The sequence below is a fragment of the Solanum dulcamara genome, chromosome 1 (genome assembly GCF_947179165.1).
Source record: "Solanum dulcamara chromosome 1, daSolDulc1.2, whole genome shotgun sequence".
Lineage (NCBI taxonomy): Eukaryota > Viridiplantae > Streptophyta > Magnoliopsida > Solanales > Solanaceae > Solanum > Solanum dulcamara.
This window is the reverse complement of record NC_077237.1, coordinates 19,611,844-19,756,022: the sequence shown is the minus strand read 5'-3', so window position 1 is coordinate 19,756,022 and position 144,179 is coordinate 19,611,844. Positions and strand designations below refer to the sequence as shown.

Here is a 144,179-nt window from a genome sequence, read left to right as displayed (position 1 = left end):
CCACAATGTCAACAACCATGCCAACAACAACACCAATAACATCAATAATCCATTTACAACGCACCATAACATAAATTGATTTCTTTTCCAAATAGTGCAATAATTTCCAATCTAACTTTGCACTTTCAAGTCAATATCCACATATTATGTTTATACATATCATTCTAAGACCATTCAAATATAGGCCAAGAAAATTCAAATTTAATCTATACAATACTTACCAATTCCATATTTCACCCAAAATCTCCATATATGCAACAAAGCTATTATAATACACTTTCTTCTTTCAACTCCATAATCAACAACAACAATCCACACTTTAGCAACTTTATTTCCATAATATTATAAAATCACACTAGAATGACATAATTCCCTATAATCCATTTCCAATTCCAACTTAACTATTTAAGCTTCCTTTATATTATAAGAATCACAAAAACAACTAACCTACTACACAAACTTAATTCTTTCCATCTCATCACCTTCGAGGATATCCGATAAAATTGGAACGATACAGAGAAGATTAGCATGTCCCCTGCGCAAAGATGACACGCACAAATCGAGAAATGGTCTAAATTTTTGTACGACAAGACGAGAAAGGGCAAAGATGAAAAGAGCTTCTTCACCCCATGCGAGATAGAAGGTTCATATACTTGTTCTTTTTCAATTTAGCTATGTATGGTACGTAGCATAGTTGAATAGGACTAGTGTAGGTTACTTTCTCGTCTTCTCATGGAAGGGGAGAGTCTCCCTCATTTATGCTTTCTTAGTCGACTTGTATCGGGAGGAGTCCTCTCATAGGTTTACTGCTTTCTAGTTATAGATAGCTCCTTTTGCTACGGGGATGAGTTAGCCGACCTTAATAGGTTAGCTGACTTATGAACCAACATAGGATCGGAGGTAAGGTTTATGTCCCCCTCCTTGTATTTTTCTGTTTTATTTTTATGTTAAAGCTTGGGGGTGATGCTCAACCCCTGACTGTGCACGAGAGGTGGGAGCCTCGTGTAGGGTCTATTCCCATAAAAAAAAAAAATTCATTCAACTTCCATTTCCAATATAAAATCCACAATAACCACTACTAGAATAACTATTACTAGAATATTATAAGAAAAAAAAATTAATAAATCTTGCCCAAATAAGAACATGTATACATGGCACTATACTACCATGCAAACTTCCATATTTCCATAAATTCTACCCATTACTACATACTACACATAAGCAAACCTCCATAACATAATAAAAAAAATTAATTCTTATCTTTTTCTTCTAACTTCTTCACTTAATCAAGGTCCTAAATCAACCAAACAAGCATCCAATCTTCCAAAATAACTCCACCGTGTTATAGAGGACCCTTGAATTAGTGGAAATACTAGAAGAAAATAATTTTTAGGACAAGATTTCAAGGAGTCATATTTTCCTTGCCATGGCCGATTTTCTTTCTTTGCTTTCTCTTCTTTCTTTTATTCTTCACTTTTCTCAAATTGTCTAGAGAGTTCTAGGACTTGGATGACTAAATAGCCCTCTTTATTTTATTCATCACATGAATGAATTTATATGGGCTTGGATCCTTCTTCTTTTTTTTTGGGCCATGGCTTATGGTTGGGCCTCTCTTATTATTTTGTTTTGATTTCTTTCCAAGCCCAACCCCTTAGCCCATATGTTTTCATAAAACTACATTTTGTGAACTTCCAATTTTTCTCTTAGTCTTTTTCAATATTTCCACCTCCAAAATTCCATAACCAACTTACGTATCAAACAAGACCAAAACATAGCATTACCTTCACTTGTTACAATTATCCCAAATATCCAAATGTACAAAATACGGGTTGTAACACAAGTACTGCCAAAGGGCACATCCAATGATCAAGAAATGGAATAAAGGTCAATCACTTATGTAGAAGCATATGATGACAAATAAAACTAATATTGAACCTCATATATAATGGCACATCAACTCAGGTACCTGCAGCTTCTGGTGGGATGATTGGCTAGGAATTGGCCCCTTAGCTAGTTACAATGCATATCTTCCTAGGCTAAATAATATTATAGTGTCTAAATTCTTGACTAATGGGGTATGGCAGGAAAAAAAGGTGAGACAGCATTCCCCTCATCACCTGGTACAGAAGATCCTCAACATCTCCTTTAAATATCAACCTAGCATCCCAAAAATAACATGCTGGAAGCTAAACTCACATGGAAACTTTAGTTGTGCATCAGCTTGGAACCAGGTCAGGCAAAAAAGAAGCAAAACCATGACAGACACCACTATATGGGACATTAATATACCTTTTAAGATATCCTTTCTGGTCTGGAGGTCCCTCAGAAACAAATTACCTACAAATGAGAGTATTGCCATCTTTGGTCATGAACCTGTCAAGTGCTCTTGTTGTTACAGACTAGGGTGGGACAATATAGATCACATATTTATCTCAAGCCACTTTGCTAGGCACATTTGGAGGTACTTTTCACAGTGCTGGGGTATACAATATACCAGCAGACCCATTAGAAGTGTGCTGATGAAATGGTGGTTGTCCAAAATAAATAATGAGGTGCACAAACTCATGCTACGTGCTACTCCTATATTTAATTGTTGGCATCTTTGAAAGAATAGATGTACTAGTAAGTATGGAGGAAAGAAATCTGATAGCACTAGAGTTAAATTTTCAATTATTAAGGATCTCTACATGCTGATCGTTAGAGCTTTTCCTTATATCAATTGGACCAATGACTAAAAAGAGTTACCATCTATGATTAAGAGTTGTAGTCATGTTATGAATATTATTCAAGTCAAATGGCATAAACCTCCCTGCACTTTAGTGAAATTAAACACTGATGGGAGTACATTAGATAACCCAAGAAGAATAGGGGCTGAGGGTATCTTAAGGGATCACAAAGGGAAGCTCATCTATGCTTTTGTTGCACTACTTGGCTTTGGTTCTAACAACCAAGCTGAGGTGCAGGCTGCAGTATTAGGGATCACATGGTGCATTCAATATGGATATAGCAGGAATCTGCTGGAAGTAGACTCACAACTGCTAATTAAATGGCTAAAACAAGAGGCCAAAACACCCTGGACTATCAGAGAATACGTCACTGCACTCCAACATTTGATAACTTTGCTAGACCATTTCCAATGCAATCACTTTTTCAAGGAAGCAAACTTTGTTGCAGACACTCTTTCTAAGCACAGTCAAAAGGTGGATAGAACACACCACATCTTCAATTCTCGGCAGCTACCTAAGGAGACAAGAGGATATTACCTATTGGACAAACTAGACATGCCAAATTTCATAAGACAAAAGCTAAAAAGGATTAAATAACCACCATAGATGGCTGGAAGGAGCTCTTTTTTTAGGGCAGGTTCCCTCTTATTCTTTTTTGTGATATTCTTCTTCCTTTAAGCTATAGTCACTATGTACAACTTCTAGGAAGAAGTTTATTTTAGTTTATATTGGCTCTTTCTTTATATTATGTAAGGGGAGAGTCTCCCTTATTTACGCTTTCTTAGATTTAATGTATCGAGAGGAGTCCTCTCTTAGGTGCTTATTTCTAAGTTTGTCTTATAGTAAATGAGGATGAGTTAACTGACTTTAGTAAGCTAGTCGATTCATGTACCAATATAGGTTTGGAGGTAAGGTCTATATCTCCCTTTATGTACTTTTGTTATTTTATATATATGTTAAGGCTTGGGGTGTTAGGCTAAACCCCTATCATGAGGGATAAGATCCTAGGGTTAGGTCTGTTTAATAATTAAAAAAAATACTTGTCTTACCATGCCTGGAAAACTCTCACACGTGGTCTCATTGGTGATGGATGGATTGACGCGACAAATTCAAAGTGAGGTGCCATGGTGTATGCTTTTTGCGGATGACATAGTCCTGATCGATGAGACTCGTAGCGGAGTTAATACTAAGGTAGAGGATTGGAGACATACCTTAGAGTGTAAAGGGTTTAAACTGAGTAGGACCAAGACAGATTACGTAGAGTGCAAGTTTAGTGAGACACCTCACGAGGTTGGCGCGAAAGTTAGGCTTAGTGACCGGGCCATCAAAAAGAAAAGTAGTTTCAAATACCTTGGGTCTATCATGCAAGGCAGCAGGGAGATTAACGATGATGTCACACATCATATTGGGGCAGGGTGGATGAAACGGAGGCTCGCTTCCAATGTGCTATGTGACAAGAAGGTGCCACCACAACTTAAGGGCAAGTTCTTCAAAGTGGTGGTTAGACTGACTATGTTTATATGGGGCGGAGTGTTAGCTAGTTAAGATCTCTCACATTCAAAAGATGAAAGTTGCCTAGATGAGAATGCTGATATGGATGTGTGGGTATACTTGGAGCGATAGGATTAGAAATGAGGCTATTCGGGATAACGTAAGAGTGGCCTCGGTAAAAGACAAGATGCGGGAAATGCGAATAAGATGATTTGGAAATATGAAGAGGAGAGACACAGATGCCCTAGTGCAAAGGTATGAGAGGTTGGCCATGGATTATTTTAGAAGGGGTAGGGGTAGGCCGAAGAAATATTGGGAGAGGTGATTAGACAGTACATGGTGCAGTTACAGCTTACCAAGGACATGACCTTAAATAGGAGGGTGTAGAGGACCCATATTAGGGTAAAAGGCTAGTACATAGTCTTGTTATTCCTCCGTATTAGTAGGCGCATTAGCGCACTATAATTTCTTGTGCTCTGACTTCTGTTATTATCTTTTTATTACTTTCTGTACTTGGATTACTCTATTTTATCTGTATCGCTTTCGTTATTTGCGTTATTCGTTATTTGCTTTTCCATATCTCTTTGAACTTTTTAGCCTTATCTGACCTCTTTTTATGCTTTTTTAGAGCTGAGGATCTCTCAAAAATAGTCGTCCTACCTTGGTAGGAGTAAGTTCTGTGTACACTTTACCCTCTCCAGACCCCACGTTGTGAAATTTTACTGGGTTGTTGTTATTGTTATTGTTGTAATGATCATTGAAATAAGCTATTGTTGTAGTCTTAGATGAACTGAAGCATAAAGAAAGTTAAAGTCAAATAAAAACAATAATTAAATGTTATTAATAACTAAAGTAGGTTAACAAATTGCTTACTCCGATATTCAAGAGTAAGGACTTCGATAGTCTCTCATTGTTTATACAGTGTGAGAGATCAAGGTAAAATCCTAAGCCAGAGTATGCAACGGTAATTATCAACTCCATTGTCGGGTTTAGAAAAATCTTGCATTAAGACTTCATGGAGAGGGCATGAAAAAGAATAGCAGAAACATAATATATATCTTATTAAATCATTTATACTCCAAAGAAGTCATAACAATGCAAAAGTTAATAAATGACGAGAAGTGCAAGCAACAATCATGCATATCTTAAGAAAATGATTTTTTATTTACACATAGAGTTTGAAAGGTAAAATCTATGAGTCCTTATAGAAGTATTTTAGACAAAACTACAATGAAAGAAATACTAATCCAATGCTAATAGAATCCTTAAAGTATAACGAGGTGGTTGAACACATAGTGTCGAAAAAGTGAACTACAAAGGCGTATCTTCAGTTCTCCATTTTATCATTATAAATTATAACAGCAATTCTAAATCATATTATGACTATAAGCACAAAACGAGTAAAACAGAGGCTCTTAAGTTATTGCTCATAAAAAATATGACACTAACAAAGTATTATCAACATGATTTCAGATTCTAAACCACAAGAAAATAAAGAAACATTCATAGCTTTTCAACTTAGATCAGTAATAAGTTTTCAAAAAATATGATTTTTTTTAAACAATTAATAGAACATAAACACATGATTTCAAATGCAAAAATAAAATTAGGTTCAGATCAAATCTGTTGTGGAGCGGTGAACATGGATTTCTTGGATCTCGAATCTATTCTCCTTCTTCAAAACAAAATTGATAGAGCGAAAAACAGAAAATGCTTTGTAAGATGATATGCAAATATAAGAGAGTGGTGTTCTTGTAAGCGTAAAAACTCCCTTTGATGAAAAGGTAAGGTTGTATTTATAGGAGAAGAATGGTAGGGTTAGGTTCGATTGACCGGGAAATGAATATATCTATTTAAATTTTCAAAAAAAAGAAGGTTATTTGTGAGAGAGATCAACAATTGTGATGGAAGAGATTGACATGAATAAAAGAATCGTACTCCAAAAAATTTCATGTGCAAAGTCAAATTTTTATTAAGTTTGTTGGATCTTTGAGGCTCTTCTTTTGACTTCTTTTTTTTAAAATGCAGGCCAAAGAAATGTTTTAAATTGAAATGGCATCTTTGAAAAAAATGTGATTTTTCTCTCCAAAATTTTAAACGTGTTTTTGTTTTTAGTGCTGACCAAATCAGAGAAGAGATATGATGGGACACTATAAGTCTTGATTCTTACCTAAACGTGCAGAAACAATGTTGTGCCATGGCTGATTTAACATATTAAAAATTTGGGCTAATTAACTAAAATACTTTCTTCCTTATATTTCTTTTGGCTTCTTAAATCAAGATTAAGGAAACTCTTAGTAAAAAAAATAATATATATATATATATATATATATATATATATATATATATATATATATATGAATATATAATTAAGTAAACAAATTATATGTTGCAAGCTAATTGTTAATACTTAGATAAAGTTACATAACATCATAAATATTAAATAATAATATTCATAAAATATAGAAATACTTGCTTAAATGCAACGAATATGACATATTGTTTTTTGGCTAAATGATGATAATATTTATTATAAAAAATATAAGAAACTATGTCAATGATTCCTTTTTAAACGAAAATTAAGAAAGAGTATAATAAAAGTAACTTACATATGTTTTAAGTTCTCAAAATCATTATAAGTATAAATAAATAATTTGAAAGAAAAGTGGGATGAGTGTCAACAATATTTAGGCGTCTCATTTGAAATGATCAAAAAATTACCTGGACAAAGAAATTAACTGTTTAGTTGCTTTTGTAAGAATTTGAGTCGGGTTGCCCTTTGGGCCTTGTCGTTTGGTTCACCTATTTTTGGGTCAAGCTCTGTTATTTTTTACTTTTTTGTATTTGAATCATTTTGATTATTTATTTAATTAAACTATGAGTCAAAATTGAATTTTTTTCTTCAAAAAGAAAAAAACATTGGGAAAGAAATCTAAAAGATGAGAATTTAATCGCTTTTTGTTATGAAACTATATAAATAGTTGAAGTGTCAAAATTTTAATGGCTTGTAAATTGTGCAAATTCTTTTGTTTTATAGAGTTAAGAGATGAAAAAGTAATTTTTGGTACCAACTGGGGCTACGAGTCTCAGAACGGAATTCCATCAATTCTAGTAGCTCCGAAATGTGAAAATTGATCTAGAAGAGTTTACGAAATTAGTTTTGGAATTATAACAAAAATTTGTGGTCTTGAGTTAGGAATTTGAGGAATTTTAGACCAAGGTTTGACTTTGGTCAACTTTTAAAGTTTCGATACTCAAAATAAAATTCTGAAGACTCCATTGGATTCGGGGGATGAATTTTGGTCTAGAAAAAATATTGGCTGAATTTTTAGAGGTCCCGAGCCCAATTTGGTATTTTGAAGGCCTAAGTTGGTTTAGTTACGATTTTTTGAGTTTCGAATTAAGGAGACCTTGAATTCAAATTCTGATGGTTCCATCAGCATCGGAATGGATAAATTAGGTTAGCAATATTGTCGGCATGACTATCGAGGCAATCGATATGAGTTTGGGGCCGTTTGACATTTTTGACTTTGAAAGTTAGCCTATAATTGACTTTGATCAATATTTTTGGAAAACGCGCTCGGATGAAAATTCAAACAGAGCAGTTAGTTCTGAAATATTGAGTTTGGTCTAAAATGACCCTTCATTTTCTACCCGAACTTTTCCATCTAATCCCGAGGTCCGTTGTGGAATTTAGCTTAAAATGACACTTGAATGTGGGATCCACTTTTTATTAGAATTACCTCGTATGATAATTTTGAATACGCCATTCAGTTCGGATTGTCGAATTTAGTGGGGTAGCATATCTAGTTTATCTTTATCGGATTCCAAACGAATTTCGAGGGTCCGTTCGGAGACTTTAAAAAATTTAAAAAAACTAAAAAAATCAGGTGCAAAAGTGCAGATTTTTCAGATTTTTCTCTCAACTTTGAACCCTCATTTTTTGAGTTTTTCAAGTCCAAATCTAGTGATTCAAGAGTCTATCTTCATGAGATTTTTGCGAGAAATCTGTTGGTCAGCACAAAATCTTGAAGGGAGGGTTTTAATTAAGGTAAAATCTTGCTTCTAAATGCTGCAATGTCCATTTTCGGAGTGAATTTTTGAGAAACTTTAAAAATTTATTTCTTGGTCTATATAAATATGATTTTGGTGATTCAAGGGTCTAAGTTCAAGGAAATTGTGTGGGAATCCAGTGGTAAGCTCAAAAACTTGATTAGGTGCTTCTTGTGAGGTAAATTCGCTAATCTAGCCGCTACCTTTATTATTTTCGAGTTGGAATTTTAATAGATTTTGCAGCATTGCTTCTTGGTCATCTTAGCTCCGTTTTTAATGATTCATGGGTCTAAATTGTAAGTTTTTACGCAAGAAATTTTGTGGTGAGATTATCCTTTAGCAATTTCTGCAATTATTATTTTCTAAAACATCTTTAAACCAAGATTTTAAATGTGGGTTATGGAGTTTTCTTTCAAGTTAGAAAATTGTATTTTTATAATTTGGAACTCGATTCTTACTCGATTTTAATGGGTTTTTTATCCACAAACTCTACTCAATGTGTTGAACATATTTTTCAAATAAAATTCCAGATTTGACCCTTTTCGAAAATAATTAATTTTTGGACTATTTTACTCCCGACTTTGAAACCTATCAATATGGGTGTCATTGGACTCCTTGTGATGTGTATATTTCATTATTGATAGTGGATTGTCATTAAGGGCATTGAATTCGAGATTTGCTTGTCTGGTGGAGGTGTTCGAGTGTTGTTGCCGCAATTAAAGTAGGTTTGGTTATCCTTCTTTGAAACTGAGATGGGGTGATTAGTCATTCATATGTTATAGACTTTGGGATGGAGTTGTAGTATGAGTTAAGAATGTTATATATATTGTGACGCCCATGTGGGGCTTATTTATTAATGTGTTGTCGTGTGGGGGCTTATTTGCATTACATAACCCGTGTGGGGGCCTTATTTGTTATCTTATTTGCTTTGAGAGCATGTGATTCATGATTTACCTGTGAGAGAGGCTTGAGGATATTATTTGACTTGTGATGCCCGCCTGAGGGGTTGAGCTGGGGTTTTGAGCATGTCTAGTATTGAAATATTGTTGAGAAAGGAGTCAACACTTAAATTGAAATATTTCTTCCCATTATTATTTATTGAGGGTGAGTATCATGTGTAGGTTAAGTTTTGAGAACTTTGAACCTTGTACTACCTGTTGAGTTGAATATTGTTTCCATGCCATATGTGTTTTGATGAATTCATCCTCATTCATCATTTCATGAAACATGGAAAGTTGAGAAATATGGAAATTCTTTTTGAGAAAAAAAATTGAACACCTTTAAACCTTTGTATCTTGAGTCTCTGATCGAGGCAGTTTTAAGGCAGGATAGTGGATACATTGTGATTCCTTGACCACGAGGAGGTGGCAAGGATAATGAGATATTGTGATTAAGGTATATGGTGTGCGAGGCCCCCATGGGTCCTGTTTGGTAGCACTGCTCAGTAGGTATATACGACAGGTTGTGCGACAGTCATGATTCTACCATATCACCACATTATTGCATTATCATATTGGATTGCATTGCATCGATATCTGTGCTATTTGACTTATTTGGTTAATTGTGATAATGAATTTATATTATGGGTTTACTTTACTTGCGTCATTATATATATAAACTGGCGATACCGATGCCAAAGTGGAAATTTTATGTATGTAGGTGGAAGCGTTTCTTAGTTTATTTCATAGGTTTGATTAATTCCTTATACTCAGTCGGTTAAAACCTACTGAGTACATGTGAATTATACCCACCCTACTTGTCCCTTATTGATAAAGATACTAGTCAGGGTACCTCACGTGGCAGCTGATATTCTAGCGGATTGTATATTCTCAAATTAGTGGTGAGGTCCTTGGATTCGAATCGTCACTAGTCTATTTCTATTTCTTAGTCTTTTATATTATTCATAGACTTATGTTGATCTTCAGACTCGAACCTTGTATTAGATGCTCTTTATACTTATGACACCAAGTTTTGGAATAATTTCATTGTCGTCCATTTATTGTATTTAAGAGTGCGCTGACTTCTCTTTGGGAGTCTCGTATGGTTTTATTTTTAGGCTTACACATCGAGATGAGATTTGGAACGTTGCCATCATGACCTCGATTTTTGGGGTCTTGACAGTTCCTCACTTCAACTTCTTTAAGCAAGTAATCAATTGTCTTTTAGAAACTCCTCAAGAGTTTCAATTTAAGTCATCAACTTGAATAACAATACAAAAGATTCTTGATTGATTTAATCCATATGAGGATTATAAACAAGTTTTTCAAAAACTTGTATATGCTTCATGCATTTTTAATCCTTCAAGTATGTTTTTGTCACGACCCAAGCCTAGGGCCTAGATGTGACATGGCGAATGAGGAACCCGAAAGTACCTCAATCAAGCCTCTTAGCATTCTTTTAGCCTTTCATAGGTAATGATGATAAATAAACAAGCAGAAATCTTAATAGTAAATCTTCAACTTACATATGTCCAACAATACCTCTAACTATTAGATTTAACGGGGCTAAGACAAGTCCCTAGCTCACCCTCAATCATAATAGAAGAAATGTCATAGTAAAATATCTTAACATATCATAAGCTAGAAAGATAAAGGAGTATTGTTCCCGGAACATGGGAACTCACCAAAAGTAGTATTCAATGGAATATCAACTAGCCACGTGGAGGAGAACGAGGAGGAGCACTGATCCCTACATGGTGATATCATGTAGGCAAAGAGTATGCGTTAGTATTTTGAATGTACTAAGTATGTAAGGATGCATGAACATTGAGGAAACATTAAAAGTTTATGTAATATGGAACATAATTTAATGTATGCATAATAAATCATATATATATCCTTTAAAACATTCATTTTGTGGGAAATTAACCATAACCGACATTTAAGACCATGCGAGCTATTACATGGAATCCAACATAACCCCCTACGTTGGCCGGGGAGACTACTTGCCAGGTAGAACTCCGTCAACTTCATTCATTTCTTTAACTTTAACTTTAAGGGCTTTCATGGATCCATTAGCCTAAGCCTACAAGGTGTTGACACCCAATTTTGACCGACCTATAATTATTTTTTCGAATCACTATCTTAATAGATAAGCTTTTTAAAAATTACTTTCTTATATTATATATATATAAATTTATATTTTTAGTTTTTACAAATAATAATAATAATAATAATAATAAAATCATATATTTTGGCGTTCATAGCTCATAATTTTTATTTTTTATTTTTTATTTTATTATTTTTTTTTATTTTTTATTTTTTTTATTTGTTAATATTATTAACATTTTTTTTATCGTTTATGAAAATAACAAGCTTTGTACATTCAAATATTTTTTGCATTATTTAGTATATATTATACGTGTGTGTGTGTGTTTTCTTTGTATAAAATATTACTTAATTAAGTATATTTTACCAATTTACTTATTCATATTAATTTGTGCATATTGCATACCTATTTTAATACGACTTATATGCATATGCATATAAAGTTATTACTTAATTAAGTTTATTGTGAATTTTAGTTAATATGTATGTCATATCTATTTTAGTATATACATAAGTATTTCTTTATAAAATATGTTATTTACTAAGTTTATTTTTTTTTTTTTTGTAATTTACTTATTCATATTAATATATACGTATTACATCTATTTTAATAGGTCTTATGTACATATGTATATAAAAGGGTTATTATTTAAGTTTATTATATATTTTAATTTGTTTATGTTAACATACCTATTAAACATCTATTTTTAGTACGTATTATATACATGTGTGTATTTATATGTATATACGCAAATATTTATATTGTATGAACATGCATATTTACTTTATATATAATATTATAATTTTATAAATTTATGATTTTACTTATTCAACATGTATTTGACAATTAATTAGATGACATTTTATTTTTATAATTAATTATAATTATTTCCTATTCAAATTTTAATGTAGTCTATTTTAATCTCAATTTCAATCTCAACCGTAGATTGCATTTTGATCGGACGGCTCCCATTCGTTCTTATTTTTCCACACTCCAAAAACCCTAAACTATCTTATTCTCTCTCTACCTCTTCACCTAACTCTCTCTTTCTATTCATCATCTTCTCAAAAGGAGAAGAAGACAACAACAAGAGTTGTCTTCTCCACCACATAGCCGCCACCGACGGCTCTCCCTCTCTCTCTCCATCGCCGCATCTCCCTCTCTCTCTCCGTCGCCGCCTCTCCCTCTCTCTCTCCATCGCCGCCTCTCCCTTTCTCTCTCCGTCGCCGCCTCTCCCTCTCTCTCCCCGTCACTCTCTTCTCCGCCACCAACGACGGCGAAACGTAGCAGCTCCACCAACGCCGCCAACAGCTTTTCCGCGACACCGACAACTCCGACGACAACAAGATATTGGTATATTTTCATTTAATCTTATTTATATTATATATATAAATACGTATATTGTGTTTCATGAATAGATCTAAAATTTTATAGTCCCTTTATGATTGTTGTGTATATGATATGTAAATTTATGTTATTGTTGAATTGTTTAATATTGATGAATGTGTGATTATTATTATGATTGATGTTATAATTAATATTTATATGAGAATAATATGTGTATAGTAAATACGATTCATAAGATTATAGTTGCCAAAGATTTTGATTGAGTTGTATATTGATGATTATATATTATACGGTGTAAAAATTTTTATTTTTAAATAAAATGTGTATAATAAGTTTTTTTGCTTGGAAGATTTAGATCTTCTTATATTAGACTCCGTTTATAGATTTTGTTTTTTTAAAAAAAATGTGTTGGGTTGGTTGTCTACTTCAAATGATTTGTTAAATTTGAGATTCAAAGTTGTTTGTTTAGTTCCTAATCGATTAGTATTACAAAGCATATATCTATTTTTTGCTCATGTTCATGTTCATTTTAGTGTTCATATTCATGTTCTTACATTTTAATTATGCACAAAAATATAGTTCATTTTTAGATGTTTACTTACTCATTAATCGATTAAGATTATTATATATGTTTGTGTTGTTTGTTTTTCTGTCCATGTTTACATTCTTGTATTTAATTATATACAAGTATAGTTGAGAATTTTTTACAATAAGATTGTTATTATTCACCATTGTATAAAATACATATCTTTTAATCCGGATGTTTATCGCATTAGTTAATTGATAAATGACATCTTGTTTTCCCATTTGAATTTAGGAAGAAGGTTAAGTTTGTTTTACTTAATATGACAATTTTTGTTGATTGAAGTTTTTAGTGTTAAAAATAATTATAGTAATTGCTAATATGATATAATCATTTTGTATTTGTCATAATTAATTTTGTCCCTTTATGAAAGTTTGAAATAAAGTTAGTATCAACTTTAAATATTTTAATGTCCCACCACTTTAAGATTAATGCTCCACTATTTTTGAAATAAAACATCTTTTGAGTGATTTTAGGAGAAAATCTTGGAAAGTTGTTATTAATTTGATTGATTGTCCACTTATTTGAAATTTTTTGAATTAAAGTTTTTGGCTATTTTGTCTTTGTTGACTTGATGGTATTCTTACCCATAGATTGATCAATATAAGTAGACACAAAGACACACACAAAAGAGAAGAAGGAAAAACAGGAGAAGAAAAACACAAAGAAAAAAAAAGACTAGAACACAAAACAAATGAAAAGAAAAGAATACTAGAATTGAGAGAAGCCTCTTGTTTTTTAAACAAATTACTTAATTACTTTCAAGTCTTTTCTTTTGCCTCTTTGCTACTTCAACTTGGATCTCGGATATTGCTATCGCTTTTCGTTGGCACATTAACAAAACTCATATTAATCGGTTAGTACTTCTTTTTCCTATTTTTATTATATTATCTTTACTTTAGATTCTTACATATTATACCTTGTTAAAATAAATATACGAAGTATCCAGGTTAGTTCTCATTTTCTTTGACATATTGATTTATTATTTTGAAATGTGTTCTTGCTTTGTTTGTTTACTTTGTTGTAGTAAAAAAAAAAATATAATCATGACATACCTCCACATATATTCGCATATTGCTTGTTTTTCTTTTACTTATGGTTTAACAGGTTTTGAACTTCAAAGTTCAAGATGCCGAGAGTTGCGAATCAAATTTTGAGATGCCGTTATTTCGTTCACATCTTTTGTATCATTTTATTCACTTACCCTTTGTTTTAGTTTTGTAACAATCTTGTAAACTCTACTCTGTATAATAATATATATTTGGGGACTGTGTAAAAGGGGAGGACAAATCTACGTGCTACTTGCAATTTATTTTTTATTTTTGACATAATTTTATGTGGTTGCGTGTGCTAGATAAATATGCCGGAAAAAAAAATTTAGTTATTTTAATTATTCTGTTGACTCTTAGATTTAATTTTAAATAAAATACGTTTATCACACAAACAAATATCGATAAAACTCTATGTTTTAATTCATCAATCTTAATATTTTCATATATTATATGTATTAAATAATATGCCCAACTCTTGTATATTTTATTCAAACTATCAACCATTCTATTATTATATATCATGCACATACGCTTTCGATAGATAATTTCCAGCATGTTAATTAAATTATATGTCACAGTTTAAGCTTAATATTTTCAGCATATTAATTGAAACTATAGCTACATGACTTTAGCATGCTAATTTATATAGAAATCATGTTTAGGATTTAATAAGTTTAATAGGCTACTTTAATAGATACAATATCTATAGGTTTGTCAATAAATATTTTAGCATATTATGTCATATGGAACTATGTTTATAGAATTTAATAAAGCATATAAAACCAAGATTTTCACTGTAAGAAATATACATCAATCATGTCTTTAGTACTTAATAAAAAAAAATTTAGTATTTTTGTAGAATTAAATTATGCTTATAAGATTACAAATATTTTTATCATATTGACTCATATAGAAACTACATCTATAGAATTTAATTAATGTTCCAATACATACTTTATTTGGAAACCATGGCCATAAAATTTTTAACCATATAGAAATCATGTTTAATGTAGAATGTGGTCAATATATATAAATCATGCATTTAAGTTAATAAATAATTTATCTGTTATGTATAATTCATGTCTATAGGCCGTTATAAAAATATTTTTAGTATAATATTATTAACAAAAAAATCATACCTCTAGATTTTTAATAAATATTTTAGCACCTTTTATTAAAACCAAGCCTCTAGAATTATAACAAATGTTTATCATAGTTTATATATAGAGACCATGTCTATAGGATTTGATAAATATTTGTCATGTTATTTTATTTTAAAACCATGCTTACAATTTTAATCAATTTTCAATATATCATTTCATTTAGACACCATGTCTATAAATAATATTTAAAATAAATTTCAACATACTAATCATCTAGGTATCGTTTATAGGGTTTAATATTATTTTAAGCATATAGAAAATTATGTCGGTAAGAATATTTTGAGCCTATTGGGTCAATGAGATCTAACAATATTTCGCGCATATTTTATCATATAACAATTATGTTTATAGGTATTATAATTCTAACATGTCAATTAAATGGATATTAGGCCTTCATAAATATTTTTTCATAACAATTATGAGTAGAATTCATGCCCCCTAGGGTTCTAATAAATATTTATCATATTATTCTATATTTGAAATCATGTCTATATTTTAATACATCTTTAGTATATCAACATTTAGAAAACCATATCCATAGCGTTTAATAAATTTTTTAGCATGCTCTTAACTAAAGTCATATGAATAGTATTCTATAAAATATTGTTAGTTAATAACTAAAATTATCAAGCATACTTCTTTTTATTATAATCACCTAAGTAATTAAATTTGTCCGTCATATTATTCAAGTTTTTATTTTTATAATACCTGTGTCTGATTGTACGCACACACATAATCATTATGACCTTCACAATTTATATGTGTTTTCAAGCATGTTAATTAATTAATTTAGAGGCTTATTTGAGATTTTATGTGCTAACTGCTTGTCCTATCTGTTTTGTTTGACGATGTGTCTAATTAGGATACCTATATTTCCTTTGGTCTAAAACCTACTCTAAATAGTGTGTCCAATGCCTCTTGGATATTAAGTTGGGACGTTTAGACACCTTTTAAGACGTTAGTTTTTATTATTTTCTTTTAGATCGCTTTAGGGTCATAATAATAAATAAACTTAAGAGGGTAGGGGTAATTAGGCCCTTCGAAAATGATAGAAGTTGACCCGAGCAGAAAAATGACAAAAAAAAAACTTTATATATTTTGTCTTCCGATTAATGAGCTGGCGCTGATCCGAAGAAAATAAGAATGTAGATAATTTTATTTCCTGTCGATTTTTAAATATTTTGTTTGTATATATATTTGGGGTAGTTTAATATTTTAAAATTCAATGATTTTTAGACATCCCCAATCTTATTAGAGATTTCACCCAAATTAGATTTACAACATATTACATATTCATATATCTACACTTGTCTATTATCTTATTCATTTTCTTTTTTATTGTGGCTACAAATAAAGTAGTCATTGCTAATACTAGACATTTATTTTACCATAAGTTTAGTAAGTTATTTATTCAAATGATTTTAAAATATACATTTGTATTTTTATATATTTAAATATATTATTTATTATTTATTTTACTATACAATAAATATATTATTATTAAATTTGGTTCATTCATATATAAGACGTATATATATGACATACCTTATATTTTCACTTTTTTCTCGAATTTAATAAAAACCCTTTTTCTTAATATTTCTAAAACAAACAAATGAATAAATATCCCTAATTATTTTTTTTCTAAAACTAAGTTTAAGGACTATCTTCGGATAGGCTCTGAGGGATGCCTAATACCTTCCCCTCGAGTAACTAAAACCCTTGCTTAGAATCTCACAGGTTTCGCAAATCAAAACAGAGTTTACATTTATAATGGTTTTCCTAATATTTTCCTTAAAATTAGGTGGCGACTCTAAACAAACAATTTCAAAATCAGAGTCATAGCCATTTTTATGTTGTGAACTATTTCGATCCCGTTTGAAAATAGGGTGCGACACAAGGGCTCCTATGTTGGCACATAGTTAATGAGACAAGGGATTGCTATTAGGATTTCCTTACCGAATCTCACCTCAATGCCTCATTCGGTGCTAAGTCAATCCCACAGAATAATTTAATACTTCAAAATATTCATAGCATATAATTTGAGAATTCAAACATCATATTCGGTAGAATAGCTCATTAAAACATTTGATAATTCAAATATACAAGAATTGTCCTTATTGCATAAAGAATCCATCATTCATATCATTTCATCATTCTTTCATTTCATAAGACTCCCTTTTTTATCATAGATATTGCTTTCATAAATATTTATTTGGAGTCAAAGCTTTCAAGTCAAACTTTATTAAAATATAGTAAAACTAGGTGGATTCAAATCACTTCAACTTGAAAATATGTATGTAAATAAATATACATAAATACTTTGAAATCCATTAATTAAAAATCATGCTTTAAACAACCCACCATGAATTTCAAGAACCTTTAAATAGATAAATAGAGGAATTACTTGCAAACCATCAATTCATACATATGAAGTTATGTTGCATCAAAATAGATCAATAATCATTAGTTTAACCATAATTCATACTATTAAGTAAAAATAAGAATTTACCATAAGAAAATATTACTTGAAATCAAAAGACTTAATTGAAAGAGTTTTTGGACTACATGGGTGAAAGAACCCATGAATAAACACCCACATAACTTAGAGTAGAGCTAAAAAAATACATATAATGTATCATATAATCAAAATAATTTAGACATGAGAGTGGAAGGAATACTCTCATTGAAGCCTTACATACCTGGAGACCGAAGCTTTAGTTGCTACCGAAAGACTTAATGAACACTCTTGAGTCCTAGCTTCTCTCCTCACCGGAATGTTTTGTGTACTATCCGGAGTATATGAATCATCGAAATAGTATTTCTTCACTACTAAGAACTAAAACTATATTTGAGAATGTGTAAAGAAGTGTATAGAGAGAAGATTTGCTTGAGAAAGCTTGATGAATAAAATGAGGAAATAAGGTGGATATTTATAGGTGGGAAAGAGGACCTAACAATAAATAAAATAATTATAAAGAAAAATCTAAAAATTTAGTGGAATATATTGATGTCATGGATGATGTTAAATGGAGGACAATTTATGTCATGAGTGATGTCAAATGTATTTAGATCTTTCTATGGTATGTGAAATGAGTTATCTTTGACAGAATACTCTTTTTGGGAGCTGCGTTTGAATAAAATAAATTCCTTATTAGGATTTGGTGTCTTCATAAGAATTGTAGATATGGAAGTCTAGTTTCATATCATTCAAGAATCAACCAATTTGGATAAACCTACAGTGAGATATGATTTTTCTTCTATAAACACTCATTTCCGTCACAGCATCCTACCTTACAAAAATTAATTTATTTGACCTACTTAACCTCCGAATCTTAAAATATGGTCTTCATAAAAGTTGTAGGTAATGATCTTGTGGTTACTCAAAAATTTGAATCACTCAATTTGGATATTCCTATGAAAAGTTATGCCCAAAATATAGAGGCTATATCATGTTTAAGCGAAAATTGAAACATCGTATACAACGTTTTTAGGGAATGTTACAGTTTATATCAATTTTGTCAAGTGACAACATCCAATATTAAATGGATGATATTTTCTAGTGTCTAGATTGCAAGTCAAATGAGCTTTACATTTACCAAGATGCATTATTCCATTTTTCAGTTGATAAATATTTCTACACCAGTATGCTTTAATAGACTGTATAATTTAGATCCTCATAATCTTTTACAATATTGCGCACTATTGTATCAAGATATCATCGACGATATATCATAACTTATTAAGATCTCATCACGTCATTATTTTTTGGTATCTACCCCTCTCATGAGGTTTCATGAAGTGTTATGTCGTAGGCTCTTCAAGAACACATTACCTCATCATTATGATCATCTTAATCAGTTGTTGCTCCTCTTTTTTAAGAATTATTTTATTTAGAATCGATTGGTCTATCATACTTCATGCACGTCATAGACTCTGTCCTTCAAGTACATTCAATAGGAGCATTTTCAACTCTTGGTTGCTTTTTATCTCCCTCTTATGTTAGACAAACTAACATACTACCCATTCTATTTTGGGGAATCCATCTTTGTACATCATGGTATATTTATTAATCATATACCGCACATCAACATTATTAGATGGAAATTATATGGTCCCTGACCATAAATCAATTGAGAGGAAAATTGATCGTAATTTATTGGTCTGATGCGCACAATTACTTTTGTATGCAATATATTATATTTCAGACCATGAAGCTTTGTTCTCATAAGCAATGATTGACTATTTATCCGAAGCATTTAATGTCACATCAGCTTGGATATTTATCAATGTTATCAAGATGAATTATCTTGATTACATATTCTGAAAGTTGTGTTCTTAACTCAATTATTTTGCATAAACAATTTTGCGAATGTCAAACTGCAGGTTGACAATAAACACACATGTCATCATCTTATTGATGCATCTCTTTATCATATCACATGACAAGTGAACGGGCCCATATTCACCTTTTATACTTTTCAGAATTTTGGGGATTCAATCCCAACATTAGCTAATCCAATTAACTTATCATGAGAACAAGCAATATAAAGATTTTTTAAAGAACCTTCTAGTTCTTTAGTATATGTCTATTAGTCAGTATGCACATCTTCGGAATGGCCAAATCATTCATGTCAATTATCTGCACTAGTAAACTCCAAGTTTACCATGACATGTGCTATTTCCTTGAGTAAATTTAAAATTTACTACTATATGAGCAAATTTTCGATTCATTACTCCGAGAGTAATTTCAGATTTATTTCTTCTCAATTACTCTACCTCTTTTGGAGGTGAATCGTGATTCCATCACGATAAAGTAATGTCCATATTGACAAGCTTTACTGAATATTATCACATTCACTTCAGAGAACAGATCTGTATCTATAGCATTTCTCAAAAGTTCTCATTCTTCATGAATGGAACACAATCATCTAAGCATATCAAATTATGATAGCTTAATACCTCATTCCATGTTCATGTGCATTTAATCACTTGTCTTCTTTCAGACATATTATGCACTGCTATCACATTCACATCAAAGAATAAAGCAAATTCAATGGAATAGGTTTCATGATTTTTCACCAAAAGCATATAATTTTGCTTTAACCATCATTATAGTGCATTGGGACTTAAACCCAATATCTTATCCATATAAAGGCTTGTTATGCTATAAATCGATCGGGATTTGAACCCAATATCTTATGATCAAGGTACATTGAGATTTTAATATGATGTCTTATTCTTTTGATGCGATAGGACTTGAATCTATCATATTACCCTCAATTGAGACTCAAGCTCAAGCCTTTAATAATATTATACCACATCTTTGGACAGTGAGGAAGAAATTGCGATGAAAAACTTTATCATGGATCCACAGTAACAGAGCATATATAGTACCTCTGTTTTTCTCGCTAATTCCACTGTGGTATTATGTGAAATATTATAAAGTTTATTAGTTACTCCAATAAGGAAATCAAGTGAATATTAAAAAGAAAGATTCTTACCTGACATCTTGCTTTCTCCGTAACTTTGTAATACTAAGTAATTCAATATATTCAGAGATTCATTCTTACCTCACATTAGAACTTTCATATGTCAGAACCTCTTCAAAAATTAAATCCAACTAAATTGAATAATTTCACGGATAGTAGTACTATTGTGGCTACAACTTTAAATGAAATTCAAAATAAAACTCGTGCTATAACGTGTTATGAAACTATATAAATAAGAAGAAGGAGAAAGTAGAGAGAAAAGACCTTTTATTTTTCTTGAGAGATATTTTAGAGTAAATGATAATAAAAAAAAAATTGACTTGATCTCTAAGTTAGGATTTCACTATAATACAAATATGTTTATAATACTTTTATATTTTTTTTGGAGAATTTGTATTATTACTATACAATCCACATAAGGTAAAGTGAGTAATGGAAATATATGAATCCCCTCAACCAATAAATGAAAAAGACATACTTAATATTTTGGAGAAATAAGCAATGATAAATATTTTTGGTCTTATTTTCTGTTGGTTGGACCTTTCTCATGTGTTATACGAAAAAAAAAAAAAAAAAAAAGCAGACTGAAAGTGCTCTTGGTAGATAGATACAGTACATAATAATAACTCTTTTCCCATCTGTCTCAGAAACCGCAGAAAAACCTTTCTTTTCAAACAAGCAAAAAGAGAAGAAGAAGTAAACGCCTCGTCACCGGAAAATCACTTAGGTTTCGCCGTTAAGTTGATCGTGTTTACTTGGAAGAATCGGCCATGGAGGATCATCTTCAGATTTCTCCGGCCGGGGTAAAGGCGAGTCCAGGAAAAGAGCAACGAGCCGCTGGATATGGAATACTTCTTCAGATCTCGATGCTTGTACTATCCTTTGTTATTGGACATGTGCTTCGTCGTCGTCGTTTCTATTATATTCCTGAAGCAAGTGCCTCTCTTTTGATTGGTATTCACTTCTCTTTTTCTTTAATTTTCTATTTAGGTTATTCATCTCAAAATGCCAATGTGAAGTATTATTGTTCAATTTTCGGTCTTTTTTTGCATTTCAAATTTCCCCTTTTTCTCTTCTCGGTCAATACAAATATGAGTAGCATTTTCCATAGCACACTTCTGGATATTGTCCAATTCATCCCCCTTTTTGGCATTTTCAAATGCCAATATGAACATGTTTGCCATGGCATTTTCAAATCGAGGTACCCTTCAGCTGGAATTTGCTGGGAACTTCGTTGGACGAGTTTACCTTTGTTGTTGTGAGTAATCGTTTTACAACACAGTGGAAGTAAAATATCCATACAGGTGTTATTAACTAGTTGGGAGTTTAGTCATCGTTGATGCGTTTAGATTACACCTAGGAGTCTGGTTAGTTTGTTTAGATCATTGCATGTTTAGTTTGGTCTTGAGCTTTAGAGAAACCTTAAATTGAGTATTAGAATGAAATGCTCACATAGCTGAAACCCAACTAGTTTGGGAGTGTGACATTTTTATTTTGTTGATGTTGGTAATAGTGCACTAATCTAATGAGTGATAAAATGCAATTTGAGTACTGTTTTTTCAAGCTTGTTCAGCATTTTCCATTGACTTGACCAACTGAGGTACCCTTTAGCTTGGGGCATACTGAAACCTATGTTGCTTGGATTTTCTTTGCGGCAGGTTTGATTGTTGGTGGATTCGCTAATGTTTCAAATACAGAAGCAAGCAGTAGGTAGTTCATTGAATTTTCATCACCATTTAGTTCTTGAAGATTTTATTTGTTTCTACAGGTTTGTTTTACTGGACTTTGACTCTTCCTTTTTCACTTCTTACTTGGCAGGGCATGGTTTAACTTCCATGAAGAGTTTTTCTTCCTCTTTTTACTGCCACCGATCATATTATATCCACATTTAAATTCTTTCCAGTAGAAATTTTTCTATTGTTTTTGTTCCATGTACTGTAGTTAAATGTTCAGCTTATTTTGGTATTTATGAACAAAAGTTCTTTTCCTTGACCTTCTTTGCTTACTCAGTCAGGATTTAGTCTATCACCTGTAAGTTTTCTTCTATTGGTACTTACTAGATATGCAACCTGCTTTTTTTTTTTGCATTGCTAACATCATGGATTTACTGATGCTGTAAGCAGAAACCATTCTTTTCAAACTTTGGAGCAATTATCACTTTTGCTATTGTAGGAACTTTCATTGCTTCTTTTGTTACTGCTGTTCTGGTGTAAGTATTGCTTATGTCTATGATTTTCTTAGTACTATCAGTTTCACTCTTCATATAATTGATTATTGTGAATGCAAATTTTTGCAGTTACCTTGGTGGAGTTACGTATCTCATGTATAGACTTCCATTTGTAGAGTGTCTGATGTTTGGAGCTCTTATATCGGCAACTGATCCTGTCACTGTTCTGTCTATTTTTCAGGTTAGTCTTTTTTTTTATTGGCGTTCTTTTTAGTTTCAATCTATTGCTTTGCTTCCTGTATTAGACTAGTCACTTTAGACCATCTTGTCTTTTTTATTTTTATGTTTGTTCGGTTTGGTACAATTTACCACATATGTTAACACATACAATCAGTAAAAAGAATCCTTCCATTATGAAAAAGGCGACCTTTTTGGTGACATCTTCACTGTTTGCATGATAATGTCATTGATCATGTTAGCGCTTAAATTCTGTGTATATGAATGCCAGGAACAATAGAGACAGAAGACTGGCTGGGTAAGGAGTATGAGATATGTTAGATCAGTATACTAAGTGTCATGAATCAAAACAAGAGGGTTGTGATAGGCACTTGTGACAGATCTATCACAGTACATTCACTATCATCAAATAGTGAACATCAGTGACCAACCTGTCTAAACCCCACGGAAAGCACCACTAGCTACCTATTCAAGTAGCTAAAGACAATATAGAGAAATTTAAAGTATAAGCTATTTTCATATATGTGGAGAACTTTCCCATACATGTTCTGCTCTTGAGTTGGATAAGGATTAGCAAGGTAGACTACTTGCAATTTAGGTCAGGTTCCATCAGACCATCACTACCTTAAAAAAGAACTAGTTGTTTCATTGTTATAATCTTCTCTTTCAGCTTCCTTCCATTTGTTGGTTGAAATTATTTGCATGAAGCCAATTTAGTGGGTTTAGGTAGTATATCTGATAGCATTGACAGAAAAATATCTTGTGTTTGACAGAATGCTTGGAAATTATGTTGGTTAATAGAGTAGACTTGAGTTTGTACTTCCACATGACTGCTCTTTGGGTATTTTAGATGCTGCTGCGGCACAGCTATAAGTTATGCGTTTATCATAAACCAGACATATATACAACAACAGTAAAAAAATAACTCCCCAATCCCAAACATGTTGGATCGACTATAAGAATCCTCATTAACTATGTCGCTCCATTTAAGCTCATCTCAGGCAAATAAACTAGGATATATAATCCGAAAAATCGAATAGGCTATACCTCGTTGAGGGAGCTATGCAAATTGAAGAGGAGAGGCACAGTTACTGAAGAAAACTCAATATTGACAAGACATGACTTTGAAACCTTGTGGTTTCAATAGAAAAGATGTAAGAGTGTAACATTGGAGAAAGGAAAGAGGGAGAAGATGTTTGGTTTTGTCCTGGTCTATCACCACTCTCTGTCATTGGAGGTTGAATATCAGATCTGTTGGGTATCTTCATTTATTTTTTGGTAATCAATCCCTTTGCCAACTTATGTGGCTTTTCAAAATTTTCAAATTGATATAGGTAGGTCTACTGTTTCATCATTGGCTAAGCTTTGCTGTCCTTTTCGTTGAACGAGTTCTTTTCTTTGGCATGATTGTAGGAGCTTGGCACTGACGTGAACCTATATGCTTTAGTGTTTGGGGAATCTGTTTTAAATGATGCAGTAAGTCCTACTCATTCTTTTATATGAAAGGTTTTCACGATGTCAATTACTTGATTCCTATATATTGGGAGTTTAAGCTGTGTATATGTATTGTTTATCAAAAAAAAGTTATGGATTTGTATCTTGTGTATTTATTTCTTTGTTTTTCTTTGTATGCTGCACACTTGGAAGATGGCAATTTCCTTGTACAGGTTAGTATACGTGTGCTTAATTGTTGCATTGGTATTGATATTCAAGGAGCATCTGCACATACAAATAGATCCAGATGGATTGATAATCAAGCACTGGATTGTTTTGTAGGACAATGTCACTGGTCAGAAGCCACATGTCAACTGATCAGAATTACTTCATGATAACCATCCGATTTGTTGAAACTTTTATGGGCTCCCTGTCAGCTGGTTAGTATTTTGGACTGTTTAGTTTTTTATTCTCATAATTTTTTTTCTCAGTGAAAGCTAATGTTGGCATAAGAAAGAGAAGGTCAAGCAGGTGTCGTTTTAAAGGGAAAAAAAGTTTTTAAATTATTCAAATTATGTGATTTTCTGGAAAATCCTGAGAGGATGCTCTCTTTTCAAGCAGTCTGAATATATTTCAGTTGTAACTTCTGGAGCCCAGAAATTTATCGATGGAAAAAAAAGGGAACTGGTGGAGTCAGTATCCATATGCTTTTGTTCTATAAGAGCACGATTGTTTCTCAATAGTTTGACTTGATTTTTTTTTTCAAATCAACTAACAACTTACTGCTCTGATTCTACAGGTGTTGGAGTTGGATTTGTTTCTGCTTTGATATCCTTCAATGTTTTACTTTCTTCCAGCAGTGTATCTTTCTCGCAGTTTGCATGCACAGAAAAAATGAACCAGGAAGTGTCACCTCCTTAATGATGTCTAACCAAAATTTGTAGGTCTTCTAAAGATTATGGTGCCTCTATAATCACTAACTTTTCGAGGCACCATGATTCTTATTTAATAAGTTTATGGTTGTATTATATTTAGTATATTTGTTTACCTTTATATTCTGCACAGTCAAACAGAAATGAAGGTTATCTTCTTCTGATTCTCTCAGCCTTTATTTGGTCTTTTCATTCTTCTTTTTTTTTCGTTGTCCACTTCCTTTACTCTTCAAATTATGAAATGTGCATTTGATGCTTTCTAGCTCATAAAATGTTGTGGTGCCTTGACTTTACACACCTTTTCAAATATGCTGACTTGGATATTGACAAGTAAGTCAAGCATTTTGTAGTTTTCTGCACCATCTGCTTCTGACTGATGATATTGATGGCGTTTCTGCTAATTCTGTTGTCAGCCTTCAGAACTTGGAGAGCTGTTTGTTTGTCCTCTTTCCATATTTCTCGTAAGTAACTACATCAGATTCTCACTTTTTTACATTCGATCTTGGTTTTGTGCCTAACATGTATTTTATCATGAACCATCATCTTCCAGATATATGCTAGCAGAGGGACTTGGTCTCTCTGGCATAGTGTCTATATTGTTCACTGGAGTTGTAAGTTCTCATCTGCATTTTCTCTTCTTTTTTTTTTTTTCATTTTCTCTTCCTACTATATGTGCTTAGTACTTCTGGATTGTCTTGTAGGTTATGAAGCGCTATACGTACCCGAATTTATCAGAAAGTTCACAGCGATTCGTGTCGGCGTTTTTTCATTTGATATCATCATTGGCTGAAACTTTTGTGTAAGTCGGGCATTCCAGTTTTTGAGGATTTGTGATATTTTGTACTTCCCATTTTTGTTAAATAACTTCAGTAAGTTCTTGTTTTTGTTTAATGTGCAGATTTATATATATGGGATTTGATATTGCAATGGAAAAACATAGTTGGTCCCATGTGGGATTTATCTTCTTCTCAATTGTATCCTTAACATGTAGTCTTCTTTATATATTGTAACTCGTTCCTTGATGTTATTGTGAATCAAACGTTCTTCCTTTAACTTCTTGTTCGCCCCAGCTGTTCATTGTGATTGCGAGGTATGTTTGTTACTCTGTTTTTTTGTTCTCTGGGATTACACTTGGTTGCACAATTTTATCCCAAGCTCATTGTACCAATGCCTATGTTGCTCTGTGTTTTCCCCGTATTTTGCATTAAATTATGGATGGAATGATCTCAAGGTAGTAAATCCATAATTGCTAATCTTTTCCTCTCTTTCATAAGGGCTGCCAATGTGTTTGGTTGTGCATATTTGGTGAATCTTGTGCGACCGTCACACCAGAAGATACCAGCAAAACATCAAAAAGCACTCTGGTACAGTGGTAAGTGGTGAAGAAATTATTTTTTCAGTCTATGTTTTGGCTTTTCCGATTTTATTTGAGCTCATTATTATTGTGGATGTCAAGGACTTCGAGGCGCTATGGCTTTTGCCCTTGCTTTGCAGTCAGTCCACGATCTTCCTGAAGGTCATGGTCAGACAATATTCACTGCTACCACTGCCATTGTTGTATTAACGGTAGGCAAACTTACTCGAGTTATGATTTAATTTCATTGATGGCCTAATGAATGAACGAACCTTCCTGAAATCAAGCAGCAAAGAGAAACTAATTGAAATAAGCTGACTCTACTGTGGGTGAGAGAAACTGTTGATAGGATGAGTACGTAGATGCGAACAGTGAAGTCAGAGTAGCAGCTGCAAAAATTTCCTCCTTTGCTAATTGCAAGCATTAGAGTTGCTGGTCAAAAACTTCTATTGTGCGTCTTTTAATAAATGAAATAGGGTAAAAAAATATTCTAGCATCAAGTAATTGCTAGGCCTATTCATCACCAAATAATAAAAGCTCAGTTCTTTTACTGCACGTAATGAACTGAGAGATTCTATTAGTAGACTTGTATCATGTATATCAGTCTCCCCATTTCATAATGCTAGCAAAAATATACATCTAAATTTAGTCTAAGGATGCACTAGTTCTTCCTCAAAAAGTTCTCTGGTTCCACTCTTTCCATATCATCCACCAAATGGCTGCAGGGATGATATTCGGTGTTCCATATCTTCTATTCTGCTTTCCTATGCTCTCCTGAAACCAACACAGCTCTTTGGTACTTCTTGGCATGCACCACTTAAGTTCTAGTTGGTTCAGCATCATGTCCCAATAATTTCTTGTCTGTCTGCAGTGGACGAATAGATAATTCGTGGGCCATTGATAAAGAATCGATGGAAAACCACTCATATCCTAACTCAAAAGGCACATCTATTACATATAACAATTCCTCTCCTTTGTGAGTTTTGTGTTGGACATGCTTCAGTGCTACTTGTCATATGAAAGATTCCCCTCAGAGAAGTTCTCTATTTTTTCCAAATAAGCTTCCATGGTCAACCAGCATTTGCGTTGCTGGACAAAAACCTGTATGCTGAACTGTGAAATGGCTTTTTCTGCTCTACATATCAAGTAGTCTGGAATGCCTGTGTTATTTGAGTGTTGCTGATGTGCTGGGGTAGTTGGCATTTGCTCTCTAGTTCACAATCATTGCAGTGTCTCCTGGTTGGGGTGTCCTGCCCTTTTGTTAGCTATATTCTGCAATTTCAGCTGTTGGGTGCCACCAGCCTGAAAATTTCAGGGTACTGTTTCTTTAGGGGGGACAATGGCCTATCCATGCCTCAAGACGAAAATGTATTTTCTTGTCATCTCTTACTTTAAACTCTTTGCTACCTGTAAGCTTCTCCCATAATTGTCTAATCTGTAAGACATGTTTACTTAGTCATCCATCGGTCTCCCATTTCATATTTTGCTTTTACCACTCCTCTCCAGAGAACTCCTTTTGGTAAATCTCCATAGCCAATTAAACAGAAGAATTTGGTTGTGTAATCCTTGATGCCTTTATTCCCAGCCCCCTTACTTTTCTGGCTTCCCTGGTAGTATTCTCTTCTCCCTGTTGCCCTGCTATAAAAATCCCCCCCCCCCTCATCAGCTTTTTCACTACCTTTTTAAGCATTGAGAACATGGACATGGTGCAAGTTGGCAGCACATCCAGCACAGATATATGAACACCAATCTGTCTCCACAAATATTTTTATTTCCAATTCGCCAATTTCCTTTCACATTTTTCCAAGACTCTTACTCAAATATTTTCAACCCTTAAGCCCATTTTTATTTTCCTTGGTGATGGATGCATTGATGTGACAAATTCAAGGTGAGGTGCTGTAGTGTATGTTATTTGCAGATGACAGTTTTAATTGATGAGACTTTTTTTTGAGATTGGTAACTGTTTCTATTTCTGTAAATCATTACATGGCTTGTACTGAAAACCATATTTACGTAATGAACTCTAAAGGCACTGTCCTATCCCTATAATGAGTCTAAAACATCAATGATAGAGATAGTGTCATTAGAGTAAATCTGATTACACCAAAAGCACAAATTAGAATACAATTCAGTTTTACTTCCTGCATATTACTCTCCCTATTCTCAAAAACTCAGAGATTTCTCTCTTTCCAAATAGTCCACCAAATAGTAGCAGGAATGATTCTCCAGTTGCTTTTGTTCGTTGCTTGTAATCCTGCTTCTTCCCAGCTGTATAAGGCCTCTGCAATTCTACCAGACATGGCCCATGAGATGTTTTGAGCCTTAGAAATAGACTTCACAATTGGCCAGTGACCTTGCATCGGATGAACAAGTGATTGATTGTTTCTGACGTTTCTCCACAAAAAAAACATCTTGAACATAGTGAAAACCCCCTCTTCATCAAATTCTCCTGTGTCAACACAACTTTCTTAGCCAGTAACCACACAAAACTGGCCACTTTGTGTGGGATCTTGGCCTTCCAGATGTGTTTCCAGGGCCATTTGGGTGCCAGCATAATAGGGTGGTTCAACTTCCTATATGCTACACTTACTTTAAAAGCCCTTTTACAGTTCCCCAACCACTGCAATATGTCCTTCCCTGTCTCCAAGCCATTTAATTGTTCAATGATGCTGAAGAATTCTGCAACTCTTTTAATTTCCCAATCATTGAGGTGCCTTCTAAATACAATATTCCACCCATGAGGGGGTCCATAGTTCAGCTATTGTACTCTGTTGCTGAAAAACCATATTATGTATATTTGGGAAGAGTGTCTCCAGATTTCCTGCCTCATGCCAATCCTCCTTCCAAAATCTAGTTTTAGTGCCATCTACCATTTTAATCATGGTGTTTGGTTTGAATTCATTCCACAGTGATCTGGTAGATTTCCATAAACTAGCACAATACAGAGCGGTAACTTCCTTTGTCATCAAATTGTCACTTTCCTCATATTTTGCTTTTATGACTGTGCCCCATAAATTCTGATTGTCATTGGAGTACCTATAAAGCCACCTCATTCTCAGAGCTTTACTTTGATTCTTCAGATTCTTTATCCCCAAATTCCCAACTCTCTTATTAGTAATCACTTTTTCCCATTTGACTAAGTGATACCCCTTCTTTTCCTTGTTGCCTTGCCACAAAAACTTTCTCCTGATGCTATCCAACCTATTAATTACTCCTGTCTAGCAGGAAATAAAGACATCATATATGTTGGAAGTGCATCTGGCACAGAGGTGATCCTAGTCGGTCTTTCTCCAAGTGAGGGGTACTGAGACTTCCACCTTGCTAGTTTCATCTTACACTTCTCAATCATCCCATTCCAAATTTCCAAGGAATTGGATCGGGCCCCTAAAGGCATACCCAAATGAGTAGTTGGAAGAGCACCTACTTCAACCCAAAGAATTAATTTCAGATTCCTCATATTTGTCACTTCATTAACTGGATAGAAGAAGCTTTTCCTTCAGTTAACATGAAGTCCAGATATTCCTTCAAACAAGACCAGAATCAGTCTTAGAATTTTGAGGTTGTTCTCTTCAGCATCACAGAATATTAGGGTATCATTTGCATATTGTAAATGAGTTATCTCTAGGCTTTCCCTTCCAGCTCTAACTACTTCAAAACCTCTTAGCCATCCTTCTCTGTTTGCATTCTTAATCATATTGTTGAGTTCCTCCATGACTAATAGGAAAAGGAAAGGTGATAAAGTATCACCTTGTCTTAAGCCCCTTTGTGCACTAGAAAAACCTACTGGAGAGCCATTTACCAGCACTGAGAAGCTCACTAAAGATATGCAAAATTTAATCCATTGTCTCCATTTGAGGCCAAAACCCATCTTCTCTAACATACCATAAGAAAATCCAGTTGACATGGTCATATGCTTTCTCAATAGCTAATTTGCATAGAATGCCTGGTTTTTCACAGTTAACATGGACTCTATAGCTTCACTAGCTATGAGAACAACATCCATGATCTGCCTCCCCTTAATAAAAGCTAGCTGTCGCGAGTCAACAAGCTTGGACATCACTCTTTTTAGCCTTTTAGTGAGCACTTTTGCGAGGATTTTATGCATGCAGCCTGTCAAACTGATAGTCTAAAGTCCCTTAGTTCTTTTGTACCTTTCTTCTTTGGAATCAGGGCTATGAAGGTAACATTGGAACTTCCTTCAAACCTCTCTTGGTCATAGAAATGCTGAAAAGTCATCATGATGTCACCCTTGACCACTTTCCAACATGTGATGTAGAACCCCATTGTAAAATCATTCGGTCCTGGTGCTTTATTGATTGCACATTGCTTTAAACTTTTCAGAACCTCCTCATCAAAATTTCTTTCTAAAAGAAAGGAAGTTTCAAATATCGTGGGTTTATGATCCAAGGAAATGGGGAGATTGACGAGGATGTCACTCACCGCATTGGTGTAGGGTGAAAGAAATGGAGGCTCACATTTGTAGTCTTGTGTGATAAGAAGGTGCCAAAACTTAAAGGTAAGTTCTACAAAAGTGATAGGTAGACCAACTATGTGTAGGGATGAAGTGCTGGCCAGTCAAAAACTCTCGGCCAAACCCATCGGTGACCCCTTAAAGTTGACACCAAGGTAAGGTAAGGTGTCTAAGTAAAACTTGGTGCCAACTTTAAGGGGCCACCGATGGATTTGGCCGAAACTCTCATGTGTAGAAGTTGAAAGTGCATAAATGAGAATGTTGCGATGAATGTGTGGGCATATTAGGAGAGATAAGATAAGAAATGAGGATATTTGTGATAAGGTAGGAGTGGCTTCAATGGAGAATAAGATGCGGGAAGCGAAACTAAGTTAGTTCGGGCATGTGAAGAGGAGATGTCTGGATGTCCCAGTGCGGAGGTCTGAGGGTGTGCTATGGATGATTTTAGAATAGGTAGTAGCAGACCGAAGAAGTATTGGAAGAGTTGATTAGACAAGACATGACACAATTTTTTGAAATTGGCAATTGTATTCTTCAGCGTTAAGGACATGCTAGGGACCTCCAAAAAGTTGCTAACAAGAAAAAGAGTGGAAAAGGCTAATTACAGTGAACCTAACAAATCTACTAACTACTAATTGTTCTACTTCCTCTATACTTTCCTCTTTACACCAAAAATAAAAGAAGACAATACATTTCTCTTTTACTTTTTGAATGGAATTTGTTTTATTCTCATAACATCTTCCATTTCTCTTCTTCCATATTGCCCACGAAATGCAAGCTAGGGCCTGGGATCATTCTTCACCATTTCTTTTGGCTCTTACTTCCTCCTTTCCTAATCCAACAACTCAGTAGGTCAGCAATGCGTTCTGGCATAATCCAATTGTTGCTTGTGAGTTTCAAGAACATGGACCAAAGTTGGGAAGTGACTTTGCAACTCAAGAATAGGTGATTGTTGGTCTCATCAGTCTCATTGTAGAGAAAACATGAGGATGCTATTTGTTGGCCCTTCTTCTTCAACACGTCTTGCGTGAGACATGCTCTCTTGGCCACCAACCATACAAAACACTTCACCTTGCTTGGTGCCTGACTTGTCCAAATCTGCCTCCACCTTGACAAGACATGGTACAATTACAGCTTATCGAGGACATGACCTTAGATAAAAGGTTGTAGAGGACACATATTAACATAGAAGGTTAGTAGGTAACAGTGTGTTGTTTTGTCTGTCCATACTAGTAGTTGTAGTATTGCTCCTTTAGTTCATAGCCCTCAATATCTATTATTATTTGTTGTCTTGTTCTTCGACTATTATATTATTATGTTGTAGATATTGTCCTATTACTATATGCTATTTCTTGAACTCCTATTACTTCTTTTTTTGTACTGCTTTAGATATTTTTCATTCGAGCCAAGGGTCTATCGGAAATAGCCTCTTAACCTCTTGAGGTAAGGGTAAGGTGTGTGTACACTACCCTCCCTAGACCCACTTTGTGGGATTATATTAGGTATGTTGTTGCATTATATCATTATACGTCGGTATTGCTTATATAGGAAATGAAATGTCCAATATAAAATTTTAGTGAACTTTATACTAGGACTATTTTCTTATTCAAAGTTACCAAATTCCCCTTCTCTAGAATGTTGCTCCATGTCTCTGGTTCTAGTTTTTTGTTGGTTTCTTGTTAAGTTTGTCAATCAATATAGCATTGTTACCACTTGCAAAATAGCGTATATTATTCTTATGCTTGTTTGGCTACTTCATACTAATCATTCATGACATTTATGTATTTGATAGGAATTTATTTCTTCAACATCCACCACAAGGACTTCTTCTCTAAGCCATTAATATCATGTGGATATCTTTCTCCTCTTCATGCAAACTGTGATTAATCTATTTTGCAAAAATATAGCCTCAAGATCTACCGCCTAGCCTAAGTTGGTTCTCTGTCAGCCTCTAATGCTTCCATGTCAATGCTCCAACAGTTTTTCTCAAAGTGTTTCATCGCACGACTCCGAAATTTGCAAACATTTTGAATATCTCCGTTACTCTTATTATTTTGGACAAGTGCTCTTTCTCTAGTCATTTGACATCTTTCCACTCCTTTGATATAACATCAAATAGTTCTACCCCAACCTCTCCAAGGCAATCTTCTTTTGAACTTTCTTTAGGTACCATTTTGTCACGACCCAGAAATTAAGGTCATGATAGCACGTATCCCAACCTCATTTCCATGCGTAAGCCGAAAAGTAAAATCATATGAGCTCCCAAAAAGGAAGTCAGGCTACAATAAATACGATAAAAGGGCAACAACAATGAGTAAATTATCAAAACCTGGTGTCATAAGTGTAAAGAGTATCTAAATACACAACTGAATCTGAATACACAGTTTAAGTCTCTGAATATAGAAAAGACTAAAACACAAGATGGACTAGCGATGATCTGGATCCCAAGATCCCACCACTGAACCAAGAATAGTGTACCCGCTGGAATCAACTACTGCTGAACACCTTGGTTAGTATCTACATCAAAAAGGGACACAGAAGTAGGGGTGAGTACAATAAACATGTATTTACTTAGTAGGTTTTAGCCTACTGAGTATAAGAAATTAATCAAACCTATGAAATAAACTAAGGAACGCTTCCATCTGGATACAGAAAAGTCCAACTCCGGCATCGGTGCCGCCAATTTATATAGAATGGCACGAATAAATTAATACCATAATAACAACTCATAATCACAACTCATAATCACAATTAACCAGATAATTCAAGTATTACAGATATCAATGCAATGCAATGCAATATGATGATGCAATGATGTGATGGTACGGTGGAATCAAGACTATTGCACAGCTTGTTGTATATACCTCCCGAGCTGTGCTACCAAGTAGGACCCATGGGGGTCTCGCAGACCATATACCTCGTCACAATCTCAATGTATCAACTACCTCACCACCTAGCTTGTGGCAAGGACTCATGATACTAATATCTCTTCCACTCGCCACCTACTCGTGGTCAAGGGACCACAATGTATCCACTACCCTGCCGCAAAACTGTCTCGATCAGGGACTCAAGATACAAGAGTTTAAAGGTGTCATATTTTCTTTCTCAAAAAGAATTTCCACAGATCTCAACTTCCCAATGATCAATGATAATATGAATGAGTATGAATGCATTCACATCATATAAGGCATGGAGGTAATTTACAACTCAACATATAATACAAGGTTCAAAGTTCTCAAAACTTAACCTAAACATGATATTCACCCTCAATAGATAGTAATGGGAAGGAAATGCCTCAACCCGAATCTTGCGCATAGCGGGAGCTTTAGTGCACCGGGCTGCCCTTTTAGATAGTAATGGGAAGGAAATGCCTCAAATTAAGTGTTCACCCCTTTCTCAACAATATTTCAATACTCGGGCATGCTCAAAACTCCCAATTCAACCTCTCAGGTGGGCATTGCAAGTCAAATAACCTCTTCACATTTCTAACTCAGTTAAGTCATGGATTACACAGTATCAATCACAAATAAAATATCACATAAGGCCCCCACACGAGCTACACAACACATATAAACCCCCACACGGGCATCACAATATAAATTATCAGTCCCAAACTATACTACTACCCCATCCCAAAGTCTACAACATAGAATTTGACTAATCACCCCAACTCTGCCCCAAGAAGGATAGCCAAACCTACCTCGATAGTCGAAAACGCACTCGAACACCTCTACCGGACAATCAACTCTCGAATTCAATGCCCAGAATAACAATCCACTATCAAGAATGAAATACACGCGTCATAAGGAGTCCCATGACACTCATATTGATAGGCTTCGAAACCGGGGGTAAAACAGTCCAAAAATTAATTAATTTGGAAAAGGGTCAAATCTGGAATTTTATTGAAAAATCACGTTCTACTAGTAATAAGAAACTCATGGTTGAAAAACCCATCAAAATAGAGTACAAAACGAGTTAGAAATCACCATTTTCTTAAATTCAGATTAGGGAAGAAAACAAGGAATTTAGGATTTAAAACTAAAGATTTAGGAGTTGAAATCAGAATATCGATGATGGAATATGAAAGATTTTAGTGAAATATCACTTACCCCACGAAATTACGCGAAGAATCCTTTCCAAAATCGCCCCAACAAGCTCAAGAAACTCAAAAATGGTGGAAATAGGGATTTTCTCAATTAAACACTATTCTATCATCAAAACACTCATCGCGATCGCGAGCAACTTACCTCGCGATCGCGAGGTACTGGAAAAGATCTCATCGTGATCGTGTGGAATGAGTCGCGATCGCGTAGAACAAAAATTGTGCAGGTCGCGATCGTGATTGTGATGAACAAAAATGTCTGCACCAGAAACCAGATCACAGATGAAAGCTAAGTCCAAAAATGCTCTCGGTTAGACCCTCAGAAATCATTCGAGGTCTGATAAACATAAACCGAAAATGCTACTACACTGAATTCGACATTCCGGATTCAATGGAATCGTCAAATTTTCAAAAAGAAGTTGTTTTGACCAAATTACCCTCCCGGACCCCTTATTAGACTAAAACTCAACTTTTGGCCTAAAAACTCAAAACGACTATTAAGGTCCCGGAGCTCTAAGTCAATGTTCAACTAGACCAAACTCGACGTTCTAAACGCAATAGAACTGACAGAAATCTCATTCGAGGTTCGGATCTCAAAACGTTGATCGAAGTCAAACCAATTCATTTAAAACTTCGCTTTTCAACTCAAGGCCTCAAATTCACATATCAACCCCAAATCAGTTTCCGACGACTCTCCTAGAACAAATTCCCCATTTCGGAGCCAACCGAGGGAATTCTGTTCTGAGATTCGTAGCTCCATTTGGTATCGAAAATCACTTTTTCAGCTCTTTAACTCTATAGAACTCAAGAATATGCCCATTTTACTATCTATCAAGACTTTAACACATTCAACCACTCGAACTAAACAAATAATACTCGGGGGCACTAATGATAGGGGTAAAATGGTAATTTTGCGCAAATTTTCGAAAATGACCCTCAAGGTCGTTACACATTTAGACCACAGGTTATGCTAACCTCACATTTTCTTGGTGCTTACTTCTCCCAGCCTAATGATGAGTGTAGCTACAATTTTCATCTTCCACGGATGTATAAAAATCTGTACAGTTCTTATGACCCTCATTTGTGATGTATGTGTTAGATAAAGAAAACAATAGTCTAACATTACACACTGAAAGGCTTCTAAACAAGATCACATTGCACAGTTATTTAGAGAGCTCAGTTGGAAGAAATCAGAGAGAATTATAACGAAAAAGAAAAAGTTGATTAGAAGAAAAGTCAAACTGATGGTGAATGATGTCTTTGTTCTGCTGAATAGGGATGACAATGGGGCGGAGCGGGGTGGGTTGCGGGTTTAAGGTACCAAATAAGAACCCGAAGAAAATTAAATCTTTTTAATTAGTAAAAATCAAGTATATAAACTTTTTATATTAAACTTTGATTTTAATTTTAACTTTCTTTTTAAAAAAATAAATTAAACTAGACGTGTCCAGTGAATTGTTAGTTGTTTAAATGTTAATTAGAAACAGTTAATTAGCGATAAAGAAATAATTATTAAAATGTTAACTAGAAATAGTTAATTAGTTGTTGAGATGTTAATTGGCGAAAAATGAAAAAAAATAATTATGAATTTTATTTTTCATATTAAACTTAATTAAAATGGAAAAATATTTAAAAATTTATGTGGGACGGGTTTATGTGGGGTGGGTCTATATGGGGCGGGGCGGGACGGGACGGGTTGAATATGAAAAAAATTGTCATGCAGGTCGGTTTAAAAAATTTGTGGGTTGAGCTCAACCCGCCCCGCCCCACCCCACCCCATTGCTATCCCTACTGCTGAAGCCGTGCACTCTTACGTTTTCCGGAACTACTGGCCTTCATATAAACTTTTCTCCGGAGATCCTAGTGAAACCCCAAAACATTATATTGCAAAAAGTGGGTTTGACAATTCACATGTGTCATTCTACAATCATAATGTTTCATACTTCAGAGTAAAGTTTGCCAATAGATGGTTTTTCCTAGCATGCACGTAACTGAAACATTACTGCTTCAAAAATATACCAAGTGGAGCATTTACAACGAACTGAAGTTTTGTTGCTTTAGAATATTCCATTTTGATTACAGTTAATCCTTTCTACCTGTTCTTCCTCCACACTGGATGGATGATCTCTTCCACAATGTATGATATAATCTGATCAAATGCCGTCTGGAACTTTACAGGTTTTGATTATTGGAGGATCAACAGGAACCATGCTAGAAGCCTTGGAAGTTGTGGGTGATGGTCAATCTGGCTCCTTAGATGAAGTAATTGCATTAGCCAAGCTATTTCCCAACTTTGTAATAAGTTAGAATGTTTTGCTCAGTGCACTAATTCTTTCTCCTGCTCTTTTCTGACTTCAGACCTTTGAGGGGAGCAATGGATATATAGCTCCTTCTTATAGTGATGAATCTTATGACGGTGAACCGTCATCAGGGAACAGGTTCAGGATGAAACTTAAGGAGTTCCACAAGAGGTAATGCTCTTTTGCTTGTGGCACAATGTTAGTTGTTGGGAGATTTAAATCTTGGTGTCTCAATGTTTTGTTTAGTTTTCCACCCGGTATCTGGTACCTACATTGTCCTCCTTAATGTTATCAAGTCATCCCAGCTAACTAGTGAAGTGGGTAGATCACTGCTGTGAGATACGGGTTGTCTCATCATTTCCTGTCTTTTTAATGCATTTAATTGTTTTCTCCAGTACTACTTCATTCTCAGCATTGGACAAAAACTACCTCACACCATTCTTTACTACTCAAGGTGGAGATGAAGATGAAGGTAATTTGCACATCGTTTACACTTGATAATGTTTTGGTAACTTGATATGAGAATCAGATTGTTTCTGTCAACATGCTAGTTACCATTTACCTACGTTGCTTGTTGTGCTCATTATCTTGTCTAATCATGTATATAGTTACCAACGCGATAAGCTCATGCAATATGACTTAATTTTTTCTGGTACACAGATGAGCCAATAATACACAGGTCCAGAGGAGCCGGTTATGATGGCCACAACTGACTTTCAAATAGCACAATCAAAATTTCAAGATGACAAGATTAGTACAAATCACATTTTGCTGCAAAGATAAAATCAACCTCAAGTATACTCAGCGGACAATGAGTGGCTTGTAAGTATGCATCAATTATGACGAAAAGTTTAGATTCTTTAGGGGGTACAAAGAATAACGGGTGGCAATTCAGTGTAGGAAGTTTAGGATTTAGCATACCTAGCAAAGCAAAATCATCTGATATCCCTTGTATATGAATGTTTAAAGCCAGGAATAGGAACGGGAACAGCACTGCGAGTGGCTTCTATATTCTGAAATGGCGATATGATTCGCTGATCTTTAACTTTTACAAATTAGTGTAAAGTAATTGCATATTCCACTAAGCTTTTAGTGTGTTGCTTCGTGCAGCCTATTTATCAGCTTCACTTTCACAAGCGATGTGGATCATTACTGCCTTGAATAGTCTGTTTTAAGGTTACTGTTAATGAAAAAAAAACAGAAGAAAAATTCAACCATTTTTAGCTGTTACGATATTTGGTTTCCAATGTTTAAGTTGCCAATCTATTTGGGATTTAAACTAGTATGAATGATAGACTAGCTTCTTGGTTTGGAAAATTTTCTAAATGTCATTATTGAAATACTATATTTTGAGTTATAACATGATTTTACAACTTTCAAGTTATAACAGTAAAGAGGTAACAAGTTATAACAATTTTTAAATATAATGTACTAATAAACAGATTAAAGAAAAAGGTAAAGGGATCCCTTGTGATAAGATTTAATATGTTAAAATGCTTAATTTAAATAAATGAAACACAATCTATTAAGGATTGTAATTAAAAATTTATAAATAGTAATTGTACAAAAATTCATTTGTAGGCAATAATATTTAGTTTTAAATACATATATTGGGTGATTTTTATTTATTCTTTTCCTTGCAAAGGGGTTTGCTGTTAGCTCTTTGAGCATATAGTACTAGTGATTTTGGATATGCTATGAGCCTATGACCATGTTGAGGGGTAGAAACTGAGTAGGGGTGTACATAGATCGGTTCGGGGTACATAGCTCGAGTTGGTTCGTTTTTTTCGTTTATCAAATTAAATCAGTTAGGTCGGTTTTTTAAAAATTTATAAAGTGAGTGAAATCATTATATGGGGTTTTCAAAGATGATTAAAAAAATGAACAATGTTCAGAAACATGAATTATGAAAAAGTGTAAGAAATACTCACCTATATGATAAAATATTTACAATTTGTATAAATATAATGTCGATTTTGGCAAAAATCAAACCAAATCAAGTATAATCAAGGTTTCTTTCTCTATCAAATCAAATTACTAATTTTTTCTTCTTCTCAATTGATTTAATTTATCGATTTGGTGTGAGAGATCGGCACTAATACACTTGATAACAGTAATAACCTATAATGAATCTATTATGTGTAAGACTGTCATTGATAAACTAAATTGTAGGTCATTATATCATCTTTATTTAATTATTTTTAAGTGGTAGGTTTAAAATATAAACATTTATAAAAATTTGGTGCTTGTAATTTGTGGAAATTCCATGTCATGTATGGTTTTTAGAGATTAGGTCGATATGGATTTTTGTAGTATATGTGTCATCATGTATCTTGCATGATATCATACATATAAAAAAATCCTACCCAAATCCACTAAATTGCTTCATTTCAAATTATTTTTTAAATAATGTCACGTGGCAGTGTAGGTCTCTCACCTCATTAAATTGAGGTTATCCCCAAATAGAGACAGTCGAAATCAGGGAATAACTCCGACTATGAAGAATATATAATTTGTGTTGGCCAAATTTTTGACGAGTTAAAAGTATTTTTTTTTTCCAAAAAATTATTAGTTACAGAAAATTGATCAAGCATTTAGAAAGAAAATAAAAAGTAAAAATAATTTTAAAAAATTCAAAAGTACCTTGAGAAACATAAATCACTTTTACTATTAATAAAAAGTGCTTTTAAAATTAACTAGTCGTACAAACTATTATTTTCTAAAATCATCTAAAAATAGTTCTAACAAAAACACTTCTTAAAGTAAGTAAAACATGTTATAAATCTACATTGAATAAAGTCGTTCAACTCGCAATATTTTTGCCTAATAAAACTCTTGCATAGGAATTGTACGGTCAAAATAATCCTTTATTATTTGTTAAACAATTATCATGTTATTGTTGAAATTGCTAATTATCTATTAAATCGAGCAATTATTTTAACTTCATATTTTAAAATATAGAAATTAAAATTTGAAAGATAGATTTTAAGAGTTTCTTTAAGTTTTTTCTATTTTTATTAAATAAAACTTCTTCAAAAATCTTTTTTTTTCAACTTCAAATATTACTTCTTCTTTTTTAATCTCAAACAAATATCTTAATTTGAATGCACATGATTTATCTTTATTTCAAAAAATCTTAGAGTTTATAAGTTATTGAAAAATTAATTTCTTTGATGAAATAATCTTGAAGCTAATGGTGGTAATAGTCAACGGTAATGGTTGCTAGTTGATGTCGGGTGATAAAGCTGATCAACGGACAATAATAATGATTATAAGGTGGTGATTGGATAATGCTAACTGTACTTATATACGATGACGAATGATAGATGATTTTAGTTGATGAAAGCGACTAATAATAATAAATGTGGACCATAAACAATAGACATAATAATGATGAACGATTATTTTCTCATAAATCTGTTAACTCAACAATGTCTTAATACTTTTAAAGTTTGGCAATTAAACTATATATATTCAAAAAAAATAAAAAACTAAGTAGCATAGGGTTTAGGGAGTACTTGAAAAATTATTGGTCATATATAGCACATTACTATATTCTACTTTTTCCCAACCTAACTTTTATTTAGCTGGCCAATGTCTACATCATCTTCCCTTTGCTCAACTTTGTTCTTAACTTTACCCATGCAATATCTTTGCTTTCTTTTTACTTCTTTTACAAAGTATTTTAGAAGAAAATGATATAAAAAAAAATAAAAAAAATAGTCCCTTATGTTTGGGTAATTCTAAAATAGTCCTTCAATTTTATCCCTATTTAATAAACTTAATCATTAAATTTAATGAGAATTGTGATTTTTTTTTAATTTGAAGATTTTACAGTTATATTTGGTCTATCTTTTATGTTGGTGAAATTTCTTATGTTTCATCTTTTAGGATTTGATGAAATTCCTAGCGTTCTTGATTAAATATCACTTTCATATATCTCAGTAAATTTAACAAATTGACAGAGATCAATAATATTTATTTTTGACAAATTGAAGGGATCAAAACTTCTAAAGAAATATGTTTTAGATGTTTATTTTAGATCTACTCACAAAAATATGGAACTATTATTTTATTTTATTTTTTCAAACATTTTATTCCTGCCTTATCAAGTTACATTTTTCGATTTTTCATTTGAAATGTTACATAGTATTGACGTCACATTATTTCACAATATTATTTTCTAGAATCTACAATTTTTAAAAATTCAACTTTAGTTAAACTATTTGAATTTTAACCTTTCTTTAACTATTACAAATATAATAAACAAGTCATGAATGAAAATCTTTAGTTCCATGTTTATTTAAATCTCGTCATATAAATTGAACGAAAAATATTTGAATTTGGTTTTAAAAATTAAACAAAAATTGAAGGGTTTTGCAAAACACCTAATTCTAATTATGAACTGCAAAAATCAAAGATAGATCTAAGGACGGATACCCCCAACTATTTTAACAAATAAAATTATTTATTCGACCGATCAAATTCCAAAGTTATTATTTTGAATTAACTAAATTAAAACTATAAAGAAAATAACTAATAAACAATTAACCAAAGAAGAATATATTTTTATGTAATCTATAATATGAAATCTATCTAGGTGTATGGATTTAACAATCATGTTGAATAATCACTCGAAGTGAATGTGATTTTCTATCAAGTTATTGGTAACGAAAATTACTCTCACTAGGCTCTTTCGAGTTGTGTAGCCCTTTGATTCATGACCTCGCTTTCACTCCTACCTATCGGTGATCATGATTGTGATATAAACTTATAGATATGTTGTGCATTAATTAATCAAGTAAGATGACGGAGTATATCTCTATTCTAATGGTAAATCAATCTCCTCCATGAGGCAAATATCATATTTAGGGTTCAAAAATGTTCTCTATTAGTCATAAAGCAATAAAACAATCACCCAAGATTAAGTAAATAACCACTCGAGTTATTAAAACAATCACCATAGCAAATTCTAATAAATTAGCAAATGGATGATTAAAAGATCAAAGCAACACTAAAATTATGTTTACCAACAAAATGATATAGTTGAATTTATCAAAATGGTTTAAGGAGACATGAGTTAGATGTAATGAATATAAAAGCAAATATATAATCAAATGACTTAAGTACAACATTTATGAAATGACTTTAAGAATTGAGAAGGTGCCAGGAGCTTCTGGAGCACCTGACATAAATGACTAATGGGCTATTTATAGAGAAAAAAAGAATTGTTTGAATTCCTTCTGAAGACTCATAAAAAAAATTGTGGAAAACAAAACTAATTGTTTGACGATTAGTGTGACAATTAGTAAAAGATGAGGAGGAGAACACGTCATTGTGGTTACATGAGTTACAAAGAATTATAATACCACTTTCCCTATTTTATGTCTACTAATTATCAACTCTTAATATTTTAATTTCTAATATTAATATGTACGATAACATCAATAAAATGTTATAGTAATTTTAATATAATTAGACACATATGCCACATGTTCTCATATCATTAGTCCATCTGGACAAGACCGGTTTTACCCCATACATAGTCATACACCAACGACCGATTACATTAAAGGGTATTTGTTGTCGTGTATTCTAATGGTATATTTGTTTGTTAATAGTTGTCGTAGGCTGTCCATTGTAGCAGTATTCGATTGTTAACATCGTCAAGCTCTAATTATATCATAATTTGGAGATAAAAGCAACATTACAAAGAAAATGGCACATAAATTAGGACCTTCACAGTTTTGTATGTATAAAAAAAGCAATTAAATTATCATTCCTTAATTACCATTGTAAATTTAATACTAGCATTGTAATTTGTACGATGGTGTTAATTAATTATCATTATTTAATCCTTAATCTTCTTGAGATTGCCGTGTGTGTTCTACTATGTTTCTTGTTTTTTTAGAAGTTGAGTATTTGTGGATAACGGCTATGTGCTTACTCTCCATACAAGGTGTAAGGATCTTGACGGTCATTTTTGAAAATTTTTGAGAAATTATCATTTTACCCTTCTCGTTAGTTTTTTCGGGTGTTATTTGATCAATTTGTGTGGTTGATTTTGGTAATTCTTAAAAGGTTGTGAACTTTGCAAGTTTTGAGTTTTAAAGGCTTAAGTTGCTCAAAGTGGTTTTCGGTACCAACCGGAGCTACGGGTATCAGAATGAAATTCCGTCAGTTACATCAGCTTCGGAATGTGGAAATTGGTCTAAGAATGTCTTCATTTTCGAATTCGGAGTTGTTTCGTGAAATTGAGGTCCTAAGTTGAAAAGTTTGATTTTAAATGAGTTAAGTTTGACTTTGGTCAACAACTCGAGTTCGGAGATTCGGATTGGACTTCTGATGATTTTGTTGGTTTCAATGGGTGATTTTGGGCCTATGAGTGGCTTCGTTATAATTTTTGGAGGTCCTGAGCTCATGTTGGTCTTTTTGAGGTTCGAAGTTAGTTTAATTGTGATTTATCGAGTTCTGGGTCAAATAGACCTTAAATTAGAATTCTAATGGTTTCAGTGAGTCCAAAACGTCAAATTTAGTAGAAGTGCATATATGGTTTGTGTGTACGAAATTTCGAATGAATTACAAGGGTCCGATCAGAGACTTAGCTCTTTTTTCTTCCAAAATCTGGTGTTGGTGCAACATACTCTTCATCGCGATCGCGGACCCCTCCTTCGCGATTGCGATACACCCCTTTCTTGACCTTCGCGATTGTAATGTCTTTCCGCGATCGCGATGCCTTCTTCCCTGTATACTTCGTGATCGCTGGGCTAGTGGCCACGGTCGGATGCACAATTTGGCCTCAATTGTAAAATATCGGGGGAAACCCCATTTTCATAATTTTTTGAGTTCTTGAGCTTGGTGGAGCAATTTTTGAGGAGATTTTTCAAGGAAAAACGTTGGGTAAGTGATTTTCTACCTAAAATACTTTACTTTCATTTAATATCTCGTGATTTTAACTTCCAATTTCTTAGTTTCGAACCCCAAATTTCTTGATTTTTCCTAAACCCAAAATGGTGATTTTGACTCAATTCTTACTTAAACATTGTGGGTTTTTCAGCCATGAGTTCCATTTTTCATGTAGAACTTGATTCTAAAGTCAATTTCCACTTTTACCCTTTTTTTTAAATTAATCGATTTTGGACTATTTTTACTCAGTTATGAATTCTTGCATTATGGGTGTCATTGGACTCTTTGTGACGTGTATGTTTTATTCTTGATAGTGGATTGTCATTTCGGACATTGAATTCGAGGGTTGTTTGTCCGATAGGAACGTTTGTGTGCGGTTCCAACTATTAAGGTAGGTTTGGCTATCCCTCTTGAGACTGGGATGGGGTAATTAGTCAATCTTATGTTATAGACATTGGGATGGGATTGTAGTATAGATTGTGACTGTTAAATCATTAACTATACCCATGTGGGGGCTTATATATATTGTGTAACTGTGTGTGGCCTTATTTGTTATCTTATATACTTTGAGAATGTGTCATTCATGACTTATCTGTGATAGAGGGGAGAGAAGACTATATGACTTGAATTGCCCGCCTGAGGGGTCGAGTTGGGGGTTTTGAGTATATTTGAGCATCAAAATATTTTCGAAAAATGGTGAACACTTCCTTCGATATATTTTCTTTCCATTATTACCTATTGAGGGTAAATATCATGTTTAAGTTGAATTTTGAGGACTTCGAACCGGGTATTACATGTTGAGTTGAATATTCTCCATGCAATATGTGTTTGATGCATTCATCCTCATTCATCATACCATTAATCACGGGAAGTTGAGAACTGTGAAAAGATTCTTTTTGTAAAAGAAAATTTGACACATTTCTATATCCTTGACCATGAGTTAGGTGGCAAGTTGATGAGATATTGAGATTATGATTGGTATATGGACTGTGAGTCCCCGATAGGTCCTTGTCTAGAAGCCTTAGCTCGACAGGTATATACGACAGGTTGTGCGACAGCCTTGATTCCATCGTACAACCATATCATTGCATCATCATATTGCATTGCATTGCATTGATATCTGTGATACCTGACTTATCTGATTAATTATAATAATGAACTATAATTATGTGTTTACCTTACTCACACCGTTCTATATAAATTGACGGCACCGATGCCAGATTGAGACTTTTCTGTATACAGGTGAAAGCATTTCTTAGTTTATTTCATAGGTTTGATTAATTTTTTATACTCTGTCGGTTAAACCTACTGAGTACATGTGAATTGTACTCACACATATTTCTGTGTCCTTTCTGATGCAGATTCTAGTCAGGGCGTTCCGCGAAGCAGCTGATCCACTAGCGGACTTTATATCTCTAGATTAGTGGTGAGATCCCGGGGTCCGGATCACCACTAGTTCTATTTTTTATTTGTAGTCTTTATTACTATTCAAAGACTCATGTTGTATTTTTAGAGTCAAAACTTGTATTAGATGCTCTTTATACTTGTGATATCAGGTTTTGGGATAATTTCTTCGTTGTCTTTCTTTTGTTTAATTTGTGGCCTGACTTCCCCTTTGGGAGTCTTGTATGAGTTTTACTGTTTAGGCTTACACATCACGCTGAGTTTAGGATGTGTGTCATCATGACCTTGGATTTTGGATTGTGACAAATTGGTATCAGAGTGCTATGTTACCAGTCTCATAAGTTAAAGAGCAATGTGTCTAGTACAGTCTTGCGGATCGGTATGTAGACGCTCGTACTAATCTTCGAGAGGCTACAAGATACTTATTAGGAGAAATTCCTTATTTTGATTCCTTTCGTGCAAGTTATTCATATCAAGTGTTGTACATCCCTAATATATTCCTTTTGCGTAGATGATGAGGACTAGATTCAGAGTCACCGCGGGTGAGGTTGTACCTACTGTCTGAGCCCTAGTTCCCGGGTGAGGTAGAAGACGTGGTGGAGTTAAGGTTCGAGGCTAAGCGAGAGAAGCAGTTGTTACTCGTGGATGAGCTAGAAAGCTATCACCTGAGCCCATGTATGAGTATGAGGATGATTATGAGCAGTAGATTGAGAAGCAGAGGCCAACCCAGCCTCCTGTAGTTCCCGATAGTGCTCTAATGCTTCAGGAGCTGCTGGATAGATTATTGGCCAGGTTGGACGGTGCTCCTACTCCTGGTGTTCTTCTAGGTACTTCAAGCTCTCCTATTGAAGTTGGTGCTACACCGCCATTTCAGGGGCCTAGTATTGGATTTTAGACTCCGGGTTCTTCTTTAGTGCCTTGTATTGCACCTCCAAAATTTGTAGCTCCATTAGTTTCTGCTAGTGCCGCTATGTTAGTGGCTTAACAGAAGAGCTATGAGAGGTTTGTTCTATTGATGATAACGTTCAAGTATACCTCTCGAAAGAAATATAGATGATCGTTAGTAATATATTTATCCAACTAAGAGTCGGATCAATCCCACAGGGAATAGGTTGAAATAAGTCCATCAACAAATATTTTTCAGTTGTAGTTCCTACTCCTTGAAAATTAAAGTGCATATAGTTAAATGGAGTTTTTAATTGATTGATTTAATAACATTTAACAATGCACCACTAAAGTAACTAGTAATCAGGTTGTGAACAATATGAGAATTTAGCTAACATTGTATTCTCTATGACGTTTAACTCAGCAGACTAATCGAGTTGGCGGTAACGTTTCAATGAGTTGCATGTAAAATCCAGCGAGTTATGTAACATATAATTCACATTCCGATCCTTCTTAGATGCATTTTATTCATCTCCTCCCGATCTCAGAATGTATTTTTTACTAACCCTCGATTTGGATCTCTGAGTATTATCCTCTCCCGGGCTCAAGTGACTTAGACGAAGTTTTGTTCCTCCAAATTTCTATTGAGATAATCTTTTCCTAATCACTACCTACCTTTCGGGCAAGAAATGAATATGAGCAAGTTCCTAATGCGTGCACTCATCAAGAAAGACTTTTAGACTAAAAAAATCACAATACATGCAAGACAAAGCACGATAATCACTTTACACATTTGCCTACTTTAATATATTGTCATGGTTCCCACAACTCTAGTTGTGGTCTTAGCTACTCATAATTGTAAGTAAAGGAATAATAATTGGTGTAGAATTCATGAATCAATACCTACGTGAATGAAGAAGTAAACATTGAATCACACACACGTACCACAAATCAAGAATGAAAACTGAAATTATATTTCAAAAATCAATTTCAAGAAGTAGTAGAATGTGTCTTCTAATGTCATTCACAATAATACTCCAAAAAATAATAATAATGTGTAACCCTAAAATATAATAAATTCGGGTATTTATAGAATTGCAAAACCTACTTTTAAACCAATTAGGAAAACTTAAGTCGGCATAGTTCATGCCCATGCACAATGGACCGTACTAATCTTCACGGTGCGTGGTCTTGCTATATGGTGTTTGACTTGGTTCCACCATTGTGTGGCCTTTATTTCTTCAAGGACGCCTTATGGCACTGACTATGACCCGTATTGGGGACCGTAGTGATTACCTTTATAAAACCTTCAAAGCTTCAACTAACCTTCACGATCTATCACCACGCTCTGTAGTGGACTCCACGGCCCATGAAGGGTCCCCTGGAGTTTTACTTGGTCAAAATTCGATCATCTTCAGCTTCACACGGCCAGCATTATTGCAGCCACCACAACTCATGCAAAGCACTACGATCCATGGTGGAGCTCGTAGTCCTTGGTCCTCAGCAAAACAGCATCACAGATTCACAAAATAATCCAAACTCGTGCGTGACTTAGTTTTCGTGTAAAATAAATAAAACACACATCATATCTACAGAAACATTCTTGCAACACATACTAATTCACTATTTTGAGTATCAAAAGTATCGTAAATACGCGACACATCAATTGGCACCTTCCATATTTGATGGTATTGCCAGAGAGAAGGCTTATGAATTTTTGACTGAGTGCCAGAATAGGTTGTTCAACCTGGGTATTCTAGAGGCACATGGAGTATCTTACAGATTTGATGGTACGGTCAGAGAGAAGGCCTATGAATTTTTTACTGAGTGCCAGAACAGGTTGTTCAACCTAGGTATCCTAGAGGCACATGGAGTAGCTTACACTTCATATCAATTTACTGGAGTAGCCAAGGAGTGGTGGAGGTCGGTTCTTGCTCGTAGGCCTTCTGGTTCTCTTATGATGAGTTGGGAGTAGTTTGCTGAGGTTTTCCTTGAGGGGCTTGTGCCTTATAGCCTCCGTGATTATCTCAGAGATAATTTTGACAGATTGGAGAAGGGCTCCCAATCCGTATCTGAGTACGAGGCTCACTTCCATGAGTTGTCTCATTATGCTATGTCGAATATTACCATCGAGTTTGAGCATATTTGCAAGCTGGTGAAGGGATTTGCAGGTTATCTTCAAGAGGCTACAACCTCTTTGTTCTATCTGATGGTACCTTTTAGAGTATTATTGATCATGACAGGATGATAGAGACTATTCAACATACTAGACAGAGCGGGCCAAGAGGTTCCATCGACAAGATCAGTTCGGCGGTCATTCCTCTAGAGGCAGAGAGTATTTAGGTCCAAACACCTATGGTTACTAGGGTAGACCAGTCTAGGTAACTATTTAGGGCATAGACGGTATAAGTTGATCTAGATTGGTTTAAGCTGGTTATAGTGGTTTTTTGGGCTTTGAAGGGCGTGTTGATACTTTTGGTTATCCTTTACGGAGTTCAGGTCCTCAAGGTTGTTATGTTTGTGACGAGTTTGGGCATAAGGCCCAAGTTTGCCCAGACGTGCTCCTTTTACTGGATGGCCAGAGACATCAGCTATTCGTTCTACACTCGTTATAGCTATTCGAGGTGCTTCACATAGTGCTAGAAGAGCTCGAGGTGGTGCTCGTAGTGGTTCGCAAGCTAGAGGTAACCGTCAGCTATGCTATGTTATACTAGGTAGATCTGAGGTAGAGGCCTCTGATGCAATTATTACAGGTATTGTTCTAATTTGCCAGCATTTTGCTTCAGTATTATTTGGTCCAAGGTCCACCTATTCTTATGTATCGATCTATTTTGATGTGGGTAGTGATTATGTGTGTGAGACCATTGTTGTGCCTATTACTGTTTCTACCCTGATGGTGAGTCTTCAGTGATGGATCGGGTATACTAGGGGTGCGTGGTGATATTTTTGGGTAGAGAGACCCATGCAGACTTGATTTTATAAGACATGCTTGACTTTGATATGATATTAGGTATGTACTGGTTATCTCTCTATCATAATAGATTAGATTGTTATGCAAAGATCGTGACATTAGCTTATCCCGATTTGCCCTTTTTGGTATGAAAGGGTAATCCGAGTTAGTATCCAAAGGAAGTGATATCTTTTATTTGTGCTCGTCATTTATTGGATAAAATTTGCTTGTCTTATTTGGCTCATATATGAGATCTTACTAAGGAGTCATCTCCTTTAGATACCACAAAGGTAGTGACTGACTTGTCAAGTGTTCCTCCTAATCGTGATATCGATTTTTTGATTAATTTGGAGCCGGGCACCAAGTCGATCTTTATTTCTCCTTATCGGATGGCTCTGACGGAGTTGAAAGAGTTGAAAGAACAATTGAAAGATTTCTTTTGATAAAGGGATTTATTTAACCTAGTGTGTCACCGTGGGGTGCACCGGTCTTATTTTTGAAGAAGAAGGATGGTAACATGAGGATGTGTATCGACTATAGACAATTGAATAAAGTTACCATCAAGAACAAATACCCTCTTTCTCTCATTGATGATTTATTGAATCAGCTTCAGGGTGTATCTTTATTCTCCAAGATTGACTTGAGGTCGAGTTACCATCAGTTGAGAGTTCGAAAATTTGATATCTCGAAGACTGCATTCATGACTCTTTATGGGCATGATGAGTTTTTTGTTATGTCTTTTGGGTTGACTAATGCCCCTACTGCTTTTATGGAGTTGATGAACCTGGTATTTCGGCGATCGCGATGTATCCCTATCTTGACCTTTGCGATCACAACATCTTTTCGCGATTGCGATGCCTTATTCCCTGTATACTTGGTGATCACTTAGGCTAGTATTTGAAATCACGATGCACAATTCGGCTTGAACAATAAAATATCGGGAGAAACTCCATTTTCATCATTTTTGGAGTTCTTAAGCTCGGTGGGCCGATTTTAGAGAAGAGTTTTTGAGGAACAACGTTGAGTAAGTGATTTTCTACCTAAAATACTTTACTTCCATTTAATATCTCGTGATTTTAACTTCCAAGTTCTTGATTTCGAACCCTAAATTCCTTGATTTTCCCTAAACCCAAAATGGTGATTTTGAACTTAATTCTTACTCAAACTTTGTGGGTTTTTCAATCATGAGTTTTATTTTTTATGTAGAACCTAATTCTAAAGTCAATTTCCAGTTTTATCCCTTTTTGGAAATTAATTAATTTTTGAACCATTTTACCTCGGTTCTGAATCCTTGCATTGTGGGTGTCATTGGACTCCTTGTGACGTTAATGTTTTATTCTTACTAGTGCGTTGTCATTTTGGACATTGAATTCAAGAGTTATTTGTCCAGTAGGAGCATTCGTGTGCGGTGACGGTTATTTAAGTAGGTTTGGCAATTCCTTATGAGACTGTGATGAGGTAATTAGTCAATCTTATGTTATAGACTTTGAGATGGGGTTGTAGATTGTGACTGCTAAATCATTTGCGATGCAAGTGTGGGGGCTTATCTATGTTGTGTAGCCGTGTTGGGACCTATTTGCTATCTTATTTGTGTTGTGTAGCTGTGTTGGGGCCTTATTTGCTATCTTATCCGCTTTGAGAATGTGTAATTCATGACTTATCTGTGATAAAGGGGAGACAAGACTATTTGACTTAAATTGCCCGCTGAAAGGTTGAGTTGGGGGTTTTGAGTATATTTGAGCACCAAAATATTTTCGAAAAAGGCTGAACACTTACTTCAATATATTTCCTTCCAATTATTATCTATTGAGGGTGAATATCATATTTAAGTTGAGTTTTGAGGACTTCGAACTGGTATTATATGTTGAGTTGAATATTACCTCCATGCCATATGTGTTTGATGCATTCATCCTCATTCATCATACCCTTGATCATGAAAAGTTGAGAACTATAAAAGATTCTTTTTGAGAAAGAAAATGTGACACCTTTTATATCCTTGACCATGAGCTAGGTGGCAACCCGAACGGACCCACCGGATTTATTTAAAATTCCGTACACACAAATCATATATGTTCTCCTACTAAATTCGACGTTTCAGACTCAATGAAACTATCAAAATTCGAACTCGAGGTTTCTTGACCCGAGATTCGTTAAGTCGCAACTAAACTAGTTTCAGCACTTGAAATATTCAAAATACCTTCGAAACCTATAAAAATTACAACGAAACCATTTCTAGCGTTAGAATCACAACCATTGGAATCATCAAAAATCTAATCCGAGTCTCCGAACTCGATTTATTGACCAAAGTCAAACTTAACTCTATTAAAACTAACTTTCCAACTTGAGACCTCAATTTCACATATCAACCCCAAATTCATTTCTGACGACTCTCCTAGACTAATTTCCATATTTTGGAATTGATGGAATTGACAGAATCCTGTTCTGAGACCCGTAGCTTTGTTTGGTCCCGAAAATTACTTTTTCACAACTTAACTCTATAGAACTAAAAAATTTACCCATTTCACTATCTATTAAGACTTTAACATATTCAACCATACAAACTAAATAAATAATACCCGGAGGGACTAATGATAGGGGTAAAATGATAATTTTGTGCCAATTTTCTAAAATGACCTCAAGGTCATTACAATGGAGGGTATATTTTTTGTAAACAAATATTTTTTTTGTAAAAATTATACAATGCATTTTATTTTTAATACACCAAACAAAATATTAAATAAGAAATAATTTCAGTATAACTAATGCAAATATTACTAATAAGTGCATTATTAATACGCTCTATTCAATATTATTCTTATACATCCTATCAAACGAACCCTTAGGGGTAGCTTGGTGTGAAGGATAACACCAAATAGTCTTGAGATTAAATTATAGCGGCACTTAATTTGTTGTTGGTTGGCAAGTTTGGAATAATTTATTTCGGAAGTAATAATTAGTATTGACAAAGCTTGGGTGGTATACTTATGTTGGGATAACTTATCCCGAGATAAAATAAATAACTGACAAAGATATCCCTTTAAATTCTTTTTATACCTCACTTTTCACATTCATATATATATATATTATTTGTAATACTATATAAAACAACATTAACAACCTTCACTCCTTATTATTGTGATAATTCTTGTCATGACCCGACATAGGGCCTAGTTGTAACACAGCGATCGAAATCCTGAAGGGCTCCAACCAAGCCTCTTGACATATCATAAAGCATGCATAAGGTAAAGTAAATGAGGAAATATCATAAGAGAGTCTAAACCATGGTTCATAAGAAGAATGTAACTCGACAACATAGACTCAAAATATTTTTGTCCAATTAGTGCCTCTACTCATGAACATAAGCGGAGGCTAAGACATGTCTCTAGCTCACCCTCAACATAAAATAAATCAATGTCTTTTGAAGTAAGAAAACAACATGTCATAACTAGTCCTCGATAGATGAGGACTCATCACAACTCCCTTGAGAAGAAAGTTCTACTAGCCACGTGGATGGATATAATCCTCAACCTCAGCCCCTACATTATGAGATAATGTAGGCAACAATATGCGTTAGTACATTTAAATGTACTAAGTATGTGGGTATGACATGAAATATAAATCATAAGATGCAATGATCGAGAACATGCATAGTAGGAAGGCTAAGTAAAGCCATGAGGAAAACCATAATGATCAAAGCATTTGAAAAACTTGGTTGAAAATCATAAGATGACATAATAAGCATATACATAAATGGGATAGAAACCATAACCGACAGTAAGACTATGCGATCTATAACATGAAATTTCGTTGTCTCCCCATACAACAAAGAAAAAGGGAATCTACTTGCCAAGGTAGACTCTACCCCGCTAGGCGGGTCATGTACATACGTTATATGTGTATCCACTAGCTAATTCATAAGGCAACCTACGGTGCCACGTAATTTAAGGGACATGAGGCTGCTACTAAGGCATTTGGTAGGGCCCCACCTCAAGTCCACTCGATACTAAGTCAAATCCCACGGAATACGTAACATAGAAAACATACTTAACATATATCATAACTTGTTCATAAACTTCATAATTCATAGAATAACTCATTTCATAACATAGTTACAATGTGAGAATTGACATTTCATCATTATAAATCATACTTGCATAATTCATATCACAAGGTCTTAGGTCACCACATAGGGCCCTAAGTCACATTTCTTCATACTTGAATGAATATAATAACTTGAATGTACTTGTAATTCATGATCATAATTCATACTTGAAATTAGAGTAAAACTCATATACATAATCAATTTGATTGAAAATCATGAGAATACCTTGAAAACATTGAATTCCATAATCATAATTCATATAATTCATTATAGAAAATAGCTCTATGCATGGGCATTCATAATTCAACTTGATATCATGTAATTTATGTAGAAACATACTTATAATGATCATTAGTGATGATTTAAGACGAAATTAAAACAACCCAACACAATTCATCAAAATTGAAGTTTAAAGATAATGAGATTTCATGAGATTTTTGAAATAAACCTTGGTCTCCATGAGTGGAAGGGACTCATGAATCAATCCACACATGCCTTGATTGAAATTAGACTTGAATTTGAGAAAGGAGGTTTGATCTTGAAGAAACCTGAACCAAAACTTAATGAACTCTTGAAGAACCTTGGGAGAGAAGTCTAGAATTTGTTTGGGAAAATAATAAGGGAATAAAAGAGTTTTAGGAGTATTTAGGATACAATTCATAATGAATCTAGTCCTTAAAAATGTCCACATACATTATTAGGATGAAGGAAAAATACCAAACTACCCCTAATTAAATTTTTGAAATTTGACCCTTACGAGTCATAGAAGCAGTGACGAGTCATAGGAACGACTCGTCCTGCAGGTCTTGAGAAAGACCTGAAAAATAAGTCTCTGATTTTTTGTCATGAGTCGTGTTTATGAGACGTCTTCATGAGTCATCAAAATGACTCCTCTTGCAGGTGTAAAAAGCTGCAAATTTAGGTAGTCTCTGAAGTTTTATCACGACTCATTTCCACGAGTTGTAAGCTTCTCTATGACTCATCTTGTTGAGTCGTAGATGAGTTCTGAGGGTGACATCTGCGGGTCATCATACCTTGCCACGATGACTCATTTCTACGAGTTGTTCTTTGCTCTACGAGTTGTTAAAGGACTCGTCAACCCACTTTTGCCTTAGCCAGATTTCTAATTATCTTCTTCATCTCTACGAGTCGAATTTACGACCCGTAATAACTCAAACGAGTCATAGACTGGCTGGTAGGTCTGGGCAATTCTAATTCTTTTGAATTTTTTTTCTTTCTTTTGACTTTTTCATCTTACGGATTCTTATAATTTTTTATATTTTTTCTATTAAAAAATTATACTATATAATATAATTTTTATTTATAAATTTGTTTGACTAATTCTTATGTTTATATATATTTTGATTTTTCATAAATCCTTTTTACTTTAACAAACTTAAATTTAAAAATTCTATTTTAAAATTAAATAAGGAGAAAATTTTATTTTTAAATACATACGGATATCATGAAAATGCACTCTAAGACCCCGGAAGTGGAAAAGTAAGAAAATGAGGCATTGAAGGAAGTTGCAGAAAAATGTGCACTAGATGTTGACCACGAGACCCTTCACAGGCTGTACTCAGCATCACGACTCGTGGAAAGGGCTCGTGTAGGTGTCCAAGATCAGGCAAGTTAAGGAGGGAGGTTTATGGAGAGCTCTACGGTCCATGGAGAGTTTTATTGACCGTGAAGCCTCCCATGAACTCGACTCCTAAGACTCTTGAAATTGGGTGAGGACTATGAGATGCACCACAGGCCGTGGTGAGCACCAAGAGCCATGGTGCCCCCCATGAAGGTTACCCCTTAGACCCAAAAATAGAGCCCCATCACCGCGATCATCACCACTGGACGTGGTGAGCTTCACGGACCGTGGTGGGCCTTTCTTTTATGTGCTCAACTCAGTTTAAGTTGGGGTGTTTTAGTTTTTTCCCTGTGATCTCATTAATGAATGTGGACAGTTTTAGGGGTTTATTTTATCCTAATAACTACCCTAAGCCCTCCTAACCTATCATTCTCACCCTAATACCCAAAATCTTCTCTCAAGAGTTATCTTCTTCCTCAAGCTAATTTCAAGAGAAATCAAATCAAGTCTCCAATCAAGAGCAAGATTGTAACACCCCCTAAAATGTTGTATGTGGTGTTTCAAATATCGATGAAAATAATACTGCTTCTATATTTTTGGCATAATTTTTCATAGGATGGTCCAAATTATGTGATTCAAATTTCTGAATAACTCCAACATCATTATCTACAACTTTCGCACATATCTTAAGATTCGGAGGCTAAGTAAGTCAAATAAATTAATTTTTGCAAGACATGGTGTTGTGACGAAATAAAGTGTTTGTAGAAGAAAAACCATATCTCACTTTAGGTTACTCTAAATCAATTGATTCTTTAACGATATAAAAGTAGGCTTCTAGAGATACATATCATATGAGATACCAAATCCTAATGAGTAAGTTATCTTGTTCAAACACAGCTTAGAAAAAGGGTATTCCGTTAAAAGAAGATTCATCTCACCAACTATGGAAAGATCTAGATCCATTTGACATCATCCATGACATCAATAGTCCTCCATTTAACATCACCATGACATCAATAGTACTCTATTTAACATCATCCATGGCATCAATAGTTCTCTATTTAGCATCACCCATGATATCACAATCCTCCATTAAATTTTCAAGATCATCCATTGTAATTATTTTTATTTATTGTTAGGTCCCTCCTCCACACCTTTAAATACCACCTTATTTCCTCATTTAATTCATCAAGATTTCTCAAACAACTTTTTTTTCTATACATTTATTTACTCATTTTCAAATATAGTTTTAATTTTTAGTAGTGTAGAAATACTATTTCGATGATTCTGATACTCCGGGTAGTACACAAAATGCTCCCGCGAGGAAAAGAGGTTAGGGGTTCAAGAGTGTTCATTGAGTTCTTCAATTCAGAGTAAAACTTCAAATTTCAAGTATGTAAGGTTATTCATAGCATTGAATTGAGTTTGTCCATGCGCCCAATATTTAAAATCATCGTAATTGAGTTATAGTTGAGTTTTACCTTAATTCTTGAATTCTAAATGAGTTAATTCTTCTTCTATTGAGTTAGATATATTTATGCATTAAGATTATTTTTTTTTTTATCTCTCATATTATTGAAACTATTGTTCGTGGCTACTTTTTCATGAACCTTAATTGATTTGATGTTCATGAATATTTTTATGCGTGTTTTAGGTAAAGATGTTGACTTTTAATATTCATTGACAAAAAGAGTGATTTGAATTAATATTGTATATGTATTTTATTGAGTCTTGAAAGAGCAAAAACATTGAGTTTAAATGAATTTGATTCTTTGGATTAAATGATGTTTTAAGCAAAATGTTTTGATGAGATGTAAATGATGTTTTGAAGTGTGATGATTGATGAAGAGGTAATGAGATGAGTTTGATGCTTTAAATTAAAGTTCAATGAGATTAGATGATGAGGTTAGTATGAGCACATATTTTGGGAATAATATTGAGCACCGAAATAGGCAAGAGTTTAATTGACTCAAACCCCAGAACTACGTATCCAGCATAGGCTGGAGGCTATGCCTCTCATGTCCCAAAAAGAGGACTTTGATGATTGGATCTAAGATGGTGATGTCTTTTACCCTGACAAGGTATTGGATGGATGTGGCAACAACATCACTTCGTTGTATCATCACTAGCTCATAAGTGATGGTTGTCGGTTAGAGAAACTCCTAACTGAGTAAGCATTGCTTATTATTATTTTTAAACTTGCATTACATATTGATGTTGAGATGATGTTGAGTTTTGAGCTGAGTCTTCCTGAAAGGAGTTTCTTGATATCTGTCTTTACTTTCCTTCCATTTTACATACTCGTACATTCCATGTACTGGCGTCATTCGATTTGCATTATTTTATGATGAAAATATAGGTGTTAGAGATCCTCAACAGGTGCATCATTGAAAATCATTACGTTTTAGCTATTTGGTGAGTCCTTCTTGTATTCAGAGGAACTCTTTATCCTTTTTATTATTGTTGAGTATTATATTTCTTTTGAGGTAGCCATAGACATGTTATTGACACCGTCTGATAGTGTTAGAGGCTTCATAGACAGAGTTGATGATGTAATTGGAGTAGTTCTCATTTGAAACTACTTCTTCTAAGAATTATTTCTTTCCTTTGATATTGATGATGACGAGTCCACATAAGTATTCTTATTTTCACTAAAGTCTTCTGCTAATAAATGAATGTGTGATGAGACCAAGTGGTTCTCTCGAAGGCCAGAGATGATTTCTGAGTGCCGGTCACGCCTAGGGTACCCTCTCGGGGCTTGACAAAGATTAGGACTTATAAGAGCTAAGGTATGTGGGAATTCATCCATGGTCCCTTTCACCGATGGAGTCCCACGTTTTCTCTCAAAATATCTTATGAATTCTTCTTGTAAAAGGCCTAGTTTCATAAATTTACATTGGGTCTTCTTAATCATTATATATTTCATTATTTTTATTTTAATTATGCATAATTCACAATACATTTCATGATTTCAAGATGAATTTCAATGACCCGTGCTACATGCTAGTTTCAAGTATGTTTTCAATGAATTATGATTATGAATTTCAAGTGATTTCAATGAAAGTTTTATGAATGCTTATCAAAGCTTATGAATGACTCATGGAAGATTATAAATGATGTTTCAAAGATGTTTTAAGAAAGAAGTTATGGTGTGATAAGGCAATTCTCACACAATCATGTTAAAGAGGTGATAAGGTAGTTCTCACTAACTTATGGATTCTTATGGATCAATCATGTTAATGCACTATTCTTATGATTTTACTATGATGAGGATTGATATCTATTATTGTCTTTCCTAGTGATGTTAATGACTATGTTTTCATGAAATTCCGTTGGGCTAATAACTAAGCACCGAGAGGACTTTAAGGTGGGGTTCGGTTCGATAGCCATAGTAGCTACCCAAGGAAATCCTAGTAGCAGCCTTTAGTCCCTAACTACATTACCCGCGTAAGTTTATGATGTCAATATGATGTAGCTAGTGGATCCACATATAGCACAAAGTTAGAGGAAGTACCATTATGGAATCTACCCTAGAAAGTAGTGTCCCCATTCTCAATGTGGGGCATATCAAATTTCATGTTATAGCTTGCATGCTCTTATATGTCGGTTAAAGGTCCTATCCTACATCAAGATAAATGTAAAGTTATAAGGTTCTTATGATGATGTTTTGATGCATTGACCAAATGATTATGATGTTTCAAGGTTTTAATGGTTTTACTCATGTTTTAAGATAATGGTCATGCATCCCATATTCATATTGATTATGTCCTATATTTATTGTTCAAGCACACTTCTCATATACTTAGTGCATTCCATGTACTAACACATGTTTTTTGCTTACTTTGTATTATAATGTGGGATCGGACGATCATCGCTCACCTCCCACTCGTGGCTAGAGTGAGCTTTACTTTTCTATAGTTGGTGAGTCTTCATGCTTCGAGCACTAGACTTTTATATTTTTTCATTGTTTTTATGACTTTTCATATGTTGTCATGGGTAGGGGTGTTCATGGTTCGGTTTGGGTTGGTTATTGATTAAAATCATAACCAAACTAATTTAATCGGTTATTAAATATCTAAAACCATAACCAAACCAAGTAAAATAATAACCACGGGTTTGGTTATTGTCGGTTTGGTTCGGTTTGGTTCGGTTATTCGGTTATTCGGTTATTCGGTTTATGACTAGCCGAGACAATTCAAATATTCTATCTCTACATTCTTCAAATTCTTACGAAGCTCTTTTTTCCTCACGGCCCACAGAGGTTCGAAACAGAAAATGAAACAACTTAAACATTTGAAACAAAAAAGAAAACAACTTAAAATCAATTTAAAATTTGAAAAATTTCTTACAAACCTTCTCAAAAATTGACAATCTTGTACTTGGGGTTGAGGAGTTGAGGTTACTCTTGAGCCTTCACTGTTAGTCTATGACTATGAGACTGTGACTTTGTGAGAAACCAACGTGAGAGGAACAAAAATGTAAAAGAAAAACAGATACTAGGGTTTTAAAGTTTTAACTTTTACCTTATGTTGCTGCTTGCTGCTTAAGTGCTTAGTGCTTATTAAGAATTTAGGATTTAGTATTGAGGATTTAGAATTGGGCTTGAGAGTTGGGCTAATGGGCTTGGATTGTTGGACTTGGACTGCTGTTTAGTGTTTATTAGAATTTATAATTGAGCTTGAGAGTTGAGCTTGGATTGTTGGGCCTTAAAAATAAGTAGATTAATATTAAATTAATAATTAAAAGGTATAAAATATCTTCAATTATTTATGAAAAACTAATATTATACATATAAATAATTATAAATTTTATGTATATAATTATCGGTTTGGTTCGGTTATTTATTCGGTTATTTTTTCCTATAGCCATAACCAAACCAAATATTATCGGTTATTCAAATTTAAAACCAAACCAAACCAAACCAAATCAAATATCGGTTTTTTTATTCGGTTTGATTAAATTTTCGGTTTGATTTTGGTTTTAACCAAAACTGTGAACAGCCCTAGTCATGGGTGAACTAGGAGCTTGTCTTACGCCCCCATCTAGTTAGTAGAGGCATGTTGGATGTTATAGAGTCTATGTTGTGTTTCATTTGAGTTGAGACTTGTTCTATTTCATTGAGACTTTACTTCCGCTTCTATGTCTTAGTTCATTGCTTTACTTGCCTTGTGTATGCTCATATATGATATGCTAAGAGACTTGGTTGGGGTCCTTCGGGATTTTGATCGCCGTGTCGCACCTAGGGTCTAGCTTGGGTCGTGGCATGCATACATAAAAATATTTAAGCTAAAGAAGATGAAAGTCTTATTTTAAGAATGAATATTGAATAAATAAAATTTGCAAAGAAAACATAAAAACTAATTAAAATGAAGAGTATTTTTATAAACAAACAACATATTCTTAAAATTTATGTAATACATATTATTTTGAATACAACAAATCAAACACTCATAACTTATATTCAAATCAAATAAGGCCAAGTTAAAAAATATATTTATGTATTACGTCTAAAAAAATTATTTAAATAAATCATTTAAAAATTGCAGAAAGCAAAAGAAGAAGGTGAAAAAATAGAAGGAGAAGGTGAATAGTGTGAAAATGTGTATGAGAGGGAATGCAGAATGTAATGTGCAGACAAGTATGACGACAAACGTGAGCTACACCATTGCATCATCATAAAGCTTTCTCTTTTTCACAACACCCCATTTCCTCAAGATAACTATACTATATATCTTATTCTTGTTTGGAAAATTTCCATGAAAATTGTCTAACTATATTATACTCTTACCCCTTCAAAATTCTACAAAAGAAGTAGAGTCCTGAATCTCCGTTTACTAAATTTCAAGAATTACACTTCTTTGTTCTGTTTCCTGTTTTCTTCCCTTTGGGTTTTTCACAACCGATTCCTTTGTTCTCAGTCCAAATCAAGAAAAAGAAAATATATTAACATTGTTGTGTATAAAGGAAAATAATTCCTTTCTTGATCCATTCATTCATATATACATACATCCCATCTTTCTCTTGTGTGTGTATATAAATATTGGATTTTGGGAAGTGGGTGTGTTGTATTTGTATGTTGTGATAATGGATCTGAGGAGAAAAGGGTATTTCATATTCTTGTTAATATGGGTTTTCGCTGTGGCAGTGAAGGGAGAAAATGTAGTTTTTAATGTGAAGCATAAATATGGTGGGCGTGGAGGCTCAATCTTGAAGGAACTCAAAGTCCATGATAGTCGCCGCCATGGCAGAATGCTTGCTGCCGTTGACTTCGAATTGGGTGGCAATGGCCAACCCACTGATGCAGCGTTAGTTTACTTTCTCGAATTTTACTTTTTTGTAGTGATTCTTGTGTTTTCTTGGGATTTTGTATCGAGGGGGCTTTCTTTTTTCATAATTGATGCAAGTGATTGTACAAATGAATCAACTTGGTTGACTTAAGTGGTTAATTTTCCTTTTAGGAATGAGATTGTGTTTTAGTGATGAAAATTCCCATTTGATTCTTGAAGAGAGAAAACAATTAGAGTTGTTAGTTTTTCACTTGTTAATGTTTCTGCTCTAGCCCTTTGGCAAAAAATTATCTCGTTTATACATGGTAAATACTATTTTTAGGTATATATGGTAGATGGTGAACCCCTTTTGGCCTTTTCGTGTGTACATTTTATATTTCGAACCCCCTTAGTAAAAATCTTGGCTCCGCCGTTGGCTCTAGGTATAGTTATATACTTAAGTGAGATGGAGGAATATTATGGTCTTTGGAGAAACTTATCAGATTATATTTTCCTGATTCTAATTTGTGTTTGGAGAAAGATGCACTCTATCAAATTGTGACCTTCATCCAATCCACAAAAATGGAAAAAAAAGTGTGTCTATGCAGGAGGCAGTGGTGATGGAGGGGTGGCATTGCATAATTCATGTATGCACATTTCTTTCTAGTGGAATTGTAGTCATGTTTTCTTCATAAATAAATCATGCAGGCTCTATTACACTAAACTTACAATCGGGACTCCTTCTAAGGACTATCATGTCCAGGTAGATACCGGAAGTGACATCTTATGGGTGAATTGTGCTGGCTGTGCGAGATGTCCTTCAAAAAGCAGTCTTGGGGTATGATCATTCTCTAATTTATGCATCGTTTTGCCGTCTCTGTAAAGAAAATGGATTCCAGTATGTATAATATAATTCTTCATATTTTTGACTTTCTGTTCTTGATTGTCCTAGTAGTTTCTCATCTATGTTGTTATACTACAGATAGACTTGAAGCTGTATGACTTAAAAGCCTCATCTACTGGGAAAAGCGTTTCTTGCGACCAAGACTTCTGCACTGATATGTTTAATGCTCCCTACTCAGATTGCAGGGTGGGATCACCCTGTGAATATCAGGTTACTTATGGAGATGGCAGCTCAACTTCTGGATACTTTGTAAAGGATTACATTCATTTTGATCAAGTCTCTGGGGATCTTCAAACCACATCCATGAATGGTTCCATAGCATTTGGGTAATTTAATCCTTGTGATTTAAATCTATTTATGTTAATTGTTGCCAAACGAATTGATGCTGTACTTGGATGACTACCATTGGGGAATATGTTCTGAAATAGCTTTTCTTTGGTTACCACTTTCTTACTTCACCAAGTTCTACTACCCTGTCTTGACTATATTTGTTAGCCGAAGAATGTTTGGAATCTGGTTGTGGTTAAAATAGATTCTGTTGCAGTTCATTGGGAAGAGAAACAAATTTGTCTCTTTCATCAATTTTATTTTAAAAAAAATAGATTTGCTGTAGTAGCATCATCTGTCACCCCATGACTTCAAGTACAAGTGAAACCTGTGCTGTTTGCATATTTGTTGATGTAGATATCTAAATTGCTAAATGAATTCGGATGTTTAATTTCAATCTCTCTTGAGCTGAAGAACAGGGGAGGGAAATGCTTAGAATAGGAATTATTTAGTGTCTCAGTCTTAGTTATGCCATATTAAATAAGTTCCCTGCTGAGGAAACGTGTGAGAAGTAGTTAATATGCACATTTGAGTATACAAGTCATTACGCTGTCTAGAACGGAGATATTGACTCAATGGTGTAGCAGTTTATGTAGTGGTGTATCATGAATACTCTTATTAGTTTACAGAGTGAAGAACCCCTGAAAAAAAGGGAAAACTATTTTCTCCTCACACTGACTCTCTTGTATATTGTTCCCCGATCCTATGCTAGTTCAGTAAGTGGAATCTTGAATAGGTTCATGGAACAATTTCAGTATCACAGGCTCTTGCTCTATTATATTAGGTTGTTTACACATCACTGGTAAGTCAATACATTGAAAGTTCTGATGAAATGTTATATTTTTTTCTGCAATTCTGTATAGTGAGCATGATAAAGTGTTATATCCAGAATAGGTTGTTATAGTGTTAATGTTCAGCTTCTGTAAAGTTTATTAAAAATGTTTAGCTTCTGTAATATTTTCCTCCCTTCACTTTTTTTAATGAGGAATTAGTACTGACAGTGGCACTCATTAATATATCCAATGAAGTTATTGTTTTCCTAGTTGATTATTTTCAATGGTTTCGATCCTTTACTCCTCCTATAATTGTTAATTCTGGTTTTGTCACCATGTTGTGTGCACAGTTTCTTGATGTAAATTAAGCTACTCAAGCCTGTGATAGAGTACTACTTTTTTAGCAAGTAATTTATCTCTTGATGACATGTGTGTAACTTGCATGTTTTTGATCCAAGATAGGTGCTCATCTAGACAATCAGGAGAGCTAGGCTCATCTACTCAAGCGGTTGACGGAATAATTGGTTTTGGACAAGCAAACTCATCCCTTATTTCACAGCTAGCTGCATCTGGGAAGGTGAACAAAGTTTTTTCACATTGCCTAGACGGCAGTAACGGTGGTGGCATATTTGCCATTGGACAAGTAGTTCAGCCAAAAGTAAAGTCAACACCACTAGTCCCAAATGAGTAAGTATATTTAGTGCCTGCTGCCATTCATGCAAACATCTGACATGATCCTGAACTTAGATTTGGCATCATCTTATTTGAAGTTGTATATAAGTCTCGTATTCTGCTCCATTATAAATAAGGAAAGCTGCTAATTGTTCTGTAAATTTGTGCTCCATTCTTCCAGCTGTGCATCCTTTCACATTCTATTGGTAGGTTCAATGGATTCATATCCTCTTGATCACAATCCATATGCATGCATGCAAGGATTTATGATAGAATATCCATAACGAGTTATGTGAAATATCTCAGAAATCAAAGAACATATGCTTTAATAGGAATGTGACTCTATAGGGATAGGAAATTTTCATTTAGTCTTGTATGAGGGAAGTTACAAGGAGGGAATTGATGTGGACGTGGAAACACAACAATTGGCGAAATCTCTCTTATGTTTTTAGACGCTTTGGGACAACCGTCTATTGTTTTGAATTGTCTGCCTCTATGAGAAGTGACTCGACCTCAGACCAAGTGGAAAGAGTAGACTCACTAATTACTACCTATACCTCTCTCTCAAGAGGAATAGCTTGCTTCAACCAGGTCTAGCTTGGATGGTAGTCCAAGTCCGACAGAATAAGTGGTAGGTGAATTTATAGTAGCTGTTGACCCAGTCTTGGATGCTGTGTTAATGGTTTTAGCACTCGGTTGAGAAACTTTAATTTAACTGAGGATCTTCTCTTATATGAAATCTTGATACTGATCTTCAAGCTTTGAAGTAAACACAGCCATCGATTAAAACTCAAAGGAGATTACATGAGTAGATTACTGATCTATAGCAACCCCCGGGAGCTAGAACTAGTGTAGATCTAGTGCTAAATAGGGTAAGTGAAAAACACTTGTGAAAAGTTAAACATGAAGACTGTTCTCAGTGATGGAAAGAAGTGGCAAGTCAACTATTTGAAAATAAAAGTTGGAAAAGGTTGAAATTGTATAGCAGTTAAAAGGAAACAAGTTGCTATGAAAAGCTATTCATAGTTGTTGAAGGCTCCTGTAGAGAATTCCATTAACTGATTTGAGAACAAACACAAATATGCTTGTACCTACTTCAAAGTTCAAATAGAGTTAATAGTTAAAATCACCCTTAAACTTGGCACACTTTATCAAATGCACACCTAAACTATGAGAAGTCTTAATTACCCCCTCAAACAAAGATTCTTGGAACTATTTACCCCCTTAAACTATGAGAAGTCTTAATTACCCCCTCAAACATGAATCTTTGGAATTATCTGCCCCCTAATATGCCACATGATTTAAAAAAATTACTCTATTTCAATTTATATGACTCGTTTTCTTTTTAAGTAAGTTCCAAAAAGAATAACGCATTTCTGTATTTAGTAAAAAATTTATTTTCGTTCCTATTTATATAATGTAGTTCGACTCAAAATGAAGTTTAAGAAAAATGTGGTCTAAAATAAGTCATAAATATTTGTGTGGCAATAATTATTTCATTAGGGGTAAAATGAAAATTTTAAAGTTAATTTTCTACTAAATATAAAAATGTGTTATTTTTTTCGAAATTTACTTAAAAAGAAAGATAGTCATATAAATTGAAATAGAGTAATTTTTTAAAATCATGTGGCATATTAGGGGGTAGATAATTCCAAAAATTCAAGTTTTGGGGGATAATTAAGACTTCTCATAGTTTAGGGGGTAAATAGATTCAAGAATCTTTGTTTGATGAGGGGGTAATTAAGACTTCTCATAGTTTAGGTGTGCATTTGATAAAGTGTGCCAAGTTTAAGGGTGATTTTAACTATTAACTCAATTATTTAATTCTATGCAATCTCTTTAAAAGAAACAGAATTTAGTGAGACTTTGGTTTTGCAGAATCTGTGAACAGACGGCAGGAATTCGGGAAATATAGGAAATTACCCAATTCATGAAAATATTCTATAAAAGCATACTTTTGGAGAAAATATTAATTTTACGTTAAAGATATCAAGCTAGTGTGTACATTATAATTTTATTATTATAAGACTCTAAAAAGAGACTGCCATAAGGGTATCATAAGAATCTATTTCTCCTTACCAAAAAAGGAAAACAAGTCTCCAAATGGTATATTTCTTTAAATTTTCTTTTCTTGTCCTAGAGTAAATTTAGACTGCTTCATTAATTGAGATGAAAACAAAAGATTGTGGAAATAGGAGGCTGTCACTTGTCCTGGCAACCTCTTATTTTGCTTCTCTTGTGTGACATATGTATATTTGAAGTTCTCCTGTTATGAATAGCACCACCACAAAGTTGCTATGAGTTTTAGATTTTTCTTTTCTTATTGTTGTTTACTGGCATATGATCTTCTCCTTTGCACATCTGCTTCACCCATTGCCCTCACTCCAATTATGTTCTTAAGCATTTCACGATCTAGATATGGGACCGAATTGTCAAGTTTTTGCTAGCGTTTGGCCCCAAATTTCCAAATATTCTTGGCAAGTTATTTTTGGGTGAAGTTTCATTATGTGTTTGACCATAAATTTTTCCAAGAATATTTGATTGTTTCAAAAATATTATTTTGTACCTGTAAGTTTTAAAAATTATTAAAAATACCCATAGGTTTGTATTATCATTTTATAATGAACAAAAAAATCTTATAACATAATTGATAACAACCAACAACAACAAAATAACAATATGGGCAAGAGCAATGTATTAATCACATTAAAAACAAATTGTTCTGTTTTTCCAATCTTGTCACTCAAACTATTCTTTTTCGGAGGAGGTAGTAACAAACTATTCTTTTATTAATAGATAGAGATGTTATTTAATGGTGTTGGTTGACAACGTTAATGGAGTAAGTTGGTAGATAAATATTAGTTGGAATTAATAAATGATGGGTGCTTTTATAAAATATAAAAGTTTGGGGTAATTTTTATGTTTTTAAAAATTTCCAAATATTAGAACTTGGCCCAAATACTAGTTTTTTTGTAGAACTTGGGAACTTGGATTTTTGCCAAATATATTTGCCAAGTTATATGATCAAACACTAGTTCCCAAGTATTTTTCAATTTTTTTCCAAAAATATTTGGGGCCAAACGACAACTTTGTCCACTCCAATCTCTTGCCTCGCGCTGCTCCAAAAGTATCTATTTTGAGGGTGGGTGGCGGGTTGGGGGGTGAGGGAAGGGTAGGAACATTGATAATTTGCCCACATTACAACCTAGTGACAACATTAAAGCTAGCAGCTGCCGCAACCAGTGGTCAAGTGATAAGTGCACACATGCAAAGTCCTAAATGTGGTAGCAAATAAACTTGTTTAGATCCCTAAAAACACTTAGTTGAGACCTCAAGAGAACGTGGTGATTTCTTTGGGAAAGGCAGTAGTTCAAATGGTCCAGTCCTTCCTCTGAGATCCAATAGTGGTTGGACTTGCAACATTTCACAAAAGAACTTGAATCAATTTAAAGATCTCTCAAGTCTAGAGTTGGAATCTCGGCCCGTCCTCTGTATATATTTTGTATCTTTTTGGTACTAAAAATTACATTAATTAACTCATCCAGAAATAGGAAAAAGAAAACTAAAGTTATTTTGACTACTGGTAGGTGGTGCATATTGTAAACTTCGGTACTTGCATTCATGTTTGTTTAGCTGGATTGCCATTTTTGCATTGTTATTCTCATCATTCACTTCTCTTGCTTTTTCTTTTTCTTTCTTATTATACCATCACTTTTTGACCGTTAAATATCCGTTTTTTGTCTTAACATCAAATCGGCTTCCTCCATTTTCTATTTCTTGACTTTAACTATATATGTTTTCCACTTTAGGCCACATTATAATGTTGTCATGAAGGGAATTGAGGTTAATGGTGAAGCTCTAAACATCCCAACCACTATATTTGATGCGGGATCTAACAGAGGAACAATTATTGACAGCGGTACAACCTTAGCATATCTTCCTAACAAGGTCTATGATGCTCTGATGAGCAAGGTAGGTTTAGACATTTGAAAACTGCATGTATGCATGAATATGGCAGTTCCTCCTGCTTGATTCTTCATTCTGTCTGTCACTGTAGTTGATGGTTCGGCAACCAGATCTGACGACTCATCTTGTTGAGGGGACCTTCCACTGCGTTTACTTCAGTAAAAAGTAAGTGTCTTTTTACTCTCTCCAAATGAATATCGTAATTCTTTCTGTTAGGATTTGGTTTGTGATATCTTTTCTCCCTCTATGATCATGTACACTATAACATAGTACCCTCCCCACTATAATTCTTTCTTTAGCTTTGAACCATAATGCTGCGTAAAGTTTGTACACCGACAATTGAATCACTAATCTGCAGTTTTGTTATTTGTTTGATAAGGGTATTCTGCAGGTTTTTTGAGTAGTTGCCATTATGTCATTTGACCTTCTCTAATGTTTTCCAAACTCCATTTTTATGATGAATGCATGGATGTATTAATGTCTTTAATTCAGTGGTGGTTAGATCATTAATTAATTAATTATTATTATTATTATTATTATTAATAATAATAATAATAATAATAATAATAATAATAATAATAATAATAATAATAATAATAATAATAATATGTAACCATTCTTATTTTAATCCAGTTCTCCAGATATTAATTGGTGTAATTCAGATAGTTCCTATTAATAACTTTTAATCATCATCTCTTTCAACTACTCTCTTCCTCTGGTGGCGCAGGATTGATGATGGATTCCCAATTGTAACCTTTCAGTTTGCTAATTCTTTGTCTTTGAAAGTTTATCCGCACGATTATCTTTTCCAGGTTAATGTAAGTAATCTGGCTTTGCTGAATTTCTCCTACTCTTTCTTTATTTAGTCAGATTACATTTTGGCAGTTGGTTTCTCAAGTCATAATCTGGTTGGAATTCACTAACCAGTACAGACATTATCTTTGTTGGAATTCATGAATTTCTCCAATAAGTGATTGATCTTCAGTGTCTTCTTATCTTAGATTTGTTCCTAGCATTCGTGAGCTATTTGATTTGCCTGGTAATTTTTATACAATGTTGTTGAAATTGGAAATGTTGGCATGAGTTTGTCTAACTTCCATGACTTTTTTACCATTAAATTCATTCAGTTGTTATAAGTTATGTGTAGTCCAATGCAAACAACAGGGCACTAAAAGATGGGTCGATTTGATATGCATGGCACAGGCCTTTTTGTAAGGTGCATGGGAGGGGAAAGCGACTGGATGCACTTGCTTTGTAGTTTGTATAACATGACTTACAAACCCCTTTGCTTCATAATTTTGCAGGACAATGAGTGGTGTATTGGTTGGCAGGACAGTGGAATGCAGACAAAGGATGGAAAGGAAATAACTCTGTTAGGAGGTATTGTTTGACCAGTAACTGTATATGAAAGTAATTCAGCTTACTCCCCCCCCTCCCCCCCCCCCCGACACACACACACACACACAAAAAAAAGTAAATCAGTTTGATGGTGAACTACATTTCCGAATTATAACTAATTTTATGAAAATTACATCTTGCCCAACTAGTGTCAATTTTCAATTCACTGTTATTTCCACAAGTGCGAGTACAAGACTGTGTAGTGGCATTTGATCTATTGTTAGTTAAGCTAGCTGCCATCCTAAGATACTTGAGATGACAAATGGATGCAGAATCTTCATACAGTTGACAGACTATGACTGAGATAGAGTTGATTGATTGGTTTATTTGTTATTTTGATGCAGATCTTGTGTTATCCAACAAGCTTGTTCTTTATGATCTTGAAAACCAGAGTATTGGCTGGACTGAATATAACTGTGAGTATAGCCTTACCATTTAATTCAGGGATTTAGTCGTTATCTTATTTATTCAGTCAGTTGTGTAGAAATTGTTCTCCATATTGAAACAGTACCAGTTGTGTTCTCTTCTTCAGACTTGGGATAATCACATCTACGCATATGATGGCTTTTATGTTTGACTTTGAGTTAGCTCTGGATTCTTTGTGTTGCCTTGTTAGGGAAACTTTTTGAGTGACACATACAGATTTCTTCTTGCATTTAAGTTGATGGATCAAATGGTGCGAGTCTCCAGAAATAATTGAACGTAAGATAGTCAGTCGTTGTCTTGGGAAAAATTGAAGGAATGGATCAATTCAACTGTTTGTCAAAGGAAAAACTGATGAAAAGTATAAAATTCTTCTGAGCAACATTTTCAGAAAAATCTTCTTAGCTTTTCTACGTCATGATCTTTCTGAGTGTACTGTGAATCTCAGTAGTTACTAGTTAGAAAGCCAAAAAAGAGGGAACTGAATTATGTTTTTTGGGAGGAACTTCTACGTAATTGTATGGAACTGAAAACATCGTTTCCCTGAAGATGTTAACATGACATGGATAATCATCTCCCTGGAGGCTGTGGTATTCCCAAAGATAACATTTTGGTTTAAAAAGAATGAGGCGATTGATGAATCAAATGCCATTGTGATGTTGAAATACAAAATAAATTGTTTTCTACTTAGCAGATACATAAATGTATTTTATGCACCTTATACTTATGCATTTCAACATCCTTTTAGAAATCTTTTATCCTGCACATAAACCTTTAATCTTTGTTAACATGTTTATCCAATAGCCAAGATAATTTGGGTGTTAACAGAATGTGCAATTTTTTTTTGTTATAAATAATATTTATTGAATTTTCTTTAGTTGTTGTAAAGTAAAATTTTCTTTGTTATACTTAATATTTATTGAAGGTTAGAAGGCTAGTTGTTAGAGTGGATAAAAGTCCCACATTGGTTGGGGAATGGACTGGTGGTCTGCTTATATCGACTTGGGCAATCCTCTCCCCTCATGAGTTGTCTTTTTGGGTTGAGTTAGACCCAGGTGTCATATCTTAACATGGTATCAGAGCTAGGTCTATCCCCATTTCGGTTTCCGGTCCACGCTTCAGTTGGGCCTGGGCATGAATGGAGATGTTAGAATGGGTAATAGTCCCACATTGGTTGGGAGAATGGGTAATAGTCCCACATTGGTTGGGGAATGGACTGGTGGTCTGTTTATATGGACTTGGGCAATCCTCCCCTCATGAGCTATCTTTTGAGGTTGAGTTAGGCCTAGATGCCATATCTTAACACTAGTAAGTAGTTGAGTGCTATCGCACTCTATGTGGGAGTGGTAGGGGATATTTAGTTGTAACATAATCTCTTATTCTGTAATGTGTATTATTATTTGTTGCTTCATTTGCTTTGTATTTTACTGTGATATTTTCTTGATACCTTGCTTCGATGACTTTTCTTTTGAGCCTAGGGTCTAGAGGAAACAACCTCTCTACCTCACAAAGGTAAGGGTATGGTGTACGTACATTCTACATTCCTCAGACCCCACTTGTGGAATTACACTAGGTTTGTTGTTGTAAAGTAAAATTTAGAGAGAGAGAAGGAGAAGGAGCAGGTGAGCATAATCCTTCAACAGAGCAGTCTTTGAGAGGAGGAAGGGGCATGTTGGAGCAGAAGTGTTGTCTGAGTGATGAGGGTTAAAGGGAAGATAAGAGTAGGAGTAAGGGGAGGCATGATCCCTGTCTTTTAGATTTGTTGACTCTATAAGGAAGGCTAACTTGAAAATATAAAAAATTACGAAAAAAGTAGAACATCAATGACAAATTAACAATAATGTTGGGAAGAGATTGAAATCAGAAACATATTTAACGTAGGCATCCTCCATCTTGTTTAAGGTGGTTTATTTTGTCTAATATGGATATGTAATGCAATAGAAGTGGATCAAAGGTGAGACGAAGTTACATCTTTTAAGAGAGTTCAACTTTTTCAAGCATGGATTATTTTAGTAGTACAGAATCAATTACACAAAAGTTATCCTAGGCAAAGTGGACAATTTTTGGGTAGACCAAAAATACTAAGTAGCACAGTTAAATTGAGAGACGACTGTAAACTTACATCACAAATTTATGTACTTTTCAACACTCCATTACAGAATGTGGATTCTTGTAGTTCAAAATAAATCTTGTCTTGAGCTGTACATTTTACCAGAGTGAACCAAACTTCTATGGTTTGTTTCTTTTATTGTTAAAACCGTATGGTATCCGGAATCCACTGGTCCGGTTTATCAAGATTTGTGCCACGTATGACCCATTTTAAAGGGAGTTCTCCTTAGGGGTTTATCCATTCTCAGGGATCAAATCCGAAATTTCTGGTAAAGGGTGGAGAGACCAATCCATTGCACCACACCCCTTGATGGTATGATTCAGTAGGGTGATTGGTTAAATAATTATGTTTCCTTGAAGGAAATGTCTATGAGAGACGGTTGACTTTTGAGGAAAATAGATAAGGAGAGTTGATGTGGAATTTCATGCTTTGAATTTTTATATGATACATCACAAGTTGTTTCATGTCCATCCCATGTTTATCTGCACCCTATCTTGATGCCTCAATCTAAGCTTTTAATATAAACCACTAGAGATATATCTGCCACATGCAGCAGGATTTCTCATATCTCTCGTATTATTAACTTCACATTTGCAAAGACCTTAATCCATTCCTTCATTCACTAGTGCACCACTTATCTGGGCATACTTAAACCTTTAGTACTTCGACAAGCACTCAATACTATGCGAATATGGTGTTTCCCTATTTTATTTGCATGTTTTACACTGTAAGATTTGTGTTTTGATGAGGATTCACATGCATGTTAAATGCCTGTTATTGGTTTTATTTATTACCTTTTTTTTTCTTATTATTATTATATTAGTTATATAAACTAGCTATATGATTAGGTTTCCCTTTTCTTTGGCCAATTAGAGATTTAATTGTGGAGGCAAACTTGTAAGGAAAAAGATTTAGAGAATGCATGTCATATGTGTTGAAGATATGTGACCAACTCATCTAAAAACTTAAATTGTTCGGGTGAGCACATCTTATTATTTAATTATATTATATCCATGTATGCTCCATCACGTGTGTTCTTGATTCTTTATCATGGGTCAAGCACGTGATTCTTTTTTTGATAATGAGTGGCAGTGAGACTCGAAATCAGAACTTTTCCCTGCTCTTATACCATGTTAAAGTTGTGCGACTATCTCATAAAAATTTGCGTTGTTAGGGAGAGCATACCTCATGTGTGGGCTATCTATAGAAATATGATAAAATCTTCAGTTTTCAGCATGTATACTTTACTGGAAGAGAAGTAGTTTTAAGTACCTTGGTTCTATCATGCAAGACAGCGGAGAGATCGACGAGGATGTCACACACCGTATTGGGGCAGGATGGATGAAATGGAGGCTCGCCTCCGGTGTGTTATGTGACAAGAAGGTGCCACCACAACTTAAGGGCAAGTTCTACAAAGTGGCCGTTAGACCAGCTATGTTATATGGGGCGGAGTGTTGGCCAGCTAAGGTCTCCCATATGCAAAAGATGAAGGTTGCCGAGATGAGAATGTTGAGATGGATGTGTGGGCATACCAGGAGTGACAAGATTAGAAATGAGGCTATTCGAGAAAAGGTAGGAGTGGCCTCGGTGGAAGACAAGATGCGGGAAACGCGACTGAGATGGTTTGGACATGTGAAGAGGAGAGTCCCAGATGCACCAGTGCGGAGATGTGAGAGGTTGGCCATGGATGGTTTCAGAAGAGGTAGGGGTAGGCCGAAGAAGTATTGGGGAGAGGTGATCAGACAGGACATGGCGCATTTACGACTTACCGAGGACATGACCCTAGATAGGAGGGTGTGGAGGACACACATTAGGGTAGAAGGCTAGTACATAGTGGTTTTATTCTCCCTTACTCGTAGGTGTATTAACGCACTATGATTTCTTGTACTCTGATGTATGTTAGTTATGGTATTTATGTTATTATCCAATAATAATATCTACTGTTTTTTTGTGCTTTGATTATACTATTGTTTGGACCGCTTTCGTCATCTATTTATTTACTCTAATATTCTTGTCTAACCTTTTTCTATGCTTTTATTGAGCCGAGGGTCTTTCGGAAACAGCCGTCCTACATTGGTAGGAGTCAGGTCTGCGTACACTCTACCCTCCCCAGACCCCACGATGTGGGATTTTACTGGGTTGTTGTTGTTGTTGTATACTTTACTGGAAGAGCTTACATTGAGGATGGGACTATTTCTCAACAGTGCTCTTTTTTTTATTTATTGTTTTATTTCAGGCTCTTCAAGCATCAAAGTCAGAGATGGAACTTCTGGGAAGGTGTATACTGTGGGTTCTCACAATATTTCTTCAGCTTCTACCTTGAATTCAAGAATGGTTTTTACGTTCTTCATATTAGTAATCTCCCTCCTATTCAATTTGTTGAAGTGAGATACCAGGAAAAAAAACTGTGCAGGGAGTCATTGTTGTACCATATCATTCCGCGATTTGATGATTCTTTGGAATTACAAGTCCTCTTCTTATACCTTCAACATGATTCTTGACATTTACACAAACACGAACAACAGTGGTTTGATGAAACAGAAGTTCTGCAGTTTCTCTTCTGTTCTAACTCATAGGGACCGACATCATAGATGCTGTTGGTCCAAGTATTTCTTTCTTATTCTATTTCATTTTATTTCTCTTCCTGTTCTCTTGGGCCATGTGATAGTGAAGAGGTGCAAGCAAATGCTTGATAGGATTATTTTTTTTCTTTCTTTTGATGTTATTCATGAGTTTATTTCAATATTAATGTAAATCAATTCCTGTTCTATTCTTGTTTTTTGTGTGAATGTCATGTTAGTGTATTTCCTAATTTATGAGTGCTAGACAAGAATTGTTGACTGCATTTGCAAGCAGAGTGAACATTGTGTATGATAGTGTTATATATCCCTCTGTTTTCATTTTGTAGTGTCTGTATATGAGTCATTCGAGAACACAGCAGTCAAGACTCAAGGGCTTAATTAAATCCAAATAGAGGTAAAAGAAAAGGCTAGGTGATTTCTTCTCATGTAAAATGTGACGGACAAGGTGAAATAGTCGTGTGTGTTGAGTTGGTCTAGACATTACCTTCAACAATTGCGATAACTGATGCCCTCTTATTGATTATGTTACTCTATTTGAATTTGATGTTATACAAATGCAAATAAAAAGTGATGAACATATAAAACTAAGACTAAATCACTCGTCGAAAGCTTTAGATCCACAATTAAGGTGCCAATATGTTTAAAACACTCAATTTTTTTTAATTTTTTTTTACCATTGTGCCTTATCTTTGAGTTGATAAGATGAGAGTGGCTTCTGTGGTGGATACGTAAATAACAGATGTACCAGTGAAGAGATGAGAGGTTGGCTATGGTGGGAATAAGGATAGGTAGAGATAGGTCAAAAAGTATTGGAAAGAGATGATTAGACAAGATATGAAATTTGCAGTAGCTTATCAAAGATGCGACCCTAAATAGGAGGATGTAGAGGTTGATAAGTGTAGAAGGTTAGTAGGTAGTCGAATGTTGTCTAGTTTCTATTATTATTACTCTTCTATTGCCTTATTCTTCGATTTTATTAGTTCCCATTGTTTCCTTTTCCCTAGGTATCATATTATTTTTTTTGTTACTACTGCTCTATTTTGCATTAATTTGAGCACTATATTTTCTTTCCATACTTGATTTTGAAATGTTTTACTTTAGTCGAGAATCTATCATAAATGTCTCTACCTTCACAAGACAAGTGTAAAGCTGCGTACAAACCTGTAGCACCTTGTGGGTTTGAGGTCATCTATTTGTCCCATGTTGAAGACTTACAAGGCTAATTCGAGAGTTTTACGAACAAGTCGGCGAATTAGTATGGCATCGGGAGATGACCCACTTTGAACATGTTGGACAAGATCCAAGTCAATACAACATCAACTAGACACATGATTCATACGACAAATATTTCGTGCGACCTGTGAGCGTCAAGAGCTTACCTTTAAGGTTTTACAAGACCCACATAGGAATCCAATCACAACTCACAACTTATATGAGAATATTATACTCACAATACCCCAGAGTTCATTCACTACTTCAGTAGTTACTTATTCGACCCCTCATACTCTTAAAGAGATGAACTCGAGTTCATCTTTAACTTTATATACACAATTACACTCGATACCTATATGGTTAGTGTAATAGTCGGCTTGTGTATACAAGTTACATTATTTTTAATTTAATCGTCTTTCCTTTCTATTTGAATCTATCAGATCCAATTCAACTGCTTTTCTAGACATGTATTGCACTGCACTGCCAAATCATTCATGTCTATTAGTGACATGCTAAAGTAGAAACATTGATTGAAACTTCACGAAACAGTAAAAGGTAAAAAAAGTACTCCAATAAAAGTTAATTTAGCTTTTTTGGATCTCACAATGAAGAAGCACGGAATCATTCTTTCATTAACTCATTGATCGCTTAGCATACGTTGTGTGGAACACGTGCTACAATGTTCTCACCTTATGATGCATGTATCTCATTCTTTTAATTATCCAATATTGTACAGATTTTGATCCAGACACATCAAGATGTCTAACCCGAGTTTCTCTCTTCAATGGTCCTCAAATTCATCTTCTTAGAGAGACTCTTGTCTGGCTTATAAAACAAGTCTTAGCATTGTAGTAAAATCATCTCTTCACGTTTTTCGATGTAAAAGGCGATTGCTCGTGTGAGAGAATCAATCTCTCGACTTGTCCGACACTCTTTATTTCTAAAACATTATCACATGGTTATGATTTGAATATAAATTCAATAATCTTATATTGATGAAAATATTATAACAATCAAGTTGTTTTACAACACATAAATAATATTATATCATACACAAACCTAGAGCTTTAACATGTTTCTCAAACAAGTCTCTAAACAAAGGATAAGCTAGAATTTCACTAGTAGGAATGTATTATAAATTTATTTTTTATTGTTTACAATGTAGGGAGAAATCTATTTCACGCACACTCTTTCTCTATTGAAAGATCGATTTATAGGCAGAAGAGAAAAACAGAAAAAATCGTTGTTCCTTAACTGCTACACTTGTCCTTCAGGTGCAGAATTTTTTGGAGAGGTATTTTAAATTCTGTAGAAAACCTCCTCCTATCTTATCTCATCTAAATGGATCCCACAATCCAAATTAAATAATAAATCTACTTGGAATAAAATGATATTCTACTTATTTCTATATTACTTGTCGATCACACGCTTTTGCGTGTCCCTCAAAATTTCGTGTACTTCATATGAGATACTGTGAATATACGAAACGATATGTCTTGTATTATTTGAATGAGAGGAAGTTCTTTCTTAGTAGAAATATGATGTTTAGGGAGACTCTATTCCTATTCACTATTCTTAACTACTATAAATATAGGTTGTTTCAACATACTTACAATAGCTTAGATTTAAAACAAGGTTAGTTATCAAAGAAAAGGACTAGACTACCAAGAGATATTTTCTCTGAAAATGTTGGTTGTAAGGCCTCTTCTTGCTCTAACAACAACTGAAAATTGGCATGACCATCAGATGGGTGTGTACAATGTGTTGTTCTTCAGGTGTTTTGTTTGATGAAGTTTACAAAAAATATTCTTCAAGATTTTCAAAATTTTGGATTTAACGGGCAAGGGAAGAGCTTGTGTGTATGTTCATTAAATTCCTCCACGGGTTTAACCAATCTCCTAGACAATGAAACGCGAAGCTTGTTGAAGCTCTGTTGATTTTTGATTAAAAAATGAGAAAAATAACAGAAAGAAATATGGAGGGGGGATATTGCAATATTGTGAAAAGGGATTATTTTACGGAAAATGATCAAATATATCTCTATACTATTGGAAATAATATATATATATATATATATATATATATCATTCGTTATACTTTCAGTTTATATATACCCCTCCCCTTGTACTCTTGCACAAATACACTCCTAATTTTGTAATGTCCGAATTCTTGAAAAATTACTTTTTCATGTGAAATGACCATTTTATCCTTCTTTTTATCAGTTTCATGCTTTGTTTGTGTTTCGTGAATGGTTTGTATGGTCTCCGATGTGATCGGGAGAGATTTTAGTGATTTTGGGACTTTGGATAGAATTTTTATGAGATAATAGACTTTGGTCAACATTACAAGATCCGAATGTCGGATGGTGATTCTATCAGTTCTGTTGCATCTGAAACGTTGAGTTGGTCTAATAAGGGGTAGAGGCCCAAGACGTTAGAGTTTGTTTTGAGTATTTAGGTTAAAAATTGAGTTTTAGGTCTAAGAGAAGTATGTGGGTATTTTGGTCATAACAACCTTTTTTTGGAAATCCGATAATTCTATTAGCTCCAAAACATATTTTTCGATCAATTTGCACTAATGGTTCATGTTTATAGGATTTCAGATGAGTTCTAAGGGTTAAAAACATGTTTTGAAAGATGTTGGTGCAAGTTGACCGCGGTCAACAAACCCTTTTTTGGTTGAAAATAGCCCAATTCGGGTTTCTTCCTCATTTTTTTTTTATTTTCACAATTGTTACTCTATTGGAGCTTAGGAGAGATAATTTTTGAAGCAATCTTTTGAGGAAATTCATTAGAGTAAGTCTCTTTACCGTTTCTAAATCATTTCTAATAATTTTATCTTCCAAAAATATTTCAAAATCATGATTTCAATGTGGGTTTTGAAATTTTTCTCCTGAATTTCAAAATTAGTAATTTCATAATTTCGAACTCAATTTCTAATTGATTTTAATGAGTTTTTCAACCACAAACTCCTCTTGATGTGTAGAACATGACTTTCAAGTAAAATTTCAGTTTTATTCTTTTCATTTTCGAGGTAATTTTTGAACGATTTTGACCCTGATTCTTAAACATTGAGATATGGATATCGTCAAACTCCTTTTGACGAATCCTTTTCATTTTTGATAGTTGAGGATCATTTCAGAGTCGATATTTGAGGTTAAAGCTTTAGTAGAGTGTTCGACTGAAGTTTTTGGCCTTCGAGGTAGGTTTGACTATCTTTCTTTTAGATTGAAATTGGATAATTAACCATTCTATGTCGTAGACTTTGGGATGGGGTCGTAATGTGATTTGGAACTGTTGTTTATATTGTGATGATCTTGTGGGGGCTTGATCATATTGTGATACCCGAATGGGGGCTTGATTATATTGTGTTGCCTGTGTGGGGGTTATTTGTGTGGTTTAGCTCGTGTGGGGACTTTATTTTCTATTCTATTTTCTTCGAGAGCATGTGATTCATGATTTGCCTGTGAGGGTGGTTTGTAACACTATTTGACTTATAATGCCCGCGTGATGGGTTGAGTTGGGGATTTTAATCACACATGAGTAATGAAACGTTTTCAAAAGGGGTGAACATTTATTTCAATTTATTTCCTTTCCATTACTATCTATTTGAGGATGTATATCATGTGTAGGTTGAGTTTTGAGAATTTTGAACCTTATATTACATGTTGAGTTGAATATTGCCTTCATGTCCTAAGTGTTATGATGCATTCATCCTCATTCATAATATCATTGATCTTGGGAAGTTGAGAAATGTCGAAATTCTTTTTGAGAAAGAAAATGGGACACCTTTTTATATCTTTCACTACGAGCTAGGTGACAAATTGATGAGATATTGAAATTGTGATTTGGTATATGGACTGCGAGTCCCCCATGGATCCTTGTCTAGAAGTCTTAGCTCAACAGGTATATACGATAGGTTGTGCAACAACCTTGATTCCATCGTACCACCATATCATTGCATTGCATTGCTCTTTGAATTATTTGACTTATCTGATAATATGTGATATTGAGTTGGCCTTATAGTTCACTTTACTCACGCCGTTCTATATAAATTGGCGGCATCGATGCCAAAGTGAAATTTTTTGTATGCAGGTGAAAGCATTCCTTAGCTTACTTCATAAGTTTGATTAGTTCCTTATACTTAGTCAGTCAAATCTATTGAGTACATGTGGATTGTACTCACCCCTACTTCTGTGTCACTTGTGATATAGATTCTAGTCAGGGTATTACACGCGACAGCTGATCCCCTCTAGCGCATAGATATATTTTGGATTGGTGGTGAGATCTTGTGTTATGGATCACCATTAGTTCCATCTCTTGTTTCAGTCTTTGTTATTATTCAGAAACTTATGGTGTATTGTATTAGATGTTTTTTATACTTATGACACTAGGTTTTGAGATATTTCTTCTTTTCTTTTCTTTTGTGGCCTGACTTCCCCTTTGGGAGTCTCGTATGTGATTTACTGTTTGGCTTACACTTCAGGTTGGGATTTGGGATGTGTGTCATCATGACCTCGATTTTTAGATCGTGACAAATTTTAACAGAGAAACACATGTCAGCTTAAGAATCAAATAACCCACCCCCAATTTTAAATACCCAATTTCTTTGAAACCCACCCATTTGACCCATCTTCTTCGGTGACCCACCTTAAAAACCCATTTTCATAAGTCATCTTCTCTATTTAAAACTTTCATTAAAATCAGTGCTTATTTTGCTCACATTCAAGGTATGAATTCATTTTTAATTGTTTTTGCTATATCTAGAATTGGCTATAGAGGTCCTATGTGTGACTATTTTGAATTGATATATCCACATTTTTTGAAGAGGAAAAAAAGCATCTATATATCCATTAGCCTTATATTAATTTGTACTTGATTCTGATTGCACTCCCACCAATCCTTTAAATGGCAACATGCAATCTATTTTCCCCTCTTACTACCTACTAGTATGTTTCATGAAAACTAATGTCTAATGAACATCTACCTAAATGTCTTTCATTGCTTTAGAATATTTGAGATATCATAGCAATACATTTCATACTTGAGAAATCCCATTTTTTGTCAACAAAAATTTTCTATCATCCAATAATTTTTTTCAGGGAAAAAAAAGTTTTTCCACTAAATTCTTGTACCATTTTTAAGCTTCGGTTGCAAGTATTGTTATCATAAAATCATTATGTCATTGATTGAAGGTAAGAAGATAAATTCAACTTCCATCGCATCAAAAGGGTAAAACATCGGGTTAGAATTCCTTGGTGTACCATGATAAGGTATTAGGTTTGAGTGCCATCAAATGATGGCCTAAAATACCTTCTTATGAATAAGACGTTGGGTTCAAGTCTCAACGCAATATATAGTGATGACTGAGCAAATTGATATGCTCTTGATAAAAAATATGAAATATGTCCCTTCGCTCCATTTCCTAAAGTGAATGTGGTAGCAGTATATGATAAATCAGAAATATGACATAATGATTTTTATGGTGAAACGAATGAACATGAACGTGGAAAAGACCAAAATTACGTTAATCATCATTGTGGTAATCTTTAAAGAAGAACATTACGGGTTCTTAAAATAGTACTTCAAAATTTGAAAGTAATTTTTGTCATCAAAGTAATATGAAAGGTCATTGGGGGACCCTGGCAACTGGAATGTGGAGAGGGATAGAAGGGGGAAAGTGAATAATGCTCCTCAATTAATCACATTGAAGAGTGAACACATTCGAGGCTCTTGACCAAAAGGAGAACACAATGGCAGAGAACATTACAACAATGACAAATAATATACATAATAATGGTACAAGTAATAAAGGGGATCCATCACAAGATGAAGGGGAAAGAGAAGAAAATGTCAACCTAGGAATGGATCACAAAAACATTTGGTTTAGTCTTACAAGCTGATCATCAGCAGTCTTCTCCTCTTGCAATAAGCAAAGAGCCTGCAAAAGATTTCAACAATCAACACGAAGATACTCAAAGTAATAAAGTAATGAGCAATGGTGACAAAGATGAAGAAGAGAAATCACAAAATATTGATAATGGTGAAAAGCGCATGAAGAATCATGAAGAAGAGAAGCAGAAAATACACAATGTAGTAGATACTGTTTCTACATATCAAAAAATTAAAAGCCCTGAGAAGCATGGAGAGCTATGTATTATTAACAAAGAGCAGAATAATGACATGAATAATGTTATGATATCAAGAGATTCTATGAACATGAATTACAATAGTCCTGAAAAGCATGGTGTGGATCATAATAGTATTGAATAAAAAGTTGGAAGACATAGCAAATAACTCAACTAAGAGTGTCAATAGTTTATTTCAGTGGAGCAGCAACAGTAGTGTTGGTACAACAAACAAAAATCATGAAATGGAGAGGGAGAATAATATGGCCATAGTGGTAATACCCACAGCATTGCAGTTTGATGAATACCAAGTAGTGAGCGTTCATACTGAATCACCAAATAGTACTTTACATGGCATTCTCGTTCATAAGTTAGTAGATTCAGAGCCAGAGGACCTAACAGAGATTAAGGAGGTTGATTACACTACTGTTTCAGAATTAAATGAAGAGCAGATATATATTGATGCAGATCTTTCTCCAAGGGTAATGAAGGTTGTTAAGTCCGCTAGAAATGACAAGAAACAAGGTAATGGAGAATCCGATCAACCTCTTAGAGTTCAACCAAGGAGACAGGTTATATCCCAATACTCTAAAAATAAATGAAGGCTTTCATATGGAATATTAGGTCAGTAAGGTCTCAACATGCATTTCAAAGAATGCAAATGTTGCATAACTTTCACAAGTTTGCATTTGTTGCTCTAATGGAGCCTTTTCAGCCTGTTCAATACATCAACAGATATAGAAGGAGACTTAGAATGCCTATGGTAATCCACAACAGCAATGATAAAATATGGGTATTCACTAACCTTGGCTATGATGTTACAGTGGTGAGTAACACAGATCAACAAATCACTATTTTGTTGCTTAATCAAAACTCTGCATTTAGCTTTTATGCACCTTTAGTATATGCTAAGTGTGACAGTATTCAGAGGCTGGAGCTTTGGGATGGTTTATATCAATTATCTGGAGGAATGGATAGACCATGACTAATTGGAGGAGACTTTAATGTGGTACTTAGTGGGGAAGAAAAGATAGGGGGTTTACCTGTTGTGGCTGCTAATTATGAAAACTCTAAGACTTGTATAGAGTCTTGTGATCTCTCCCAAGTGCAGTTTAGGGGAAGTCCACTTACATGGTGGAATGGTAGGGCTGCAAATGACTGTATCTTTGAAAGATTGGATAGAATCTTGATAAACACTGATCTACAGAACATGTTTTCACACTCCGAGGTTGACCATTTTCCTAGAAAAGGCTCAGATCATGCCTAAATGTTGCTTACCTGTGAGGACAAAAATTACCAATAAAATGAAATCTTTTAGGTTTCTAAAATTCTGGACAGAGCATAATACTTTCAAAGATGTGGTTAGGTTGAATTGGGACTCTTCTTATTCTTCAAATCCCTTTTTAGACTTTAAGAGGAAGATCAAGAAGGTTATAAGGGCCCTTTCTATATGGGGTAAGGAGAGCTTTGAGGACATCTTTCAGCAACTTATCATTAGAGAGGAGATAGCAAAAATTAAGGAAAAGTTGTTTGAAGAAACTCCCTTTCTATATGGGGTAAGGAGAGCTTTGAGGACATCTTTCAGCAACTTATCATTAGAGAGGAGATAGCAAAAATTAAGGAAAAGTTGTTTGAAGAAACTCCTACAGATGATTAGAGAGCTATTATGCAGATAGCCAAAGCCAAGTATAGTAAATATCTTCATTTTGAAGAAATGCTCTGGCAACAAAATTCAGGATATGAATGATTTGAAAGCAGGGATAGGAACACCATATTCTTTCATAGCCTGGTTAAAGAAAGGAGACAGAAGATAAAAGTGGCAAAAATTCAAAATTCTCAGGGTTTATAGTTAGAGGAGGAAGAAGATATAGCAGTTGATGAAGTAGAGCATTTCCGAAATCAATTTAAACAAGATAGGGACACTACTAGTTTTCCGTTGTTATCTCATATCCCAAAATTAATTTCTGATGTGGAGAATACAACTTTGAGGGTAATTTCAGATGGTGAAGCGGTGAAGAGTATAGTCTCAGACTTAATGGTGATAGTACTAGTGATCCTGATGAGTTGACTGGCAGATTTTTTCATGTATGTTGGGATATTGTAGGCTCAGACATCATAACGATGGTGCAAGAGTTTTTTGCTGGTAACACTATTCCGAAGTCTATAACTCATACTAATTTGGTCCTTATACCTAAGAAGAACAATGTTCAAACCTTCTCAGATATGAGACCTATTAGTTTGAGTAATTTTGTCAATAAAATTCTTTCTAGAATCATTCATGATAGATTGGAGAACATTCTGCCTAAATTGATATCTTCTAATCAGTCTGGTTTTGTCAAAGGGAGAAGTATTATTGAAAATGTCCTCTTGGCTCAGGATTTGGTTACAGATATCACCAAAAGGGTAAAGCCTGCTAATATTGTCATAAAGCTAGACATGACCAAAGCGTATAATAGAGTATCTTGATTTTTTCTTATGAAAGTGTTAAGGAAAATAGGGTTCTCTGACATATTTATAGATATGGTTTGGAGGCTGATTTCTAACAATTACTACTCTGTTTTACTGAATGGTCAGTCTTATGGGTTTTTTTTTCACTCTACTAGGGGAGAGAAGCAGGGAGATCCACTTTCCCCAACCCTTTTTATTCTTTCAGCAGAGATTCTCTCTAAAGCTCTTAACTCCTTATTTCATGATCCTAAATTTGTAGGGTATGGAATGCCTAAGTGGAGTGCCAATCTGAATCATCTAGCATACGTGGATGACACAATTATTTTTGCTTCATATAATGATTATTCTTTATGGAGAATCATGGTTGTCTTGCAGGATTATGAGAAGCAATCTGGTCAAAAGGTGAATAAAGAGAAGAGTTTTTACTGCTTGCATCAGAAAGTAGCTGCTGGAATCTCACACCAGGTGGAACAATGTATAGGAATGAGTACAGGCTCCTTTCCTATGAAATATTTAGGTTGTACTATTACTTATTCTAGGAAAAGGAAGAAACATTATACTGATTTATTTGAGAAAGTAAGAGGGAAACTTCAAGTGTGGAAAGGAAATATGCTCTCCTTTGGTGGTAAAGAAGTTCTTCTTACTAGTGTTCTTCAAAGCATACCTATCTATGTTCTATCTGCTCTTACCCCTCCTAAATGTGTTATTAAGGAACTACACAGGATCTTTGCTAAAAAAATTTGGAGTAATAAGGAATCATGTAGAAGTAAGCACTGGTCTGGTTTGTTTGCCTAGATAGGAAGGTGGACTAGGCTTTAGGTCTATGTTTGATATTACTTAGGCTATGTATGCTAAACTGTGGTGGAGGTTTAAGACACAAAAAACGTTATGGTCGAACTTCTTATGGAATAAATATTGTAAGAAGCAAATTACTACTTTGGTTCAATGTAAAGGGGGTTGTCAGGTTTGGAAACACATGCTGGAAAATAGGGAGTGCCTAGAACACAACACTTTTGGTGGGAACCTAGAGGAGGTACTTCTATGATGTGGTATGATAACCAGACCAATCTTGGTCCCTTATTCTTGCACCAGTCAGATGTGCACACTTGTCAACCTATGCGAGACATTGGAGAGCTCTTACTGAAGAGGGTTCGGATTTTATGGCTTTACAAGGTGCCTTACCTAAGTATGTGGTGGACCACATCAGGCTTCACATGTTTTTTGAGCAGCCAGGTGAACAAGGAGGTAATCTCTGGTGGACTAAGTCTAGTACAGGTAATTTTAGTGTTAAAAGTGCTTGGGAGTTGTTGAGACAAAAAGTTGATACGGATGAGGATATGAAACGTTTATGGATTAAGGGGTTACCACTTAAATTCTCCTTTCTAGCTTGGGGAATTTGGAATGGTAAAGTTCCTGTGTCAACTTTAATGCATTGTTGGAATCCTGACATATCTCAGAATTGCATGTGTTGCTCTATTCCAGTGGAGGAGACTATCGAGCACCTATTCCTCACAGGTGAGGTAGCTGTCAGAATCTGGGATCATTATTTTAGAACTGGTGGTCTCCTAGGTCCTATGCTCAATCTGAAACAAACTATGAGAAGGTGGTGGTCTTCAGAAGGGAGCTTTAAAATTCAAGTGGTTTATCAGGTTGCCCCCGTTGTTATTTTGTGGTACTTATGGAAGAGAAGGAACACTATTTTACATAGAGGTTCAATTTCAGAAAGGAAGATTATTTGGGAGATTAACAACACTATTTTGAAGGTGATTAAATCAAGGTTCAAAAGTGATATTGGGAGGAAAGATTGGCATGCTATCATTACAGAGCTACAGAGACATAGAAATACCTATAAGATCAATATTGTGAGATGGATTCCTTCTCCTGTTAATTGGGCAAAATGCAATACTGACGAAGCATCCCGGGGTAATCCAGGACCTAGTTCTGTAGCCTTTTGCATTATAGATCACTCGCAAGAGTACAACATTCTTTTCGGGAAGGAAATACTCTTGCTGATTATTTTGCTAACCTAGTTTTTGATTTTGCAGGTGATTATCAATTCAACAGCATTGAAAGCATTCGAAGAATTCTAAACTTGGACAAAAGTGAGACTCCTCAAATAAGAAGAAGACAAATAGATTAGAGTAATACATCTTTAGGGAGGCTATTGTCTATGGTAGATGCAATTGGAAGTCGACTGTTAGTACTTTAATTCTTTAACTATTGACTGAATTAATTTCATAATGGTTTGAGTATATGCACCTGTTCGTCTAATACCAAACTAGGTCATCGATTAATCGGCCGAGTGCTTTTCTCATTGAGATAAAGAGAAGGGAACGAAATCATGATTTTCAATAGAAAAGTTGAGATACTATACCTCTTCTAGAGTGGGTTAATCAGATCTAAGAAGCTGTGGTCTACCATGGATGTTGAAGAACCAATCTTGATTAGATGAACTTCATATAGTGGATGAAAGTTCCCTGAACGAGCTCAGATTAGCTTGATTCTTTTTTCTTTTCATTTTTGCTCTTTCTTTCTTAGGGCCTGCTGTGTATAGATTCGTTTTAATTAATAAATGGCCTTTGGAGCCGCCTTTAAAATTTAAAAAAATATAATACTTTACCTAAATCGCATAATGAAAAAGCTCAATTACAACTTATCTCTCATTTTTTTTAAATTACCTGATTTTCTTGATTTTTTCCAAATTTCTGATACATTGGTGGTTCTTCTGATACATCATATTTTGGGTGTATAATAATTAATGTTGTTGATTTATTTATGAATAGTAACATAATTTAAGTTAGGATTGGTTGTTTCAATCAATTACCATGGTAATTAAGGGAAATAATCCTTAAAAAAACGTAACAGTTATGAAGAGAAAGAAAAACTCAAAAAACAGAGCATAACTGCGAATAAAAAATTCAATCCAAAATTCGATTTTCATCAAGCGAATCGAGAATTCATCTCGCTAACAAAACTTCAGACATAACAACAAGAATATTGGACTCAAACAGGACCATTGATGCAACTAAAAAAATCCACCTATAACTCCAGTAATGCGGAACGCTTCCTCAACATTAAGTTTCTTACCATTGGGTCCAATAGCCTTGGAATTAGGCCTACCAGTGAGCAAACCAGCAATGTAGGACAACGGGACAAGATCACCCGAGGCAGTGATCGTGCCACGTAGAGGCAAACACGGGGTTATGTTGTTGTTGATCAACTTTGTAATTGCTTCCAAGATTTCAAATCAACAAGATGTATCAGAAATATTAAAGCTTGATACATGAGAATCTGTTACAAAAATAAGATGTATCAGAATCATTAAATCTTGATTCATGAGAATCTGATACATAAACAGATGTATCAAAATTATTAAATCTTGATACATAAACTAGATGTATCAGAAGCAGTAAAGCTTGATACATGAGAATCTGATACATAAACAGGATGTATCAGAATTATTATATCTTGATACATGAGAATCTGATACATAAACAGATGTATCAAAATTATTAAATCTTGATACATAAACTAGATGTATCAGAAGCAGTAAAACTTGATACATGAGAATCTGATACATAAACAGGATGTATCAGAATTATTATATCTTGATACATGAGAATCTGATACATAAACAAGATGTATCAGAAGCACTAAAGCTTGATACATGAGATTCTGATACATAAACAATATGTATCAGAAGTATTAAAAAATGATACATGAGAATCTGATACATAAATAAGATGTATCAGAAGCAAACAAGTTTGATACATGAGAATATGATACAAAAACAAAATGTATAGAAGCAGTAAGACTTGATAAATGAGAATCTGATACATAAACAAGATGTATCAAAAGCAGTCAAGTTTGATATATGAGAATATGATACATAGACTTTCATCTTATATTCGAGGTTGATACATGAGAAAAACTTAAAAGTCTGCTAAATTGTTGAATAGCCAAAAAAATGTTTACTATTGGTGCAAAAACATAATTGTACATTCTACTACTATAAAATTCAAAAAAAAACTACTCAACGTCCATTAGTTCTCCTTGACTAGGAGAGATGAAATCTCTCTTAGTTTTTTTTGGATCATCGTTTTCGCTAACATAATCATCCTTGGCCTTCGACAACTATAATTCCACAATAGTGCGGCATATCTTGAACGGAAGAATTCGACATGTAGTGCAGTAGTTGGAATAGAAATTCCATCACTAAGATATTCAGCAAAAATAGCCAGAAAAATACCACAATCTCTGCAAAAAAGGAATACACAACTTTTTAAAAAATAAAATTGACATATAAATGATTTAGATACAACTTGAAATTGATACATAAACAGGATGTATCAGAACCATTAAAGCTTGATACATGAGAATCTGATACATAAACAATATATATCAAAAGCAGTAAAACTTGATACATGAGAATCCGATACCAAAACACGATGTATCAGAAGCATTAAATCTTTGATACATAAGAATCTGATACATAAACTAGATGTATCAGAAGCAGTAAAGTTTGATACATGAGAATCTGATACATAAACAAGATGTATCAGAAGCAATAAAGCTTGATACATGAAAATCTGATACAAAAACACGATGTATCAGAAGCATTAAAGCTTGATACATAAGAATCTGATACATAAACCAGATGTATCAGAAGCAGTGAATCTTCAGATAAAATGATATTTTTAAAAAAATACATCTTAGATGAACTCAAACCTTTGGGAGATTAGGGCGTGTTGTAACTCATTCAATCTTCTTGTCTGCTTCTTTAGGTGCATGTTGAACTAGAGATTTCGACTTCAATTTCGCACGTAGCTTATCCATCACTGCTGGATCGTTACGATGTTTGAATCTAATCTCGTCGTAACTTTCCCAAGATGAATCAGAACCCGGTGAAACAGGAATTCCTTGAACCCTTCGATAACTAAAAGCTATGAAAATAGAGAGAGAATGCAATTGAGAATCAAAAGGAGATGATGGATTGTAACCTCTAACTCGTATGAGTGATTTTAGGCAAGAAATTAGGGATATGATCAGTGAATTTCTTAAATTTTTGAATCTTGAAAATGGAGAGAGAACGAGAGAAAATGGTTTAGAGGAGAGAGAATATTTTTCAGTTATGTATTCGGAAGATGAAGGGGAAAACTGAAAATAAGGAATTTTGGTAAAATTTTTAAAGGGTTGGGACTTTCAGAAAATATGGTAATAAAAGGTGTGTAGTTTGGTAATTTTTCCATAAAAGAAGTCATTGGGCACGTGGTTATAATAATTTGATCCTTTCAAATTGATGTTGAGGTGGGTCAAATAAATATGTTAAATTCTAACGAAAACTTATGCAACACATATAAATGGTTATATTCAACTCCTTGAAGAGATTGTGATACCACTTTTTCATACAATCAATGCTCTGTTACCACTTATTAGGATCGAAATAATCAGATGTCATGCAAAAGTTAGCAAAACAAACCTAATACCTCCTCCACAATCTTCCTCCTTAGTGTCATGTTTATGATCTATGTAATAATATAAATAAAGGATGAGTAGTCATATTGTTGACACACTTGAAATTTTGAGAAACACTTGAAATATAATTGGAAGAAAAACGAAAGTTCTATCTTGTTCTCTTTAGACTTTGTCTATTTTCTTATTTCATGTTATTACTCTTTTTGCTTAGTTTTACAACAAAAGTTAATATTTAAAAAATATATGCCATTAATTGATATTAAATTAGGTATTTAAAAATATATAATATTTGTAACTAATATTATATACATTTATTTGATATTATTTAATTAATTATAAAAATTTAAACAACACACTTTTAAAAATATCATACACTCAATGTTTGACAAAAAGATTACTAATATTTATAAACATAGCATAATATGATTCAAACAAAAATAATAATCTATCAATGGTAAGTAAAAAATGGACAAGATGCAATGTGAAATAACAAGTCAATAGTATTAAAATAAATAAATTGAATTCGAAATATAACTTAAATTTCAAATTTTAAAAAAATTAAATTTAACACAATACTCTTATATAAAATTCCAACATAACATAAAATAACTTTCAAAATAACTTAAGTAAATATAATTCAAAAGAAAGGAAAAACGTAAGTCTGTAACTTCATTCAACGAAAAAATTCTACTTTAGTAACATTTTTCATTATATACCAAATTTGTTAGTGACTCATTCTTTCTAACATTAGGAGGTGTAGTTTCAAAAGCTAGAATAATAATGTAGTTATATTGAAAAAAAATAAAAAATAAAAAATAAAAATATATATATAAAAAATACGAGCAATTATATGGAGTAACAAGAAGGTTGAGAAATGAGAAGAAAGTAAATGAAAGAAAAGTATATATATTTTTTTGGTTAAAAAAGAAAAGTATATTTACCAATTAAAATAATTTAAAAAGTAAAATAAGAAAAGAAATTAAAATAATAAAAATGATAAATAGATTGAAAAGACAACAACTTAAAATAAAATAAATTAAAAAGTGACTCAGTCATGTTATTGCCCTCATATCTCAACCTCCTCTTGGAAATAGGAAAGTGTAATTACCCTCTCTCAATCACACAAAATTTTCTACCAATCAAGTAATTACATGGTCAAACAATCAGGTCAAACTATGTAATTCCAAGCAATTACACTCAATTCTAATAATCAAGTGTTTTTTTAAATACATCCTTAGAGATAATGCAACTAGCTATTTTATTTTTGCAATATCTTGAGACATATTTAGAACGCTCCTCTTTGAATCAGGAATTGTAGATAATCTTTGTAAAATTAATCTCGTGGATAAATCTGTCAATTTATCTTTGATCTTGCAAGACTTGTGTTCATCTTCTGTTGGATTAAATGAAAAAAATTTATTTCTCATTTCAACTTGTAAAATATCATGCTTAGTGGCATCAAAGATTCAACAATGCTTGTCTTCAAATAACAATTTAATTCTTTTTTTAATAGTTGTCCAACATTCAATAGATTTTTATCAATATTAGGCATGTAAAGAATTTTATCAATTTTGATTGCAACACTCGCTTTTCCTCTTGTAGGAATTAGTCACAATTTTCGATTTGGACTTTTTAATTTTCGTAGACATAAACTCTTTAAAAGATTTCTATTATATGTCATGTGGTTTGTACGATCACTGTCAATCATCCAAATCAGATTTCTTGGTTGAGAAATATGTTGCCACAAACAAGTATTCTTCTTTTTTGATGACAACTTGGACATTTACTTCATATTTTTGAGATTTGTTTTTGCAAATCAAAGCTTCATGACCAAGTTGTTTGCAGATGCACTGTGCAAGTAGCCTTTTTCAATATTTAAAAATGGAGGATGCCTTTTTTTTTGCCACGATGCTAACAAGGTCTAATTTTTCATTGAATTATTACCCTTTCTTTGAATTTTGTGGTTGGTTGCCAAGGCTCTTTCAATCATACATCTTGCCCCATAAGATTCCGTTGCTCTTGTGCCTGCAATGTATATAGCAATCTGCCAAGGTAACCTTTGGATATTTTTTTGTATTATTCAAGATAATTATGGATACAATTTTTAGATACTGTAAAAAAAAATCAACAATTCTTGAATCGTCAAATTTAGTTCCAAGCAATTACCTTGTTAACAAAGCTAAGAAGTCGCTATGATTACCCCTTGACGGTCTCAAATTTCTTCATCTTTTGCAATATGAATTTCCATATTAAACTCAACACCTTCATGTCTTGTATTCTTTCATTTTCTGTTGTATTCTTCCTTGTTAACAAAGCTAAGAAGTCGATATGATTACTCCTTGACGTCTCAAATTTCTTCATCTTTTGCAACATGAATTTCCTTATTAAACTCAACACATTCTATTCTTTCATTTTCTGTTGTACCCTTTCTTTAGATAATCTCAAATTCTTTTTTGCTGATGTGAGAGACTAACTCTCGTGAAAATTATTGCAGACACACCATTAAATAAAGTTTTCGCTTTGATTTTTTTAAAATTTTCCTTTTCTTTTGGCTCTTGATCCGGACTTTTATGGGATTATTGGACAGTGAAAGAATATCATAATTCTCCTTCATCGCTTCTAAAGATCTAAAACTTCAAGATAAGTCAAGCTATAGAGGACTCTAATAAAAATAATTTAAAAATCCTAAAATTTAGATATAGATAAGTTGCATTTCTGCAAAAAAAATATTTTTAAGAGATGATGCATCGAATCTGATGAGTCACCACGGAAAGCGAATTCGAGAAAGGTGAAAATAGGACTTCTATTCCGATTGTTCAGCTATTCCGCGTTCAACCCCACTTCCCTCCAGATTTTATCAAGTGGTCATGCTAGAGACATAAACAGCCTTGGATAATTGAATTATGTATTATTTCTGCAATATCCTAAAATATATTTTCAACAAGCTCTCCCATAAACATTGGCTTTGTACAAAGTCATCCTGGATTACTTACTCTTTACTAAAAGAGGCAAATTAAAACTTGTGATCATACCAACTTGTTGATGACATTATGATCATAGGAATTGATCTTGATCTTATTAAGGAGACAAAATAAATTCTACAGAAAACTTTCAAAGTGAGACTTTTAGGTGAACTTAAGTACTTTCTTGGTATTAAGGGAAGGAAATACAATGTGATATGATATATATTCCTCAAGTATGTATATGTATCAATAAATAAACATGAATTAATAATTACAATTATACAAAGCTTATATCAACTTACAGGTCTCATAAAGTTGTCCTCAAGAACTGTACCACAAAATATATAACTGCCAGCAGCAATGCAATTTGGTAAAAATCTCTCTGGAAGCTGTCATCCCTTTGAAAGAACTGCATCCTCATGCAAATACACAATTTTCATCAGATCAAACTTTGCAAAATTTTCTTCATAAATAAACATAATCTCCAAAATTTGAATTCCCTACGCATGTAATTTTTTAATTTATTTTTTGTCCCATTTATGTGGTGATATTTAACTGCACATCAATAGTTTTAAGATAAAATTTTAAAATCTATTGGCAAACTCTAGCTTACTTTATCCTTCCCACCCCCACCCTGTTTATTTTTTACTCGTGCTGCATAAACTTATCCGTCCCACTTTACCTTTGATACCAAGCTTTTCGAGAAATGAGTCAAAAACACTAAAAGTTTCTCTCAATTTCTATGATTCACTTTTTCTTTTTAGTTAGTTCATAAAAGAATGACAACTTTTCTTACTTGACAAAGGTGTACTGTTTTTAACTGTTTGGAACATTACAAAATCTTGTCATATTTTTTAAACTCCGACCAAGACAAACTACATGACATAAATTAGAATAGAGAGAGTATTAATTTATTGTGTGGCCCTATTGCAATCTCTAATTAAGAGTATGAATTTGGAGAATAAAAGAAGAAATACCTTTGCTGGATCACCATAAGGGTCAGGATAGACATCCATGTTTTTATTCTCTTTAGAAGATTTAGAAGTCAAGTCTTTGAGAATATCAGCAACATCTTTTCCAGCTTCAACAGTAGCAAAGAGTCGTCGCGATGCCCAGAAATAAGCTTGAGCAATGATGGATGATCCTGATAAATCCCATTGCTCTTCATGCTCAACTACTTGTCCACTTATTTGGTTCAAAGTGAATCTTGAATTCACTTTGATGATTAAATCCCCTCCTATGCTACCAACCAAAGACTTTGGTTTTCCTTTTATTGTCCACTTAATATTTAACACACTTGTTGACAACATCACCATTTCTTGCACACTCTGCATACCAATACAATGGTAAATATTCATTTCTCTACAATACAATGCAGTGTTGCTGAAAGCAAAAGGTGTGTTCAGGGGGGAGGGTCTCTTGTTAGGATCGAAATAATCAGGGGAAGCTAATAATTGCAAATTAAGATGATGATATATCATATGACAAAGAAAATTATACTAAAACAATCCTAATCTGTTACCGGTTTAGGATTCTGTAGTGCATCAGTTATCCACAATGGTCTCTTGTACTTATCTCGTCCTGTAAAACTTCTCACTGGATCCTGCATTTTTATTGTGTGACACTACATTATACTCCATATAATCTTATCTATTGCCAAATATTGGTAAATTATGGAATATGAATTTATGAAGCAACTTGAGAGATCATAGATTAGAGTACAAGGTTAAGGTTAGTACGTAGTTAGTTGAACTATGACTTGGTGGGAGCATTGTGTCTATAGTAGTATTAGTCGTATATATTTACCATATTAGTTCACTGTGTTACCACATATGTTTGTAAATACTTTGATTTGCTGTCTTTTAGAAACAACATTATGAGTATATCAAGATATATACACGTACCTTGTACTTGACAGATAGAGCAAAGGTACCGAGGGCACGATTGCCTTGGCGAAGCTGGAGAATATCTCGAACAAGCTGCCTAGCAGTAGCTTCAACAGAAGGGCTGCTAATGCATTCAAATTCATTGCATAGTTCCCCAAAATCCATTCCATCTACCAGCTTATCTGCTGTTGCATCTTCAGTAGCTACCTCTGTTCTATTCGACTCATTCATAACTGCCACACACACACATTCAACAAAAACATTAGATACAACAAAACGGTTCAATTGAATTAATTCAGTCTCATTTTACCTCGTAAGGAGAATCTATGGGGTTGATGAATGGAAATAGACTTTCCATTATTATTACTAATGTTGAGGAAGGACCAAAATTTGTAATTTGTGGGAGGAGGAGGAGAAGGAGAAGGAAGAACAACAACAAGAGAAGAAATGGTCATCTCGTTTGTTTCGCCATGATTACTAATTACATTGATTCTCTTTCACTCCCAATAGGATAAGGTGTGATTTTGTTTATGTGGTTCTTGACTTTCTCTTTCTTATTTAGGTGGGGACACCTTATTATCTCCACAAAGCTCTTTAATATGCACTATGAATACATAAAAGGATTCAATGAATTCCAAATAATGGAACATGGAGTCGTATAAGGTGAAAATCTCATGTACGATTTTATAGAGTGACAGTAAGGATGACTATTATATAGCTATTCAAAATCGAACTAAAATCAATAATTCGAGCAAAAAAAATATTATTTTATCGATAATGGATTATTGATTAGCAGTTTGGGTAACGATTTTAATTGTTTTTCTTTATATCGAATTATCGGTTCTTAATGATATGAGATTTTTTCTTAAAGGGGTAACCAATAGCTCGATAATATTTGTCTTAGTGATGAATGAACTAACGTGAGTGGTGTATGTTATTTGCAGATGACATAGTAGTGATTGATGAGACGTGCAATGGAGTTAATTCTAAGTTAGAGGTGTGGAGATGAACTTTAGAGACTAAAGGGTACAAATTAAGCAGGATCAAGATAGAGTATGTAGAGTGCAAATTCAGTGATGCGATGCATGAGGTAGGCATGAAAGTGAGGCTTAACACACAAAACATCTCCAAGAGTGACAAATTCAAGTATCGTGGGTTTATAATCCTGGGAATGGAGATATTGACAATGTATCACACACCGTATTGGTGCAACATGGATAAAGTGAAGGTTGGTCTTTAGAGTTTGCGTGATAAAAGGATACCACTGAAACTCAAAAGTAAGTGCTATAAAGTGGTCGTCAAACCGACTTTGTTATATGGGTTGTAGTGTTGGCCAATCAAAAATCCTTATGTCCAGAAGATGCATGTTGCGAAGATGAGAATGTTGAGGTAGATATGTGGTCATACTAGGAACGATAAGATTAAAAATGATGATATTCATAATAAGGTGGGAGTGACCTTCGTTGTAGACAAAATGAGGAAAACGAAACTGAGATGGTTTGGACATGTGAAGAGGAGATGCATAGATGCACAAGTGAAGAGGTGCGAGAGGCTGGTTATATAGGATATGAGAAGAGGCAGAGGTAGGCCGAAGAAGTATTGGGTAAGAGTAATAAGACAGGATATGACCTAACTTTTGGTTGCCGAGGATAAGACCTTAGATAGAAGGGTATGGAGAACACATATTAAGATAGAAGGTTAGTAGATAGTGTCAGTGGCGGATGCAGAATTTTCGTCTAGGGGGTACAAAAAAAGTAAGCATGTTAATAGTGTTGGCAAATGAACAAGTCAAATTAGATATGAACAGATCGAATCATAAATGAGTGAGTTTATATACACTTTCTTAACCAACAGACAACAGTATAATATTCAAACAACCGCTTAATCACTTTCTTGAATGAACTATGCATAAACCTAGTAATTTATATCTAAATTAATTTTTTTAATTAAAATTTTTATTAAATATATAATAATATTTTCTTTGAAATCAATTTCTTGATTGAATTATTATAAAATATTAATTTAAAGTTTTAATAGAAACCCATAAATTAAAGAATTTGAATAAATGAGTTTTCAAAATTTCATTTTTTTAAGAGATAAGTGTAAAAAACACATCTAAATTATATCTTTTTTTTGAGTTTCATACCTAAATTATTGGAAGTATGAGTTTCATACTTAAATTATCACTTATTAGTTTGAGAAACACACCTCAGTGGTGTGTGTAATGCACTCTCTCTATTTTTTGCAAAAATCTTGCCACATGGACAAAATATTATACCTTGACAAAAATTAAATAAACTATTAATATTAATTAAAATTTAAACACTAAAGTATTTTTATCCCCGCCCCCCCCCCCCAAAATAAAAAAATATTTTTTAAAAAATTCACCCACTCCACCCCTACCACCCCTGACAATCCTCGTTCTTTTATTTTTTAAAATTTCTTTAAAAAAATATTTTTTTAAAAAATATTTTTAAAAAAATTCATACTTCACCCCTTCCCTACTCCTTCCTAAAAAAATATTATTATTTTTAAAATAAAATTATACGCACCCTCTGCTCTTAATTTATTTTTATTTTTTTATATTTTTTTTCGTTTTGAGTTAGATATGTACATATATTCTTAGGAAAATATTTTTTCTACTTGCGTATCAAATATAACAAAAATAAAATTATATTTTAAGAAAAGTCTTGTGGCAAGTAAAAAATATTTTTTCTAAAATCATATGTATATATCTAACACAAAATAAAAACAAAATTAAAAGCGGAGGGTTAGGTGGGGAGGCGAATTAAAATAATATCTATTATTTGAAGGGGGGATGAACTAAGAATTTATTTTTAAAATTTTTATAAAAAAAATTTAAAAATTTAAAATAAAATAATTCACTCCATAGTCTGATAGATCTTTTGAAGAACTAATAAATCGAACAAGAATAAAGATAGAGTCCCGTTCTACATGCCATAATTCAACTCGTGATGATAATAAGTAGAAAGTTCATATTCTTCGGTCATTGATAAACAATTTGCTGGGCAATATTCAACGCAATTGCCACAAAATATACAGATTCCAAAATCAAAATTCGAGGGGGGAGGGGGAGGGGGAGGGGGTATGATGAGAGAAAGTGGAGGAGTGAGATAAAAAAATATTTTATATAATTTTTTTGGAGGGAGGAGGCAATAGGAATACTTTAATATTTAATTTTAACTTCTAATAATATATTTAATTTTTATCAAGGTAGAATATTTTTTCATGTGTAGTGTGATGTGAAATTTTTTTTAATTTGAAAGAGAGAGTGTAGTACACACACCATGATGAGAATGGAATAAAAGAGAGATGCGTGTTTCTCAAACTAATAAGTGATAGTTTAAGTATGAAACTCACACTCTCAATAGTTTACGTATGAAACTCAAAAAAGAAAAATAGTTTAGGTGTATTTTTGACACTTATATCTTTTTTTAATCATAATATAGTTTTTTTAAAAATTAAAGAAAAGAGAGAACTAGAAAGAAGGTGCATATTGCATATGACATAGCAGCCACTAGCTAGTAGAAGACATACACGTACATAAAAGAATCGATCTCGGGTAAAATGTGGGAACTTGAACTACTCCACTGCTGAACCACCAATTAGTCTTGTGTTGAGGGAATGCAATATTTATTATATATAGGTAAAATTGAAATTTGAACCTACATACACAATATAATTTTTTCGGTCGAGAGGGTTCGGGTGAACCCTCTCAACTCCATGTAGATCCACCCCTGGGTAGTGTAGTGTTGTCTTGTTTAAGTAATTGGTGTTTGTCATTGTATTAGTTGTATTTTTGTTGTTCATGTATTTGATATTTCGATTATCGCACTATTTTGTTGTTACTTTCTATATTTTCTTCATTGTCTCCTCATTCTTTGTACATGGATTTGCTGCACTTGAGCCGATGATCTTTCAAAAATAATATCTCTACCTCCATGAGGTAGTGGTAAAGTCTGCGTATATTTTATCCTCCCCAAACTCAATTTGTGGGATTTCACTCGGTATGTTATTGTTGTTGTTGTTGGTATATAAAATCATTGACTTAGGGTTTAGTTTCATTCTTTTATTTATAATTGTTTCAAACTCTCATTTATTCTACAAGGTGTTAATGTTTGCTTTTGAGCAAGATGCAATCTGTCAATTCATGTGCATGGTTTATTTGGTTTAACACCTTATTTCTAAGTGATTTTAATGATTTTTGAGTCAAATCTTAACGGCTAAACTGATAATCGAATCGGTAGTGATCAACAACTGATAAATCGATAGATGATAAGCTGATATCTTAATGATTCTATAATGATTTAGCATGCCTACAAATCAATAATCGATAAATCGAATCGATAAGCTTCAAAATCGAACCGAACTGATCGTTATGTTGTCCTGGTTCACTTTATTTATATCTGCGGACAACTAGTTTAACAAAGAGGGCATTTTTCAAACTTGTGATGTTAAATATTTTATAATATTTGTATAATTATAAAGACTTTTGAAATTTGTGCTGTTAAACATGATATTCCATCCGTTTTAAAATAAGTGAAATTTTTAGCTTGAGCACACCCCTTAAGAAACTACTCACTCTTATAAAATGAAAAGTGATTTTACCAACTTACCCCTAATTAAATCCAAACAAGCTCTAAGTTAGAGGCTTCCATGTTTTCTTCATATAATCAATATTTATTTAAACTGACCTTACATATAAATTCAACGGAAAACTACAGAAATTGAACTCATTAGGCAAAGTATTTATTAAAATTAGACCCAACTCAAACTATTTACCTGAATTGGACCCACCCAAACTATTTACCCGTCTGCCACCTTGTTTTAATTACTGAACCACTAATTCTTCATCCTTGATACCATCGGAGTGTGTCTATATATATATATATATATTTTTTTTTCCTGATTATATCTATATACTCTGATGGTATCAATCAGTAAAAATGAATTAGCAGTTAAAACCAAGGTGGTGTGAAAGTAAAAGCATAGTCACTTGTAAATAGTTTCCCTTTTTAGGTACAAGTTCTTTTCCCTAAATTCAAATTATTCAAAAGAATGTCCCTTTCAAAATTCCAGTTGTACAGAAAGATTCAGCCTCTGTTAGAGGCCAATTTTCAAATGTCAACGTGAGGGGCTGTTTCTGAGGTTGTGATATCACAATAGTTGACTTGCTTTTTCTATGTTTCATTTAGCAAAAATAATGTGAGATTGATTCTTGTTTCATGCTATACTGCAGAGGTGGACCTAGGGTAGGTTCAACTGAATTCATTGATTTAGGATTGAACTATATATATATATATATATATATATATATATATATATATATATATTTACAATTGATATAATACATAAATATGTCTTTTAACTTGTCTTCAAATGACATCTATACCTCTAAGTTTTAGTGTGCACAAGTAGTTACTTAAATATGTATAAAATTGAACAAGTAAACACACGTATCCTATGTGGCATAATACAAATAGGACACCATGTAGGATGCGAATTGACACGTAGAACGCCACATAGGATGCATATGTCTACTCGTTTAACTTTATATAAGTTTAAGTATCTACTTGTGCACATCCAAAATTAGAGTACATAGACGTCTGTTAAGGCCAAGTTAAAGGGCATATTTATATATTATGCCGAATAATTTTTTGTTAAAAAAAGAACATTTTTATGCAACATATAGTAAGATCATACTTATTTTGTACTGCTGAATCACATATGTGTCATTAGTTGACTTGAGCACAAAGAGGAACATTGAATACTTTGGTACATATTATTCTTGTTTGCATATTGTCTCTCAATGGATGCATTGGCTGAAACAGGAGCTGCTGCTGCTGCTGCTTCTTCTTCTTCTTTGTGGCCATGCACTTATGATGTTTTCTTAAGTTTTAGAGGAGAGGATGTTCGGAAGAATTTCATCGATCATCTATATACAGCATTACAGCAAAGAGGAATTCACACTTTCAAAGATGATGAGAAACTTGAAAGAGGAAAATCTATTTCATCCTCACTTTTCAAAGCTATCGAAGAGTCGATGATTTCCATCATTATATTCTCATTAAACTATGCTGCTTCTTCATGGTGTCTAGATGAGCTTGTAAAGATCATTGAATGCATGAAACTTAGGGGACAGATTGTTCTTCCTGTCTTCTATGACGTGGATCCATCTGTCATAAGAAAACAAAAAGCAAACATTGGTGAATTCTTCGCTAAACATGAGTTAGATTTCAAAGATGATGAAGAAAGGGTGAAGAAATGGAGGATAGCTATGATGGAAGCAGCAAATGTATCTGGTTGGGATTTGGGGAATATTGCTAACGGGTAAATTTATGTGTATTTTTGACTATTGGTTTTCGTCTTCCAACTGTGCCTTGTTTTCCATAAGAACATCGAGTTTGTAATTCATTTCTTTTTGATATCAGGTACGAATCGCAATGTATCCAGAAAATTGTAGAATGTGTCATGGATGTATTAGGTCATACTGCTTGTGATGCTACTGAAAATCTTGTTGGAATACGGTCCAGAATGGGGACGGTGTATTCCTTGTTGAATCTGGAGTCTGATAAAGTTCAATTCGTTGGAATCTGGGGAATGAGCGGAATTGGAAAAACAACTATTGCAAGATCCGTCTACGACAAGATTTTCCGTTACTTCCAAGGTGCTACTTTCCTTCATGAAGTTGCAGAAAATTCAGCCAAACATGGTATCCAACATTTGCAGCAGATACTTCTTTCTGAACTACTTCTGTTAAAAGATGTAAGAATAAACAACATATTTGAAGGAACCAGCTTGGTAAGACGACGACTAAATGGGAAAAGGGTCTTAATTGTTCTTGATGATGTCAATCATGGAAACCAACTAGATGCCCTAGCTAAAAGCCATGATTGGTTTGGTGCAGGCAGTATAATCATCATAACAACAAAGGATAAGCACTTGCTTCGTCAATATAACGTGGACAAAATGTATAAAGTGAGTCTGTTAAACACTGATGAAAGTATTGAACTCCTTAGTTCGTATGCATTCCAGAAACGCCATCCCAAAAGTGAATACAGAGAGATCATAGCTGAAGTTGTTCATTATGCTGGTGGTCTTCCATTAGCTCTTAAAGTTTTAGGTTCCTCTCTGTATGGCGGAGGCATGATTGAGTGGAGAGAAACAGTGGATAGACTAAAGCAAATTCCAGAAGGCGAAATTGTAGAAAAACTCAAAGTAAGTTTTAATACACTAAGTGAGGTTGATCAAAAGATATTCTTAGATATTGCATGTTTCTTTAAAGGGAAGAAGAAAGATTCCGTAATTAGAATCCTTCGCAGTTTCAGTTTTACTCCTGTCATTGGCATAAGGAATCTCATCGAAAAATCTCTTATAACTGTTTCAAAAGGGCGGATTATGCTGCATCAGTTGATCCAAGAGATGGGTTGGCATATTGTTCGCAAAGAAGCTTCAAACAATATTGGCAAGTATACTAGGCTCTGGTCTCCCGATGATATTTTTTATGTACTATCTGAAAGTACGGTAAGTATATACTGCAGCACTTAATGGTTGTTCGGGTGAATGAAAAATACTTATTTCCCTAATGTTACACAACATACCTTTTATAGGCGACAGAAGCTGTGGAAGGCATATGGTTGCACTTGCCTGTTCCGAAAGACATAAATGTTAGTGCAGAAGCCTTCAAATACACGGACAACCTGAGGCTGCTGAAGATAAACAATGCATGTGCCTCCGTAGCTCCTAATTGTCTTCCAAACAAATTGATATGGCTTCATTGGCATGGCTACCCAATGAAATCACTTCCAGCAAGTTTTCAAGCAGAAAGGCTTGTTTGTCTGAAAATGCAGTATAGCCGCATTGTACACTTGTGGAAGAGAATAAAGGTCCTACACAAACTGAAGTTTCTCAACCTTAGTCACTCCCAAAAGCTAGTCAGCTGTCCAGATTTCACGGGGGTTCCCAATCTCGAGAAGTTGATTCTTGAAGATTGTTCGAGTATAATTGAGATTCATCCTTCTGTGGGAAATCTCAAAAATCTTGTTCTACTTAACCTGAAGAACTGTAGGAATCTCAAGAGCCTTCCAAATAATATTCAATTGGATAATCTTAAGACTTTAATTCTTTCTGGTTGTTTGAAACTCGCGAATTTCCCAGAAATCATGAGTGACATGAATTGCTTATCTGAGGTCTACTTAGAAGCTACAGATGTAAAAGTGTTGCCTTCATCAATCGAACGCCTCACTGGCCTTCGATTGATGAATCTAGGCTACTGCAGGAATCTTACAAATTTACCAAAAACCATAGGTAGATTAAAATCTCTTAGGATTCTTATTCTCTCTGGATGTTCAAAGCTAGAAAAGTTGCCAGAGGAACTGGGACATATAGAAATCTTAGAGGAACTCTATTGCAACGAAACTGCCATTCAAAGTCCGCCATCTTCCATTACGCTATTGAAGAACCTTAAGACCTTATCTTTTCATGGATGTAAAGGGATAGTATCTCAGACATGGAGTTCACTTTTCTTTGCATGGCTTCGGCCAAGGAAAACTACAAGTCTGATGTTTTCTTCCTTTTCCGGTTTATTTTCTCTGAGGAAATTGGATCTTAGTGATTGTTTTATGTTGGATGAAGGAATTCCTAGTGATCTTGGATGCTTGCCTTCTTTGGTTGAGCTAAATCTTAGTGGGAATAATTTTGTGGATATCTCTCAAGCAAGACTCAAAATGCTTCCGCGGCTCAGAATCCTTGAGCTAGTGGATTGTGAGAGGCTTGAAAGGTTGCCAGAACTTCCAACAACAATAGAGGAAGTCTTTGCAGATAATTGTGCATCCCTGATGTGTGATAATATGGGAATATTGACCAACTACAAGATGTTGCAGCGAATATCATTCACTAATTGTGTTGGACTACTTCAGAATCAGCAGACGCGTGACATGGCTACCTCATTGTGGCTTCACCTATTCAAGGTCTCTTTACGCCTTCCCCCTTACCTATTGCTATCTTCGTGCCCTTTACTTTCATACATACGAGATCAGACAATTGATCACCGTGAGTTTAAACACTGGATAATTTGAAGGGAAGGACAATAGATAGAATCTCTTTATAACTAACATGAATGTTGTGGTTTTATGCTGCAGAAGTGCATTGTTAAAAGTGATCACTTTAGCATTTACCTACCTGGAGAACAAGTTCCAGAGTGGTTTGGCTACAAACTCAACGGAACCTCAGTTTCAATGCAGCTGCCAAACAATTGGTACAGTGATAAATTCATGGGATTTGCCATCTGTGTTGTGTCTGATCTTGAAACAACATGGTTATCAGTTAATGAAGGTTACCTACAGGAAATGCCAGGCATTTCGATTGAGTTTACAATCAAAAGCCACCACCGGAGGAGCACGAGTTGCCTAATGAACATTGGTTTTGTCGGGACAAACAAGAATGTTGCTTTAGATCACACATGCCTTGCCTATGTGCCATTTGAAGAATATTGGGCAATGTACAAAAACCACTTAGACAGCCCAAACAATTGGTATCAGATCGATTTTTCTGCAAACTCTTTGAGGAAACATATTTTCCTGAAAAGTTGGGGAATTCGTCTCGTGTACACTGATGACTTGCAGATTTCCACATCTTGAGCTATTTCAGATGAGGTGTGTTTTCTCTGTTGTATATTCACGGCTGACTTATGCAAGTATTTTCAAAAGAATAAAGTAAATGTTATACAATCTTTTTTTGGCAAAGCTAAAACATTTCAAACCCCATAAATTAACAAGTGCAAATGTTGCTCAAGAGAGATGAACATAATCAGCAACTCGAACCAAAAAAAAGGCCTGCATTACCACACATTAATAATCAACATAACAATGAGGGAAAAATACACAATCTTGATATCTCTTTGATAAGGTACACACAATCTTGGTATATATGCGAAAGAAAAGAAAGATAGCAACCAAGACAGGAGAGTTGGTTTTTACAAAATTCCACTTTTACCAACACTAGGAAGAGAATGGATGATTCCCAGACACTCTAATATAGCTGGGGCCACCTCTCCAGTCTACAACAAATATCAAATGCCCTATTTTTTTCCTCCCAGTAGATATGTGAAACCTTAAAATGGATGGAACTAAATAGAATTGAAAAATAACCAAAAGAAATAAATCCAATCTTTGAAATCTCACCCTCTGTTGCTTCTTTGAGTTAGATTCCAGACAGTTTACTTGTCGTCCTCGTCAGGTACAAACCTTGGCAGCGTCAATAATGTGTTCAGCCGGGAAACCCCTTCCAGTGCAGACCATTCCGTCCCCACCTCTGAGAGCAGTTCCTCATGTTCTGAGGCTACCTCTATCCCTTCTTCTGAAACGTCATCGCCTTCCCCTGAAACTTCATCAACTTCTCGAACAGTTCCAGAACGAGGCAATGCAGTTGGACCAGAGGCGTCATCTGGCTTGGCAACAACTTCATTTGCTTCCATTGAGACAGTCTTGTCACCGTCTTTTGTATTGGAAGCAGTGGATAAGTTGTTTGAGTTTGAATCAAGAAAAAGGCAAACAACTGCACAATCATCAACTTTAGAAGTAGGGTATTTTGTCCTCCAGGCTCGAACAGCTGATTCAACTAGCGATCGAGCTGCAGACGAACGGGATGAAGCCGATGCGACAATCTTTACAACTTCATCATTTGTAAGTACATCCCATATCTGTCATAAAAATTAATATTTGACTAGGATAAATAAGATGTAATAAACATTGAGCAAGAAATTCCAGAACCCGTGTATACATTTTTTTTTAACAAAAAAAGGGAATGCAAAATACTAAAAACTCATGTTTCATACCCCATCAGTTGCCAGAACAATGAACTCATCTTTTTCCGTTAAACGCCTATATGATATTTCGGGCACAGAGATGAGACCAAAATCCTTGAGGCAAAAATCTCCAAAAGCACGTGCCATGGCAAGTCCAGGAGAGTCACTATTTGGCAACCACACTCTTGAAACCTCTGGTTCATCTCGAAGAGAAAAAACACGCCCTCTACATTTACGAATTCTTTCAGCCTCCGCTGTACATTTAGGAAGAAGAGGAAATTAGGAGAACATTTAGGAAGAAGAGGAATAAGCACCAATAGCATTAATCAGTAACCTATCCCAAAAAGAAAAATATAATGCTTTCAAGGGTGCCATCTATACATTATGTAGAATGGCTACCATCCTACTTTACGGTATTCATTTTTGCACCAGGCTTTTGTCCGTATAATGCATCCACCAGAAAAAAGTCTAAAAGTTCAGCTTCCAAGAATTTGCAAGGCAAGCATCTCAACTACAACAACATATCCAGTGAAATCCCACAAGTGGGGTCTGGGGAGGGTAGAGAGTACACAGGCCTTAGCACTACCTCTCCAAGGTAGAGAGACTGTTTTCGAAAGACTTTCGGCTCAATTAAATCAAATATGCAAGGAAAACTAATAGCAAAACAGTGTGGAGCATATATGCAAGGAACCGTAACAAAAAAAAGGTGCGATCACATAAACACATTAAACCACAAATGATATCAGATACCAAAATACACCGACTACATGAAAAAAGCTAATACTACGACCGACACGGTGCTCCATACTACCACCAAGCCAAATACATGAATAGGCTAGTAATATGACAGCTCTCAGCTATCCACTAACCTTCTACCCTTATTTGCAACCTTTATATCCTCATATCTAAGGTCATGTCCTTGGTAGGTTGAAGGTAGAGAGGCTGTTTTCGAAAGACTTTCGGCTCAATTAAATCAAATATGCAAGGAAAACTAATAGCAAAACAGTGTGGAGCGTATATGCAAGGAACCGTAACAAAAAAAGTGCGATCACATAAACACATTAAACCACAAATGATATCAGATACCAAAATACACCGACTACATGAAAAAGGCTAATACTGCGACCGACATGGTGCTCCATACTACCACCAAGCCAAATACATGAATAGGCTAGTAATATGACAGCTCTCAACTATCCACTAACCTTCTATCCTTATTTGCAACCTTTATGTCCTCATATTTAAGGTCATATCCTTGGTAAGTTGATGTTGTGCTATCACTTGTCTAATCACCTCTCCCTAATACTTCATCAACCTACCTCTGCCTCTCCTCGATCCCAAAATATCCAACCTCTCACACCTTCTTACTGGGGCATCCGCACATCTCCTCTTCACATGTCCAAACCATTGCCGTCTTCCCTCTCTCAACTTGTCCACAATAGACGTCACTCTCACTTTGTCCCGAATATCCTCATCCCTAATCCTATCGCTTCTGGTATGCCCAAACATCCATCTCAATATCCTCATTTCCCCCACTTGCATCATTTGAACCTGGAGTTCTTGATTGGACAACACTCCGCCCCATACAACAAAATCTATCTAACCACCATTCTATAAAACCTACCTATAAGTTTTGGTGGTACCTTCTTGTCACACAAGACTCTGGATGCATGCCTCCACTTCATCCATACCGCACCAATACGATGTGTGACATCATCATCGATCTCCCCATTTCTTTGGATCAGAGACCCCATATACTTAATCTCTCCCTTGGGGATAATTTGTGTATCAAGTCTCTCAACTCCACGTACACCTCATGCAACACATCACTAAATTTACACTTCAAATACTATGTCTTGGTCCTTCACAACCTAAACCCTTTAGACTCTAGAGTTTGTCTCCATACCTCTAACCTATTATTAACTCCGCCACGAGTCTCCTCGGTCAAAACAATGTCATCTTCAAATAACATACACCATTGCACCTCACCCTGAATATGCCACGTCAATTCATCCATCACCAATGCAAATTGAAATGGACCAAATGTTGAACCTTGGTGCAACCCCATTTCATTTGGAAAATGCTCTGAGTCTCCTATCGTTGTTCTTACCCGAGTCTTGACTACATCATACATGTCCTTTATCATCCTAATATAAGCCATCGGTTCACCTTTAGACTCCAAGCATCGCCAAAGGACTCTCTCAGAACTGAATTTCCCTTTTGCTCTCCATATATTTCTCAATTAGTCTTCTCACAAGATAAATGCATTCAATAGTTGAACGCCCTAGCATGAATGCAAACTGGTCCTCACCCTCGTCTCCACCACCTTCTCTCAAACTTCCATGGTGTGACTCAATAATTTTATAACCTTGTAATTATTGCAGTTTTGGATATCACCTTTGTTCTTGTACAACGAAATCATAATACTCCAATTCCATTTGTCGGGCATTTTATCTGTCTTAAAAATGACGTAAATCAACCTAGTCAGCCACTCAAAACCTGCCTTGTCTGTGCATTTCCAAAACTCTACCAAAATTTCTTCAGGTCAGATCGAACTTCCGCGGCTCAACTTACGTATAGCACCCTTAACCTCGTCAACCTCACAACACCTACAGTATCCAAAATCCCACCGACTCTCTAAGTTCTCTAAATCAACCAACACAATGTCCTTGTCCCTATTTCATTCAAGACGTGGAGTTTATTCCATCCTATTTTCTTCCTAATATGTGTCTTATTTTCTCCCAAATCAAGGTAACTACATTCTATTCCATTTTACTTTACTTCAGTTTGATAACACAAGTAATGTTTGTTGATAACTGGTCATGGATGTAAAGAACGTCAATTGCACATCACTTCTCAAATTATAGTGAAGTTCAAAGCTGTCTTGAGAAAATGATGCTTCTAAGGATGGAAGAAGACCTTTAGCCGTGGAAGCAAGATGGACAGAATTGGCAGTACAGAAAATTTAAAGAACTGCAAGATTTCAACATAAACATAATTTTAAAGAACTGCACTTTGTCGAGAAGGGAAAACTTCTGCTCCTGTTATTCATTTACCATAGTGGATGTGTTTGCATTTACAGTTCAATTGCCACTAATAGTAAGTAGTTTCTATACTAATGGGCCACCTTAAGTAGATGATTTTACCAGCAGGATCTCCTTAACCAGTACCCTGATACTGCACACACATAGATGAGATCCTAATCCTTTTAGTTTATGCAACACTTCAGTCAACAAAATAAGACGATTTTCAGATTTTGACTTTTATCAAACTTACGTGTGGCAATATACAAGCAATTCATTCATCACACTTTGCCAATGTTTTCCTATTCATCCACTATATAGTTCTGAAGAAGCACAACACTTTCAAACATGCAGTGCACCCACCGTGATGTTATATTAGGGAAAAATGCATAAATTCGTAAAAAAACTCGGTATAGCATAAATGAGTAAATTACCCCCTGAACTTGTCCTAAAAGGCCTGTTACACACAAACTTTACGGGTATCCCCTTACCTCCTTATTACTGAAACTCCATCGAGAAACAGCTAGGAAACTATTTTTTAACCCTCATAAATATGTAATAAAACCAAACAAATCCTCTAATGCTGCAAGGAGGCCAAATGCCTTCCTTTTCTCTTCTTGTCTATCAATGTGAAAATTGATTTTATTAAGAAAATAACTCTCTTTATTTTCAAGATAATTCTCATAAAAACTAATAGAGCAACATAAAAGAATGCCTAGAAACAAGGAGATGATAAAATGAATTAGAAAAAAAAGAAAAAAGAAAATGACAAGTGAGGTTGCTCTAGTGGCAAGAGCACTCCACTTCCAGCCAAGAGGTTGGAGTTCGGGTGGGAGCAAGGTAGGAAGAGGTCCACTGTTGACAGCTCGGGCGTTGGTTTGAAAGTCGGGTATACTTCATCAGAAAAAAAAAAGAGAGAACAAAATAGAACATGGTATCTGTTATGGTGATTGAATGGGCAGCATACAGAAGTTCAGTTCTTTTCCCTTCCAAGTCGTCTAATTTAACCTCTCTTTTCCCTCATTGGAAAAGGTTACTTCTATAATTGCAACAGAACAAATAATATGTGGAAAAGCTTCTTCTTTTTTTTTTAAATCCAAGCCAAGTAAAATGTCACTATGGTTCATAATTGAGTTGAACAGAAGCAGCCAATTGCAGCAAAATTGAAGTTTGTATATTTAGGTGAGACCAAAATAGGGAGGAGAGACGAAGGTAAATGAAAGAAAGTTTTAGCAACACATGAGTGATGGTTAGGTATCATTAATTTTTTATGCCAAACTAAATGACATCATAATTCATCAAATCAACACAAGTTGGTAATCTTGTAAGATGATCTGCACAAAAGCAAAAATTCCAGAAAAGCGATCCATCATCAGTTCAATCGGCACTAAGCAACATAATGAAACCAACCTGGTAGATTAGGCTTCAGATCCACTGTCAATTGTACAGCAGTTAGAGAACCATCCTTGTCTCTAGTACCCAGAATTGCTCGGGAGTCGCCTACATTTCCTATAACAAGATCCTGGCCCTGCAAGAAATTTTTTTTATGGGGTTCACTCTACCAAAAGTTTTAGCATAATTCAAGCTAGATTCAAATTTCTGAATCTGTCAAGGACCTGTTTAACAAGGGTTACAGCTGTTGTCCCACTACAGAAGCAGTCAATATTGGTGTAGCTTTTCAGTTCCCTGTCCATAACCTTATAAGCCTTCAAAAATGATTCCTTCAAAGTCTGAAAGATCTCTGGGTGCTTTCCAGTCTCTTCAACATCAATTGAAATCCTAGACTCATCAGCCGCAGATATAAGGGAAGCATCCTCGGGATATAGGCTAGCCCCAGCATTTAGACTGATCTTCTTTAGAACATCCTCACTTTTCAGATTAACTTCCCAATGTGCACTTAGCTTCGAGGGAAGGGAATCTCTGACTCGCTTGGCAACCATATGGCCATGAGGACCGTGGCCATCAAAAACACCACAGAATACAGTATCTGTTCTGGAACCGAAGTTCTGAAATTTAATTAAAAAGATGAATTAGGAGATGCTCTCCATATGAGACAAAATCAGAACGAAAGGATCAGTAGGAAAATCAGGGCAGGAATTAAAAAATGTGAACAAATCCTTTGTCCAACAACAATCCACAGACTACAAAGAAAAGAAAGAAATAACAGAATCTAAAGAAATACTTTCCTTAGCTTGATCAAAAATGAAACACTTCCTTTCTAGGCATTCCAGGAAATTATAGCCTATCAATCTAGAAAGAATGTTATCAGTAGCTAATCACAGTATCTCATACATTATCGAGTAATCATCCCAACTTCTCCCACATGCATCCACTAAATTTCCGTTATTTTAAAGAATTGATTGCCTATGTTTTTTGTTTTTTTATTGGTGGATTTTTCATGGTTTTATCTTTAATTATCCATGCCCTTAAATGGGAATGGACATGGAGCACAACTAGGAGGTAAATTCCAGTTTGATTTTAAACTAGAACGTTTTCAACACCTTCAACTATACTACAACACGAGACAAAAGAAAAAAGAAAAGAGAAGATTTTAAGAAGAGAACACATTATAGGCAGTAGCGGAGCCACCTTGTCCCTTCACTGAAAAATTACAATACGCAAAAATAGGTAAAGGAAAATCCTTTTTGTATATATAGCATTATTCATTGAATCCCCTTGACTTCTTCAAGTGTTAATTTTTTTTAAAAATATTGTGACTCCCATAGTGATAATCCTAGCTCCACAGTTGATAGAGTTGATTATAGGCCCCTTGATCGACTGACAAAGAACAACAAATGTAGCAGTTATAAGTAGTCACAAGTCAGAGGGTCAACATAATACTCAGGTGAACAATCTGAGATCAAACACACCCACCAACTTTTCAAGATTGAAGTATAAACACTACATTAGGGATGAAGCAAATACAACTATGAAGCATAGTCCAATATAGCTAGCTATTTGCAATTATAGGAAGATGAAATTCAAGTACTAACCTCCCAAACAATCATGGCATCTTGATTAGTTCCTTTCTTGCCTTGCTGAGTGAAGAGTGAAGCTGTGTCGCTCGAGCCATTCAAGAACAAGCGGCCAGGAGTCCTACGTAGCTGTTCTTCCTTACATTTGTTAAAGGAAGAATTTCTAGAAACCCGCCGGCTCTTCTTCTTCTTAATTCCAACTGCAGATGTAGGAGAGCCCGGAACAGGGGTCCTACTTTCATAAGTTAAGCAGGACCCCGTCCGGAGAGCCCGGACTATATTCAATAAGCAATCCAGAGCAGCAACACAACCAATCCCCCTATTTTCCCTATTCGAATCCGTCACACCCCTTTGTAATAACAATCCTTCAAAAATCCCCAAAATCCAAATACCCAATTCTCTCCTCAATCCAACAAATCCACCATTTTCATCCAAAAGATAAAATCACAAACCCCCCAAAAAATCTTTCAGCCTCAAAAAGTGCCGAACCTTTATTAAAAAAAAAATAAAAAATCTACACAACAATCTTGAATTGATTATTCAAGAATTGTAGGAATAGAATAATAATAATCCTTTTCACTACAAAAAGTAAGTGCAAAGATGGAGCATCTAAAAGGGGTTGCAGATCTATGTAAACTACGCCCACTTCCAATATTTTTATAGCACTAAATCCAAAAGGGGTTGCAAAAGGAAGAATCCATAGCCAGACACCATCTCAAAGAAAGCAAAGCATAATAATAATATCCAATAAATATCAAGAAAAGTAAAGCAAAATAGACAGATCGAATCTGAAGAAATGGAGGGTGACCCAGGAACGGAATGAATGGGAAGATACAAGATTGAGAGGAGGAGAATAAGAATCGCAACAAACTAAACACGGAGAGAGAATAGAGATCACAGAAAAACCGCAAATAAGACTCGTGTTTTTTTTCCTCAAGTAAATTTTAGACAATACAGATATTCAATACCCATATATAGGATATGGTTAATATATATACAGGAAAACAGACAGAGAAGGGGCCTATGGCTGCCATGCATCTCTGTCACTGTCATCACCAATTCTTTTTACTTTTTCGCCTCAACTTGAGCCGGCTTATAAGTTGTCTAATGCTAACTTTAAATAATAAAGTTTTTAAAGTCAGTCAAAAATGAAAAATTAGAATTTTTAACTTTTTCTTTTAAGTGCTTAAAATAATTTTCTTTGACCATGAATATTACTTTTATATCCCTTATATTTTAACTAAATTCTCAAACTACTTTTTTTCTTCTTTTAACCCTAAAATTCACATCATAAGCACTTTTATCCAAACACTCAACTGCTTATTTATAAAAATAACTTTCAGCACTTCAAAATTCTAAAAATATTTCATACATAAAAGTTATTTTTTTAAGCTCATTCAAACGGACTCTAGGACTTGTTTGCAGCCTATTAGAAAAGGTGTCAACCTAGTGAAATTGGCTTATATATAATCCCCACCCTTTATTTTCACTTGTAGTGTTTTAGCTTTTCAAGAATTAAACTATAAAGGAAAATAATTTGATATATTTTTTAATTTTATTATTTAGAGATGATATATTTTTCGTTATAAAAGTTGCTCATATATAAAACTCTTTCCAACAAAGATAAGGCGTTAGGCAAATTTTTTTTTCCGTCGTTGATTGACTCTTATTCTTATTTCTTGATAGTGAAAGCAACTTGATGGTAAGGAGAGGGGCGGCTGTGAAACAATGATTTCATCCTACCGTTATAAGAAAAAGGCTCATATATATTCCTACCGTTATAAAAATGGCTCATATATATCATTTTATTTAATGGGAGTGAATAAATTAATTTAAATTTATTTTTTGATTTTTAATTTTTAAAAAAATTGTATAGGGGTATATATAATTCTTTCCACATAAAAAATTAACTTCTTTGATTATCATTATTTGAGTTTTTTTTTTCTTTCATTCTTTAAGAAGTAAAAATATGAGGGGGGGGGGAATAAGAAGTGTGAATGGAAAAATAGAAAAAAAATAACGAAAAAATTGCAAACTAATTCTTTTGGGGATATATTGTAATTTATCTTTTGATTTTGTAAGAAAAATTGGGTCATATATGATAAATTTTATAAGAAAGTTAGTGAAAAAATAGATTTGATCATTAAAATAATAATTCAAATTAGCGTATAAAAAATACAAAAAAAAACATGTGAAAAGGATCAAATATACCCCTACATGAATTATTTAAAAAAAAAACTTAAAATTTGATTTTCACTTCTTTTAGATGAAAATGATATATATGAGTCATTTGTTCCAATGAGGATATATGAACTCTAAATGAAAATGTTGAGTGGTATATCAAGCCATTTTCCCTAAAATATATAAACTTTATCTAGTATTTTAAAATGTACTTTTTTATAAATTATATTAATATGAGAAGGATGACGATTTATAGTATTTTCTTGTATAATTTTCAAATATCTAAATTTCAACTCTCGTGGAACGAAATATGACAAGTAAAAATAAATGTAGGAAGTACCTTTTACCTTATCTACATATTTGGTAAACATCCAAAGTATTTATAAGTCAAATAATTATAAGCTAAAATCAGTCAAAAATAACATGTGGTTACTCTTAACTTATGATTTTCTTTTTAAATTCTCAAAATATATTTTTTTCTAAAATAAAAGAGATAATAAATAATTACCCCTGAATTTGTACCTTATTTTCCACCCCTCCTTTTCCTAATCGTCTCATGAACAAAAAAAGAGTCTTTTAATCGTCCCCATCAAAAAAGCAAACGTTGACAGCAAAAAAATTCACCATAGTTCTATAATCAAGAAGGGGGAAATAAAAGAAACAAAAGGACTACAAAGGGAAAAAAAAGAGAGAAAAAAAGTTGAAAAATAGCTTTTAATAAAAGAAAAATTGTCAATCAATATCCTTTATTTCTCTTTTTCTTTACAAAGATACTATTAAATTTATAAATTTTTTGGTAAAAAATGCAAACGTATTTTAGTCATTTGACATAAAAGTAGATTATTATCACTTTTTTTTTTACCAAATACGACAATCATTTATAATCAATTTCAACACTTTTATCCAAACATGACAACTGCTTCTCATCGATTTTAACATTTTTATCTAAACACATAACTAATTATTTATAAAATCAATTTTAACATTTACACTTATCTGCTAATTCAAAAAGGCATTCAAATTAGCATCATTGAGATTCATTGTTCGCTTTTCAACCTCACCGAATCTTGATTCACACAATATATAATTCATTAAAAATGAAAATATTCTCTGATTAAAAAAAATATTAAGTTTTGAATCAAATGTTTATATGGGTACGTGTAATATCATAAACTATAAAAAAGACCAGTGTGATGAAGTAAAACTTGAAGGAAAGTCTTTGAAATTATTATTATTTTTTTTTTTTTATGGGAACAGACCCTACACGAGGCTCCCACCTCTCGTGCACAGTCAGGGGTTGAGCAACACCCCCAAGCCTTAACATAAATAACAAAAGTAAAAATACAAGGAGGGGGACATAAACCTTACCTCCGATCCTATGGTGGTTCATAAGTCAGCTAACCTATTAAGGTCGGCTAACTCATCCCCGAAACAAAAAAGGGCTAACTATAACTAGAAAGCAGTAAATCTATGAGAGGACTCCTCCCGGTACAATTCGACTAATAAAGCATAAATGAGGGAGACTCTCCCCTTCCATGAGAAAACAAGAAAGTAACCTACACTAGTCCTATTCAACTATGCTACGTACCATACATAGCTAAATTGAAAGAAGAACAAGTATATGAACCTTCTATCTCGCATGGGGTGGGAAAATTCTTTTCATCTTTGCCCTTTTTAGTCTTGTCATACCAGGTAAGTCTCAATGGAAGGTTGTATCCACTTCAGGATTGAGCATATATCAGCTAAGGAGGATGAAGGTAGCGTAAGTATAAATTTGAAATTATTCATATTTATAATTAAGGGTTAAAGGCTCCCATCTATTTCAATATGGTACTTAGGGGTCGTTTGGTTTGAATACAAATTATGATAAGATTAGTTATGATGTGATAAGTTATGTTGAGATTAGTTATGATGGAATAAGTTATGCTGATATTATTTTTTATTGTGTGTTTGGTTTGGTGTATTCAAAATAATATGCATCGCATAAATTTTAAGAATAAGTTGTTTATTTGCAAAAATACCCCTCACTTTATTTAGTTTTTTATATTTTCTTTGCAGGCTTTAGTTATTCAATATTCATTCTTAAAATAAAACTTCCATCTTCTTTACCTTAAATATTTTTATGTGTGCATTTCCATGATGTCCGCATGTATTTAAAAATAAAACTTTCTTCTTATTTAATTTTAAAATAGAATTTTCATTTTAATTTTGTTAAAGTAAAAAAGGATTTATGAGAAATCAAAATATAAATAAACATACGAATTAGTCAAATATATTTATAAATAAAAATTATATTATATAGTGTAATTTTTTAATAGAAAAAATACGTAGAATTATCATAAAAATAAGGAGTGAATATTGATATATATGATAGTGAAAATAATGTAAATATATATGAATGTGAAAAGTGAGGTATAAAAAATATTTAAAGGGATATATTTATCATTTGCCTATTTTATTCCAGGATAAGTTATCCCAGAATTAGTATAACATCCAAGAGGAGGGATAACTTATCCCGGTACTATTTAGTAATCCCGGGATATGTTATCTCCGATTTGCCAACCAAAAACCAACTTAAGTGCCACTATAATTTAATTTCAGAATTATTTGGTGTTATCCTTCACACCAAAATGACCTCTTAGGGTGTGTCTAGTATGAAGAACATTAAGTGGATTTTTTTTACTTATTTTCTAATTTTTTTGTAAATAAATTAAAAATATTTTGTATAATCTAAGCAAATACTATGGAACAGGTGGGTGGAGAGTAGGAATGGGAGGTGGTGCTTATGAGGTTATGAGGGTGATGGAGTATGTTAGATGGTGAGGAGGACAAAACAATATAGAATGTCACTGTAGTAGCAATCATTAGTTTCAAAATTTTATAATGGGGATCCTCTAGGGAACCCTAGTAGCAAGCATTAGTTCCAAAATTACGTGCCATCGTAGGTTTGTCTTTATGGCTTAACTAGTGGATCCACATATTGCTCATATTTATGTTTATGATACAGAGTCTACTTTGACAAGTAGCCTCTCTCTTCTCGGTGTGGGAGTTACATTGGGTTCCATGTTATAGCTCATCTGGTCTTACATGTCGATTGAGATTAATATCTCGCATATGTATATATTATGTTTATAAGCTCTTATGATGTTTCATGATGCAATGACCATATGATTATGATTTTCAAATACTTTCAAGTTTTACTCATATTTCCAAGATATTTGGTCGTGCATCACATGTTCATATTGATTATGTCTGATTATCATTGTTCATGCATGTTTCTCACATACTTAGTTCATTTCATGTATTAAAGCATGCTTTTGCCTATATTGTATCATAATATAGGGTCGGACAATCATCACACACACTCCACTCATGGCTAGAGTTTGAGATACTATTCCTCTTTGTTGGTGAGTCCTTATGTTTCGAGGACATGACATTTATGTTTTCTTCATGTTCCTTATGACTTTTCTCATTATGTTGGTGAGCTAGGAGTTTGTCCTATGCTCCGTCTAGACTAGTAGAGGCATGTTAGATTATTATGGAGTCTATGTTGTCATGTTTCTTGTGGAGTAAATTCTTCATCTATCGAGACATGTATGTTTAGACCTTATTTCCACATTTATGATTTGGTCGTAGTCTTAATTATCTTACATATGCTCATGTATGATATGCAAAGAGGCTTGGTTGGAGTCCTTCAGAATTCTAATCGTCGTGTCACACTTAGGGCTTAGCTTGAGTCGTGACACATAGTCCTTCAGATCTTTATTATTAAGTGTGTTTATTTTTCTTATTTTACAACTACTTTGTATGTCTGAATGATTAAGATGTATATCAAAGTATAAACATCATTAAGATGTCTATTTAAGATTTTTTCAAAGATGATAGTTCACCGCTACTCCATCTACTTTCATCAACCACCCACAACTATCACCACGATCAATCATCACCGCCTACCATCCACAACCATCATCCTAAGCCCAACCACAACCACCACCACCACTAATCACCAAAATCAATTGCTTCACCATTAGCCATCATTTATAATCATCACTATCAATCATTATTACATCCATTAATCACTATTGATAATTATCACCATTGATCAACATTATATATCACTAACAACGATCATTATTCACCACCTCCATTAGTTATTAGTATCATTCCACTACTAATTATCAGTTGCCGCCAACAACTACGGTTAATCACCACTACCAACACTATACCATAAGATATTACCCACAACCACTATCATAGTCAACACCATCCCAAATCGATGCACACAATCACCATTCGTTAGTCATTACCACCATCAATTTCTATATAAAAAATTTAAAATATTTTATTAATACAATATTAGGTCAGTTTAGTATTTTATATGAATTTATATTTATTATTTTTAAATAAAGACAAATTTATATACATTCAGATGTTAAAAAAAATCTTAACTATTTGATACTCAAATCTTAATGTAGCATCTTAATATTTAGATTTGTATTCAGATTCGGACCTCTAAATCTCGATGCACATCATAATATTCAATTGTACATTCAGATTCAAACGTCTTAATTTATTGAAAACAAATAAGGCCTTACTAAATTTTGAATAAATTATTTATACATAATAAATAAATTTTTAAATATAAATTTAAGTCAAAGTTATTGAGTTTTGTAGAGCCTGTAAGTAAAATTGTAACTTCATCCCTATTAGTACTGCAGAATTTTATGTGTGGATATTTTTAGGGAAATTAAGCAATCCTTCAAAGAAATATTTGTTATTTTAAGTTGTTATCTATATACTGAAGAACGTAATCAAGAAATATAAAAGTAAAATATAAGAATTTTTATGTGAAAATTTCTTGCTCAAGAGAGTCAATAACTACAACTTGCCCTTATAGGATTTGTCTCAAATTATTTATACACTAGCCTTCTGGGCTATATACATATTTCCTAAGGGACTATTAGGATATACATAATGCCTAAGGGGCTATATACAAAGTACCTAAGGGGTTATTGGAGCATAATGGTTACCTTTGGGGCTATACATTGAGTGTCTAAGAGGCTATTGATATGTGGTGATTGCCTACAAGACTATAGTATTACCAATATGGATATATAAATTAAATTATACCTGTCAAGCTTATAGAGGTCGAGTAGGTTATTATTAGATTTTTGTTTGTATGCTTAGATTCATCAGGTTAATACACTCATATTATAATACTAGTATATTATGATAACTACTCGGTTATTTTGTTGTCTTTCATACTTGGTACATTATTTAGTACTAAAACCTCGTTATTTGGGGGTTCTGCATTCTTGCATGTAGGTCCTAACAGATAAGTACACAATTCTCCTTAATTGTGCAGTCGAGTTTCAGTAGGTTGATCAGCTCCACTTCTTTCAAAATTGCCAAATCTAAAGGTTTGTTAGTGTTTTATTATGTATAGCTGATGGATCGGCCAGAGCCCTATCTTGCCCAAATATATTACTCTTAGAGACCTACAAACTTGAGTTGTATAGCAATATGTTGTCGGCCATATTGACCTTGTGACTTTGGTACTATTATCACTGCAGCCATGCATATTAGCCTTTGTATACATATATATAGCCTTTTGTGATCCTAGATATCATGAAGATATCAACGAACCGTCTAGTGTTTAGTACTTGTAGATATCATGGTGATATCGACGACCTGCATAATGGCTATCATATATCTGTTATAAACTATTGGGTTAGCTGGATTATTATTTCTGTAGGATTCTCTGATTGTCACCATTTAGGTCGAGCTTCTGATTAGCCAAAATATACTTGATTGTATCTATTGAGTGTAACTGATATGCGCCAGTAGTATACATATCTATAAGTGTCGGCTTAGGACCAAGTATGGCACCAAGTGTCACTTGAGCCTCCCGAGGTTGGACGGTGACAATTTAACTCTAATACCATGTTAAAATATAAGCAAACGATGACCAAATATGGGGGGGGGGGAGTTTATCTTCTTTTACTGATTACCAAGTTGCTGCAGGGGAGTCTTGGAGTAACTGGTAAAGTTATTGTCATGTGACCAGGAGGTCACGGGTTCAAACCTTGGAAACAGCCTCTGACAGAAATGCAAGGTAAGGCTGCGTACAATAGACCCTTGTGGTTGGACCCTTCCCCGGACCTTGCGCATAACGAGAGCTTAAGTGCACCGGGTTGCCCTTTTTACTGATTAACAAGAATATATATACAAGTCAAGCAGTAAATCCTATTCATAATAAATATGAAAAATTAAATAAGCTATTAAATACATACAATATATACACGCTAATTAGTGCTAAGTCTAGCTCAACCCTTTGGAGAGGAGAGGATTTAGAGCCCTTTTGGATTGACTTTTGATTTTTGATTTATAAACTAAAAGTTATAAGTTAGAAATTTTAACTTACGACTTTTGATTTATTTTTACCATTTTAACTTAAAATCAAGTGTTTATAAGCAGTTTTTTTAATTGCTTAGACACTTCAAAAATGCTTTAATATTATTTTGATTATTAGCGGCGACTTTCCATAAGCCGTCACAAATAATATTTGGTCATGAAAGTACTTGCCACAATTACCTTATGGTCACTAAAAACAATTTTTGTCGATTTTTGTAGATTGCCATAAAAAGATGGATTTGTTGTAGTTTGCGCTAGAGGTAAACAATAACGTATGTATTTCATCATGGCATACGTGTATTTGTGCAATTTTAAATGATATTTGGGCAAATCGATAGGGAGTGTAGAAAAGAAAAGGAGATTCTCAAATGGAAATATTCTGATGGGGTGAAGATTTATGAACAAAATCAAAGAAAGGAATATGTCCCAAGAAAGTAACTTTATAATCCTTTCTTTACATGAGCTTTAATTTCCCCACTTCTTATTTTTATTTTTAATAAAGTTCTTTCTTTCTCTTTCGTTTTTGTGTTTATTAGAGGATTCTCTTTCCTTTGCTTTTCTCTTTGCCCTACTAGATAGATTCAGAAGAAGTTTTTTTTTGAAAAAAATAAATAAAAGAAGCTCAATTATGAGATTTTTTTATTAATCGGATGTCTCTGATTTTTTTTTATTTTATATATATATATATATATATAAATTCTATTGGCAATTTGGTTTCATAATTGAATTCAAGATGTCATATAAATGTCCAATTAAATAATTAGCAAGATTATAAGATCCACTGTTTGGTAATATTAACTTATATAATACATTATCCAAATTCCAACTTGATGGGTGGTTTGAACTTTGAATAATCTTATACTAGACCAACATGGGTGGATTGTGGTGCAGTGGTGAGACTGTTTCACTTTTAATTAGAGATTTCAGATTTGAGCCCTAAGTATGAAAAAAATCTTGTTGGGGTTGTCATTCCCAAAGTGGGTCATGCAGTGCATGATCCAAATTTAATCGGTGCTTCAATATGGACATCGGACACTGAATGAGAAACTAAAATAAATAAATAAATAATCTTATAATAGTTACCAAGGATATGACCCTAGATAGGAGGGTGTGGAGGGCACATATTACAGTAGAGGGTTAGTAGGTAGTGTAGTGTTGTTTTGCTTAGGATGGCGTTTGCGATGGTACTAGTTGTAGTATTGTTTTTCATGTTTTTTAATTTTATTTTTATCATTGTTTATTATTATTTTTTACTAATCAATCCTAGTATGTTGTTTATGGTGTTTTGATTATCACATGATTTTATTGTTGCTTTGGCTCTTCTCTGATAGATTTTTGCACTGTTTTCTTTATTTGCTATATTTTCTTCATTGTCTCCTTTTTTTATCTCGAGAGTATTGCACCTGAGTTGGGAGTTTTTTGAAAATAACCCTTCTACCTTCACGAGGTAGTGATAAGGTCTGCATACATTCTACCATCTCCATATCTTAATTGTGAAATTTTATTAGGTATGTTATTATTGTTGTTATTGTAGTACTAGTGGTAAAAGGATCATATGGTGGTTGGGAGGGGGGGGGGGTATTTGGCCCCGTTTGTAGATGCATTTTATAAAAAGGGCAGCCCGGTGCACTAAGGCTCCCGCTATGCGCAGGGTCCGGGGAAGTAGATGCATTTTATAATGGACAAAAAAAAAATGTAGGTAAAATACATAAACAGGCTTCAAATTTGTTAGATTTTTCCTCTAGGCTATTCAACTACGCCATCTTCCTATTGAACCCTTGAACCATTCATAATTTGTAATTTTTAAACATAGTTGGCTGACATGGCACAAAACATTTTTTCAGTCCCTGATATGAATTTTTATATGGATCCATGAGTTAAGCTTGCGTCCCTTACTATTGCAAGGTATTAGGCGGCTTGGACAATTAGAGCAGTTCGTTATATCATCACGATGCTCATAGTGATGGTTGTCGGTTATAGAGACTCCCAAAAGAGAAAGCATTATTTTTATATTGAGTTGCATTCACTTGCACATATTTTATAAAAGTATTGTCTTATTTTCATATTTGCATGCTTTATCTGAGTTGAGTTACTTCAGTATTCATTCTACTTTAGTATTCAGTGAGTATGTTTTCTTTCAGCTATTTTACATATTATACATTTCATGTATTGACATCTTTCGCCGTTGCATCATTTTATGATGCAGATACAGTGTTAGAGATCCTCAACAGGCGCATCGTTAAAGATCACATCCATCCAGATTTTGGTGAGACCTCCTTACATTCAAAGGAACTCTTTTAGTTATTTATTTATTTGTCCTTTAAGGTATCCGTGGTCTGTCCTGTTACCTATTCAGAGTCAGTTAGAGGCTTCATAGACACATACATAGTTTAGATGTTCATTCAGTTTTCAGAGATTATATCGAAAACTTCATTTACATATATATTTCAGAGTATTTGATATTGTTATTTGAGAAGTAATACTTTATTCTTTTGTATGCCCATCTTATTAAACAATTGTATTCTGAGTTGAGTCTTCCACTGAGTAGTTAGACAGGCCAAGGATTTGCTTGGGAACCAACAATAATTTTTGAGTGTGTCACGCCTAGGGTGTAGACTCGGGGCATGACACCTCTCTAGTTCATATGTTTTGAATCTTTTCAACAAACCTCATATCACCCCCTTAGCTTGAGCCGACATTTCATCACGTACCATTGAAAATATCCACTTCAACCTCCTGCCTACAAATTTAAAGAAAAAATTGAATTACAAATAAGGAGATTCTTTACTATGTTGGACAACAAAAATGAATTACCTTTGAAATTTTACAAATGTTCAGTATTGGATTACATCCATGAGGTCTTCATTTCCACAACGACCCCACATTGACATAGCACATTTGCACTTGAAGCAAAAGAAATTGATGAGGAAGATAACTTCGACATTGGTACTTGATGATGAAGAAGAAATAGATGAAGAAGAGAGATACTTTGATGAGAAGTCTAACTTAAAAATGGTTGTAAGGAAGAAGATAAAGAAAACATAAGAGAAAAAAGAGAAAGAGGAAAAAAGTAGGGTTAAAAAAGGGAAGAAGACCGTTGTGGATTCCACGTCAGCGCCTTTGAAACGTTCTTCAAGCGCTCAAGCGACATGAAAACATGTTTTGTACCATGTCAGTCAAGTGTGTTTTAAATGTACAAATTATGAATGGTTCAGGGGTTCAATAGGAAGATGACGCAGTTAAGGTGCCTGAGAGAAAAAACCGAATAAATTCGTAGGCCTATTTATGTATTTCCGCCCAAAATGTATTTGTATGGATAGCGTTGCATTTACTTAGCTTTATTTATATCGGGGAAGGTATCAAGGGCGGAGTCGGGATGAACCAAAATTAAATTATTTATATACATTTAATATTATTTTTTATATATAGAATAAATGTTGAACCCATTTGATTTTTTGTATATGTTTACTTCTTTTATGTTTTAAATTTTCTTAGTAAAAGTCCCTTCACCAGAAGGTATTGTACCATCCTATTGGAGTATTAACGAGACAAGTATAAGAGAAGGCGTTAGGGGGTTTAGGTGGGGATTTTTTCTTTTACCTAACTTGTAATTTTTTGGTTTTTTTTACAACCAAAAAAAAAAAATTTGAATCTTTTGGTAAGAATCTAATATATTATGACTTTACACATATTACAATCTTTGGCTTTGTTGGGTCTTCTTTCAAAACTTCCATGTATTACAATTTGAACTATTTAAATCAGTAGTCAATTCAATACAAATTCAGTGGGTAGAATAGAACTTTCCCATTGTATATTGCAAACAAACGTGTCAGAAATCATTTAAAATTTAAGTTGGCATTGATTTACATCATCTAGATATTTTAGTTATGGCATTGATTTACATCATCTAGATATTTTAGTTATCATTGATCTAAATTGAATTAAATCATTTAAAATTATATTTTAAACCAATTATGTAGGATGTCAAATACTTAAACATGTAGATAAACTTAAAGGGACTAGGAAAAAATGTCCTTTCAAATTTTGGAAGCATAGCCAACCTTAAACTAAATTTCACATACACTTGTTTCTCCTTATGGACTCTTCTCTGTCGGTGCTCTAGCTGTCCGAAAGCTACTTGACTGGACTGATTGATCATGAAAATTTCAAATATAACTTAAAATTATATTTTAAATTTTGAAACCACAAACTTTATTTTCACTTTCACTGTATTTTTTTTTCAAATTTTACCCTAAGTTTTTTATTTATATAAAAATGACCTAACTTAAATCATGTCATGATTTTGAGAAAAGTATATTCAAACATAACCACATATTAATTATTAGCAAAAATATTATCAAACATAATTCCATCTTCAACTCCAAATTTAAAAAATTCAAATAAAGTGAAAAAATATTTGATATAGTATGTAATAGCTCGTATATGTGATTTAATATATGACATTATGTGACTATATAAATATATATATTTTTTTGGAGTAAATTTAATTGAATGTATTAAACTAGTCAAGTTGGGTTATTTTACTAGATTTTAAAAATTAGGGGTGTAAACTATATTTAAAAAATATACATTCAAACTCTAAATATTCGTTGTAAAAAGTATGGTCAAACTCAACTTCAATTCCAACTTTAAAATTTCAAATAAAGTGAAAAATATTTGATTTTCATAGCCATATTGTTAGACTATGTAATTCATATATGCAGTGAAAGCATGATCATGTTAACATGATAACATAAATCAAGAAATACAAAATTCAGAAGGCACTGGCCTATTGAATGTTTTGGAGAAGTCGTTCAAGTTTTGATGAATCCATAACTTCGTCCTTCTACTAATTCTGACTAATCATTTCTCAACCAGTAACTTGTATGGATAAAGATTATCAGAAAATAAGATGTTTTTTTTGGACAGAAAGGCTCTCTTATTTTTTCCCCAATTTCAACAAAAGAGGGGAGGAGACAAACCGTTCATTGTCATTTAGGAGGAGTTAAGGGCAATTAAAACCCATTAAAACCTATTAAATCCAAAGCATTTTTATTCCTTTTATTTAAAAAATAATCCATTTTAAATCATAATTTTAATTATTAAATCAACTGATTTTATTCCTTCTAAGACTAGTAAAATACTTATTTTGGAATACTTTTTTTTTAAAACTGATTAATTAATCCGGCATAGTAGGGGGCCGTAGATTTATTAACTTAGGCTTACAATTACAGTAGTAATTCACAAATAAATGAATTAATCATATTGTAATAAATTACAGATTATTCCACTAAAAATCTGTAATTGCACTCCTCGATTTAATTTTAAAATCTATCAATTCATCTTATTTAACTTTCCATGTTAGAATTACCGACACCAATCAATTAAATCATTTTTTCTAAAAAAAATTAATTTATTGACTAACTCAATCATTTGTTATTATACTTAACTTATTCACATGACGGATTTAAAATTCATCTGCAGGGTTTTTACGTGAAGCTTATAAGTAATCATAAAGAGGTGTCTTCTATCTCAAGTTCGGGACATTGTTCTATCAACTAATTATTAATTCACTAATATAATTTGTCATTACCCAATCTATTATGAATATATTGACTCATAATACAATCTGACCTTTTAATAGATTAAAATAATAAATCAAAATGCATAGATCATAATAATTATATCAAGATTAAGAGTATAAGTACATGTAATAGACTAGAGAATTTGTTTATTAATATTCTGAACATATACAAACATCTCTACTTGGTCCGTTTAGTACATAGGGAATGTACTAGTACAAAAAGTTGGAATACGACCACTCCCATAATTAAGATCAAATTATATTTAATCTTGTGTTACAATCATCAAAATGTTTGTCCAATTTCATCTTTGATTGTGAACATTTAATTTATTACTTATAAAAACCAACGATTTTAATCTTTCGCGTCTGAATTAAATAACTCTATACACAAAAATCATCTATTATAGAAGTAATGGACACACATATTAACATAATGATCAATTCAAATAAAGAATTTATTATAATAAATAAAATAAAATAATTAGTCTTTACAAAGGATTAAAATGTAATACTACCACCTAACCATATGATTAACAGTATATCCCAACATAAACGCCATACATATTAAGTTTATAGATTGTTACACTGTGTTTGAATGATTGTTAGGTATTGTTCAAAACGTTTGTATTATATAATATTGTATTGTATTGTACCATACTGTATTGTTTGAATAAATACAATATTTATATAGATTGTATCCTTCTCCATAGTTACATAATGTCATACATTAATAATTTGACTGATAAATCAACATGTAAGGTATGAGTAGAAATACTATAAAAAAGTAGGATAAAAGATAAAATAGATGTAATGTCCTGAACTGTCGTTATTAGAAAAGAAACCTCATGCGAAGGTAATTGGAATGACATGGCAGAAATTTCAAGAATTAAGCTTGATTCGAACTAGCATCGTTCCTCCATAGCGGGATTATCCCCACTACAATTGTGCCTCTTACGACAGGATGGTAGCCTATATAGCGGGGTCGTTGTGGGTGGAATCTTGGAAATGCGTATTCCTTTATTTTTGTTCTCCCCTACTGTGGTAAAATAGACGGGCGTTGCCCCTAAAACCCTCAAAAAACTTCTCTAAGCTTGAGAACAAGGGAGAGGAGGGATTCTAGTGCAAGAAAGGTTACAACCCATGGATTTCAGGCATGTCTCTATTGTTTTGTCTCTGAGAAGCCAGAAATTGTGCTAGAGTTCTTTAGAAGCTACTTGACGGTCAGGTAAGCTAGGTTTCTTAACTGAGTAGTTGTACCTACACCTATTTCATAATCTTCTTGTATATTGACAGGAGAATTCATGCCTAAGCCTTCAGACAGGGGGTCTGATTGTTAGGTTGTTGATTATTGTTGTTAAGGCAGGAAAAGATAATGACTAGGGGTAGCTCTCTAGTTCTTGATTGTTTACCTTGAGTTTTATCATTGAGATGGTCTTAATGATAATTATAAGGTTAAGGATTAGGAAATTATTGGGTTATGATAAATCCTGAGGCTTGTGGCGATTATGGGAGACAGAATGAGCAGGGAGGTATTATTCATGGTCGTAAGTGATGGTTGTTGTTATTGAGAGAAATCATTATGCTTCTAACTCTAAATCATGCGTTGGGTAGTTCCTCTCATGAATCTTCAACTACCTTGAGACACAGGCTATGACGTTCTTATCTTTCATCAACACAGGACCCAAGCCCGAATGTGAAGCATCACAATAAACAATGAAATCCTTACCTTCCACCGGCAATGTTAGGATATGTATTGTAGTCAGAAGGGTCTTGAGTTTTTGAAAACTCTCTTCACACTTGTCAGGCCATTCAAATGCTATCTCCTTCTGAGTCGGCCTTATCATATGCATTGCAGTAGAAGCAAAGTTCTTGACAAACCTGTGATAGTACCTAGCAAGGCCTACAAAACTTTTAACCTCAGTACCTAACTAGGCCAGACCCAATTCTTAACTTCCTTAATATTTTGGGGATCTACCAGCACCCTATTTTTTGAAACCACATGTCCCAAAAAGGCAATCAAGAATAGCCAGAATTCACACTTGAAAAATTTAGCATATAACTTCGACATACTCAGGATTCCCAAAACAATACGAAGGTGCTCGACATGCTCCTCCTTCCCCTTGGAGTAGATTAGAATATCATAAAAAAATCAAAAAACATCCAAGAATGGTTTGAACACCCCATTCATCAAACTCATAAAAGATGCTAAAGCATTAGTCAACCCAAAGTACATCACCAACACTTTTGAGGAATCTTTTGAGAGACTTGATTGTGTTGCTAAAATGACCAGAGCATAGAGTAATAGGGACACTGAAACTACAAGGAGAACTTTTCTAGTTCGAACTAACCAAAATACAAAACTAGCAAATGAGGAACTACTCCAAAAAATAACACAATTAAGAACGGAGTTTAAGTTGTCATTCAAAAATATGGGATCAGAAAAAGTCAATGCAATAGAACAATAAGGAAGAGTGTCAATACACGATGATTTTGGATATGAGGAGGATGCATACTATGTGATGAGCAGATGAGGGGTTTCTAGACTAATGCCCAAGCTTCTAATCAGGATACTTGATGCAAAGGTCAAGGGAATCAAGGTCAAAAGTATAATAGTGATAGCAACTTAACTGACATGGCCACTACAACCGTGAAAACAACTACAATAGAGAGTAAAACTACAATCGTGATAACAACTACAACCAAACTTTATATAATGACTGAAATCGTGGCGAAGACAGAAAAGGCAATTGGGAAAGGTGAGACACTAACAAAAATAAAAAGAGTGGTGCATATATCTTACCAGGAAATCGAGATGGAGGATCATGAATTGCAAGAATTAAAGACATGATGGCCAAGATGATGAAAAAGTATAACTCTACTAAGGAAAATCTCAAGGTGATACGTAATGATCTGTCAGGCATGAATCAGAAAGTATAGTCGTATGCTATATCCATCAAACATATTGAGTAGCACTTGGGTCAGATTTCCTCGTCCTTAAATTCACGCCAAAAGGAACACTCCCAAGCAATAAAATTCAGAATCCTAAAAATGATGGGTAATGCATGGTAGTAACCACCGAAAGTGGTGCAGAAACAACACATCTACCAATATAAGAAATTGCAAAGGATGCACATGACTCCAATTCTAGCAGGGATGAGAGAGCTACCAAATTAGAAGAGAAAGTTGAGGATGAGAAGTTAAACAAAAAACAATCTCAAAAAGGGGATATAAATCTCAACGTGGCAGTTGAAAAAGAGAAAGAGGACACTCCAACTCCTATTTCCAGCCGCAACCTCCCCCACTCTTTCCATGGAGTTTAAGAAAAAAAGTTAAGGATGGAAAATATCACAAGTTCATGTCCCTGTTGAAACAAATATCAGTTAATATCCCTTTGATTGAAGCGCTGAAGTAGATGCCTGGATATGCAAAGTTCAAGAAGGACCTTATTACAAGAAGAGAACAGTGAGCTTTAAACCTGCTAATAACTTGCATCAGTGTAGTGTAATACCCACTCGTTCACTCGTGTAGAAAAAGGAGGATCTTGGAGTGTTCACTATACCATGTACCATTGGAGTGTTCAACTTCCCTAAAGCTTTATGTGATTTGGGTGCTAGTATTAATCTGATGCTGCTAGCAATATTTTGACAGTTGGGCTTGGAAGCCCTCAAACTGACATCAATGCGGCTAATTATGACAGATCATATCATGAAAAACTCTGCAGGCATTCTTTACGATGTTCTGGTGAGGGTGGAATCATTCATATTTCCAGTGAATTTTGGCATTCTCGACTATAAGGTTTACTTCAAGGTCTTTATCATTCTAGGAAAACCATTCTTATCCACTAGACATGCTCTGGTTGATATAGAGACTAGATAATTGAAGTTTAGATTAAAAAATGAAGAGGTGATTTTCAAGTATATCAGTAAATGAAGCATCATAATGATATGCGAGTAATTTCAGTGATTGATCTTATTGATGAAGTGCAACCTACAATACCTATTGATAATAGAGGAGGCATTGAAGCATTAGCAACAGTGATCATGAATTTCAATGGAAATCAAATTGGAGTGTATGAAGAGATGGTTAATGCACTTGATGATATGGGGAATACAATTTAACACCAAAAAAACTCTACTTATATTTAAAGAACAAGGAAACCCCTCCGGTAAAATCGTCAATTGATGAACCTCCAACATTTGAGCTCAAAGCACTTCCTTCTCACTTGCAATATGTGTTATTGGGGCTCAAAAAAAACTTATTAATCATTATAGCCACTGATCTAAATGAAAGGCAAGTGGTAGCATTGACATCTGTATTGAGGTATTTTAATAGAGCAATTGGATGGTCCATAGCTGATATCATGGGCATCCCATCAGGCATATGTCCTCATAAAATCTAACTCATGACAGATTGCAAACCTAGCATTGAGAACTAGAGAAGACTTAACCCACCTATGCAAGAAATCCTCAAGAAAGAGATTATCAAGTGGCTAGATGCTAAAGTAGTTTATACGATTGTTGGCAGTAAATGGGTGAGTCCTTTTCAATGTGTGCCTAATAAGAAAGGAATCATTGTGGTGCCCAATTCAAAGAATGAGCTTATTCCGATGAGGCTAGTCACTGGTTGGAGAGTATGCATGAACTATCGCAAGTTGAATGCGTGGACAGAAAAATATTACTTTCTAATGTTGTTCATGGACCAGATGTTAGACTGTCTTACTGCTAAATAATAATACTATTTTTGATGGTTATTCAGGCTACAATCAGATATCAATCGCACCCAAAGACCAAGAGAAAACTATTTTCACTTTCCTGTATAGGACGTTTGGTTTTAAAAGAATGTCATTCAGATTGTGTAATGCACCGACAATTTTTCAACATTGCATGATGTCCATATTTTCAGACATGGTGGAGGACACGATTGAAGTTTTTATGGATGATTTTTGGGTTATAGGTGACTCATTCAATGATTACTTGGCTCAGCTAGGTGATGTCCTAAAAGGGTGTAAAGAATGCAGTCTCGTGCTCAATTGAGAGAAATGTCACTTCATGGTGAAAAAAGGAATATTGATTGGCCATAATATCTCCACGAAACATATTAAAGTTGATCGAGAAAAGATTGAGGTGATAGAAAAATTAGCCCTCCTATCTCTGTAAAGGGTGTCTAAAGCTTTCCGGGACATGCTGACTTTTATCGTATATTCATTAAAGACTTCTTTAAGATAGCACACCCATTATTAAAACTACTTAATAAGGAGATAAAGTTTGTTATTGATGAGTCTTGTTTGAAGACGTTTGTAGAGTTGTAAGAGAAGTTGATTTTGGCACCTATCATTTTCTCACCAGATTAGAACAACCGTTCAAAGTTATGTGTGATGCGAGTGGGGTGGAACTTGGTGTAGTGTTAGGAAAGAGGCATGAGAAGATTCTTCATCCTATATACTATATTATCAAAGCCCTCATTGTTGCTTAAAGGAACTACACAGTTACAGGAGAAGAGTTGCTTGTCGCGATCTTCACGTTCAAAAATTTCAAATCCTACTTCCTTGGCACCAAAGTCATTGTACATACTGATAATGCAACATTGAGATACCTTATGGAAAAGAACAATACGAAGCTAAATTGTACATACTGATCATGCAACATTGAGATACCTTATGGCAAAGAAGAATGCGAAGCTAAGACTGATTCATTAGGTGCTACTTTTGCAAGAGTTTGGCTTTAAAGTTAGAGATTAAAAAGCTACTGAAAATCAGGTTGCCAATCACTTGTCTAGACTAGAAGAAGAGGCAATGTTGAAGTTTGAAGATAGGGTTGAGATAGATGACACTTTCTCAGTTAAGCAAGTTTTGGTGGCATCATATGATCTAATTTTGTTGTTTTTAGATAATGCTAATTACTTGGTGAGTGATATAGTGCCTTCAGATTTGTCTGTTCACCAATGCTGAAGTTTATATATAATATGAAGAATTGTTTTTTGAGAAGAACCACATTTTTCATGTTGATGGGATTATTCATCATTATATACCTCAGTTTGAGATGATGGGTATTTTGAAAACATGTCATTTGTCGCCCGTTGGAGTTATCATAATGGTATCCGAACAACCTACAAGATACTACAATGTAGATACTATTATCCTATTTTCATCAAGATACTCATGAATTTGCCAAATCATGTGATCATTGTCAAATAGAGGATATTTCGAGGAAACATGAACTCCTACTCACTCCTACTCTGATAATTGAATTGTTTGATGTGTGGTATTGACTTTATAGAACTATTTGTGAGTTCAAATGGGATAAAGTATATATTTGTAGCGGTTGACTATGTGTCTAAATGGGTAGAAGCTACAACACTTTCTAACAATGAAGGAAACAGTGTCACTGCATTCCTCAAGTGAAATATCTTCTCCAGATTTGGTACACCAAGGGCAATAATCAATGATAAAGGTTCTCACTTCTATAATAGGTTGTTCAAAGAATTTGTTGATAAGTATGGGGTTTGAAATAGCATGGAAACTCCTTAACATTTTTCAAACTAGTGAGCAAGTTAAAGTCTCAAACTACGAGATCAAGTAAATCTTGACAAAGATAGTGAATGTGAATAGAATGGATTGGTCGAGAAAGCTTGATGACGCCTTAAGAGCATATCACATTGCATTCAAAACTCCCATAGGCATGTCATCTTACCAACTTGTATTTAGGAAGTCTTGTCATCTGCCTATGGAATCAGAGCACAAAGCGATGTGGGCACTTAAAAAGCTGTATCTAGATTGGGATGCTTCACCAAAATAGATGATGAATCAACTTAATGAGCTTGATGAATTTCGCCTAAATGCATATGAAATTCAGCCTTGTACAAGGAGAGAATGAATAAGTATCATGAACAAAAGATTGAAAAGTGAGCATTTAGACCAGGAGATTTGGTCCTTTTATTTATTCAACTTAAGCTTGCGCTTATTTCATGGCAAACTCAAGTCAAATTGGGTAGGACCATTTTGAGTGGTTCAAGTATTCTCACATGGTGCAGTCTAATTGGAAAATAGTGATGGAACGAGGTTCAAAGTAAACAAACAAAGAATCAAAGCTTACATGGGAACTAAGGAAAAGATCAAAGTCCTGTTAGTATGGACTCTTGGTAAAGTCTGAGTAACTAAGGAGCCTACGTCATGCCACAATATTAAATTAAGCACTACTTGAAAGGCAACCTAAGATGTTTTTAGATTTTGTTTCTTTGTAATTTTCACTTTTTAGCCTTACTTTTTAGGATAGTATAGGTTAAATTATTATTCTTGTCAAAATAGAGTCAAGAAAAAAAAAGGTAGGCCAAATGGTTGTCACATGTGTAGGGATTAAAAAAAAAAGATGAAAAATTTGAAGTGCTGAAAACTTTACGGATTGTTCCAATGGGTTATAGGTTGTTCTACGGTTCGTAGAGCCCTGGAAAAATGTACATGATAAAGGACTTGGTCTACAAAACTTTTCTATGCTTCGTGCATATTTCGATGGACCATAGTTAGTATTTGTAGAATCTAGAGTCTAGGACCTGCTGCAACTTTAAGTCTAGGAGTGCATATTATGGATCAGATACAACTCTATGGTTCGTAGCCTATGCTCGTAAATCCTAGGTGTGTTTTCAAAATTTTCTAAGTGTCAAGACACTCTACAAAACTCATCTATGGACCATAGTAATACCTATAGTTTGTAGATGGGCTCTGTAAAGCCCAATATTTTTAATATCACTGACCTAACTCGCGACCCTACCTCAATAAAATGAAGTTGATTCTAATCATTTCCCCCAAATTCATTTCTTCCCCATAATCCATTCCCTTAAAAATATTCTTCCACTTCAAATTATTTAACATTTTCATCTCAATATCTCACCATCAAATTCCCTAGTGTCCCTAACTACCCAACAACAAAAATCAAGAAGTCAGTACTTGATAATAACGAGTCAGTGAAGTACAAATTTAACGGTTGATGTCCTCTAATCATCATAACACTCACACAATCCCCAGTAGCACATTTATGTATGGGTTTAAAGACTTACGTACCATTTTTTCCAAATTGGGACTGACCAACTTAGCTTAGGGTTCAATCTAAATCATAAGTGGAAAAATAGATAAATCAAACCTAGGAATGATAGTTTATGAGTATGGCATAACCATGATAATATCAAGGATGGGTTGTTGATTTGTATTAAGTTGCAAGGATTAGGTTTTTAAATTCTTGGACACTGACCTGGGTATTATACCTACGAATGTTATCTATGGGCCGTAGTTCAACTTACAACCTGTGGTTACCCTTCGTAGCCCAAACCCCTGAGATCCAATGTCTAAAATTTTAAAAATACACCAACAAAATAGGTGTTATCTACAGGTCATAGAATCTTTTATGGCTCGTAGATAGGACTCATGTAAGTAAACATTGCAAACCAGTTGCTCAAAATGTGAGCTACGAACTGACCAAAGGTCTATAGAAATTTTCATGGACCATACTGTCAGTTCATAGCTCCAATTATAGAGAACTAAAAATTGAGGCCTGTTTCCTATAACATGGGTTTACGGCTCGTAGTCCCTTCTATGGTCCGTAGGCACCCCCTCGTAGGACCAAACATTAATTTCAGTATCAAACTTTTTCTTTACTATTATTTTTTTATTTTATTTCTTAGTTCATAGTCACTAATACTCTGCATGTACTATGCCACCAAAGTTAAATCCAAAGTGCGGGGGAAAGACGGTCGCTCCATAAAAAAGGTCGCAACTTAGAAAGTGAAAACTCGACTACAAAATGAGCCCACTGATGATGAAGCTAGTTGCTCCAAAGTAGAGTACTTCATTAGGTCTGATTCACCTATCTAGACCTGAGCCACTTGAAATCGCTCAAAACAAATTGAAATGATATCGAAGCTAGTTGGAATATCCTCCCTTCCCCACACCACAATAGTACCTACTTTCCTAGTCAGATGAGAGTGGAAATAAAGATTAGAATCCCAGTTCAAGGCTAGTTTTGACTCACAAAGAGAACCATAAATACAACAACGACCTTCACAACCCATACGAGTAATGGGGAAACCAAATCGTTGGTGTGTTGAAGTGACGTTTGACATCTACCAATGAGAAAAAGAGAGAAATGAAAAGAATAACTATAATTGGGGAATTACTGAGGAGCCTCTCATCTTGATGTTTGGCCTAGATGCAGTCCCCGAGATTCATGAAATATTTCATCAGCATTGGCGTGAGTGGATGGCATCTCTTTCGAGCAAGTACAATCCAACTATAGTTTTGGAGTTCTATGCATGCTTTGTGGCTATGGTTAAAAAGAAGATATTAGCCAAAACCAAGGAGCTAGACCTTCCTCCTCTTTTAACCAATCTAGTCCATGAGATCCTTGTTGAGTTATCGGAAAAGACTGTCTGACGGGTTCTCTACAGACCGACTTATCAATAGAAAACCTTAAACAATGAATATGATCATCGTATATAGACTATCTAGGATCAAAATATGATGAAGGATCTGACATAGTGAAAGGATCTGTTGAGATAGATTGTGGGTCATATCCCTGAGTAAGGTAGTGTTGTAGAATGGATTTTCGATTCTAGTCTAATCAGAAAGGCCACACCTATTTTGGAAAAGTTTTGGTGGTCCATTGTCCGACACTACCTCTGCATGACTATAACTTATATCCACTTAACTTTGGATCATGCGGTAATGGTAGTATGTCTTAGACTGGCCAAGAGATTGACTTCGTCTGGATTATTATCATCGAGATCCATAGAAAGGACTCTAAAAGACCACTATCATCCCCTTTCCATGCTTGATTTTTAGATTGTGTAGGGAATCCACCATGATGTCGATTGCTGGGGTAGATAATTTGATAGATGTTACTCAAACTCAATAGGTCAGGCTGATAAAAATTAATTCTAATTTGGTTCCATAAAGATGAGCTCCAAGGCTCGAGGTCAAATTAGCTGAGATGTTTGAGTGCCCGACCGTTGATTAGGATGGTGATAGAGCTGCCCTGGAGGAGGAGTCCACTAGTACAGTGTCTAGTGGGGCTGATATTACCACTATACCGCATACCACTAACGCTTCTATTAGCACACCATGCCCATATTTTGCTAGCTTGGTCATTATTTTGATTGAGTATCTTTAGAGTCTAGTTCAGAGGAAGACTCATACTAAGACCAAGTTTGCCTGGTTAGTCCATTATCTCTAGCCATGGGTCCAGAAATACATAGAGGAGTTTGAGGAACGGGTTACAGTAAAGCTTAAGGTTGCTTTAGATGAGAATAACCATTGCATATATGGCTAGATTGATGCTTTCGAGCGAAGGGTGAGTGAGCGATTTAGGACCTACTTGATCCCAGACTTGACTAGTATTTAGACAGGGATAAAGTGGCTCCGATCCGAGGTCACTGCATTGGCTACCACATCGACACGTCCCCTTCCTTCTCTGCCTATACTAGTTTTCCTTGAGTTCACTATTGATTTATTTGCTAAGAAGGAACTGCCACAAACATCTAAGAAGAGTCCACATATTGAGATTGACACTAAGGGAGAGGTTGAGGCATGGGCTATGAAAAGAGAGAAGCAAAAGATTGAGGAGGCCCGACGTGCATCTATCCGAGATGAGGCTGCTCAATGAGAAAGCGATAAGTAGTAGCTAATTGGAGCCTCTGGCTTAATGGATACTACTAATAGTGTCCCTCATAGTGATTTAGAGATGTCTGACAACATATCGAGTTCCGTACCAATGGACCTGATAACTTCTCTTTAGTACCCGGCACATTGGCACCACAGTTTTATCTTCACCCTCGATCTTTACTTTTTGATATAGTGCATTGGGTACAATTCACGACTTTTCATGAGGGATTTGGGTGGTTATTAGCATTTTGAGCATCTAGGTGAAGTCTGAGTAGCCTAGACACATGAATGAGTCCTTGAGATTTTCTTGCCTGTGTTCTTTCCCTAAGGACCTTCTAATTTCTGTTGAACCAATATGTTTAGGATGTATATGTGAAAGAAGAATATGAAAGTATGGCATGATGGTTATAATGTTTGAATGGTAAAATTAGACTCCTCTAAAAATTGTAAAGTGTTGTCTCTGTTTCTTTGATATATTGACTATATGGGATTTTTGTATGACATTACTTAAACTGATAGGATATGCATGACTTAAGCTGAAACAAAAACTATAGGTTCATAATTGATGATGAAACTTAATGCGATGTGTGGAGTGAAGTTATTGTTCATTTTTACTATTTGTGTCAATCTAGAACTTGCTCTATTAGTCGTATTATGACTATTGAATTATTAATTAGGAAATGATAATAGTCCGTTGTTGAAAATAGTCCACTTTGCCAAAAAATAACCAACCAAACAAAATTATACTCTGCGATCCAAAGCTTTGAGCCTTGAATAGACCTTTTTATTCAAATTACACAATTCACCTTCCCCTTCATTAACTGTTAAACCTTTGTTTTGGCCCTGGTCCCTTCTTGGATAATGTGCACCTCAACTCAGGATAAAAGCCTAAGTTGAGGGTGGCTACTATAGAGAAAATCGAGAAAAGATGGGCTATAAAAAGAAGTAACGAGAAAAATGAGAATAATGGGGTGTGGCCACGATAAAAAATAGAGTAAATGAGCAAAAATAATAACGTTATCAAAAATGAGAAAACATTTAGAAAATAAGGAGCCATATCGAAGCGCCAATGAAAGAAAAAAATAGGGTGAAACAAGTTATTTGTTAAAAGGTGGAATTAAGCTATTGTAGTGTCAAGGAGGGAAAAAATTCGCTATAGTCCAAATATACCACACCCATCCCCAAACCTACATTACAAGCCAAGAAAATCATGTTGTGATCTTAATTAAACTGATTCTCGAATTTAAGTACTGAAAATAAGGGAAAACTTATAGTATTGTGCATGGATGTTTGAATTTCTTTTGTGAGAGTGAGAGTATACCAGTTGCAGTTCCTGAAAAAAATATCTTGATATCTGTGTGAAAGCGAGACTACTTTGTAGTGAGAGCACAAGTAACATTGTCAAAAAAATTATGATCTTGGTAATTATTGTCTGTGTATGTAAATGTGTCCATTAGTATAGTTATATCATAAATTGATTCACATAAGTTAGCTTGATCGAGAGATAATGATTGCACTGATGTTCGAATAAAAAATTGGAGGGCGTTGTGAGTTTAAAAAGCCATGTGATTGCCATAGTTTGTTGATCTTCTTTTGCATAGTGTTATTTTGTGATAGTAGTGTCACTTGAGGACAATCAACCATTTTATATTGAGGGTGTTGATGTACCATAGATTTATGGTACTTGTAATCCATTAAATTTAATGTTTTGCATGCCTTTTAAGCATTTGTTAGTAGATTTGATTACATTTTGTCTTTTATTTATAGGAAATTAGGTTTCGGCAGTGGAAAATGAAAAGGATAGTTTTACAGTTGAAAGTTGTCCTTCTACGAGCTAACCTATGAGCCGTATGTGGCATTCATAGATGGAATGTTAATGCTAAGGACAAGTTTGGAGCTACAAGGAATGACTACGAGCTATAGAAAGTTCTATAGGCCATATGACGAAGTAGTAGAAGATGAGAAGATAAGGAAACCTCAGTACTTGGCCTGCGAATGAATAGTATAGACCGTGCATTTGTCTACAGACCGTAGGTACTATCCCTTCTTGTCACTATCTATATGGCATATATGTGGATGTGCTCATTGACCACAAAAGTCTCTAATATGTTTTTAGTCAGAAAGAGCTGAACCTGAGGCAGGGGAGATGACTTGAGTTGCTCAAGGACTATGACATGAGCATTCTCCACTACCTAGGTAAAGATAATGTTGTTGCTGATACTCTTAAAAGGTTATCCCTGAGGAGTACTACTCACGTGGAGGAGGAAAAAAGGTGTTGGATAAGGAAGTACATAGAGTTAAATGTTTGGGATTTTGCCTAGTGGACTTAAATGAGAGTGGTGTAATTGTCCATAATGGGGTTAATCATCACTAGAGGTAGAAGTAAAGGAGAATCAAAACCAAGACCCCATCCTATTTAAATTAAAGGAAGATTCTCATAAGCAGAAAGTGATTTTTGCATAAGAGGGAGATGATGTGTTGAGACATCAAGCTATATTATGTTTTTCGAATGTTGATGATCTCTAAAATAGAATTATGGCAGACCTATAGCTCCAGATATTCGATTCATCTGGGTTCCACAAAGAAATACCATGACTTGAAGAAAGACTATTGGTCGAGTGATATTAAGAGGGATATTGCAGACTTTGTTTCAATATGCCCGAATTGTCAACAAGTCAAAGTTAAATATCAAAGGCCTTATGGTGTAGCATAGAATATAGAGATACCAGAGTGGAAATAGGAGATGATCAATATGGATTTTATTATAGGCTTACCGCAATCTCACCGACAACATGATTCAATTTGGGTGATTATAGATTGAATGACTAAATCCGCCCTCTTTCTGTGGGTTAAAACAATTTATTCAGCAGAAGACTGTGCCAGATTGTATATTTATGAGATAGTCAGACTTCATGGAGTTCCTTTGTCTATCATCTCATACAGAAGTGTTCAATTCATTATACAGTTTTGAAAGTCATTCTAGAAAGGTCTAGGTTCGTAGGTAAATCTTAGTGCCACATTCCATCCACAAACAAATGGTCAAGAAGAGTGTACTATTGATACTTTAGAGGATATGTTGAGAGCTTGTGTCAATGATTTTATAGGTAATTGGAGTGATCACTTGTCTCTTATAGAGTTTGCGTACAATAACAGTTATCACTTAGGTATTCAAATTGCTCTTTATAAGGCTTTTATGGGACATGTAGATCACAAATTGGTTTGTTCGAAGTTGGTAAAGTTGAGTTGATAGAGACAGACTTGGTTTACCAAGCTATAGAAATGGTGAAGATTATCCAAGAGAGATCAAAAACTGCGCAAAGTCATCAAAAGTCCTACACTGATGTTAGGAGGAGAGACTTAGAGTTTGGGGTGAATGATTTGGTGTACTTAAAGGTTTCACCCATGAAGGGTGTTATGAGATTAGGAAAGAAAGGGAAGCTCGGTTCCTACTACATTGGTCCTTAATAGATTACACAAAGGATTGGTAGTTAGCTTATGAGTTAGAACTACCTTAGACTTTGCGGCTGTTTATCCTGTATTCCTTATTTCTATGCTTAAGAATTGTTAGGATATCCTTCGCTCATTGTTCCTACAAAAAGCATTGGTGTGAAAGATAGCTTGTATTATGAGAGTCTAGTTCAGATTCTTCATCCTCAGGTTTATAAGTTAAGAATCGAAGGGGTCACTTTAGTCAAAATCTTATGAAGAAATCAGTTTGTTGAAGAAGAGACATGGAAAGCCAAAGAGGATATGAAATCTAGATACCCTCATCTATTCGTCCCTCCTGGCATTGATGTTGAAGGTAATACTCTTTTTTCTATCTCATATCTAATGTCTTTTCGAGTCTTTGATTATTTCAATTCTTATATTGCACTCATGCTTTGTGTAAATTCCTTAACTTGATCATCATTCGAGGACAAATGATCCTAATGGAGAAATATTGTAACACCCCAAAATATTCTAACTTAGATCTATCTAGAAAATCCCAAGAGAAAGTGACAAATGTTATCTGATCTGTGGGCCATGAGTGGCACCTACGGACTATAGAAGGATCTATGGGTCGTAGGTGGGACTCGTAGTCCATTTTTAGACTTAGTGAAATTCTAAGGTTTTGAGACTCTTTTACGGAGAGCTTCTACGGCTCGTAGGTAGTGCTAGTAGAAAAGATCCTAAGACCTAATCTAAGACCTATCCTATGAGCTATTGTTTAATGAAGGTGATCCCATCGGCTTTTAATGAAGGATGTTTTTGTCTTTTCCCACCCTTATCAGTATCCTACAACCTTTTTTTCCTCTTATTCAATTCAAAGACGTAGAGAAAGGTTAGAGAGGAGAAAATTTAGGGTTCAAGCATATTCATAGAGTTCTTCTAGTTCCGCCTAGAACATTGTTCTTCTAGGTATATAAGGCTAATCATAGCATTGGACTGAGTTCATCCTTGTGCCTTACATCCCAATTCATTTAGTATGAGTCCAAGCTTAAGTTATAACCCTATTTTATTGAGTTTCCAAATGAGTTATGATTTCTAACATTGAGCTCCATGTTCATTTATTTAGATTGTTTCTATTCATGTAGGTTGTATTCTCAAATCACTGTTCATGCCTAGTATCACATGAACCCTAATTGAGTTAGTTCATTATTACTATTATGTATTGTTTCAAAATGAAGAGAGTTATTTTCAGGTTTAAGAAAAAGATGAGTTTTGGAGGGAACATGAGTTTCCCAAGTGCATACATTATTTGAGTTTATGAAGCTTTACATGCATAATTGGTATTTTGAGAATGAGTCTTAGGAAACATGAGTAGGCCCAAATACATATTGATTTTTAAAAGAAAGCATAAAGAGTTGAGAAGAGTTTGAGTTAATCAAAGTAAAGTCTAATAAGGCTCAATGAGATGTATTTTGAGTATCTTACTCAGTTTATTATATGAGTATTATTGCATGATTTTGGGAGTAGTATTAAGATTCGATTTGGATAGGTGTTTAGATAACTCAAACCCCATAAACTATGTAGCCAGTGTTGGATAGGATCATATCAGTGGTTCGGGTGACTCTTCACCTCAGTCCCTGATACGGACTTTTATATGGATCCATGAGTTGAGTTTGCATCCCTTACATACCGTACATTCCATGTACTGATATTTATCGCCATTGCATAATTTTATGATGCAGATATAAGTGTTAGAGATTCTCAACAGGTACATCATTGAAGATCATATTTCTCAAGCTTTTGGTGATACCTCCTTACTTTTGAAGGAGCTCATTTTTAGTTTATTTACTTAGTATCATTAATTCTTTTGAGGTAGCCGTGGATCTGTCCCGGTACCTATGCAAAGTTATTTATAGGCTTTATAGACAAAGTAGAGGGCCAATCCAGTATTCCATTACTGATGTCTTAAACCTTGACTTTGTCATATTTAGAGATTTATTTTAGATATGCATGAGTTTACTTTTAATGTACTATAAATGATCACCCCCCTTTTGATACATTTTCTATTGAGTTAAGTCTTCCTTAAGTAGTTAGCTAGGCTAAGGGTTCGCTTGGAACCAATAATGGTTTCTGAGGGTGTAGGCTTGTAACACCCCAATTTTCTTTTTTTGGTTTTTCCAAAGGATTACCAGTTGATCCACGTTATCTATGAAGTTCTACGTAAGCTATTGATTGGGATATCTTACGTAACAAAGCTACTTGAGTACACGTCGAGCTTAGGTAGCAAGGATTACATAGGTTCCTAAAGTAAGGCGAGATTACAAACCCACGGAAGAAGAAAAAAGAGGCGTAGCACCTACTTGAAACAAGTAGGTGATGCACCTACTTGGACTAGGTAGGTGATGCACCTACTTGGACCAAGTAGGTGCATCACCTACTTGTTTCAAGTAGGTGCTACGCCTCTTTTTTCTTCTTCTATGGGTTCGTAATCTCGTCTTACTTTAGGAACCTATATAATCCTTGCTACCTATGCACCTAGTTGGACCAAGTATGTGACGCACCTACTTGGGATGGACCCCATGCTGCCACGTGGTAGCTTTGGATTGGGCACATACATGAGGTGACGCCCTAGGGGCTGGACACGTGTCACCCCTAGGGGCTACCACGTGTCACACTTTAAGAGAGCATATATATACATGTTAAGATGACTAAGAAGTCATTTTTTAGCCTTACACTTAGAAATTTGAGAGGAAAAACTTAGAGAATAAGAGAGAGTACCTACAACAGCAACAAGGAAGAAAGGTAAGCCCTCTATTTTCGTTCCATCAATTAATTATCTAAGGTATTCTTCGATCAAATAGAAGTGTTTAATAACGTAAAATTTATAGTTGGGGCAGCGAGGAGGTTCTTGTTCTTGGTAGCAAACCCGTTTTTGGATATGACTGCCGTTAGTAATATTAGTATAACTCCTTGTGTAAAGATTTGTTTTGAGTAATTCAAGATGTTTTGGAAATCTATTTCATAGGGATATAACTTTAAACCCACATTTGATTTTAGCTACTCGAAAAAGGGTGATGAAGTATAGGGGAGGTGCTGCCCAGATTTTGTTTTGAAAATCCTACATGGACAATTGTTGGTATTTTGGGCATATATTTTTATACATAATTGCTGTAGGGGTGATTCAAAATTGTATGAGACCCTAATACACATGTATATAACTTTTATTGAGTCCACAAAGCCTATTTCCCCTATTTACCCTTTCAAAATGGAGCAACAATACAAGACAGTAGGCTATCCAGAATTTCGGTTTGAATAGTTTGGGCTGATTTTTATTAATTTTATGTTTAGTTTCGATATAATGAGACTCTTAAACTTAAGTAGATATTTGATTGTGTATTTAAGGTGTATATGTGCTTATACAAGCTAAGAGGTACTATTTGACTAAGTGGATTTTGGTTGGTCTATGGCGGAAAGGAAGTGAGCTCCTCGAGTTGTGGTAGAACCTGTTGTATGCTAAAACGCCAAGGTTTATGTATAAAATTAAACTTGGAATGTTTTATTTTTTGAAATTTGAAGTATCATGATGGGTTATTTCCTTACTCTTTGTCTTGCATTATTTTATGATTATTATCTCAAGTATTGGAAAACCTTTGCTAAACCGCCCACTTGTATGAATTGCTTAATCATTTTGCATTCTTGATGGAACTTTTTCCTTCTTGTTATAATGACTTGTAATCGATATGGACATGCCTCTCGATTGGGATCTTTCCCATCTTAATTTTTGATTTACATT

General features: G+C 34.2%; 6 protein-coding genes, 1 long non-coding RNA gene and 1 other non-coding gene across 8 annotated transcripts; 5 read left to right on the top strand and 3 right to left on the bottom strand.

The window, feature by feature from the left end:
- Positions 1-477: 477 nt before the first annotated feature.
- LOC129903888 (U6 spliceosomal RNA) lies at positions 478-581 on the top strand. The gene has a single exon (XR_008770312.1). It is a non-coding gene; the product is annotated as a U6 spliceosomal RNA (small nuclear RNA).
- A 20,970-nt stretch (positions 582-21,551) lies between these two features.
- LOC129902933 (sodium/hydrogen exchanger 6-like) lies at positions 21,552-39,166 on the top strand. The gene is made up of 22 exons (XM_055978382.1): positions 21,552-21,906; positions 22,611-22,662; positions 22,771-22,830; positions 22,959-22,983; positions 23,076-23,161; positions 23,249-23,360; positions 24,770-24,832; positions 25,004-25,023; positions 25,133-25,230; positions 25,590-25,618; positions 26,021-26,052; positions 26,136-26,183; positions 26,273-26,333; positions 26,424-26,521; positions 26,621-26,696; positions 26,793-26,812; positions 26,997-27,094; positions 27,179-27,288; positions 37,828-37,911; positions 38,008-38,120; positions 38,345-38,421; positions 38,610-39,166. Exons 1-22 carry the CDS (start codon positions 21,723-21,725, stop codon positions 38,660-38,662), a joined length of 1,599 nt encoding a protein of 532 aa, XP_055834357.1. The 5' UTR covers positions 21,552-21,722; the 3' UTR covers positions 38,663-39,166.
- Positions 39,167-61,367: 22,201 nt separating this feature from the next.
- Positions 61,368-75,389, top strand: LOC129902923 (aspartic proteinase 36). Its single transcript, XM_055978373.1, has 10 exons — positions 61,368-62,083; positions 62,753-62,882; positions 63,027-63,274; positions 64,511-64,735; positions 68,530-68,692; positions 68,778-68,851; positions 69,414-69,504; positions 69,991-70,066; positions 70,429-70,500; positions 74,854-75,389. Exons 1-10 carry the CDS (start codon positions 61,863-61,865, stop codon positions 75,003-75,005), a joined length of 1,452 nt encoding a protein of 483 aa, XP_055834348.1. The 5' UTR covers positions 61,368-61,862; the 3' UTR covers positions 75,006-75,389.
- Positions 75,390-82,087: 6,698 nt separating this feature from the next.
- On the bottom strand, positions 82,088-87,553 carry LOC129902915 (uncharacterized). Its single transcript, XR_008770168.1, has 2 exons — positions 87,361-87,553; positions 82,088-82,351 (listed from the first exon to the last, which is right to left on the bottom strand). It is a non-coding gene; the product is annotated as an uncharacterized LOC129902915 (long non-coding RNA).
- A 6,038-nt stretch (positions 87,554-93,591) lies between these two features.
- On the bottom strand, positions 93,592-95,860 carry LOC129902906 (uncharacterized). The gene is made up of 5 exons (XM_055978355.1): positions 95,621-95,860; positions 95,329-95,543; positions 94,947-95,027; positions 94,402-94,752; positions 93,592-93,833 (listed from the first exon to the last, which is right to left on the bottom strand). The coding sequence occupies exons 1-5, from the start codon at positions 95,763-95,765 to the stop codon at positions 93,732-93,734; spliced, it is 894 nt and encodes a 297-aa protein (XP_055834330.1). The 5' UTR covers positions 95,766-95,860; the 3' UTR covers positions 93,592-93,731.
- A 5,023-nt stretch (positions 95,861-100,883) lies between these two features.
- On the top strand, positions 100,884-102,922 carry LOC129892104 (disease resistance protein Roq1-like). Its single transcript, XM_055967653.1, has 2 exons — positions 100,884-101,661; positions 101,751-102,922. The coding sequence occupies exons 1-2, from the start codon at positions 101,141-101,143 to the stop codon at positions 102,877-102,879; spliced, it is 1,650 nt and encodes a 549-aa protein (XP_055823628.1). The 5' UTR covers positions 100,884-101,140; the 3' UTR covers positions 102,880-102,922.
- Positions 102,879-104,969, top strand: LOC129892095 (TMV resistance protein N-like). Its single transcript, XM_055967644.1, has 3 exons — positions 102,879-102,890; positions 102,942-104,300; positions 104,472-104,969. Exons 1-3 carry the CDS (start codon positions 102,879-102,881, stop codon positions 104,967-104,969), a joined length of 1,869 nt encoding a protein of 622 aa, XP_055823619.1.
- Positions 104,970-105,198: 229 nt separating this feature from the next.
- Positions 105,199-113,106, bottom strand: LOC129902897 (probable protein phosphatase 2C 33). Its single transcript, XM_055978344.1, has 5 exons — positions 112,152-113,106; positions 110,775-111,164; positions 110,569-110,686; positions 106,166-106,389; positions 105,199-106,030 (listed from the first exon to the last, which is right to left on the bottom strand). Exons 1-5 carry the CDS (start codon positions 112,164-112,166, stop codon positions 105,548-105,550), a joined length of 1,230 nt encoding a protein of 409 aa, XP_055834319.1. The 5' UTR covers positions 112,167-113,106; the 3' UTR covers positions 105,199-105,547.
- Positions 113,107-144,179: the final 31,073 nt, after the last annotated feature.

Coding starts and splice junctions, on each gene's coding strand:
- LOC129902933 (XM_055978382.1), top strand. CDS start 21,723: ATGGAGGATCATCTTCAGATTTCTCCGGCCGGGGTAAAGGCGAGTCCA. Junction 22,984..23,075: donor CAGGATTTAGTCTATCACCT/GTAAGTTTTCTT, acceptor TGCTGTAAGCAG/AAACCATTCTTTTCAAACTT. Junction 26,522..26,620: donor TCATTGGCTGAAACTTTTGT/GTAAGTCGGGCA, acceptor TTTAATGTGCAG/ATTTATATATATGGGATTTG.
- LOC129902923 (XM_055978373.1), top strand. CDS start 61,863: ATGGATCTGAGGAGAAAAGGGTATTTCATATTCTTGTTAATATGGGTT. Junction 64,736..68,529: donor ACACCACTAGTCCCAAATGA/GTAAGTATATTT, acceptor TTTCCACTTTAG/GCCACATTATAATGTTGTCA. Junction 70,067..70,428: donor GGAAATAACTCTGTTAGGAG/GTATTGTTTGAC, acceptor ATTTTGATGCAG/ATCTTGTGTTATCCAACAAG.
- LOC129902906 (XM_055978355.1), bottom strand. CDS start 95,765: ATGACCATTTCTTCTCTTGTTGTTGTTCTTCCTTCTCCTTCTCCTCCT. Junction 95,544..95,620: donor CCATAGATTCTCCTTACGAG/GTAAAATGAGAC, acceptor TGTGTGTGGCAG/TTATGAATGAGTCGAATAGA. Junction 94,753..94,946: donor CACTACAGAATCCTAAACCG/GTAACAGATTAG, acceptor ATTGGTATGCAG/AGTGTGCAAGAAATGGTGAT.
- LOC129892104 (XM_055967653.1), top strand. CDS start 101,141: ATGGATGCATTGGCTGAAACAGGAGCTGCTGCTGCTGCTGCTTCTTCT. Junction 101,662..101,750: donor TTGGGGAATATTGCTAACGG/GTAAATTTATGT, acceptor TAATTCATTTCT/TTTTGATATCAGGTACGAAT.
- LOC129892095 (XM_055967644.1), top strand. Junction 104,301..104,471: donor TGTGGCTTCACCTATTCAAG/GTCTCTTTACGC, acceptor TTTATGCTGCAG/AAGTGCATTGTTAAAAGTGA.
- LOC129902897 (XM_055978344.1), bottom strand. Junction 106,390..110,568: donor TCTGAAGCCTAATCTACCAG/GTTGGTTTCATT, acceptor CTAAATGTACAG/CGGAGGCTGAAAGAATTCGT. Junction 106,031..106,165: donor TTGTTCTGGCAACTGATGGG/GTATGAAACATG, acceptor TTTTTATGACAG/ATATGGGATGTACTTACAAA.